General features: G+C 38.1%; 1 protein-coding gene across 2 annotated transcripts; it reads left to right on the top strand.

Moving 5' to 3' along the window:
* The first annotated feature begins 35,501 nt into the window (after window positions 1-35,501).
* On the top strand, window positions 35,502-119,533 carry LRP12 (LDL receptor related protein 12). Of its 2 annotated transcripts, XM_067711505.1 has the most exons (7): window positions 35,502-35,759; window positions 74,684-74,740; window positions 100,118-100,253; window positions 108,790-108,992; window positions 110,488-111,592; window positions 112,857-112,989; window positions 117,231-119,533. In XM_067711505.1, the coding sequence occupies exons 1-7, from the start codon at window positions 35,681-35,683 to the stop codon at window positions 118,095-118,097; spliced, it is 2,580 nt and encodes an 859-aa protein (XP_067567606.1). In that variant the 5' UTR covers window positions 35,502-35,680; the 3' UTR covers window positions 118,098-119,533. The 2 variants fall into 2 exon arrangements, with proteins under 2 accessions (XP_067567606.1, XP_067567607.1); XM_067711506.1 differs by lacking the exon at window positions 74,684-74,740.
* Window positions 119,534-127,995: the final 8,462 nt, after the last annotated feature.

Raw genomic sequence — 127,995 nt, forward strand, 5'->3', positions numbered from 1 at the left:
GCTGATCCCCACCCTCAGAGATGCTGATTTGGTAGGTCTGGAGGGGGACCTTGAACATGCATTTCTAACGAGCTCCTAGGTAATTCTAACGTTGCTGTTCCAGGGACCACACTTCCCCAGAACAGCAGCCTCAGACAAGCCCCTTCCCAAGACTGTCTGAAGCAATTCTCCATTTGTTTCTGGTGTTGCTTCTCCAAGGGCATAAATCCTGGCTGGTTCACCCCAAAGCAAGCAGCTGAGCGAGCTACCCCTGTGGCAGAGACTCCTGACAGGACTGCACTAGTGCTTCTTAGAGTGAGAGAGGAAGAGCCTTCTCTGGCCTGGGTTCCTTGCCTTGCAGTTTTAGAATCTGCTACTCAGACACTTCCCCAGCACTCAAGTCTGCCAACTGGATGCAGGTATACATAGGTTCTGGTGTCTACTGCCTCACTGGCCCCAGAAAAATCATTGTGCTTTAACCATCTATCTCGTTACCCAAGCCAGTCCTCTGGTTTTAAGTCTTTTTACCATCTCCAGTAATTTTATCTCATAATTTTATCAGTGAAGTTTCTATACCTACTCTAGCACTAGACCTTACTCAGGACCAACAACTCTGCCTCAGTAGGTTTTTATAACACTTTTTTGTGACATCTCAATCCTTTCTGTCCTACAGGGAACCTGGGTTCCTGATGCAATTTAGTTCACCCCTGTCTTAGCAAACTTTGAGCTCCAAGTTTGAGATGCTGGAAAGAGACCAAGGGTGGCTAAGGGCTTCTAATAAATTTTATCTCTTTAGGTGATAATCTCTAATTAATACAGTACCTTTTTTGTGGAGACACATGTGCATGTACATACACACAAACACACGCACAGGAAAAAAGAAATTACAGAACAAAGAAAAAACATGCAGGGTTTTCCTTTGTAACGAGATTGCTGTACACCCTGGCAGTCCCATGCATCATAGTGGATTGGGCATTAAGTTATAGAGGAATCAATAGTTGTCGGTTGTATAACATATCCCAAGCCCTGACACTTAGTAATAAGCATCGTGATGACATCACAAATATGAACATCCTTACCAAGTAGATAAGTAGACAGGTAAACCTTTCTTTATGATTGTTGACCTTTGTTATTTCAGCATGGTGTTTTATTATATATACACCCCTAGTAGGCTTGGAAATAAATATTAATAATAACAGAAACCTTGCATTCTGGCCAACATTTCCTTATTTGATACGTATAGAGTTTTAAATGCGTTACAAAGGCAAAATTTGTTCAAGGTTATTCACTACCAATGTTTACTCTGTAAAGTGCCTTGAGGCATTCTCAGCGTAAAGGGTATTATTTAAAATGTTACTTTCTGTTCTTGTCGCTCATCTAGTAGAATACCTTCTGGTATGGCTTAAGGTAAGAATAAATCACTCATCATCATCTTTCACAGGTAAACAGCAATGAGGTAGAAAACTAAAAATTAATAAAGTATAAGAGTTTTCTATTGTAGATAAAATCATATTTGTATTTAATAATTGAAACATCTTAAATGCAAGATTAAAATCTCATCGATAATTTTTAAAAAATGTTTTGAGTAGTAAGCCTTGATTTTGTTTTCATGCTTCTGTACAATTAGTACTCAGTTATGCATAGGTTGTGCTTTTATAAATTTTTTTCTTCTGTGAAATACAATACCTATAATGCACAAAATAATAATGTGGAGTTCAACGAGGCATCACAAAGGGAAGATCTATATAACTATAACCCAGGTCAATGGAGACTGTCAAGATAGGGGGATTATTCTGCAAGTCAACAGACATTGCCAGCACCCCCAAAGCTTCCTACCCATCCACCTCTGAGCACTAACCCCAGTCTTCTAGGGATAACTGCTATCCTGACCTATACAGCCATCACCACTCTCTGCCTGTTTTCTGATGACCCTCTGAGCTTGCATCCCCTAAACCCTAGGGTATAGCTTTGCCTCCTTTTCGAACTTTATATAAATGGAATTACACACCATGTGTTCTTCTGTGTCTGGCTTCCTTCACTTATCACTGTGCGATGCATCTATGATGAGTATGTAGATATAATTCATTCATTCTCGTTGCTGTAAAGTATTCCATCATATGAAGTAACACAATTTATATATGCATTCTAGTGTGGATGGACATTTGAGCTGTTCACAGTTTGAGACTGTGAAACACTCTGGGTGTTTGGAGCAATATATTTTTCAGTAAGTCAATAGCAGTCAGAAATGTTGTACAACACTTCCCAACGGCAGACCCTCAGTGTTGAGCTCTAATGAGGCTAGCACAAATGTGAACATCATTACTAAGTATATAAGTAGACAGGCAGTCCCTGTACATAATTCTTGTCACAAACTTGCTAACATTTCTGTTGAGTTATACCTGAACAAGGAATTTCTAAGTCATAGGGCGTGTGTGTCTTCAACTTCCCATCTTTATGCCAAAGCGTCGTATTAATATGTATTTTCACCAGCATTAAATAAATGTTCCAGTTGCTCTCCATCCAGGTCTCAGCTCAGATTTTATCTCCTTTAAGCATCCATTCTTGGCCTTTTTAGTTAAAGTAGTTGTCTAGTTAAAGTACTCCACACACCCCCATGCCCCTTACTCTTTTGTCCATTACTCTAACTTATTTTCTTCCTGCCACTTCCCACTATCTGAAATCATCTTATTTTTTCCGGCTCTCCTCCACTGGGAGGTAAGCTCCATGAAAGAGGGACTGTACCTTGCTAGTGTCTGGCCCATAATGTCTGGAACATAATAGACTCTTGATAAATATTTGTTGAGTGAACAGTCGGGAACTTCCTGTGTTTAGTAAGTACGCACAGTAATGCCGGTAGAAAAGATTTTACAGAATATAAACTTCTCAGTCCTTTTTGAATAAAGGTTTCACTCTCCGTGTAATGTGTTTAATAGCCAGTGTTCAGGAAAATAATTGTCCATTTAGATCTTCCTGTAATATGGCCATCATGACATGTGTTGAACAATTTTTCTTTTCTCATGAACACAGTGGACCCGAGCATTTCACATCCACTGTGAGAAAACAGATGCCTGTAAATCAAGGCTTCCTATGTTTTTGAAGTACAGTCCATAATAATCAATTGACGAGCCTGCTATAAATAATAATGCATGGTTTCTCAAGGAACCTAGCATGGAAGTGATTAAGAAGCTATAGGCCTGTGATTTTTTGATATCTATGGAATCATTCCACCAACTTTATTGTCTTGTTTTTAGCTTGAATGAAGGTTCATGAATCTTTAATGTGCATCCAGCCTCTATGGAATAGAGAAGTAGTAGTGTGTGACTTTTGGAATATGCTCAGCCCTATCTTTGCATTTCTACTGTAAAGCCGTGGTGACAAATACCCAGGAGGTAGCCAACCGTGAGCTTCTTCTGTGTCCAGAGCCATCCTCAAGTGAATCCAAATACTTGAGGCAGGCAATGATGTATTAGACTATATTTTCACAAATACAACACATACACACACACACACACACACACACACACACACACACACACACACACACTAAATGGGCTATCCCCAAATCACCAAATACTCAACTAATGCGGCTATGAATCAGAGAGGGATGTTTATGTTCTAAGTTCTTGACTGGTCCATGGTTTCTTTTTTTAAGGAAAGCTGACCTTGTGACCTAACTACTCTGGCTACAGTGAATTGCAACAAGGATGGGTACCAGATGCAAGGCTGGCAAGGGACATGTGAAAGGCATGAGGCCTCTGATAACAGAGCTGCTATACCTGGGAAAGTCACCCACTAAATAAATCAGGTTATCTGTATTGTAGAGTTTAAATGGAGGGCGTGTGTAGCGTTCAAGGGAGATGGGGAAAACACGACAGACTCTGTGATTTTAGTTACATAACTTGGGAACTATAAATCACAGTTGTATTTCCTCTATAATCCTGCAAATACTAAAATTATTCATGAGGATGGAAAATAAAAATGGATAAAAACTATGAGCATTATCTCATGCAGAGATCTCCTAATCTCTGATTTAAGGCTTTGTACAACTTTCTCCCGGACAATGACAAAAATATCAGTGGAGAGGAAAGGCAGAGCAGACAGAAATCGAGAGAAAAGGCAGGAAGCACAGGTACGAGACGGTACAAGCTATTAGGTAGTAGAAACCATAAGTAAGCAAAAATCAGTAGGTAACAAGTAGGAGAAAGGAGAATACTAGTTGTAAGGGCTACAGAGGTTGTGACTGAGAATAAAAAAGCAGAGTCATAGTGGTGAAATATTAAGTAACAATACTGCTAAAGAGACAAAAACTATCACTGGAATCACAATGACTCACAAAAGTTCTTACCATTTCTGTAACGCCTGATCATGAGGCTGCAGTGTTTATTGGTCTTCCCTTCATTAAAAATTTCTTGTACTCAATAACCACCTGAGGTGGGAATTCAAAATCTACTACCACCAACCCCCAAAAGTTTCTGATCTAGGAGCCCGGGGGCATGACCTAGGAATCTTCATTTTATGTATCTGAGCCTGATATTTCAATGAATCGCCCCTTAAGAAACATTAACCTATCCTGAAGTTGTATATGTTCCTCGAAACTGGAAAGAAAAATCTGCCTAAAATAGATCTCACGTGTGACTTTAATGTTGCAAAGATAACCCAGAGTTGGAGCATTTAAAACACATTGCTGTGTTAGTTTTGTGATTATTTTCACATTAAATCTTATTGCTAGAAATGTAACATTTCAAGTATTTCAAGTTAGGTCCCTCCCCATCTCAATCTCCATGGACAATATCGGACTTGTCTCCCTCTGTTCCCTCGAAGAGCTCTGCTCCAGGCAAATTCACTGATTCCCAAACACAGATCAATATTTTTTATGTCTGAACCCACTCATATTCCCATCTACCCTATCTCCACTTAGGAGAATAGTGAGGAAGGAGCTGTAGGGTTGGCCTGTGTGGAATACGGGGTAAGGAGAGTGTTGGGTCCCACATGACTGAGTTTGGGGGTTGGAATGGAAACTAGAACTTCCTGCTAGAGACAGGCCAACAGGCCAACCATCAAGACAATAGTCAAGTCAATATCTACTGGTAAATACTGAGTTTGAAGACTGAAGAGAGTAAATCCAAAACCAGCGCAGAAGCTGGAGTCAGGAATCAAGGCAGAGTCTCAGAGCTAGAAGGATAGAACCGGCAGAAACAGAGTCTAAGTACCGAGAAGTCTAGTCAGATGGCACAGGCACCACTGGGTGGTTGTGACTTAAATTCATGGGCTGATGAATACATGGTGAATGGATGATTCAGGCCAGAGTAATGACCCTTGTGTATTAAATCATCTCCTAACAACCTACTTAAAGGTCTCAGATCCTTGTAGGGCTAGATGTTTGCCAAGATAATCTTTGCCCAGGTACTGGTACTGTTTCTGGGCAGAGTTTCTTTATGCCATTTGACTGGTAAGTAACATCTGCGTGTAGATTGGTGTCTCAAAGTCTTCTTCTGTAAAATGGGAATTATATTAGTAGCTACTCTATAAATTAGTGAGGATTAGAAGAACGAATACAGGAAATTAGATCACGTATATGTGCCTGGCACTTAGCAAACACCTCAAAATTATTGATTCCTGCTGCTGCCATTGTTGTTTAATTGTCATTGTTGCTATAATTAACTATTATTTATGTACAGTCAGTTATCTTGACAACTTTTTTTTTTTTTTTTTTTTTTTTTGCGGTACGCGGGCCTCTCACTGCTGTGGCCTCTCCCGTTGCGGAGCACAGGCTCCGGACGCGCAGGCTCAGCGGCCATGGCTCACGGGCCCAGCCGCTCTGCGGCATGTGGGATCTTCCCGGACCGGGCCACGAACCCGTGTCCCCTGCATCGGCAGGCGGACTCTCAACCACTGCGCCACCAGGGAAGCCCCGACATCTTCTTTATGCTAGATCTTTTGATACTGACTTCTTGCCAAGACTATGTCACATGTTGCTGGCTGTTTCCCTCTAGATGCTATATTACAGACTGAACTCTCTCCCAGCAATTTCCATGTCTGATCCTGGCATTTGATCTATACTATGGTCTGAATGTTTGTGTCCCTCAAAATTCATATGTCGAAATCCTAAAGCCTAATGTGATGGTATTGGAGGTGGGGTCTTTGGGAGTTGATTAGGTCATGAAGGTGTAGCCCTCATGAGTGAGATGAATACCCTTATACAAGAGGCCCAAGAGAGAGCTCCCTCACCCTTTCCAACATGTGAGGATACAATGAGAAGTCTGCAACCAGAAGAGGACCCTCACCCGACCATGCTGGCACCCCGATCTCAGAATTTTCAGCCTCTCAAACTGTAAGAAATGAATTTCTGTTGTTTATAAGCTACCTAGTATGTGGCATTTTGTGTTAACAGCACAACCTAAGACAACCCACTACCTACTACTTCCTGAGAGTGTTACCTGTCCTACCAGGTAATAGGCCATTCCTACTCACGTCCCCAGATAATACAAATTCCTTCTCCCTTATGAGGCATTTTTGAAGCCCTAACGGAAATACTTCCTTCTTCCGAAAGCCTTACATACCCTAAAGGGTTCCCACTCTCCGGAATGCCTGCTATATGTAGACTGAATAATTAATCTGCCAATTAAGTACTTACTGCCTTGTGAAATCTTTTCAACGAGTCTCTCAAGTTGTTATTTAAATCATGTATTATTATTTAATTTATCACACATCTGTCTTGTGTACCAAATAAGATAATACCCTCCTTAATGATAGCAACTATATCTTGTTCATCTTTGTACGCCCTACAGCTAAGCACCATGATTTGCACAGAGCTCAATAAATACATTTGATTTGAAATGCTTAAGTTAGAATACCATAAAAGACTACGCCGTTCCACACACTGAGGAAGACATTAAGATTTAAAGAAGCCATTAAGGACTAATCCCATAACTGAGAAGAGGGTAAATTGCTTACTTTTAGGCAGATGTGCTAACTTTCTGGGTCACTAAGTTTCTATTTAAGCAATTTACTAAAAGTAAGTCACTAAATGGATCCAGGTAGCTCAAAAAGGTTAATACCTGTTACTTCCTTCTAAGAAGTGAGCTATGCATCCCTTCCCTGCTCTGAGCAGCCTTAGCCAACTCCATCTACTGATGATAAGATATTAAGAATTATATTTACACAAACTAACCACTTGGACTGAACTTACATAGCTGACCAGAGCAGTTGTATAAGCTGCCTGATCGCAGTGCACCGCTGCTACCCAGTTGCTACTGACTTGCCATGGTATAATCACTCTTCCCTTCTTACCCTGTATTCTAAAAAGCTCATATGTAACACGGGAGAAAAGGAAAAAGAATTAAGTCAATTGATGCTGGAATTGCACTCAGGAGTAGGGATACAAAGAGATTTAAAACATGAAAATGTCATGCCTGCTTTTGGGAGCTGTCATCCTATTTGAGGGTGAAGAGTTGGGGAAGGATGCCGATAGGAAACACATAAGCAATTATGTACAATGTGGTACATCCTATAAGAGTGATGCTTGCAGTGCATTCTGGGAAGAAGAGTGAGGAGTCCTACCAGCTTTAGGGGAGAAGTGGGAGCAGCAGATATCTGAGCTCTGCCTTAAGGGGTTATTAGGAGGTCTCCAAGGGAGACAAGAGGAGAAAAGGCCTTCCAAACAGAGAGAGAGGTGCACGAACAAAGAAATGGTCTGGTTAGGAAATGGCAAGAATCATGGAAATGCAGGATAGAAAAAGACCTTAGAAATGTTTTAATCCAAGCTGGGAATTTTATAGACCAAAAAACAAAAACAAGGCCACAGGATGTTAGGTGATATGTAGTTATACAATTAAGAATGGCGGAAAAACTAATCTTGAACCTGCATCTGTCTGACCTATGTTAAAACTAATGTTCAGTCTACCTCGATAAGCTGCATATTTCATAAAAGTTCAATGCAAAACCAAGGATTGGTAAGTGAATGCTAATCAATGGGACGAACGGTCCCCACCAGCTGTGTCCATTCATTCACTTACTCATTCACTCAACAAATATTTATTGGCATCGACTAGGTGCCAGATCTCTACTAGGAGATAGGAAGCCAGCACTGCCATAGCAACCAAGACAGACAAAAACCAGGATTTCTCAGAAGTAACAAATTCATGGAGGATTTATACAAGGAAATGGACAGCTGGAATTGGGTTAAGGGTCGTGGCAGGGGAAGTAGGGAGTGCTATGAAAGCACAATGCACTCAGGCTAAGACCAGCAGAGTTTGAGAATGAAGTGGCAAGGTGTTCCACAAAGAGGTAACAGCGTGCGTAAAGGCCCAAAGATGAACGAAGGTTCAAACATAAGACAGTGCCGTGCACAGAAGGAGAACTAAACTATGTTGGACTTTAAAGGACATATGAAGTATGGAAGTCTGATTGGCTTCCTTTCTCCCTGTGCCACCCCTCAGCCAAAGTCCATTTATCTTTCAAGGTGCAAATGACACGCTACTGCCTCCCTTCCCTGACACCCTCAAACTCAGGTCCCTTTAGTGCCATGGGCTTCTCTTCATTGTAGACTTCAATTGCTGGTTTATTATCTGGCTTTCTCACCCAACCGTAAGTTCCTTGAGGGCAGGTACCATGTCCCGGTTTACTGCAGCCACTCCCATACCTTGTTCAGTGTCTTGCACAAATATTTGTGGAGTTACTGCATGCACGTTGTGATAGACGGGAAAATGCCCGCAAAGATATCATAGTCCTGGGACTTCCCTGGTGGTCCAGTGGTTGAGAATCCACCTTCCGAAGCGGGGAGCATGGGTTTGATCCCTGGTCGGGGAACTAGGATCCCACGTGCCGCAGGACAGCTGAGCCCAGGTGCTGCAACTGGAGAGCCCATGCGCTCTGGAGCCCGCGTGCCGCAACTAAGACTCGACGCAGCCATAAATAAATAAATAAATACTTAAAAAAAAAAAAGATATCATAGTCCTAATCACTGGAGCCTGTAAATGTTACCTTATGGGGAAAAGGGGTTTTAGCAGATGTGACTAAGTAACAATCTGGAGGTAAAGAGATTTCTCTGGATTATCCAGGTGAGCCCTAACTGCAATCAGAAGTGTCCTTAGAGATGCAGAGGGAGATCTGACTACAGACAGAAGAGAAGAAAGCCACGTGACCACAGAGGTAGAGATTGGAGTGATGCAGCCACAAGCCAAGGAACACCAGATGCCCCCAGAAGCTGGAAGAGGCAAGGAATGGATTTTCCCCTAGAGACTTTGGAGGGAGCACAGCCTTGCTGACGCCTTGATTTCGGCCAAGTGATAATGATTTTGGACTTCCAGTCTCCAAAATTGTGAGAGAATAAACTTCTGTTGTTTAAGCCACCAAGTTTGTGGTAAGTTGTTAAAGCGGTCACATACACTAATACAAACACTGTGATACACCTTTTCCCATAGGGATTGTTTTGATTTTGCTTCTGGCAATTAATTCCTTTGGACAGATTCCTAGAGATGGAATTATGGGTCAAAATATATGACCGTTTTTCGCTCAATGAAGATTACTAAATTGATTTTTTATTTTTTTTTTTTGCGGTACGCGGACCTCTCACTGTTGCGGCCCCTCCCGTTGCGGAGCACAGGCTCCAGACGCGCAGGCTCAGTGGCCATGGCTCACGGGCCCAGCCGCTCCACGGCATGTGGGATCTTCCCGGACCGGGTCACGAACCCGTGTCCCCTGCATCGGCAGGTGGACTCTCAACCACTGCGCCACCAGGGAGGCCCCTACTAAATTGATTTTAAAAAACAATTTATATAAACACCAATATAGTAGGGGAATGTCTATTCACCATACCCTCTCCATCATTATTTTCGTAAATTCTGATGTATGCTATGTTGATATGCAGAAATAGCATTTCAATCTTGTTTTAATTTATATTTCTTTGGTTGCTAATGAAGTCAAATATTTTGCCATATTTGTTTATCATTTTTTTGCATATGTAAAGTTAGATTTTAGAGAGATTTGTATATATTCTTTCCTTAGTAAAGATATTAAACTTTTGTTTCTTAAAGGTGCTAAAAACATCTTACTCTATGGCTTGTCAGTTTATTTAGGAATCTGGTTTTTAAGGGGCTGTGCACGTTTAGCTACACGAATAAGACAAAACTGTTGACCTTTTCCATGGTGCTTTCTTCTTTAGCTTCTAAGCTTACAAAGTCCTCCCCTTTCTAGAAGCCCGATAAAAAGTAAATCCTGGGGCTTCCCTGGTGGCGCAGTGGTTGAGAGTCTGCCTGCCAATGCAGGGGACACGGGTTCGAGCCCTAGTCCGGGAAGATCCCACATGCCGTGGAGCAACTAGACCCGTGAGCCACAACTACTGAGCCTGCGCGTCTGGAGCCTGTGCTCCGCAACCAGAGAGGCCGCGATAGTGAGAGGCCCGCGCACTGCGATGAAGAGTGGCCCCCGCTTGCCACAACTAGAGAAAGCCCTCGCACAGAAACGAAGACCCAACACAGCCCTAAATAAATTAATTAATTAAGGAAAAAAAAGAGTAAATCCTATTTTCTTTTAGATTATCCATGAATTGACTTTATATTTAACCCTTCTGCCTGAAATTCACTTTTCTGTGTAGTGCAGAGTGAGTAACTAAATTGACTGTTTTTTCACAGTATAACAATGCCAATTGTTGCATCATTTATTGACTAATCAGCTTGTTCTCCACTGCTTTGTTATGCCTCTTTTGTTATGTACTAAATTCTTATATATAATGGCATCTGTTTCTGGTCTGCATATTGTGCTTCTCTGATCAGACTGTCTATCATTTCATCAGTATCATATAGTCTTAAACACTGCATTTTGAAATTTGTTTTCAAATATGATAGGTCTCATCCCTATCCATATTACTTCTGTTTTTGAAGTATTTCTCTGCACTTTTAATCTTTCAGTAACTTTTCAAAAAACATTCTAAAATAATTTTATATTCTTTTGAAACAAATTTACTTTCTAGTTTTCACCACAACAAAAAATAGAGTCACGGGCTTCCCTGGTGGCGCAGTGGTTGAGAGTCCGCCTGCCGATGCACGGGACACGGGTTCGTGCCCCAGTCCGGGAAGATCCCACATGCCGCGGAGCGGCTGGGCCTGTGAGCCATGGCCACTGAGCCTGCGCGTCCGGAGCCTGTGCTCCGCAACGGGAGAGGCCACAACAGTGAGAGGCCCGCGTACCGCAAAAAAAAAAAAAAAAAAAAAAAAAATAGAGTCACAAGTCCATAATAAGTGCTTAAACATACTAGCTGTTATTAATACCGCTAAACAGCAACTTTCATAAAAACGCACTTTCTGTCTATCTGGTTTCTGTGCTATGTAGAGTCGTTTTTCCTTTTGGCACTTAAAAAACAACCAAGTCTACGAATTATAGCCAGTCTTCTTTTAGTGAACAAAATTTTTGCTAGCATCCCTCACACACACACACACACGCACACACACACACATACTTGCTAAGTGGTATCTGTTTTAAAAGACTTTAAAATATATGATTCAAAGAGTGGTTCACCTCACAGTAGGCTGAACTGACCTGGAGTCTTTTACAGGACTCTTCTCAAGTTTCCAAAACTGCTGAGCTGTATTTGCCCCATAAGCCCTGAAACCACATGTGCAGTTTAATAAAAATTAGGTTAATGGTGAAGTTTGTCTAGTGTGAGAAACCACTCACTTCTACATACTACTAAACATCTTGCAATAACTTTCAAACTCTAACTGTGCGATATTGCTTATTAGAGATAGCTGATCTCCTAGACTTCTCCTTATCATCTCTTGCCATCCAGGAGCAAAGCTAATCCTTAGGGATCACCTATTTGTGTGGTTAAATGTTATTTCTTCTACATTTATTTTTGTCTCCTATGAGCTAAGTGCTGGAATACAAAAATTAAATAGCAAGAGAAGTAGACAAGTAAACAACTACAATGGAACTCTGAGATAAAAGCTCACTTCCTTTCAGTGGAGTCAGCAGAAGTTTTTTATCTTGAGAATAAGGCAGGGTGGAAACCACAGGGACCCCTCTCCTAATCTATTTAGTTTTCTTTGAAATAACTACTGCCACCTCCTATAAGGACAATACAGTAGGACGCAAAGTATGACAATAGATTACAGATGAGATGATATTTAAGTTGGGCCTCAAAGAATAAGTAGGAGGGTTTTTGTTTTGTTGTTTTGTTTGTTTTTTTAATGTGGAAAAGAATGGGAGGCATTTTGGGAAAATGGAACATGAGGATGAGAGAGAACATGGAATGTTCTGGAAAAAAAAACTACTCCAGGACAGCAGACGTGTAAAATGTCAGTTATAAACACATATGGAGAAGATAAGATATATCATAGAGGATCAAGTCTTAAAAAATAAATTGGAAATTGATTATGAAAATCCTTAAATGCATTTGGTCTCTATATTCTTGTCAATGAGAGTCATATTTGGCTCTAAAGTAAGAGAGTAAGACAAGTCATTAGCCCAGCCCTTCTAGCTTTCACTGCCCTCACTTCACTAAACTATCACCGTCAAGGCCACAAGCAGTTTCCATGTGGCAGATAAGTGTTTTTAAAAGTGTTAAAAAATATAATGCTGATGGACATATAGAAGGTTGATTAGAGAGGAGTAAGACTTGTGGCAGCAGTACCATTTGGGAGACTGTTCCCACAATTAAAGCATGAAACACGAAAGGTCTGAAAGAAGGAATTGGCAATGGTCTACTGATTCTAAAATTATTTACGAAAAGAGATAAATCTGTGATTTGGAAAGGAAGGAAGGAAGGAAGGGAGGGAAGGACGGAGGGAGGAAGGAAAGCAGGAGGGAAGGAGAGAGAGAAAAGGAGCCAGAGGGAGGAAAGAAAGGAGAGACAGACTATAGGTAACCAGAGATGAAGGGTTTGATTGGGTTTGATTTTCAGGAAAACTTCACATAAAATTACATAAGGAGAGTAGCTTCTGCTTTTATAATTCTTAAAGACTATAACAGAAGAATTTCTGTAAGCAGACATTTGGGATTTGCCTTATGACACTAACGCTCACACAACTGAGAGAATTAAGGCTGATCATTAAGGCTGGCAATCAGTGTTTTTCAGCTCTTGTGGATTTAATAACACTTAATTTGAAAATGCTTGTGCCAGAAAGACTGCATCTTCACAAAAATCAAAAATCAAAAACATGAAATCATAGCGAATAAACAAGCACAAATATTTGATTAAATAGCTGAAGAAAAACAAAAACCTGAAGAAAACACTCCAGTGATTCAGTATATCCAAATAAAACAATCAGGAAAATGCTGCCTAGAATGCTTTGCAGGATGCTTTAAAGGATTCTTGGAAGAACTGTGGTTGTGCCTAATCTCACCTTCTCCCCCAAAGTCTCAAAGAAAGAAGCATCCTTCTTGGTTTGGGTTAACCTCTCTGCCTGGGTTCCTGAGTCCATTTCCTCTCATCTCCAGGAACTTGCTGTGAAGGTATTTCCTCTTTCTCCTGTATTTCAACATCTTGTTCTCTCCATAGGTTCCTTTCAGAAGGCTACACCAGCTCAAGTTTCCATTTGAAAATATTCACTCCTTGGCTTATTCACTCCACCAGTAATCTTTGTCCCTTCTCAGCAAGCTTCCCCAAAGAATAGTTTTTCTTCCCTTATTGATTCTTCAGTGAACTCTAGTCAAGATTCTGCCCTTCCTACCCTGCTAACTCTGCTCTGGTAGAGGTCATCTTTGACATCCTAACACACTGATCTCTTTTTATTGGAAATCTTGGCCTCTGTGCATCACTTGACATCTTCCTGCATGGAACAACTCTTCCTTTGGTCAACTGGAAATAGCTCTCTTGAGTCCCATGCTACTAATCTTGCCACTCCCCTTGATTTATTTGCCATATCTCTTTCCTCTCTAGTCCTCTAATGGTGGTAATTGCCAGGGATGACTTCTCTATGGCTTTCCAATATTAACATCCTCCTATGTGATCTTATCAATTCCTGGAGCTACAAGAGCTTGACACCTACCTGCCGGTAACACCCAAATCCAATGCCTCTATATCAGACCTCCCTCCTGTGGTCCAGAAATACCAATTTTACTGCCTAGATTACTCACAGACATCTCAAAATCATCTCAAAGCTATATTCTATATTTGTTTTTCTTCGGAACTTTCCCCATTATTAGTGAATAGCTGACCCTTTATCAGGTCGTTCAAGCCAGGAATCTAGGAATCAGTTTCGATTCCTCCCTGTCCTTTATTCCAATCCACAGCCAAGTCCTGTTGATTCTACCTTTTCAAAATCATTTTTCCAATCTGACTCCTTCTTTCCATCCTTGTGGCTACTGCCTTATTCAGTCCCTTAGAAACAGTTCTCTAAGGTTCTCCCTGCCTCCAGTCTAACGTCCCTTTTATCCCTCTACCGTGTTATGGTCGGAATGCTTTTTTCTCAAACTGCAGTTCCTGTAAGCCCTGCTTCTTTATACTTCTGTGTCTGCTCACCCGCATGCCTTGGCCTGGAGTCTCTTAGCCCTTGTTTACTCACAGAGCATTTACTCACTTTTCAGGCACATTTCAAGGATGACTTTTTCCGTGGAGATTTCTTAACCCTCCCAACCCCATAAAATCGATCACTCATCCCTATGCCTCCATCGCATCCTTTGCCAACATCTGCCATTCCACTCCGAATACTTCATTGCGCTGTAAAATAATTCTACAGGATTTTAAGTTCCTTGATGCCAGAACCTACCTTAGGTCCCTTGATGTCAGAACCAGAATGTATTCGTCCTTCTACTCCCAGCACAAACACACTGACAACAACATAAGCTTGCCGAATGAGCGAACAGCCCTTACAGTGTCAGGAGAATAAACCTCTCACCAAAGACAGCCCTTCTGGTCTAAAACTGGCAATAATGTAACACATTTAAAATACACTATATCAACACACATCCTTACCTCAAAATTTGATTCTGCCTCTAAACTGTAATACAATCTTAACTGTAACAATAATGAAATATTAAATTCTCATTGAATAATGTTTTCCAAGGCAGATAGCAAGAGTGGATTTTTATGATTGTCTGGAGATATGCTGTACAATCCAGTAAGGCCCTTCCAGTAACTGCAGTCCCTCTGCTGCTGCCCCATGTAGGAACACTGTGCCCTTGCCGACCTTCGAGTGCTTCCTCCGGCTACAGTTACACAACTGCGGGCCCTGAGCCACCCAAGTGCTGCTGGTGGATAAAGTGCAGACAGCAAAGAGCAGGGGCAACATTATTTTACATGGGCACTCTATGCTTTTCAAGGCATCCCTGGTCTGGAGTCAAGCTCACACCAGGATTCTACTGAAAATGTTATCCAGCACTCATGACCTTGCCTTACTTAACTTTCTCTTCCTTCCTTAATCTAGTTTGACTACCTGAATCCAACCCATTGCTTGCTCTGACTTTTAGTGCATTCTCAGGGTTAATTCCAGGAGGACATGTACCACGTTCTATAAGCAAAGGGAGAGAGCAGCTAAGTAAGAGAGAATTCATTGAAATTTGGAAAGAATATTAAAAAAAAGAGCCAGAAATGGGGGTGCCCAGTTGCAGAGATCAGAGACCAAGATTTACAAGGAGCTACTTGCGGTGGTGACCATTTTGAAATGTATAGAAATATCAAATCACAAGGTTGTGCACCAGGAACTAACATAGTGTTATAGGTCAATTATACTTCAACAAACGAACAAACTCATAGAAAAGAGATCAGGATCATGGTTACCAGAGGCAGGGGATGGGAAGAGGGGGAATTAGATGAAGGTGGTCAAAAGGTACAAACTTCCAGTCATAGGAGGAATCAGCACTAGGGATGTAATGTACAAATGATTAATATAATTAACACTGCTGTACGTTATACATAAAAGTTACAAGAGTAAATCCTGAGTTCTCATCATAAGGAAAAAGTTTTTTTTTTCTTTTATTTTGTATCTGTTTGAGATGATGAATGTTCACTAATCATATCGAGGTAATCATTTCATGATGCATGTAAGTCAAATCATTATGCTGTACATCTTAAACTTACACAGTGCTGTATGTCAGTCACATCTCAATAAAACTGGAAGGAAAAAAAACCCAAGGAGCTACTTGCAGACACAGTCCAATCTCAGCTACAGTTCCTTGAGAAATCAAAGATAACATGATCCAAGGGGGAAATTCTCTGGGAAGCGTTTCAGAAGTAGAAAAATGTAGAGTAGATCTATCAGAACCAGGCAGAATATTACAGGAACTGGCCTAACCCCCAAGAACAGGCAGGTGTGGAGTCATTACAGGAGCCCCACTGTTGGACTCCCAAGCCTTTGCTTATGGGGCGAACACCCTGAAGCTGCAAGGGTGTTGGTGAAAATCAAAGCCAAGGTACATCAAACACCTTGCTTAGCATCCGGCACATACCACGTGGTTACTGTTCATACTGCTATTATTATCTCACACTTGACCGCACAAGGTCATCAGCCACTTTTTTCCCGGAGATTTACTTCAATTTGTTCAGCATTTTGCCACCTGAAGAAGCGTTTCATACTCTTTAAACCCTAAAATTTCATCATGTTCACTTTTCTTACAATTTTTTAAAGATGTTAATAGATTAGTCACTTTTTCCTAGGAAATTCCACTGTGAATCTTTCTCTGTGTAGAGAATTTTCTGGTATACTCAGCCTTTCTCCAATATATTTAAAAAATGTCACTGTGATTTTAAAATATGGTCCTCATTCTTTGGTGACTCCATTTTGCTTTGTTTTGATGATAAGTTCCCAGACTGTCTCTGGATACATATTCTCAACCTCAATGGGCCTCTCTTCCTCCACTTTGAACTTTAACTCTTGGAATTCCAACACTGATCCTCCTCACACTCTGAAGAGTTGAGTTATATCTTGTTAGAGGCTTAGTAAAGTTTTTAAATATTATTTCTTAAATGGCTAAATATCCGGAATGGATCAATTCCAACACTTTTTCTACTAACATGCCAATGAACTGTAGCACGTTTGTTTCCTATAAACATACACCCAATATCACACATAAAATATATTTTATTAGCATATTTGATAAAACAAAGAGATGCATTTACAAGATGGATAATCTTACTGAAAATAATTGTCCTGTCATAAGAACGACAAGAGGAACCAAATCAGCCTTTAAAATTTTGTTATACTGACACAAAGACACGTACACACATTTCAAAGAAGCTTAGAAGAGATCAACAAGGGAAACTGTGTTCAGTTTTCTTATGTTTGTGTTTTGAACTTCACAAAATTGATTCTATTGACACATAGAAACGAAAAGATCAGCAATGTTAACACACTCTGTGTCCTATATATTGTCACTCAATAATTCTCAATTATATATTTAGTAACACAGAATCCTTCAGATGAGTAACTGCATTAATATTTTACCATAGTCCTTTTTAAAAAATTGGTTATAATATTTGGACATTCTGAAGATTGAAATCTGAACTCCTTAAGAGTACACATTTCTTTGTTATTATTATTATTATTTTTTTGTCGGTCTCAAATTTTGCTCTTGTTCTGTGTGACATGTGCATGAATGAGGGTAGAGTTTCTACCAGCCTGGACCCCGGCTACTGGAAATAGCACATTACCCAAATAACCAGGACTCAAATCAAGTAACTAAACAATAATTCTTTTATTGCTAAAACATACTGTTGATAGTAAATAGTTACACTCACTCCTAAAAAGAAAAGAGCTAGGAAGAACTTGGAGTTCAGAAATGGACTCTTTTATGTTCTTACAAACTTGCAACTCTGGATTACAAACTTCATAGCATTATATTAATGAAGTCATGATTGCTTGCATTTCAAATGTTGAAAAAGCGGACCAACATGTTTAGTCTATTGAACATGGAGAAAAGAGAACAAGAAAGATGTAGACTTAAAAGGTTATACTTATTTCACAGATTAAAAAATATCTTTGCAATTGCTAGTGACATTTGTTTTCAAAGAGCAACCCAATTTCTGATTTCTACACGCTTGGTTGGACTGTCTTTTATTAGTTTCTCAACGGTCCACAGTTATCTTTCATGGTATGAAATGGTTCTTCAGTGCTCTTAATGGGTTTCCTCTGCATCCCTCACTTGCATTCACTTCCTTTAAGTTTTATATACAGTAAATACTTAGAGTTCTCACTACACAGCTCTCATATCTTTCAAGAGCCTTTAAAAAATAATTTTTACTACTCTTGTTAAACCCATGAAACTTGAACCTACAAGACCCAATTTTGTCACTTACCAGCTTTGTAAACATGAACAAATCACAGCTCTCTCTGAATCTCAGTTTCTTCCTCTGTAAAATGTGAATCATAATAACATCTCCCTTCCTTATGCAACCTCCACCAGAAACTGGTTGTTTGATTTGGGTGCATTACTTAACCTCGCTGAGCTTCCATTTCCTCTTTTACAAAAAATTAAGGGTAATAATATTACCTATCTCATAAAGCTGTTTAAGGATTAAATGAGATATTACATGCCAGATATATGAAATTGGTACACGGCAATTGTTTTAAAAAATGTCAGTTCTGGTTATTGTTGAAAAGATAAAATGAATTAGTGTATGCATCATGACAGAGTTGAAAGAGGAAGGACTTCAGAGTTCAACAAACTTGGGTTCAAATCATGCTCTCCCATTTATTGGCTGTGACATCTTACATAAGTTACTCCACCACTCTAAGCCTTAATTGCAAGATTCAAAATTATAAATATTAACAGTAGTAGGCATAAAGGGCAGCATGAGTATTTAAGAAACAGTGGTTATTATGAGTATTATGAAAAACTAACTTGCAAAAAAAAATCGTTACTCAAATAGTACTTATAAGAGAATAGTATTCAGAGATACATGAAGACCTTATCTCAAACCTTAGCAGCAAGAGTAAGAAGAAAGCCTATTCTAAAGAAACAGGAAAAACAACAACAATGAAATGGAACAAATCTGTGACCATAACAAAATAAAGACTATGGCAGCAAAATTTACAAAATGAAAAGTTCATTGGTCCCACAAGCACAATCTTCTTCTTGGTAGGTTTGCCAAATAGCAACTGGTAAGTTATATGTATAGTTCTTTCTAAGAAAATCAGACTTAGTCAATGAGTGACCCTCACCATAATCATAACAAACACATTTACTATCCAAAGCTAAAAAGGGAAGTATATATGTAGCATAATGTAATTCCAAAAAGTCAGGGTGGTAACTTCTTTTGGACTGGTCTGACATGCTAGGCTAGGGTAGGGGTTATATAGTGAGATATCCAGTCCTATTTGCTGTAGTAAAGTTGGTAGAAGTAGGATCTCACTTTAACAATGACACATCTGTCTGTCCATGATGGAATTTATGGTGACATAGGAAAATTGTTCATAATCATTTCCATTGTTGCTATAATTAAACTCAAACACCCAGTATTCATTACCACATGACATTTTCCTAAAATTGTTTTTATATTTTAAAAACAGGAAGTAGGGAAAATACAAAAATATACATATTCAATGAAAAGAAGCATAGAGGATTCATTTGTTCTATTACATGTGATATACACCTTGTTTAATGTATATATGTAGTATAAGGAAAAATGAGGCAAACTGCTATAACTATTAGACAAATATATTCAACATATATGGCTAGAAGGTCAATGACCACGTGCTCTAACAATTAAAGACCATGTTATACCTATCTGCTAGGCTACTTTTGTTCCTGATTCTAAACCCAGTCTTCATTCCTATATATCAGGACAATAAAACTCTCTAGTTAAGTAGCTAATTGACCAGCATTAAGTCAAACTGAATATGGGGTGGATGTCTTCCTCGCTCCCCACTGCGGCTTCCACAACATTCTTCCTCTCTCTTCCATTTCATTTTCCTCTAACTCTGAGTCTCATTTCTTCAGACTATACCACTGTGATGGTTCATTTGGTAAATACGGTTACTCAATGATGGTCAGTTTGGTTAATTCAGACTATACCACTGTGATGTGTCAACTTGGCTAGGCTATGGTACCCAGAGATTTGCTCAACCAGTCTAGATGTTGCTGTGAAGGTACTTTTCAGATAAGATTGGCATTTAAATCCACAGATGTTAAGTAAAGCAGATTACCCTCCATAATGTGGGTGGGCCTCAACCAATAAGTTGAAGGCCTTAAGAGAAATGATGAGGTTTCTCTAGGAAGAGGGAATTCTGCCTCTGGACTCCCTTTGGACTCAAGCTGCATTCCCACTCTTCCTGGGTGTCCAGCCTGCCCTGTGGATCTCAGACTTTCAGCCAGCCCCACAGTCACATAAGCATGAGCCAATTCCTTAAAATATAATCTCTCCCCACCACCTTCTCTCTCTCTTCCTATTGGTAAAATTTCATAAATATTATCTGCTTTTCTGGAGAACTTGTGTCCAGCTTGGTGCACATGATTAAGTCACATTTAGTTTTGTTTGAAACCAACTAACCAATTCAGATACCTATTTGCATTTATCTCAATAATGCATTTCCTTCCTCAGTAGATGGTCTCTCTCTCACTCCCCAGTCACAAGATAAGTTAGAAACTCCAACAACTTGTGTTCTCCCCTATCCTCCCTCAGCTTCCCATTTGGCTGAGAAAGTAGAAGCAAATAGAAAAGAACTTTCTCAAGCTCCTACCACCAGAAACTACCCACCCAATAGTGTATGCTACTGTCCATATATTCTGCCCTCCTCCCAGTGAACTCCTGCCTGGGATCAGCCCCTCCACTTATCCACTGAACCCATGCTCCTCACCCGCTCCAAAAATTCTCCCCCTCTCTCTTGCCTCATCAAGTTCCCCCATCTCCTTTGGCTCCATAGCGACACCATAAAGTACGCTGTCATTTCTCCCACTTTCAGAAATAAAAAGTTTTTTTAAAAAAACTCTTTAACACTACATCCCCTTTCAGCTAAACATTTCAGTTCTTTATTCTCCTTTATAACACAGCTCCTCCAAAGAGTTGTCTGTACTTGGTGTCTCCAACTCCTTTCTTTCTATTCTTCTGTGATCACTCCCTTCTGGTTTTCACCCCACCGCTCCACTGAATCTAATCCTTTCAAGGTCACTGAAGGCCTCCATGTTGTAAATCTAAAGGTCAAGACTCAGTCTTCATTTTAATTGACTTACTAGGATCGTTTGTCACAGTTAATTGTTCTCTCCAACTTGAAACACTTCCTCTTCGTTTCCAGGATATGGACATTCTCCTGGGCTTCTTCCACTGGCTCCTCCTTTTCAGTTTTCTTTTGCTGATTCCTCTTCTTCTCCAAAACAAGAAGGTGCCAAGGACAAGGACCCCTCTTTTCCTTACCGATCCTCACTTCCTTGGTGATGTCATTCAGTCCCCTGACCCACAAATTTACAACTCCAGCCCTCTACACTCTGGCCTCGTATATACACATGGCTCATTCTCTCACTTCTTTTCATTTTAGCTGCCTATTCGGCAGGGCTTTTACTATATAAAATTGAACCTTCCCCTCTCCACCCTTCCCGGACTCTGACAATCCTTATCCCACCCTTCTTTCCTACTTTATTATTCTTCGTAACATTTATCATGATCTCATATACCACATTTACTTGTTGTATTGTGTATCCTCTTCCACTAAAATCTACATTCTATGAGAACAGGGATTGAGTCCCCTGTGTCTATTGTTTTATGTCCAGACCCTAAAGTATTTGACCCATTATAAGTGCTCAGTATGTTTGCTGAATGAATGGTCTCGCCTAGTTTTGTTTCCCACTTTCCCCAAAATGGAGGTACTGAAATTCCTTGCTTAGTCTTCCTACAAATTAGGGTTTTCAAAATCTGTTGATAAGGTTTCCTGGTGGCGCAGTGGTTGAGAGTCCGCCTGCCGATGCAGGGGCCACGGGTTCGTGCCCCGGTCCGCGAAGATCCCACATGCCGCGGAGCGGCTGGGCCCGTGAGCCACGGCCGCTAAGCCTGCGCGTCCGGAGCCTGTGCTCCGCAACGGGAGAGCCCACGACAGTGAGAGGCCCGCGTACCGCAAAAAAAAAAAAAAAAAAAAAAAAAATCTATTGATAGACTTCTCTGATCCTGAGCTTGCTCCTGCCACTTCCAGTACTTAGTGGCCTGCCATCTGGATTTTATCAGTTACAATCTTTTCTGCATGAATGGGCTCTTCTGAACATTTTGTTAATGGTACTCATTTCTGTCCTGAGGTCGGAGAGTTACTGGTTTGTTCAGGGAAAAACCAGGTGGCCAGTGCGGCTGGCTGGAGCAGACTGAGCCAGGAAGACAATGGACAGAGATGAGGTCAAAGTGGTAACCAAGGGGCAGAGAGGGAAGATGCAGATCAAGAAGCAGGTTGTATAGCTTAAAGAACTTTAGCTTTTTCTTAGAGTGAGTTGGGAAGTCCTTGGACATTTTGGATGTAGGTGTAACATGATCTGACATGTTTTAAAAAATTCACTCTGGCTGCTGGTTGAAAATAAATCACCATTCAAAGTCATTTAATTTTTCTGTACCTCATGCGCAAAACCAGTAAGTTAGATCAGAGATCATTTTAGGTTGCATCAACTTTTTAAAATAATTAATAATTAATTAACTTTTGGCTGCATTGGGTTTTCATTGCTGCACGCGGGCTTTCTCTATTTGCGGCGAGCAGGAGCTACTCTTCTTTGCAGTGCGCGGGCTTCTCATTGCAGATGCTTCTCGTGTTGTGGAGCACGGGCTCTAGGCGCAGGGGCTTCAGTAGTTGTGGCTCGGGGGCTCTAGAGAGCAAGCTCAGTAGTTGTGGCACACGGGCTTAGTTGCTCAGTGGCACGTGGGATCTTCCCAGACCAGGCCTCGAACCCGTGTCCCCTGCACTGGCGGGCGGATTCTTAACCACTGAGCTACCAGGGAAGTCCCTCAACTTTTAAGAAATCATAAAAATATGAGTGGAAAAGGATTTTTTTAAATCCTGACTTGAATTAAATGTTTTGTGATCGACAACAAACAATAAATCCATTGCTTAACTTGACACTATTTTTAAATAAGTACTTGGCAACAGTTAATTCATGATGATCTAGGCTGCTCATCAAAGTGCCCTTCACATTCTCAGATTCCCCTATTTGCCAGGGCCTCACAGATATTTTCACATGTGCCCACTGAAACTTGGCTTGAAGAGCTCCTGAAAGGAAAAAATGGCAGAGATTCAGCAGATGCAAAATTTACTGTGACTCACATTTGGACGAAACTAATCAAGTCTTGGCATGAAAACCTGAAGTACAATGTTTTCAGATGTATTGTTTTCCTGATAACACTTTAAAAAATTCCAAATGCTACCTATCTAACCAGATCAAGCTACCTGAGATACTGAAGATTTTTCTGAATTTGATTCTCAGTGTGAGAATAAGCTACGTATATTAGTCAGGGTTCTCCAGAGAAACAAAACCAATAGGATGGATAGATAGGTAGATAGATAAATATTTTAAAGAATTGTCTCATATGACTGTCGGGGGGTGGGGGGCTGATAAATCCAAAATCTGTAAAGTAGGTGGCCTGCAGGCTAGAAATTCAGTCAAGAGTTGATGTCACAGTCCAAATTGCACAGGGTAGCAGGATGAAAACTCAGGCAGAATTTCTATGTTGCAGTCTTGAGGAGACTTCCTTCTTCAGGAAACCTCGGTCTTTGCTCTTAAGGCCTTTAACTGATTGGACAATGCCCACTCATATTAGGGAAGATAATCTGCTTTATGCAAAGTCTACTGATATAATTGTTAATTACATACCGAAAATACCTTCACAGCAAAATCTGGGCTGGTGTTTGACCAAACAAACCCCAAATTTGGCACCATCACCCAGCCAAGTTGACATGTAACGTGAACCGTCATACCATGTTAACCTTCAGTTCAAAGACCCTTCACATGGTAGGGTCTCAGTAAATGCTGACCTGAATAATATTCATTTTCAACAGCACAGATTATCCCACTCATCTGAAAATTTGCAAGATATTCCAATTACATTGTTCTTTACTTTTCTCTTTTTGCTGGAAACAAAAGCAAGAGCTACAATTCAAAGTTCTATTATTAGACTCATGCCTGAGAGTAATCAGTAGTATTAATGAGGAAGGAAAGGGCACATTTTCTTCTAATTCTCCATCCCTATAATGACAATATAAGTTATATTTGAGAACTGCTCAAGTGAAATCTCTAGATTAGGTTCATTTACTAAATGTGAAAAGTTACCTGATAATGCAGAAAAGTGTTCTACATGACATCGGGTCTGCAATGTTAGAAGTGACTAAGTGTATTTTCATGGGACTTGAAGCCCTCGTCCCCTCACAGCTGGAACCACTGGATTTCTACAAACTAGAGTTTCTTAGAAAAATCCTTTCTTAAGAGGAATTTAGGGAGTTGTATCCTAGCATCTTGGAGCATACCATTTGTCTACTTTGCTTCTGTTAGGTCTCACCCTGTGCCCTGGTACTGAGAATCTCTCTTGCTCTAAAGCTGCAAATACACATCTTAAACATCCTGTTAATTCAATGCCGATTATATATTTTAGCCTAATTGGCATTCCAGTTAGATATCTTCCTGGGATCGAAGCACTGTCTTGCTCTAGTGAAGCTTCTTTTCTTTCCAGGGATGGGACACCCGCCTCTGGATTGAAGATAAATAGCTAAGGTGCGAGTTACCTGCTCAGGATTCACTACCTCCTCAAATTTTTCAGTCCCAACGGCTGGCCTCCAGTACCAGCTATGTGCTATCCATCTATAGAAATATTCTTTCTGCCTCAGCCCTTCCAGCTGAAGCTACTTTTCCAAGATACATTGCCTCTGTGGCTGTACCCTTCATATACCACGTCCTTCCCATGAGATTGGGCTTCCTTTCCAGAAGCCAATCCCTCTTTCCTCCCCCAGCTCCACCCAAGTTTGTCGGTCTACATCTAGATCCTCATTATTCTCAGGTTGCCTGTCCTCTAGAAGAATTCACAGAGTATTATCACCCTTGTATAAATGAGCCTGGGTTTTCTCACCTGTAAAACTAGGAGATTATACTAGAGATGACCTTTTCAGCTCTGACAGTCTTATGATTCTATAAATGCCTCTTTGATTTTTTATAAGTTTATTTATTTGTTTTTAATTTTGGCTGTGTTGGGTCTTCGTTGCTGCACGCGGGCTTTCTCTAGCTGCAGCGAGCGGGGGCTACTCTTCGTTGCGGTGCACAGGCTTCTCATTGCGGTGACTTCCCTTGTTGCAGAGCACAGGCTCTAGGTGCATGGGCTTCAGTAGTTGTGGCACGCGGGCTCAGTAGTTGTGGCACACGGGCTTAGTTGCTCCGTGGCATGTGGGATCTTCCCGGACCAGGGCTTGAACCCGTGTCCCCTGCATTGGCAGAGGGATTCTTAACCACTCAGCCACGAGGGAAGCCCCGCTGCTTTGATTTAATGGTCCTTGACAGCACCTCAGAGAAAATAAAATCACACCAGGCTCTAAGTAGATTATTTCTATTCTTACATATCTATGTCTAGTTCTTTCTTTTTCTCATGATCAATTTCTCACCATTTCTTTGGAGTAATGTTTCTATTTCTTAGAGAGTATTTTTCCTTAAATACTCTAGTTATTATCTTACCATTAAGGGATGTGTTAAAAATCTTCCATCTGCGTTTCTTACAAAACATAAATTGAACTTAAATGGAAAGCACTGCTAATCTACTGCTTCCTGTCCCTCAGGAACTTGTTGGTAAGCTTTCTGGCTGGGACCCATACGTGCCTCTGGTACTGGGCCTTTGCTGGTGAGGAAATGTTTGGACTTGTCCACTTCCTCCTTTCTCTTTGTAAGAGAATATTTTTACACAGTGCATTTATTAGGAACCTTGTTACCTGAGGCTTAAATATAAGTAGAGGATTAGGAGCTTTTAATTAATTGACATAAGATACAAACATATCCATGAAAGCATAACACATTTTAATGATATACTGAGCAAAAGTTAATATAGTTTTCCATTACCTATCAGAACAGGCAAATCCTCTTGTCACTTATCTTTACTTTTAGAAACGAAGTTCATAACAATTAAAGTTTTCACTCACTGAGCTACTCTTTTTTTTTCTAATCAAAAAATTCAGCAAAGACACTTTCAGGAAACATGGTATCTATATCATACGCATAAACTGAATCTTAAAAAATGATTAATGGGGTTGTTTCCCTTTCCTAAACAACTGAATTAAATTAAAAGCATGATCAAGCTACTGGGCTGTACAGAAGTCAGTCATTAATATTGTTGTAAAAAACTTCAATAGGAAACAGCTGATTCAGTGGACATGGAAATATGTCCTCTGCAGACTTGAACTTGTCTGTCCCCAACCACATTTGCAGTTATACCAATAGCTCCAAGCAGAATAGTGACAGAGTAATTGGCATTAAACAAGATGAAGGATATGTGTGCCTTGGCTATTATGTTAGCAACTAAGTACCTTGAAATACTATCAGCCAAAAATATAATTTCCAAAAAGAACATCACTGACATAATAAATGTTTGTGACCTTTCAATCTTCTAAAGGTTTAGTATGGTTCTAGGAGGAAAAATCAGGCATGCTTGCACTGCCGTATCTTCTACTTTAAGCAGGGGTTGCTTCACAGTAAGAGGTCACCTTAGAGGGGAATCAGGAAAACCTCCCTGGCCCCAGATCTCTCCCTCATCCACTGACATTCCAGCCCCAAACATCCACCAAAGCTGTTTAACATTTTCTCCCTGTCCTCCTGGGAGAGATACCATATCTGGCTTCAAGACTTATTTGCTTAAAAAGTTCTTTCCTGAGAATCACTTTTTTTTTTTTTTTTTTTTTTTTTGCGGTACGCGGGCCTCTCACTGTTGTGGTCTCTCCCGTTGCGGAGCACAGGCTCCGGATGCGCAGGCTCAGCTGCCATGGCTCACGGGCCCAGCCGCTCCGCGGCATGCGGGATCTTCCCAGACCGGGGCACGAACCCGTGTCCCCTGCATCGGCAGGCGGACTCTCAACCACTGTGCCACCAGGCAAGCCCTGAGAATCACTTTTGATGGAGGAAAGCTGAGAGTCAGAAAACACGAACATGTCAGGAGTCTGAAGTTGGGAAAAGAGAATATAAGCAAGGGCTCAGGAGGGGAGAAGGGAAATTAAGAAAAGGAGTATTGGGTGGTGAAGACTAACTTTATAAACTTCAGTGTTTTGTGTCTAGGGTCCATGTGAACTTAGAAATTCTTAAGTTTGAATTCTAAATGGATAATGATTGGATAGAACAGACTGAGGAAATAACGATAGAATTCTTGAAGATACAGGAACAGAATATATAGATCACCAACAGTTCAGCTTTGATCTAAATGAAAGGCTAAACAGATACCTGTAGAAATCTTTAGATAAGTACACTAGACTTTCTTGTAGCCAGTTATATCAGTTCCTCTTCACATCTTGGCCCTTTGTTACTTGAGCTTTCCTCGGCACTGACACTTTTTACCTCTCCTTTCGGCCTTTTACCTCTCCTTTCTTTGTAAAGTTCTCTGTGCTTGGTTTCTGTGACACCAGGCTTTTCTGCATTTCTTCCTACCCATTGGCCATTTCTTTTCATTCTCCTATTGCTGGTTCCTCTACCACCGCTACTCTATGAACTACTGATGTCTTTCATATTCTCTAACGGAAAATTCATCCTCTCCAAAAGTAGTCTTATCAATACCAGTAGTTTTCTATCTTGAGCCCATTTTTCTCCTCTGGGATATATGGTATTGGACTTCTCTATCTGAATGTGCTCCTCGAAGTTATACACACCTTTCCTCCCCACTTCACTCCCTTTCCCATATTCCATATCATAAGGAAAGGTATTACCATCCAATTGCTCAACTGAAATCTGGGGGTCATGGATTCTTACCTTCTGATCAACTATTGATGGTGTTACCTACTTTCCATTCCTATTGCCACTAGGCACCCCTAAGTGCATGCCATTCCTTGCTACTGCAATATCTTCCTGACAGGACTTCAAATCCCTTCCCCTCCCATTCCAGGCTCCATCATAGATGGAACAGGACTCCTTGCCTCACAATTCTTTCAAGGTTCTCCTGCATCTTACAGAATAAATTCTACACACATTTACGCATGTCATTTATTATGTAATTTATGATTATATGTTTGTTTCCTCCCCACCTCAACACACGCACGCGCGACACACGCTACTTTTAAACCAGCAATACAAACTACTTTACATTCCCAGAACACAACCTATTCTCCTTTCCTATTTCCACTTGATTTCTTTTGCCTGGAATGCTTTTCCATCACCCCTTGCCTGCCTCCTTTTTTATTGTCAATCTCCTACTTATGCTTTGTTTCTCAAATCAGATATTTTTCCTCTGTGAGGCCCTCTCTGATTCTCCCCTGTGGTTCTAGTGTGTCTTATGTGCATGTACCTGTGCCATGGCAGTTGCCATGTTTGTTCACTGAGCAGCCCCAGCATCTGGAAAAATGACTGGCACATAGTAGGCACTCAATAAATATTTGTTGAATGAATGAATATTGCTTATACTTATTGGTATATCTGTTTCCCTACTAGATTATTAGCTCCCTTGTATCTGTAATAACTGATCTGACAGAGTAAGACCTCCACCTTTAAGTGATTGAGTCAGGTTATGTGAATTTCTACACTTTACAATCTTTAGCATACTTCAAGTATTCAAAAACATAAAGTGAATTATTACTAAAATCCCAACAACATTCTAGTTAATTTTGAGAGTATTTATTTTATTTTGCTGAACAACCAACTTTAGCAAGTACATATAAATGGACAGAAGACAATATTGATAATAGCAAGTGATAAAAAAATAAAGATAATTCACTTTGGAATTTGGAAAGTACTCTTTGTACTTACATTATATTATGGGACTGACTGATGACCCAGAAATTCAAAATACATTAAACAAATCTTGAATTCACACTTGAATTCATACTGGCCACCTGGGTTTCCTTCTCTGCCCTCTGATCCTGACTTCATACTGGACACTGATTTCATCACCTCTTAGACTGATATTAAGGAACAGTTTAACTTCATAGACAATGGAATTGGAATTTCTCTGCACACCTGAAGTAAGGCATTAGTTCACAGCTCTCTGAAGAAGAACGTTTTTAAAAGTCTTCTTTTCTAAGGGTTTCTACTAGGTTAGAGAACAAAGGGCCTGTTTATTTTAATAGTCAATAAAATTAGTGCCCAACTTACAGATCATATAAGGCCAGCTGAGGCCATAAAGGTCCAGTTAACCTATAGTATACTGGAAATATTAAACATTGGCAATAAAATTATAGAAAACTGGCTTCAACACCAGAATATATTTTTTAACCTCCTCATTAAGGTTTTTAAACCTCATTAAGCAATATCTTTGAGTCTCAGCACACAAGGTTATATGGATCTCATCCTGCAAGTGAGGTTTATTGGCTCTTCCTAAAAGACCAAGAATTGATGGTTCACTCCATTTTTGCCTGAGCTCCAAAGCAAGCTGCCTTCTCTGCAGGCCACCTGGGCACTAATGACAGGACAAGCATGGGTCCTTTCTCCTCAATATGACACTGAACAAGAGCTTTGCTTCTCCTTTTCGCCCAGAGATCTATTTCATTTCTGAACTCCCTATTCATTCACTCAACAAATGTGTCCTGAGCATCTACTGGGAGACAGGCCCCCTTCGAGGTGCTGAAGATACAGTGAACACAACAGATAAATGACCCTGTCTCACTGGAGCTTTCTCTCGTTTCCTTTATCCACCTCCCTCAGTGAAGATGAGAGAATCTGAATATGCTGGTTCTACTCTTCAGATGAGCAAATGTGCCAGTCCAGGGGCCATAGATGGGATTAGTAAATTCTCCCATCTTCAGAGGCTGTCCCAGGTCTCAATTCTGAGTTAACGAGCGGTACCCATTAAGTGGTTTGCCAGAACAGGTCTGAAACCTGTACTAGGAATCTCCTGAGGGAATAGGTCAATGGTTCTGATGAGGATGGATAACACTAAGAACAGACTTCTTGGAATACAGCATCCTCCCACATATCCTGGTCCCTGGAATACTGAAGGTTATTACCGCTGGGAATCTGATGCAGAGAGAGCACAGTCAGCACAGCTGCTCTGGGACTGTGTCCTTTTTCTCATTCACGGGCCAGCTAAAGCAGCTGTCATATAACTTGGTCTCTACCTGCCAATTGCCATTAATTGCCCTTAAGTCATACATTTAAAGAGCTAAAGTAGTTTATACAATTTTATATATGTGAGTATTTCTAAATTGGGGTTTCCATCTCAGGAGTGTCTATACTTAAGCAGAGCTAGTCATAATGTGGAAAAAAGTTGTGGTGACTAGAGTTAACTGCCCTGGTGACCAGAACCAACTGACATAATGTTCTGAAGTGTTTAACTTTTTTCTTCAGTCACTTAATTCATTTTATGGAGTATGAGAATAAAATTTTTGTATTGAAATGCTTTTTGATACCGTTTCTTTCACATCCCCTGCTGTGCAAGTGAAGCAGTAGACTACAGACATCGAAAGGATTAGACTGTTCTTTTCCATCACAGCTGCCACATATTCAAAATGCAAACCTGCCTGGGTATTTCCAAGGAGAATATTCTTTTCATGATGACGCTGGAGTAATCTATTCTTTAGTAGAAATGACCTGTTTTCATGGCCTGATAACTGAGCAGTTTCATATGATTTGATGTATTCTTCGGGATCAGAAAAATCTGTCATAGATCTTCTCTGAAGATTAGGGCAATAAGCAACCTAAGATTCTCCGATCTTCAAAGGAAACTACAAATAATGACTACAAGGTCACTGAAAAAAAATTTTAGTACAAGCAGCAAAAAACCAGACTTATATTTCCTCTGATGCTTGCTTCATGTTTTCCAAAACTCAAGGAAATAAAACTTTAAAGATTGACTTTTCTTTTTAAAAAGAAATCTAAAAGAGGCTTATGTCTAACTTAAACCAAAATCAGGGGAGTATCGGCTACTTCTAGGAAAAAGGAAGACAGAAAAGTACTACTTACACTGCATTTTAAATTGTATGAGATTAGAGAATAAGGACTCTTTTGCTTATGTTATTTATATGTTTAATAACAGTAGCTGCCATTTATCGAGCACCTACTAAGTGCCTAGCATTGTATTAAGTACTTTACATGAAACGTGGTAGAATGATTAAAAGTGCGTGTTTGGCATCACACTGCCTGAGTTTAAATGCTGACCATTTACTATTTGTGTGTTCTTGAGAAACCTACTGAACCTTTCTCTGTCTGTTCAGTTGAAACATGGAGGTAATAATTGTATCGACATCATAGGATTGTTTGAGAACTAAAGGCGTAGCATACACTAAGTACTCAATATATGTCAGCAATTATTATTATCTCATTTAAGGCATGCAGATAATTTAACGAGGCGCCCATATTTTCCCATTTTTTGGTGGCAATACGAAGCACGTAAGGTTAGGTTACTTGACCAGGGTTAACCACCTGGGTCAGGCTCCGCTCTGTTGAATTCTCAAGGCCTATACGTTTAATAACTACAATATACTATATTGCCAAATAACACTGGGCACCTCAAATCCTTTTTGCACTTGGGCAGAGTACAAACAGTTAAGTTGTATATGCCTGAAATTAGCAATGTAAGAGTCCTTGGGTTGTCATCACGGTTGCTAAATTCACTTCTGATGGACCCGTAGAGAATAAGATTCCATCCCATAAGCATTTCCAGTTCATAATCTCAATCAATCATGGGAAGAACTTAAAAAACACAGTTATGTACATTTTGAAACCTAGCAGTTAAACAACAAAACACTCAGTGTATCTCTTTATAAAAGCCAATGTCTGTAGTTAATTCCCCTTTCCCTCCTTTTTTCTTGGTAGGTGCAACTGATTCATATGGCTACAAGAGACAAATGTTGTTGGCCCTGTAAATTCACGCATGCTGTACGATCAGGTTTTGCAGTTAAGAAGTTGAGTTCATGAAGGTCAATCTGTATGGACTGGGGATATTTAGCTTATAGGCAGGATTATGTTTTTGACTACTTGGTACAATGCTGGGGTATGCTGTCAGAGCACAGAACATAATAAATAATAACCACAATAAATGTGCTAGGAAACTGGTATAGAAGTTGCCTAGATTGATGGATCTCATTTGCTACCCTCTATTATTCACCTCCAATGGAAATTACAATTTGCTTGTAAAGATCTCTCATTTATTTAACTTCAATCTTTAAAAAAAATTTTCTTTCCCTCTTAGTTATTTATATGTGTTTATCAAGTTTGTTTTTCTTTTTTAAAATAATATTCCTTTGAGGGGGAGTTAAAAGAGTCAGCTTTGCCTAGCAGCATGCCAAGTAGAAAAACCACTACCATCAATTTTCTTTCCAATAAAAGATGATGCTCAGTGGTAGACTTAAATTCCCATTCTAACCTCACTGGGAGTGGACGAGGTTCTCAAAGGCTACTAAATGGAGCAGGGTCTACACCAGGAAGGAAGGAATTTTTATTAGTAACAAGAGTGAAAATTAAACCATCATATATGGTGATAGCCAAATAGGGAGGAAAGAGAAGTGTAAAATCAAAACAAAACGATTATTTAAGGGCACATCTCCATAAAGTGGAGGGGGGGTGGGTGGCTCTTTTCCGAATATGTCAAGGGGAAAAGAAATAGTCCATGAACTTCTCCTCTCCCAAATGCATGTACCTGAGGAGTTTGAGAACCATTTGGAAAAGGATTAAGAAGCAACTCAAGTAGTTACCTCATTCAATTTTTCTTAAACATTCTTTTTAAATGATTGACACAGCCCTTCAAGAATCTGCTGAAAATAACAAATCTTCTGCCTATAAAAATATGTGAGCACAAAATTTCATACAATTTCAGGATCCTTGAAACACATGCGTAGATCCAGGGACCCCGAGATTAAGAACCACATGAGCCTCAGGAGAATGCTTTATGCTTTATAGGGTATAGATCAGAACGCTGGCCAAGTTAAATCAGCACTCCTACTGCAATAGAACTGTTAAAGACACTGACCACTTTATATAGCTTTATAAACTTCTAAATGCTTTCTCATATATGAGTTATTTGATATATTAGCCTAAGAGTAGACATCTAGGTACTCAGCTCAATAGATTAGGTAATAAAAAGGGTAATACTGAATACCTAATCTGTGCCCTGCTGCTTACCAATGTCTGATATTCTATTAGGATTAGATTTTGTATAAATAAAATGTTCCCTTATGAAACATAAATACCCTTGGTTGGTGAACACTGAAGTGCTGAGCTTCTAATACCTTAGAATGAATATTTATCAGGTTTTTTTCCAACAAGAAACAAAATACTTAGATTTTTGAAGGTGTTAAGATAGACACCTAGATGAACAGCTCTCAAAATTTTATCTGAGGACCCTGGGGAGGTACATGACATCCTCTCTTTGCCAATTATCAATACATATCTTTGTGAATCTGGATTTTCTTCATATACTTCAACCAACACCACATATTGTAACCGACTGGATGCAGAAGCAGATATGAGAATCCAACTGTCTTCTATTAAGCCAGACATTAAGATTTACAAAGATGAAAACAATGCCACACATTTCACTGTTTTTTTTTTGTTTTGGAAAATAGAGATAACCTGTAATGCATTTTTTTATTTTAAATAAATTTACACATATTTTAAAATTGTTTTAATTTCTAAATGATAAATATCAGTAGCTATGACTCACATAAACAAAAGCTCTTTGGAGTCCTCACCAAATTTTAAGTGTTTTTAAAGGGCCCCTGAGACCAAAAGGTTTGAGAACTCGGTAAGTCTCAGAAGACAGGTCTGGGTGGATGAGCAAGTGCAAGGGTGAGAGGGTTGTGAATACAACAGTCAAGGGACAGAGGACAGCAATGTGCCTCTTGTCTTGGGACTGGGGTTCCTTGACTGGTACTAAAAGTGGAGAGAGGAAGATGCCGTGCAGTCTCTCTTCATTTTGTTTGTGACCTGTTCTAAACACAGTGGTCATGGCAGCGCAATTTCTGGAAACAGATCTCAAGAATCAAGCAAGTAGAATCTCAAATCCTAAAATTAGTACAGACAACTGTTGATTGTTAAATGAAGTACACTGAAGCTCCTCCTTTTTCTCCAGCGAGGGTACAAAACATTTTTGGAGCTCTCGATTTTGTTTGTTTTGCCAAATGATACAAGATTTGTTATTATTGGGTTTTGCATTGTTTGTTAATAATTTTTTCACCGTTTGTAATACCATTTCCTGGGGGAAAAATCTAAAAGGGGACAAATTGGTAGCGGATAGACGGAAAGACTAAATGTACCTTCAAAGAAATTCATCTTAAATTTTAATATTTACCTACTACGCACTAAGCATTGTGCTAGAGTACACTAGAGAGGAAACAGCCTTGAATTTGGAATAAGAAAAATTGTTTCAAACTATTCATTTGTTACACTATCTTGGGTAATTTAACTTGTCTCGTTTTCTTATCTATAAAATATGGATAATAATATTTATCTCACAAGGTTGTTAGAGATGAAAAAGAGATAACCTGTGTCAATTGGACAGCATAGTGCATTGTAGGTCTTCCTTGAATAGCCCGGAGAGTGCATGTAAAGGTCAATGATAATCTAGTAGGGGAGATGAGACGTGTCGACAAACACTTTACAAATACAAGGCGGAAGATCTGACGTGCCAGTGTCACTACAATTGTATTTAGGAAGTGCTACGGAGAGGTAAGGGAAGGAGGAATCACACTTCTTGGGATGGAGAAAGATGTTTATAGAGAAATCACGGGTCGCTGAGTGAACCCCTCTCTCACTTCCCGACCCCCGAGGTGTCTCCAGCCCCCCCGGGGGATGTCAGAGCCACCTCCACGCCAGACTGGAAGTGCTCCGCACTCCAACCTTGTCCGGCTCATCGCGGGCACCTTGAGGGTGGGCGTCCAGCCCCAGCTCCCCAGCAGGCATTCCCAGCGACCAGCGGCCGGGGTCTCGGCACTAACCTGCGCCCACCCACTCCGAGCTCCGCGCGGGTTAAGTGGAGGAAGGGAGGAAGGGGTAGGGGAGAGTAACTCCCAAGTTCCCAGCCTCCGAACACCCACTCTCCTCGCTCGCGCAGCCACTCTCCGCCACCCAACACGTCCTCATACAACCCGCAGGGGCAGCCCCGAGACCGCTGACTGCAGCGAAGCGCCGAAGCCGGCCCCCACTCCCCAGCCCGGGGGAACCCATCGACCCGCGTTCTCTCGCTCGCTCATCTATTGGCACTGCCTTGCTCCTCCGGCCTCTGTCATGGGGAAAGCGGCCCTGAGACTTAGAAAGTCCAGCGGAGCGCGGGCTGGGAACCAAGGCAGGCGGGCCAGGGGATTGCCGATCGCACGGATGGGCGCGGGTGCCGGCTAGCGCTGTCTGGCGGGTGGCGGCGCCGACTAGCCTATGCGGCGTGTGGCTGGAGCCGCGCGTCCGCCGCCCCCTCACCGCGTACCGGCGCTGGCTACCCCGGCTCCCGGGAGAGCCGTCCCGTGGAGGACTCTCGCGCCGCCCCGGGTGGGAGCCGGCGAGCTGCTGAGGGGGGTCCGGAGGGAGGCAGAAAGAGGGAGGGAGCGCGCGCGGGCGGCGGCGGCGACGGCGGCCCCTCCCCCTCCCGCCGCCGCGGAGAGCGCAGGGAGCAGCCGGGGGCTCGGTGGCGGCGGCGTCTGGCCCCAGCTCCTCCTCCGCCTCCGCCTCCACCTCCGCCTCCTCCATCTCCTTCTCGCTCGCTCCATCTGCCGTGGTTATGGCCCGTCGCTGGAGCACAAAAGAGTCTCCGCGGTGGAGGTCTGCGCTGGTCTTGCTTTTCTTCGCCGGGGTGTACGGTAAGTGTCCTGGACCTCGCGCCCCGCTGACTGAACAAAGCTGGGGCGACCCCGGGCCCCGAGGCCTCCAGGACAGGGGGCTCCCCGAGGAACCGGCAGAGACCCCGGCCGCCGGCGGGACAAAGACCCGGCGAGGGTTGGATGTAGCGGAGGGGGTGTCCACACACGAAGATGCTTTGGTCCATTCGTCTGTCTCCAGACCCTCGGGGTTTTGGTGGGTGTTTGGGCGTCCCGGACCCGGGGAGCCCCCTGGGAGCTAGAGGGTGGCGGATGGACTTCCCGACCTGGGCTGGAGGGCCACGGTGGCCGGCTGGTTCCTCGGGGACTCGTAGCCCCTTGAATAACACACAAACACAAAGATGTAGGACTGTGGGAGAAAGAAAGGGAGGTCGCCCCCCGCCGCTGGCCGGGACCGTCCTGCCACCCCCAACCCCCCCACCCTGGGCCAGGAAGTTCACTCCTCAGTGGAATTCACACCGCACCGATCCCTCACCTTCCCCACTCCCTGGCAAAGCAGCCCGCTATTTTCTTCCCATCCCTGCACTTCGGGGGCTCTGCTGATCCCGGGCATGCAGGATCCTGCCCCTTGCTCTGGAGCAGCACGCGGGAGAAGGCCAGAAAATAGTTTCCAGCCCCACCTCAGTCTCTCCCTCTTAGGGCGTACATGTCTGCCCTGACTCCCAGTTCGTTTTGGCGTTTCATCCATCATTGTCCGCTAATGTTGTCACTGTTGCTTTATTCCAGTCTGTGGGTTGTATTACATATATTCCTTTGAGGTTAAGAGATGGCTGAGGCTATGAGTAAGGACCAAGCTTTACGTAGTACACAGGGGTCAGAACAAGAGCTAAACGGAATTAATTGGAAGGAACATTCATTGCTTGAGAGACTTTGAGTTCCACTTCTGGCTTGACTGTTTTTAGTCATCAGTTTAAAACATTGTATAGTTGTTTCAGAGAACACAGTTAACCTTTACTTTTGGGAGTGGTGCTTTGATTTCTTCAGAAGAAAATAATTAGAAGTTATCATTCTTTGGTAAATTTTACTTCTGAAAAGTCTAAGTCATTTGCCACAAACACTTAATTCCACTAATGGTGGTGGGGATGAAGTTCAGTCAACATGTAATTTACGAGCAAGTATTATCTCTTTTGAAAGCATTTATCTATGGAATTGAATGTCACGGTAACTTTTAAAACCTGAGAAATTACACGAAATGAAGAATTTAATGAACTGAGATCGACATTTACTGCCAACCAAGAAATAGTAATTTTTCTGTGTGGTTCAGAATGTATTGCTCCCTGACCTGATTAATATATTTTTATTTTTGTTTGGGAGGAGTTGGTCCACATTTGATGTGGTAATTGCCAGTGGTGTGCTTATTTGAACAGAAAACCCAGTGCATGACTTCTGATTGTTAGTTGCATCAAGTGGCTGTGATCCCTACTTGCTTGGTGACTTGTGGGTTTGGGTCTGCACCAGAGATCAATAAGCTATTATGTGTTTCTTCTAGCCTGAAGGTGGGTGTAGCTCTGCTCTAGGTTTGGTGTAATGGCCCAGGAGAGAGCAGAAAGCTAGAGGCATCTTTAATCTAGGGTGATTAAGAGTGTCCAGCTTTGTCCTCTACTATAATCAGAGTTGAGTCTTAGTGATGTGTGATCAGATTGGATAAATAAACAGGTTCTTTTAGCTCTGCTTTCATTAAGAGCTATGTCATTAGTGTTTGAACTAAAATTCTTTTTGCCTCTAGGGATAAGAGGCTGTGAACCCCCGAATTTGTCCTGGTGCATCCTTTTGTACTTGTACACAAAATGACTTTCTGGTAGATGTTTATCAGATATTTATGTTTTGGGAATTTGTGTTTAGTGAGGAATTGTTAGTAGGCAAAGACTGAAGCTCCTTTTTCCAACAGTGTGGGGTCATATTATAAAACTAGCAAGTGATTATGCTAAGGGTTGACATCTCAAGCCACACAGCAAGTTTTAAAGTATAAAGAAAACGGAGGTAGTGAGCCAGGCGGGACACTAAACTGTGAGCAGAGATTAAAGGAACCCTTCGCTCTGCATTTGGGGAAATTCTCTTTATTGCTGCACTTTTTGTCCTCTTCTGTCCTGTGTGGATTTATATTAGAGAAGAAGCAGCTATAATAATAGTGTGTGTGTGGCGGGGGTGTGTGTGCTTTCATAACAATAGTGGGGTTGTTTTACTTGAATATGCAGTAGTTGTGATGAGTGGATGCGTCCTGAGAAGTACCATCACCTGTTCTGAGCCTTTAGAAAAAATATACACTGTAATTTATGAAACTGTCCCTTATACAGCAAAATGTGTGTTTTTTTCAAAGTGGCTTCAAAACTAATGAGAAACCTTTGTTAATGCAACTGAATATTCAGAGTAACCCTTAACTTAGACCCAGTGAAAAAAATGCAGGTTGATTGGCTGATATTTGGGCAGTTCCAATACCAACCCTTCACAGAGTGACTCTTTCTTATCTATTAAACTGTAATATTAAATGGCTCCAGGTTGTGCCTTGAATCTTTGAAACATTTCAAATACCTTAAAAGTAATCTTTTTATTTTGGTGCTTAGTTTCTTCACATGACCATTTTAGTGGACTGTGTGACTAATAAATGTGACTGTTTTAGTGGAATAGTATGACTGTTTTACTTCCAAGTTACTTTTCTGAATGCCAAAGCCTTATTTGAAACTCTAGATTATGATATGGAATACAGTTAATGTTTTCTAGGAGTAGTTGTTCAAAGACCAACAATTATCTTTCAGGAGCTGCTGTAGCTTAACTGCACCGAATGTTCCTGAGAGTTAGGAAAAGGTAAAGGTTGACCTCTGCCATTGGAAGTTTGAAGGGATAAGAACAGTTAGTGGGGGCAGCTGTGACCTTGCTGGCATGTGTTAGGCCTGCTGTAAGAGGAGAAGGTGCTTCTTCATATCTCACACGGGGGTATCTGGCTGTTAAAATGTGTGGAGGTTTTCCAAACCATCTCCTCGTCAGTAGAAGCTGTTAGTCTTGCTCACCTCCCAAGCCATAATTTGATAATTATGGCAGTTCCATTGCTTTATCCTTTTCCACTCTGTTTGTCTCCCAAATCAGTGTTTTCTAATCTTTTTTATTTTTATTTATTGATTTATTTATTTTGCGGTACGCCGGCCTCTCACTGCTGTGGCCTCTCCCGTTGCGGAGCACAGGCTCCCGACGGAAGCGCAGGCTCAGCGGCCATGGCTCATGGGCCCAGCCGCTCCGTGGCATGTGGGATCTTCCCGGACCGGGGCACGAACCCGTGTCCCCTGCATCGGCAGCCGGCCTCTCAACCACTGCGTCACCAGGGAAGCCCTCAAATCTTTTTTAGAAGATTAAAATACCTAAAATACATTTTATATTACTCCCAGTATACAGAACAAAACAAAATTCATGAAATAATCCTTGCTGGTACTACCTGTGATGTACTCTGATGTTTTTTAACCTATTTCACCTCCCTTCTCTCCTGCTTCCTTTCTTCGTGTACTGGTTTGGACTCAATAAAGTAATTTTGGACCCACTTATAGAATACAGTTGTTAGTTTGTAAAAGCACTGCCCTAGATGAAGCCTTAAAATGTAATTTTAAATGTTTGTTGTATTTGTATATCATTTTACAGCAGCCTTGAAGAGTTGTAGGTGGTAAAGTCTTCGGTTACTTGCTGCTAGAGCTTTTGGGAGCAGTAAGAACTCTCCCTGACATGTACTGACTGAACTTATGACAAAAATGTATCTTTAAAGTGGTTTTCAGCTTATTATAGTCAAAAATTCTTTCTGTACACACTGCTGTTCTAGATGTTGTGGAAGCATAGCATGTTCTTTTTGCCCTTGCATCTTATGTCTAATGAGTGAGTCTTTCTCTGTGAATTTTATGGAACTTTCAGCAGGATTTTATAAATTTCCAGTTTAAGGATAGGCTAGAAGTTCCAATTTTAGAAAGGTTGTAGAAATAACTAGAACATGAGAAAAAAAATCTAAACCAGATTCCAATTACTTCTAAAAAAGTCAGCCTTGATTACATAAAATACGTTGAGTAAAACTGAATTAATTGCTTAATATAAACCCTTCCTTGGGTTTAGAATCTAAATTATATCCATATCGTAGGGAGAATATAAAGGCATGCAGCACATTCCACAAAATTCTAGGCGGTTACCAGGCAGAAAGTATTAAATGACCACTCTCAGAGGGGTACCTGTGTTCCAGGGAGAATGTGGAGGAGATCTGAATGATGTATGGTAAATGATTTAGAACGTTCCTAGAAAGTATAATCTCTGAAGAAAACATAAAAATGATGTCAGGCTGAAAAGTGAGCAGCAGTTTAAAAAAATGTTTGGGAAAAAAGGACTTAATTTTTGTGGTTAGAAAATTTAAAGCTTATCAAGAAATTAAGGCAACAATGAGAACTTTTTGTTTTTCTGATGTGAGGCGTTTTTGTATTTGGAGGGTTTTTGTTGTGTTTTTTTTACATCTTATCAATGAAATTACAGTTTAAAGAATGAAAGGTAAAAAGGAGGTATATACCTTTAATATAGGTGAGATGTATGTAGATTTAAGCAAATAGAAAATGTTTTATTTCAGAATTTCGGAATGAGTACTAATCCTGTTCCTGCTACAGGTCTTTATAGGTAAATGAAGGTTGTTCTAAACTTAGGAATTGAGGTTGAATTAATGATTTCTAATTTCTCAGGTTATCTTTCCCTCCCATTTCTTGGTTTCTCTTCATTTTCTCCTCACTCCACCCTGTCCTTTGTGGGAGGGGTGAGTAAGATGTATACTACTTATTCTCCATTTTCTAAGGTGTAGGATTGGATTAGATCCTACAAATACAAGTTACCAATTTGTCTGTTCAGATGCATGTCATTAGTCCTTTTAAGTAGATGCAACAGTAGATGTGTATATAGATAGATAGGTCTGTCTGTCTGTCTATCTATCTCTAGTTTCAATATGAAATTAGCTTAGGGAATTCTGTCTAAACTATAGAAGGAAGGGAAGGAAACTAACATTTACTCAATTAAGTTCAGATACTGTGGTTGGTCTTCATTCATAGTCTGTTAATATTCATTAGGTCTTATTTAGAAATCCTACAAGGTATTTATTCCTTTTTTTATGGAAGAGAAAAATTGAAGCTCAGAGAAGTTGTCACTTATCTAAGATCAAAGCACTAGGAAGTAGTACAGCCAGGACCACAACCTAATCCTGTCTCTCTCTTCACTCTTTCATTCATTTAGCAAATATTTGTCGAGCGCTTGCTTACGTCTGGCACTATGTAAGGCACGACAGCCTGGTGGAGGTGGTTTCTGCCCTCGTGAAACTTCCAGTCTAGTGAATAACTTGTAGTAAGTGCTTTAACAAAAAACAAACAGGAGACAGCAAAGTGAATACCAGGCACAGAGTAGTTAGAGGAAGCCTTCCTTGTAGAGGAGAATGAAAGACCTGAAGGACAGCTAACCATGTTATGACTGGGATAAGAGAGCCTTGCACATGGGAGCAACATGTGAAAGACCCAGAATTAGGAAAAAGCTGATGTGGAAGAGCTGGTGTGTTGCAGGTAAACAAATAAAATCAGTAGCCGGAGCACAGTGGTCATAAGAGTGACAAGGTGAGGCTAGAATCTTAGGCAGGGACTCAGGGCTTTGGAAACTATGGTAAAGAGTTTGGGTTTAAGTGTAATTGTTGACACAGTTTAAATGCTGTAGTGTGATCTTTGTTTTGAAACAGTCGCTTTTGCCCCTGTGTGGATTGTTGAGAAGTAGGCAAGAGCAGAGGTGGGATGATAGGTTTCGGCTGTAAGGCAGGTGAGAGACACTGAGGTGGCAGCAGTGGAGGTGGAAAGAAGAGTATGGATTGCCCCTTTGATAGGGAAGGAAGGGGTGCTTCCTCTCTCGTCACAAGAGGTTAAGGAGGAAAATATTAGTTCAAGTGGACTTAGGTCTGTAGGTTTTGTAGTAGGATGATGGAGAATTCTCAAAGTGATATGAGATCATCAGGTGAGAGTGAAGAAAAGGGCTGAGAGGTTGCGGGTGATTTCTGTTTTCATAATTGAGTAAATCAGTTTAGACCCTTAGGAAGTTAAGTTTCTGTTTATTTTAATCTAGAAAAGAGAAGGTTAAGAATACTCAGTTCAAGAAGGGATATTGTGTGTGAATAGTTGTATAGCATATGACACTAAGGAGTGGGGATTTAAGTTACAAGGGGGGAGGCTTAAGAAGGGTTCTGTGGAGAACTCAGTTCTAAGGACTGTTCATTTTTGTGGATGAAATAAGTACAGAACAAAACTTTCTACAGTGTTTTAAGAGTATTTAAGGCAAAAAGGAAAGGGTGGAATAAAAGTTAGATTTCAAGGACTTTTTGCCCAAGTTAAATGCTTTCTACTAAGTGATCAATTAAAGATTGCTGTATGTCTTAGAAGAGTCAAGAATACATTGGCGGGGTTTCCCTGGTGGCGCAGTGGTTGAGGGTCCGCCTGCCGATGCAGGGGATACGGGTTCATGCCCCGGTCTGGGAGGATCCCACATGCCGCGGAGCGGCTAGGCCCGTGAGCCATGGCTGCTGGGCCTGCGCGTCCGGAGCCTGTGCTCTGCAACGGGAGAGGCCACAGCAGTGAGAGGCCCGTGTACCGCAAAAAAAAAAAAAAAAAAAAAAAAAAAGAATGCGTTGGCAGATTAGAGAACTTCAAACATTTTTGGAAAAATAAAGTGACCTTTTACCTTTCTTCCCTGGATTGAATAGTTTATTTACAGAATATATAACTTTAGAAGGTCCCAAAACTTCAAAGTAAATGAAGCCAACTGAACAGTTTTCTAGTTCTCTCAAATACTTTATAACTCACTGCCCTGCCCTGCTAGTATCAGTTTGGTGAAGAAGTGAAATCGTTTTACATTCATGTTTTTACCATTGAATGAGAGTAACTTCATACTTACCTTTAATTCACTTGAATTTCAGTTTTTAGAGATGGGATTTGGTGTTAATCTTTTCATATCGAGGTTAAATGGAGCACAGTGGGATGTGTCGTAGTTGGAATTTACCGTTCAGATGTAATTATGACTTAATTTCATTGATTGTTAAAGTATCTTATAGGTTTGAATAAGTTGGAGAAGACATGAATCTTTTATCTGGCATATTCTGAAATAGAATTCAGTTTCTTGGAATTATTATTGCCTGTTCTAGTGATACTAAAATCTTTTACCAAGAGTTAGAATACAGAACTCCTTTACAAAAAGATGCTTTTCTTAAATCCTCAAAATAACTCTGAGGTAGGTATTATTAGAAGAAACTGAAGCTTTGAGAGTAGTGATTTTGCCTAAGGTTTGCGTCTCTCTGCTGCTGTTCTCTTCATGTAAAGGCTCGTTAGTTTTTAATTTGTGTTATTGTAACAGCCCCAACTTGACTCTAGTCCTTATTCACTCACATCACACAGAGGAGCAGCAGAGTGACTCTTCTAAAGTGAGGATATGATTATGTAACTTTCTTGCTTAAAACCAATAGTTCCCTATTCTTAAAATAGAAGCATCACTAGGCCCTTCACGATGTAGCTAGTTTTTCCCTTTCTTGTCTCTTGTCACTCCCTCCACCATGCCCTTCCCCTCCACCGTGTTTGTGCCATACTGAACACGTTTCTCTTGTCTCCTGGCCTTTGCACACACTGTTCTCCCTGCCTGGTTTTACCGTCCTCCACCACTTTCTTCACTAGGCTAACTCCTGCCATCCTTCAGCTTTCCTTTACATATTACCTCCTTTGGGAAGTCTTTTCTGGTTCTTCAAAACTAGGTGCCTGTCTCCTAAGCATCTCAGACTGTTCTTAGTATGCACACTTGGTATTTTCCTGTTTTACCTCTCTATATTCCCCCCGGAGCATCGCTGCCTACCAGATACATATTGTGAGCCTCAAATGTAAGTCATATACATAGTTTTAAATTTTGTAGTAGCCGAATTAAAAATTTTAAAAAAGCAGGTGAGATTAATGTTAGTAATGTATTTAACCTGATATATCTAAGATATTATCATTTTGACATGTAACCAATACAAAATTATTAATGAAATATTCTGCATTATGTTTTTCATACTAAGTCTTCAAAATCCAGTGTAAATTTTTTTTTTTTTTTTGGCTGCCTTGGGTCTTTGTTGCTGTGCACGGGCTTTCTCTAGTTGCGGTGAGTGGGGGCTACTCCTCGTTGCGGTGCGCGGGCTTCTCACTGCGGTGGCTTCTCTTGTTGCAGAGCACGGGCTCTAGGCGCCCAGGCTTCAGGAGTTGTGGCTCGCAGGCTCTGGAGCACAGGCTCAGTAGTTGTGGCTCACGGGCTTAGTTGCTCTGCGGCATGTGGGATCTTCCCGGACCAGGGCTCAAACCCGTGTCCCCTGCATTGGCAGGTGGATTCCTAAACACTGCACCACCAGGGAAGCCCTCTAGTGTAGGTTTTATTCTTACAGCTCATCTCAGTTAGACTAACCACATTTCAAATGGTTAATAGCCACTTTGAAAACAGTCAGTATCTATTAAGGCTGAGTGTAAACATGCCCTGTGATCCAGCAGTTCTGCTCCTGGTATAAACTCAACAGAAGTGGGGACGTCACGTGCGTCAGAAGACACGTACAAGGATATTCATAGTATCCTTGCTTGTTTTAATTCCAGATTAGAAAGAGCCCATATGTCCATCAGCGATAGAATAGATGAATAAATTATGGTATATGGTATATTCACATAAGGGAAAACCGTACAGCAGCAGTTCTCAAACTTTTGGGACGCAGGGCTCCACAGTTCTTGGGGGATCCAAAGAATGTTTTTTGTGTGACAGATATATATGTTTTTAAATATGGTAAATTAAAGTTGAGAGATTGTTAAAATATTTATTAACCCATTTAAAATGACAAGAAACCAACCCCATTACGTGTGACCTTAAGTAGCATATGTTTTAAAAATATGTAAAATGACCACTAAAATTTCCAAAAAAAAAAGTTTCGTAAGAAGGATGGCGTTGCTATACATTTTTGCAAATCACTGTAATGTCTGGCTTAATAGAAGACAGCTGATTTCTCATGTCTGCTTCTGCAGTCAGTCTGCTGTGACATGTTTTGCTTGAAGAAGTATAAGAAAGAAATCTGGCTTCACATAGATAATTGTAAAGGGAGAAGAATTTTAGTAGCCTTTTCAGATAAATGTGAATATTCTTTGATGCTACACCAGAACTTGACAAGTAGTTTTTTAAAGTTTAGTTGCAATGTGGAATCTGAAATCAGTGAGCTTTCTGTATTCTATTAAACTCTGAAAGGGTGTTGGGAATTCCCAAGAGTCCACTGACCACATTTTGAGAACAAGGTGCTCTCATTACAAGGTAATGGAAAAGAACAAATTTTAAAAAAATAAGGAAAAAAACCCCAAAGTACCGCTGCAGGTAGGGTGGGTAAATTTCACATGTTGATCAAAAAATGTTAGGCACACAATTATAGCTACCGTATGAGTACAGTGTTAGAAGTTAGACTAATGTAGGAGAGCAGTTGCCTCTTGGGGTTGGGCGGGGGTGGGGGTAGTGATTGAGATGGGTACCATGGAAGCTTCTGGACTGCTGATCAAATCTATATCTTGACCTAAGCGGTGGTTTACACAGATATGGGTTTTGGGGGTGATAACTCATGGAACTATAAACTTGCAGTTAGTGCATTTTTGTATGTATATTTCAAATAAAAGTTTTTAAGTAATAACTTTTGAAAAAAAAGAATAGAATAATGTTGAATAATAGTATCCATAGAAGGTTTTCTGATAACGTAGATTCTCTCTAGTGTTTGCATTTAGTTTTTGTTCTTTTTTGCTTGATTTTTTGCCATTGTGTTTGATAATTAAAAACAATTTTAAAACTTTGTACTTTGGAAATTTCAAGCATATTCAAAAGTAGAGACACTAGTATAATTAACCTGATATACCCAACATCCAGCTTCAACAAGTGATCATTATATGGCCAGCCTTGTTTTATCCACTCCTCCACCCACTCCCTAAACGCAAATGATTTTGAAACAAATCCCAAGTACCTAATCTAATAATATTTCAGTATGTATCTCTAAGATGTGAAGGCTTCAAAAAACAAACCTTAAGTCCAATACCACTATCACACTTAAAAAGTTAACAGTTCCTAATTATCATTACATATCTAGCCATATACACATTGCCCTGGCTGTCATATAAACATGAAGTTTTAGAAACTCTTTGGATCAGGATCCAGATAAGGTCCATACTCTGCAGTCGATATCTGTTAAGCCTTTAGTTTTAATGGTTCCCATCCCCTTTTTTTCAAAATTTTAAGTGTGATGTTTGCTATAGGTTTCTGATATTCTTAATCAAATTGGAGCTATTACATGAGTTCCTGTATAAAATAAGTTTTTGAGATTAGATATTTAATTTTGACACATAAGTGTTTTCATTTCTAAGATGATCGTAAGTTATCTATGAGGGCCAGAATTATGTGAGGGAATCATACCTAGCATCATGCCAGACAGTATTTGTTGAATAAATGAATTCGTTTATCCACGAATGGAGTAAATTACATTCATATGATTCCTTATGTTGAACTACTTTTGCATTTATGGGATAGACCACAACAAGCTGGTAACGATATATTATCTTTTTTTCTTTTTCTTTTTTTTTTTTTTTTGTGGTACGCGGGCCTCTCACTGTTGTAGCCTCTCCCATTGCAGAGCACAGGCTCTGGACGCACAGACTCAGCGGCCATGGCTCACGGGCCCAGCCGCTCCGCGGCATGTGGGATCCTCCCAGACCGGGGCATGAACCAGTGTCCCCTGCATCGGCAGGCGGACTCTCAACCACTGCACCACCAGGGAAGCCCACGATATATTATCTTTTAATCTGCTGGAATACATTGACTAATTTTCTTAAGACTTTGTGTTTGTATCTATGAAATCAGTCTGTAGTTACTGCCAGCTTTCTAACTCCCTGCACCCCTTTTCGTTCTCTCTCCTGTGACCTGATTTCCTCCCTCCTCTTCCCAATTTTCATATCTGTTGATCTGTTCTTTTAGACACACTTATAATCCATACACCTTTTAAAATTGATTTCAGTGGTCAAGACCAGTGCAAAAAAATTTACTGTTCCAGTTGTGATTATTTTGCCTTTTCAGGTTAGGGAAGGAGACCTGTATAGCTACAGTTACAATAAGAAAGCAAAAATAAACAGCCTTGTCCCGCTGACAGGAGAAATGTTTTCATTCCTAGTGAGGATAAATTTTGTTTCACTAAGCAAGGTAATACAGATGAGCCTGTCAGAAGTAAATCCCTTCTTATGAATGGGCCTTATAACCAAAGAAGCATATAAGATACCTTAGTGGAAATGGACTGGTTGTATGAGAAGTAGAATTCTTGTCTGAAGGAGGCATCTGTGGAGTAAAATGGAGATGCTAAATGAAGACTGAGCTCAAGTCCAGGGGAAGGACCACTGTGTTCTGCCAGATGGGCACTTCTAGTCTGTTGGGGGTGATTATACTTTAAGACCACACTTATTTGCTCAAAAGGTAGCAGCCATAGCATTAACCAAAATATGGCCCCAGTACTATGGAAGGTATGACCTTGTGTTTCCACTGACATGATTACTTGTACGTAAGACTATTCACGCTGTTAAAGAGGGTAGGAGATAGAGGGGGAGCCTCCTATTTGTGCAGCTGGAGTGGAATCACTACACACAGTTTAGGTTCTGATGTCAGTGAGTAAGGCTAAAGTATAGTTCTTTTAAAACTCTCTGAAATCATCTTCAAGTACAGTATACACGTTTTACAATATTCAGTGCTGAACAGCATACTTTCATTAAGTACAAAACATCCAGTTTTCTCTCTAGCGTTGGTACAGAAGTTTTTTGAGCACCAGATAAAATGGTTGTATTTAGGGGCCATACGAAAACTATGAGTGAGCACAGATAAAATTGCATAAATTCAGTATGAATAGGATTCAACTCCACATTACTTCTTCCACTGCATTACAGTAAGGAACTGAGTGCTGGATTTGATTGAAGTATGTGGGTGTTACAGAGAATTCGAATTAGGGTACATGATTTATCCCCGCTTTTTATTTTGTGTATTTTTTAAAAATTTATTCTTTTGTTCCCTGACCTAAGTAGGCGGCTTGCCACAACAAAATTTAAAATAATAGAAGTTACGGTTTTTTATAGGTTTTTTAGAACTCTACCCTGCAACTATAAGGGCATGGTACTTTTGGGGAATAACTTTATCTTTTCAATTTCTACCTCTTTGAGCCAATTTTGTTAAAAATACTAAGTCATATTTTCCTAGAATATTGTAATTTCATTTCTATTTCCACATTTGCTTTAAAGTTGTAAGTAATGTGCTCTCAAAAATATTTTCTACATGTGATTATATCACGTTTGTCATTCCTAATACCTGTCTGTCATTCTTTTCTTGAACACACTTATCACAGTTTTCTCTATTTTAGGTTTTCTTAAAGAATCAGCTCTTGGTTTTATGGTCTACTAATTTTCTTGTTTTCTATTTGATTAATTTCTTTGCACTTTTTTTTGGTTTATTTTGTTTTTCTAGCTTTTAAGATGATTGTTTAGTTTGTTAATCTTTTAATTTTTATTTTTAAAGATATACAGTAGAATTAATTCTTTTTCCCTTTGGTGTTCAGGTCTGTGAATGTTAACACATTACAGATTTGTGTAGCTACCGTGCAAATCAGGATACATCACCCGAAAAAACTCACTCCTGCTATCTTTTATAGTCACATCCTCTCCCCACCCATAATCTCAGATAACCACCCATCTATTTTTCATTACTATAGTTTTGTCTTTTTCAAATAAATAGAAGTGTACAGTGTGTAACCTTTTGAGACTGGCTTCCCTTGCTCAGCTTAGTCTTTGCGATCATCCACACTGTTGCACAGGACAACAGTTTATTATTGCTGATCAATATGCCATTTTGTATGGATGCACCACAGTCGGTCACTTCACCTGGTGAAGGACATTTGAGTTGTTAACACCTTTTGGCTATTTAATTAATTATCTGTGAACATTCCTATATGGGTTTTTGTGGAGATATGCTTTATTTCTCTAGGATAAATAATTAGGAGTAGGGTTGCTGGGTCATAAGTTATACACATATGCTTAACTTTATAAGAAACTGCCAAACCATTTTCCACAGTGGCTGTACCAGTTTGCATTCTCACTGGCAACGTGTGCAAGTTCCAGTGGCTCTGCATCCTTGCTAGCACTTAGTGTTGTCAGTATTTTCTGTTTTTGTCATTCTGTTAGGTAAATAGCAGTATCTCATCTGATGTGAATTTGCATTTTTTAAAATGACTAATGATGACATCTTTTCATATACTTTTTTTTTGCCATCTTTGTATCCCCTTGGATGAAGTATTTAAGTCCATTGCACATTTTTGGCTTGGTTGTTTATTTTTTAACTGTTAAATTTTGAGAGTTTTTATATCTATATAGATATCAATACACACACAAACACACCCACACACACCCAGCTGTATAGCTTGTCTTTTTATTCTCTTGACAGTGGCCTTGGCAAAACAGAAGTTTTTTTAATTGATAAAATTCAATTTATCAATTTTTTATTTTATAAATTATATTTTTGGTATCAAGAAAACCCCACAACCCAATCAAAATATGGGCAGAGCACCTAAATAAACATTTCTCCAAAGAAAACATACAGATGGCCAACAGGCACATTAAAGATGCTCAGTGTTGCTAATTATTAGAGAAATGCAAATCAAAACTACAATGAGGTATCTGCCACCTTACTCCACTCAGAATGGCCATCATCAAAAAGTCTACAAACAATAAATGCTGGACAGGGTGTGAAGAAACGGGAACCCTCCTACACTGTTGGTGGGAATGTAAATTGGTGCAGCCACTGGAGGACAGCCTGGAGGTCCTTAAAAAACTAAAAACAGAGTTAGCATATGATCCAGCAATCCTACTCCTGGGCATATTTCCAGAAAAGACAAAAACTCTAATTTGAAAAGATACATGCACCCCAGTATTCATAGCAGCACTATTTACAATATACACGACATGGAAACAGCCTAAATGTCCATCAACAGATGAATGGATAAAGAAGATGTGGTGTGTGTGTGTGTGTGTGTGTGTGTGTGTGCGTGCGTGCGTGTATTTATAATGGAATATTACTCGGCCATAAAAAAGAATGAAATAATGCCATTTACAGCAACATGGATGGACCTAGAGATTATCATACTAAGTGAAGCAAATCAGGCAGAGAAAGACAAATATCATATGATATCACTTATATGTGGAATCTAAAAAAATGATACAAGTGAACTTATTTACAGACCATATATACACACAGACATAGAAAACAAAAAAGATGTTAAAATACTTCCCCCAATTAATTACAGTAAAATTTGCATCCTCATTCTCAGCAATTATTTTGATTCCTTAAGTTTTATTCTCCCTCTCCCTTATCATTTTCTTTGTCCCATGACAGTTTTCTTGAAGTCTTTAATTGGATTGATATTTCTATTTTGCTGAAGTACATTCTTGTATATTATCCCCCCCTTAAGAAATATGTAGTGGTTGTATGTATTCTTAGGTGTGCACAGTTGAAATTGTTTCTTTATTTTGCCATCACACTTGAACAATGGTTTGGCTGGGTATAGAATTCCAGGTTCCAATATTTTCTGTTCAGAATTCTGTGTATGTTACTTTATCATCTTGTAAGTTCCCATTTTGATTGTAATTCCTTTGTTCCTTTGGAAGCTTATCATGAATTTCTTTTTATCTTTGGAGTTTACCATTTTCACCCCTGTGTATCTTCAGTCATTGTTAGTATCTTCAGTCATTGTTACTGTTTGGTATTTGGTGGGCATTTTATCTGAACATATCTAGTTGTATGTTCTAAAGATACTTTTCTAAAATACATGTGCATGTACATATATGTGTGTGAATATATGCACATAGGTATATATATATATATATATCGTGTGTATGTGTGTATATGTATGTATACCTACGTATATGTGTTTTAAATGCCTTTTATCCTATGTTCTCTACTTTTAAAACTCCCGTTAAGTGAATAGTAGATATCCTGGCCGTATCTTTTTTCTCTCTTAGTTTTATATCCTTGTCTTTTTATTCTAGAATTTAAAGATTCTTCAATTTGGTCTTCTAAGTTGTAATTTTCTACAATATAATTGTCTATAATATAGAATTGTCTCATTCTTCAGCTTAGTCTTATAAGTTATAATTGTTGTACATATGTAAAATAGTTGCCTTTACAAATACTTTTTCCTTTTTATAATGACAGTTTTTTTTCATTTAGCAGTGGAACTGATTTGTGTCTTTGTTACCTCTCCCACAAATTCTCTTACTCTCTACCTGCCCTTTCCCTACTTGCTCCCCCGCTCGTGAGAATATGGTAAGAACTGTACGTAGGTCCTTTCCTTAGAAACTAATCTACATGTGCACAGTCACAGAAAATGTTGTATGTGATAATGTGTGATTCCAGAACTCCTTAAAACTCATTCATGATCCCTCATAGTGCTGTTCTTGAACCAGCTGCATTGGTACTACCTAAGAAGCTTGTTAGAAATGCAGACTCTCAGACCCTGCCCCAGATACTGAATTAGACTCTCCATTTTAACAAGATCCCCAGGTGATTTCTTTCATATTCAAGTTTGAGAAGGACTGCTGTGGGAGGTTAGAAACCTTTGTAGTTGTGGTGTATATGATCTATATTGATTGCTTTATTTTCTGTATCTGTGAGCTTGGAAATATATATACACACACGCATATATATATATATTTAGATTCCACATATGAGAGATATCATATGGTATTTGTCTTTCTCTGTCTGACCTCTCTCACTTAGCATAATGCCCCCAGGTCCATCCATGTCACAAAAGGCAAGATTTCATTTTTTATGGCTGAATATTATTCTGTCATATATATGTAATATATATACTACAATTTCTTTATCCATTTATTCATTGATAGACATTTAGTTGTTTCCATATCTTGAATATTGTAAATGCTGCAGTGAACATGGGAGTGAGTGTATCTTTTAGTGTTAGTGTTTTCATTTTCTTCAGATAAATGCCCGGAAGTGGAATTGAATAGATCATATGGTAGTTCTAATTTTAATCTTTTGAGGAACCTCCATACTGTTTTCCATAGTGGCTGCACCAATTTACATTCCCACCAACAGCACACAAGGGTTCCCTTTCTCCACATCCTCACCAACACTTATTTCTAGTCTTTTTGATGAGAGCCATTCTGACAGGTTTGAGGTGATATCTCATTGTGGTTTTTAATTTGCATTTCCCTGATGATTAATGAGGTTGAGCATCTTGTCATGTACCTGTTGGCCATCTGTATGTCTTCTTTGAAAAAATGTCTATTCAGATGCTCTGCCCATTTTGTAATCTGAGTGTTTGGTTTGTTTTGCTATTGAGTTGTTTGAGTTTTTTATATATTTTGGATATTGGCCCCTTATCAAATATATGATTTGCAAATATTTTCTCCCATTTAATAGACTGCCTTTTCATTCTATTGATGATTTCCTTTGCTGTATGGAAACTTTTTAGTTTGATATAGTCCTGCTTCTTTATTTTTGCTTTTGTTGCTTTTGCTTTTGTTGCCAAATTCAAAAATTGTCACCAAGACCTGTGTCAGGGAGCTTACTGCCTGTGTTGTCTTTTAGGAGTTTTATGGTTTCAGGTCTTATGTTCAAGTCTTTAATTCATTTTGAGTTAATTTTTGTGTATGGTGTAAAGATAGAGGTCCATTTTCATTTTTTTGCTTGTGGCTATTCAGTTTTCCAAACACCATTTATTGAGGAGACTGTCCTTTACTCATTGTATATTCTTGGCTCCTTTGTTGTAAATTAATTGACCGTACATGTGTGGGTTTATTTCTGGCTATTTTGTTCCATTGATGTATGTGTCTGTTTTTATGCCAATACCACACTGTTTTAATTACTATAGCTTTGTAATATAGTTTGAAATCAAGGTGCATGATGCCTCCAGCTTTGTTGTTCTTTCTTGAGATTGCTTTATCGTTTGTTTGTTTGTTTTTAGGATATTATGTCTGGCATCAGAGGCACTTTAAAAAGAATCGTGTCATCAGAGGCACTTGAAAAAGAAGTGTCATCAGAGGCACTTTAAAAAGAATCGTACCTTGATCACCCAAATTGTGCATAGCTAATTAAAGTAGGAATATTTTGAAATAGTCACAAAACAATACAGTATTTGAATAGTAAACTGTGCTTTACAAAGTAGTAGGAGACAAGGAGGGATCAATTTATAAACTCATTTTTGTAACAATAGCAAACATACAGCAGTTACTATGTATTAGGCAGTGTTCTAATCACTGTGTGTTTGTGTATGTATATATACACACACACACTCATTTACTTCTCATAGCAACCCTGTCAACTTAGATACTATTATTATTTCCACTTTACATATAAGGAATCAGAGACACAGAGAAGTTAAGTATTTTAGCAAAGGTCACATAATTAGTAAGTGGAAGAGCTTGTATTTGAACCCACAAAGAATTGGTGCTCTTAACCATTACACTATGCTGCTTTGTAGTTTTACCCTGAGACTTCCCTAAACTCAATGCAGCTTATATGCAAACTGATTAATTCCTGATATATTTGCTTTTTTAAATTCATTACTAGAACTCATCTGCTTGTGATGCTGATAGATGAGCCACAGATGCCAGATCATTAGTGTTTTCTGAATTAATTTTGGTTTGCTATTAATTGAGATTTCTAAATGGCAAGATGCTGGATTATTTGATTTTATGCTGTGTACCCTCAAGGTTTGTTGTGAGCATTTTGAATAACTTATGCAAATACTTTCTATATAAAATGTTAATTTTCTTTCTTTCTCAGTAGATAGACAAAAGATAATTTATAGAAATAGTAATTGGATAGCTAATAAAATTAGAAACAAAAATTAACTTCACAAAGAAATGCAAATAGATACCACATACTAATTTAGTAAATATGTAAAAGTCAAACTGTTCTGTTAAGTGTTCAAAATGTTCAATAAAGGCATACAAATCAAAATGCGGTTAGGGCGCAATGAAATAAGCGTTCATACTTGACTAGTAGAAATGGTATCTTTGGCTGATGGGTTTATTAGTATTAGTATTAGTATTAGTATTGACATATATCTTGGGCATTTTTCCATATCACTTTTTCTTCATAAACTGTTTCCCTAATGGTGACCGTTAGATGTTTACAGTTTTGTTCACATTTATAAATACTGTAATTGACATGCTTTCGTTAATTTTTATCTTAACTTTTAAATTATTTTCCTTATGGTTAAGTCATAAAAGTGGAGTTACTGGGTCAGAGATTGGAGTATTTTCAAAGCTCTCAATAAAAATAGTACCTGATTGTTATCGAGTGCTTACCGTATGCTAATCATTGCTTTTAATGCCATATATATGTAAATTCATTTAATCTTTATATTAAAACTGTGAGATGGACGCTGTTTTAATTCCAGTTTACAGAAAACTCAGCCATAGAGGAATTTAAATAATTTCTTAAGGTCACACAGTTAGAGTTAGGGTTTGTTTTCCAGAAAGAGTATACTACTTTACTTCTGCCCATGAATTCAAGACTATATATATATATATTTTTTAATTAATTAATTAATTTTTGGCTGCTTTGGGTCTTCGTCACTGCACGCGGGCGTTCTCTAGTTGCGGCGAGCGAGGGCTACTCTTTGTTGCCGTGTGCTGGCTTCTCATTGCAGTGGCTTCTTTTGTTGCGGAGCATGGGCTCGAGGTGCATGGGCTTCAGTAGTTGTGGCTCGCGGGCTCTAGAGCTCAGGCTCAGTAGTTGTGGAGCACGGGCTTAGTTGCTCTGCAGCATGTGGGATCTTCGTGGACCAGGGCTCGATCCTGTGTCCCGTGCATAGGCAGGCGGATTCTTAACCACTCCGCCACCAGGGAAGTCCCAAGATTATATATTTTTTATACCCTCATCAGTGACATGTTGTAATAACAGCACAATAGCGTTGAGCACAGCTGGAACTCTGTCATCGTAAATACCATTTCTCATTGAAAGGATCCAAGGGTCATGGGTGAATGACTGATTTCAGTCTGGGGCAGAAAATACCAAAAGATGAGCCTGGGACATTCTGTTGTATCAAAAAGCAAGGAACTCTCAAAGATTAGTTAGTGGTGCATGCCAAAAGGACACAGGGACCAATATAAAGAGGCTCCCATTGGCCAAAGATGAGAGAACTTAAGTATCAGAAAGAGTAATAAAGATAGCTGGTTGAATATAGAAAACTCCTTGGTTCGTAACAACAGACTTGTAATAAGAAACACACACACACACACACATCACTTCAACAAGTTACCAGATAGCAGTGGTAACAAATAGGGCATTAACTCCTACTCTGAAAATAAACAATTATAAGGAAAGAATTAAGCATTTATCCTCCCTTTTTTCTGTATGAACTGTGTTTCAGGGTAAGTAAATAACATTTATTGAGGGAGAGTTCTTTGCAGAAGTTTAGCTAATGAATGTATAAAGAATGGCAGGATTAGAAAATTATTTTTCCACCCCTAATGAGATAATTTATTCAGGCTATGATCATCAATAAGTGAAACTATTAGACAAATGGTTGTGTGGGAAGTTACAGTAAAGGGATCAGACTGCCCTATCTGGACCTATTGATTAATCTCAGACTTATAAAAAGTAGGGCAAGCAGATAGTGAGCCTGCAGGGATACATATAAAGCAGACAGCACCAGCTCTGAAGAAGAATTCCAGCCAAAAATGTTGAACCTGCATGAAATCAAGCTTCTGCAGCAGGAGCTGGCAAACTATGGCCTTTGAGCCAAATCCAGCCCACTGCATGTTTTTTGTTTTGTCTTGTTCATAATGTTTTATTGAAACACAGCCACTCCGATGCATTTAAGTCTTTTTTTAAAATTTATTTATTTAATTAATTTATTTTTGGCTGCGTTGGGTCTTCGTTGCTGTGCATGGGCTTTCTCTAGTTGCGGTGAGCGGGGGCTACTCTTCTTTGCGGTGCCCGGGCTTCTCATTGCGGTGGCTTCTCTTGTTGCAGGCTTCAGTAGTTGTGGCACGCGGGCTCTAGAGCGCAGCTCAGTAGTTGTGGCGCACGGGCTTAGTTGCTCCGCGGCATGTGGGATCTTCCTGGACCAGGGCTCTGCATTGTGTCCCCTGCATTGGCAGGCGGATTCTTAACCATTGCGCCACCAGGGAAGCCCCTGCATTTAAGTCTTGTCTATGGCTCCTTTCACGTTACAGTGACAGAGCTGAGTAGTTGTGACAGAGACCATATGGCCCACAAAGCCTAAAATATTTATTATCTGGCCTTTTACAGAAAAAGTTTGCTGACCCTTGAGCTAGATGAACAAAGTTAAGTGACACCAAAAGGAAGTGACACCACAGAATATGGGCTTCTTACAGGACAACTGATCTGGTTTCTGTAACAAGTCAGTGGCATGGAAAATAAGGGAGTATCACTGTGGGTTAAGAGAGACTTAAATACTCTCCCCAAAGGAAATGTGGAGACATTGTATCCTGCTTCAAACAAGCCAATTGTAAAAAGTCATTTATGGGATGACCAGGGAAACCTGATTATGACCTGGCTATATTAAATGATATCAAGAATTACTATTAATTTTGTTAAAATAGGAGCATTGTAGTTGGTAAGAGAATGTTTATATTTTTAGAGATGCATATTGAAGTTTATAGAGGTGAAATGATATGTGGCATGTACTTTAGCATGCTTCACAAAAAGAAAAAAAGAAAGTAAGTAAATACCAAAAGCAGGAGTCAAACTCAAGACTCTGATGTCAAGGCTCATATACTTTCCACCATGTCATCATGCTGTCGTATACTATCTATAATAGATTTTATTATGGTCTTCTGGGTTGCTTTTAACAACTACTGACCTATCTTTTTAAACTTCACTCATCTCTTGGAATCCTTGTCAATCTAAGTACAAATCTTGGTTTTCTTCTGTTCCACTGTATCTAGACATCATTAACAGAGGAGCAGCTATTAAGGTTAGCTCTGCACCTTTTGACCTTGGTAGCAGAAGATCTGGTGTTCCATTCTTGACTGAACTCTCAATAACTGAGATTTAGTCCTATCGATTTAACTGCTGAGTCTCAACTTCCTGGGTCTTAATATGGGAATATCAATTACTCTTGGAATTGTTTTAGAATTAAAAGATACGTATTAGGAAGGTGTTTTGCAAATGATAAAATCATTATTCAAAATATGACCCATTTATATTTCGGAAAGTACAGTGAAGGAATTAAATGCATGATCTGTGTAATGATACAGACCTAAGTTTGGATACTGTTTCTTAGACGTTTCACCTTGGGCAAGTAGTTTACTATTTCTAAAGTTTAGTTCTTTCATCTGTAAACTGGAGACAATACCTACCTCAAATATTTGTTCTGATGATGAAGTAAATTAAAGTTTTTGAAAGTTCATAGTATAGCAAGCAACAAATACACGCCAGGTAAATAAATATTTTTCTCTTTTTTCACTTGAGGAAACATACCTATATAGCAAGGATAGGTACACTTACATTGAATAATTGTTTAAAGATATGTGAAAAGGATAATCCTCAACTTCATATATGATACTTCTATAGGAAAATGCTTAGTTGACAGGATAAACTGCAAGATACAGTTTTAAGATTCTGTGAAAGAACAGGTAAGTTATGAGATGAGCTTCAGTAGAGGTAGGTGAAAAGCTAGCTACCTGCTCAGAGAAAAAAAAGGGAATTCTTTACATATATTTATTAGATTGATGGGCTATAAGCTATTAAGAACCCAGGAGTCATTGAAGATCAAAAATGGTAAAAGCATCTTGCCTTTGGCTTGGTGTCCTCTCTTGTCCACCAGCAAGTTGCTAAAGCTAATGCAGAGTAGCGTCCCTTACAGTATAAAGACGGAAGCTACTCAAGAGCTCTGAATAGTCATTTACCAATATTTTACACTTTGAAGGACAGCGATCAGAAATAGCTCTATAAAGCCTGTTGTCCAAGTGGACAGTTGGATCTAAAGTCTCTCTTTCCCCTCGTGGCTTTTTAACTTCATTCACTAATGAAAGAATGCCTATCTTCCTCTTTATATTTCTTCATCCTTTTCCTTCTTTCCTCTTACCCTCTGAGCAAACTATAACATGAGAACCAAATGGCTAATTGTATGGAGGATGTTCCATGCTTAATCTTAAAATCTGGTAATTTTGATTCTTTAACTCAACAGTTACTGAAGTTTCACTCTGTGTCAGAAACTGGGATGTGGTTGCTGGGCACTAGGAAGGCAGAGAGAAAGAGAGTGAAAAAGAAAGAAAAAGAGAAAAAAGGAAAGGAGGGGCAAGACTTTCTTTGCTCTTAGGACACTCAAAATTTGCTGTGGAAGATGGTCAGTTAAATTAATAACCCAAAACAGGATGATAAGGACTGTGGTAATGATGATATGCTTATAGCTCAGTACCAGTGTGATGTCCTGTGGGACCGTCAAGGAGGACTCCTAACTCATCCTGAGATGGATGGAGGTCTGTTTCCTGAGCTGAGTTGAAGGAGTTCAGCGGGTAACTGGTGGCAGTGTGCTAGACTGTTCCAGGCAGAGACAACATCATGTTCAAAAACATCACAGTTTCAGAAACTGTATATACTTTAGCTGTGTTGAAACCAGAATATATGTGTTTGAGGTAAACGCAGACAAGGAGTATTAAATTTAGGGGCGAGGAGATACAGAAGAGCCAGATTATAGTGGGTCTCAGAGGCTCTTAATACGTATAAGGAGTTGAACTAGTTACAGATTTATAAGCTGAAGCTTCCTATCAGATATGCCTTTTACAAAGATCTCTAGTAGCGCTATGAAGAATGGATCAGAGAGCTGCAAGACCAAAGGTACAAAGCTTGCAAGCTAATTCATTTATTCATTCATACATTCAGCAAATATTTATCAAATGTCTGCTGTGAACCAAACGTTATTCTACACTTCTGTCCTCGTGGAACTTAACGTTTAATGCAATAAAACTGAAATATCAGTGACATGAAGGAAGGAAATAGCAGGTTTGGAAGGAATCAAGAGAACTGACTATATAGTGCGAAGGGGAAGATGGGGATGGTAAAGAATGACTTCCAGGTTTCTCTATGGACAAGTGGGAGATGTTGGTGTCATTCACCCAGGTAAGGAATACCAGAGGAGGAGCAGATTGAGGGTAGATAAAAGGAGTTCCATCTCACATGTAGTGAGTTTGAGATAGCTAGGTAATGTTAAGGTAATACCGAATTCCTGTTCAGTAGGAACTTAAAAGACAACTTTTAGGATGGAAATAATAATAGCAGCTCCTTCGTAGGGTGATTATGAAGATTAAATGTGCTGAAGCGTGGAAATTGCTTAGACCATCATCTGGCACATATTCCAAACTCATTAGTTGCTGCTCTTGTTATTTTAAGAGTAAGAACTTTGAGCTAGACAGATTTGCCTAAATCCTGGCAGTGCCACTTACCAGTTGTGTGGCTTTGAGCAGGTCTTTTAACTTTAACCTCTTTTGAGTCTAAATTTCTCTGCATGTAAAGGGGCGGTAGTATCTATTTTACAGTGATGCTGTAAAGGTCAGTAAATAGTATATGAAAAGCACCAACCACAGTGACTGGCACAAGATAAGTGCCCAGTGAATGTTGGGGGAGGTGGGTGTCAAGTAAGAATTTGCACCTCAGGAGAAAGATTCTCATTATGGGTAAAAATTTGAGAGATATCAACGTGGAGGACTCAAACCTTTAAACTCGCGTATGTGCTGAAGAGTTTCTAGAAAGGGAGGGGATAATATGCCAGAAGACCTCTGAGTGGTTGGCAAGGGAGATAATTTACTAAGTATTGGTCAAGGAAGTGGTTTGGAGGCTCAAAGGACTAATGTAGTTTTTGAGGGAGTTGGAGTTAGAGCTGAATAAGGCTGTATTAAAAGGTTATACTCCAGTAATAAATATCCAGATAAGATGAAACCATGAATTTATCATGACACAGTTCCACATAGTTACATGATTTTCTCCTACATCAGGAAACTGGATTCAGAGTTGATGTTTTGGGGGACTGTGTTTGATAGGTAGGTCTTTGGTAATCTTTGCCCCATGAGTTTCAGAAATGCACTGGGGGCAAAAGTTCAGGAGCAAATGATAGGTAAGGAAGCTCCATTAGTGAGTGTAGATTCTTTCAAAGAGTTTTTGGCTGAGAAAGTAAAGACCAGGATAGGCAAGCAGAAACAGGGAGGTATACTGGCAAAAACGATTTTACTTTATGGGTGAGAAAGACCTTAATATGTCAAGAGAAAACAAAGGAACCAGAGAGAGGAAAGATCTTAAAGGGAAGGAAAGAGAGGGGCTAATGAGACTGCAGGATCCAAAGTGCTTTTAGACTTACAGTTTTTGGGTCCCATGATAGAGCCTCTGATAAACTTGAGAACAGTCTTCCCTACCAACAAAATACCTAACCATTCACAATGTCATGTTCTCTGGACATTACTAGAAGTAGAAACAAATCACCTATCTCATCCTTCATAAATAATAAAGGTAGGAAAAACACAACAGTGTGGACATTTAATGCAAAAAAAGACAACAGGGTGAATGTCAAGAAAAACATAAGTCTACAAATGGTATTGACTATGATTTTAAGTTTAGTGATTTCTTTTAAATGTTGTTAAAAGTATACTTTAAAAATTTCGATGTTTACTAGTTTTAAAATTATGCTTTCTTTATAATTTTACCTTTAAAAAGCTCTTTTCCTGCAGTCTAATACAAATACATTAAGAATCATTTATCTTTGTTATTATTGCAGAAGCAACACTGTTTCTATTTGTGTGCTTTAGTCTGTGCCTAAATGCCATGGTGTTGTTAGTGACATCAGCAAGAATACGAAAGTTGCAGCCACAAATTGGTCTTCTCATCATTGGATCTCATGATCTCATGTATACGAATATTTTTTAAAGTGACCTGCTGCTATACAAGATGGCAATGAATGTTTTAGTATTTATATTAAGTGATAGTTCTTGTACCATTTTGTCAATAATATTAAGAAAAAAGATATCATCTGTAATCACTTTTAATTATTATAAAGAAAAACTTGAAACTGTAGCTATAGAATTTTATGTTGTGTTAATTTTTTTTCAGAAGGTAACATTTTAGTTCATAATATCAATCCACGTGAGTTAATTTACAGAAGTAATACATACTTTAATAAAGTCAAACACTGTAGAAATGTATCAAGAATGAAAGCTAAGCATTTCTGTCTCCCCTTCTTCCTACCTTGAGGATGGGGTTAAGGGAGTAGGGTAAACATTTTTAGCAGGGTTTTTTGTATCCTTTCATATATTTTCCTACACATATAACTTGGACTCAGAAAGTACACCGCAGATCACAATTTCAAGTATTGACAAAGACCAGGAAAGTGGCAGAAATGAGCTAAGAGGGCGTTGGCTCAGTGCCAGAATGACCATAGAAGGTAATGGGGCTGTTGGGCACCTAAAAATATGCATACTTCTCCTAAAGGAAGCAAACTCAGTAGATGTGTGTAGACAAATACTTGTAGACAGTTACAAAAATTTTTTCAAGGGAAGTCAAGAAATTCCGTGTCTTTTAATTAAAACTCAATTTTTAACATTGGAATTAGGTAGATCTGGATTTGAGCCTGTCCCTAACCGTTTACTAGCTTGCATGATTTACTTGGTCTGAGTCAGTTTCCTCATCCATATTGTGGGGATAACTATCTATTCTTAAGACTTTAGGAGGAGGATTAAATAGTATATCATGGGTTCAATGTAATGCCTAATGCTGATAAATGATGACTGCCTATGACCATTAGTTGTCTGGTTTTAGGAGTATGGGAAGGGGATTGACTGCAAAGGGACCCAGAGAGCTTGTTTGGGTGCTGGAAATGTATGTCTTGATTGTAGTAGTGATTGCAGTACCACACGTGCTTGTTAGAACCCATCAAACTGTACATTTTGGAATTAGTGAACTTTTTGCATGTAAATTATACATCAACAAAGGTAACTGCCTTTTTTTAAAGGCAGTTTTTAAAAAGGTAACTGCCTTTCCCTTCTCTCTGTACTTCAGCTTCATCAACTATTAAAATAGAGTTGAGGGCTTCCCTGGTGGCGCAGTGGTTGAGAGTCCTCCTGCTGATGCAGGGGACACGGGTTCGTGCCCCGGTCCGGGAAGATCCCACGTGCCGCCGCAGAGCGGCTGCGCCCGTGAGCCATGGCCGCTGGGCCTGCGCATCTGGAGCCTGTGCTCCACAACGGGAGAGGCCACAACAGTGAGAGGCCCGCGTACTGCAAAAATAATAATAATAATAAATAAAATAGAGTTGATATAAAAAAATCCAACATTTTTTATCATCTGGCTTCTCCTACTGTCTCTCCCAACCCCAGTCACAGACCACCCATACACTGCAAAAGATTTTGCCTGTTGGGAAACCAAGGAAGAAAGAAATGAAAACCACCTTTATTTGTTACACTTTGTTCCTGTACTAAGCTGACCATGTAGGTACTGTGCCTGATACATCATTTGAGTAAAACAGGTCACTAGTCACTTTCCAGAAATTACATTACATTATAATGTAATCAGCAAACTAATAACCTACAGTTCAGTAATAAACTATGAAATTTAATCAACCAAGAAGAAAATTAGAAGCAAAAGCAACATACTTGGTATTTCCGTAAATGAGAGTAAAATACATAAGTAGCAGCACAGTGTGTGTGTGTGTGTGTGTGTGTGTGTATGGATGGATATATATACTTCACAGACTCACCCCAAGTCATCCTTTGAGGCCAGTACTACCCTGATACCAGAAAAAGAAAACTACAGACCACCTTCCCTTACTTATGTAGATGCAAAAATCCTCTTAACAAAATACTGGTGAACCAAATCCAGCAGTATATAAATAGGATTGTAAACTATGACCAAATGGAATTCTTCCCAGGAATGTAAGGTTCAACATAGGACAGTCAGTGTGATACGCCATATTGATAGAATAAAGGACAAAAATCACAGGGTAGACACAAACATTTGACAATAGCCAATACCATTTCATAATAAAAACACTCAATAAAAGAGAACTTCGTCAGCCTCATAAAGAGCACCTGTGAAAAACCCACAGCTAACATACTTAATGGTAAAAGACTGCAAGCTTTCTCTCTAAGACCAGTAGCAAGACAAGGATGTCCGTCTGCTCTCGCTACTTCTATTCACCATTGTATTGGAGGGTCTAGGCAGGGCAAATAGACAAGGAAAAAAGGCATCTTAATTGGAAGGGAAGAAGTAAAACTATCTCTGTTTATAAACATGACATGTATATAAAAAACCCTAAGAAATTCATAAATACCTATGAGAGCTAATAAATTCAGCAAGGTTGCAGAATACAAGAAAAAATGTATTCTTATATACTAGCAATGAACAACTGAAAATCAAGTTAAGAAAACAATTCCATTAACAATAGCATCAAAAAGAATAAAATGAATAAATATAATAAAATGTGAAACTACTACTCAGAAACTATAAAATATTGTGAGAAAAAGTTAAAGAATACCTAATAAATGGAAAGACATTGCATCATATTTATGTATCTGAAGAATTAATATTGTTAAGAATTAGTATTGTTTATACCCCCCAAGTTGATCTACAGATTCATCACAATCCAAATCAGAATTTCAGCTGTCGTTGCAGAAATGGACAAGCTGATTTTAAAATTCGTTTAGAGGGAATTCCCTGGTGGTCCAGTGGTTAGGACTCGCGCTTTCACTGCCGAGGGCCTGGGTTCAGTCCCTGGTCGGGGAACTAAGATCCTGCAAGCCGTGTGGCATGGCCAAAAAATAGATAAATAAAATAAAATAAAATTCGTTTAGAAATTGAAGTGATTCAGAATAGCCAAAATAATATCAAAAAAGAAGAGCAAACTTGGAGTACTCATACTTCCCAATTTCTGAAGCTACAATATCAATATCAGTATGATATTAAGCTCTAGTAATCAAGAGTGTGTGGTACTAGCATAAGGATACACATTATAGATCAATGGTGTAGAATTGAAAGTCCAGAAATAATACATTTATGATCAGTTGATTTTCAGAAAAGTGTGAGGATAATTCAGTGGGGAAAAATAATCTTTTCATCAAATTATGGTGAGACAACTGGTTATCCACATGTGAAGGAGTGAATTTGACCCTTATCTCACTCTGTACACAGCAATTAACTCAAAATGGCCAGAGACTAAATGTAAGTGCTAAAACTATAACACTCTTAGAAGAAAACATAGAGGTAACTTTGTGACCTTGGATTAGGAAATGGATTCTTAGATATGACACCAAAGTATAAGCAACAACAACAAAAATAGGTTAATTGGATTGTCTCAAAATCAAACAACACCTGTATCTCAAACACTTATTTCAACATCAGAAAACACCTTTACATCAAGAAGTGAACAATTAAACTACAGAATGGGAGAAAATATTTGTGAATCATATATCTGATAAGTTTTTACAATATGTAAAAACTCACAACTCAACAACAACAAAAAGGCAATTCAACCAATTAAGAAATGGGCAAAGTATTTGAATAGATATTTCTCCAAAGAATATACATAAGTTCCCAATAAACACACGAAAGGAACCTCAACATCGTTACTCGTTAGGGGAATGTAAATAAAACCACAGTGAGATACTACTTCACACCCACTAGCTGTAATAAAAAGGTGAACAGTAACATGTTGGTGAGGATATGGGGAAATTGGAACACTTACACATGGCTGTTGGAAATGTAGAATTGTACAGCCATTTGGAAGACAGTTTGGCATTTGCTCAGAAAGATAAGCATAGCGTTATCAAAAGGCCCAGCAATTCCACTCTATGAGTATCCTCAAGAGAATTGAAAATATGTCCACACAAAAACTTGTATACACAGATATTCATAGCAGTATTCGCAAAAAAGTGGAAACAACCCAGATGTCTGTCAGCTGATGAATGGATAAACAAAAGGTGGTTTATCCATACAATGGAATACTATTTGTCCATGAAAAGGAGTGAAGTACTGATTCGTGGTACAACATGGATGAACCATGTAAACATTATGCAAGGCGAAAGAAGCCAGACACATAAGATCGGATATTGTATGATTCCATTTATATGAAATGTCCAGAATAGGAAAACCCCATAGAGACAGAAACTAGATTAGTTGTTGCTAGGGGCTGGAGGAGAACAAAAAGAGGAATAACTGCTAATAGGTACACTTTTTGGGGGCGGGTGGTGAAAGCATTCAGGCACGAGATAGTGACAATGGTTGCACAACTTTCTGAACATACTAAAAAACTGGATTGCACACTTTAAAAGGTGAGTTTTATGTGTGAAGTATATGTCAGTAAATCTCACTGGAAATATAGGAATGTAATTCTGTTTTTTTCTGGATTTCTGAATCCCTTCAAACCTTCATACTTACTCTTGTGAACCACCGAAGTCACAGGTAGGAACCTTTGAACCCAAATAGTCTTTAGCTGAGCCCCTTTCTAGTTTGTTTTGTGGGTTCTTACATCAGTGATTCACACTGTTTTAGAATAAAGAAAATTATTTCCATCTGCATGAACATTGTCACTGAGATACTCACCAGTGGGATTCATAACTGTCTTGCATGTCCTTTCAGGGATATGATGCATTCTCTGAATACTGGGAACTTGTGTTTGTTTAGTATTTGTACTTTGACTAATAGTTCATTGTCATCATGCCCTTATTTGAAGACATTTCCAATGTAAAATCTTACTAACATAATATAGGAAGTCTAAACATAAGAACATTGAACTCCCAAATGTCTTTTAAGAATGTGGTTTGGGCTTCCCTGGTGGCGCAGTGGTTGAGAGTCCACCTGCCGATGCAGGGGACACGGGTTCGTGCCCCGGTCCGGGAGGATCCCACATGCCACGGAGTGGCTGGGCCCGTGACCATGGCCACTGAGCCTGCGCGTCCAGAGCCTGTGCTCCGCAATGGGAGAGGCTACAGCGCTGAGAGGCCCGCGTACCGCAGGGAAAAAAAAAAAAAAAGTAGAATGTGGTTTGAAAATTAGAATGTTTATTTCCATAAAAAGTAAGGTTGTAAATGATCATTATTATTTTAAGTGGCAGGTGGGTTCAGGCCAGTTCATAAAAGTCTATTAAATCCAAAATGAATACCTGCAGTTAAAAAGCTGTGGAAGTAATACTTTTAGAATACCAGTAATTAAATAAAATAAAGTAGAAAATAAACTCTGTCTCCAAGGGACTTCTTAACCTTTCTTTGCATGAAACGTCTCATTATAGTATTTGTTAGACACTATGAAGCCTGTTTTCAGAAGTATGTACTGAATTTTTCATACACTCTCAAGGCATTTGCAGACATCTTATTAGTTCAGCTATGACCTGGGGAAAGTGTGTACATTAGTCTGCTTGGGCTGCCATAACAAAATACCACAGACTGGGTGGCTTAAACAACATAAATTTATTTTTTGCAGTTCTTGAGGCTAGAAGTCCAAGGTCAGGGTGCTGTCAGGGTTGGTTTCTGATGAGGTTCCTCTTCCTGGCTTGCAGTGTCCTTCTCACTGTGTCCTCACATGGCCTATTCTCTATGTGCAGATGGAGAGAGAGATATCTGATATCTCTTCTTAAGGAAACCAGTCTTATCGGATTAGGTCCTCACCCTTATGACTTCCTTTAATGTTAATTATCCCCTTGAAGGCCCTATCTTCAAGTATAGTCACATTGGGCATTTGGGCTTCAACATATTAATTTTGGGTGACACAATTCAGTCCCTAACAGTGTACTACTCTATACCTTATTTGACCAGGTAGAAATAACTATATTATAATCACTTTTAAAAAAATGAGATTGGGCACAATCAGAGCTTAAGACCTATAGATTCTATGTAAGCTGATATAGCCACTATGGAGAACAGTATGGAGGTTCCTTAAAAAACTCAAAATAGAACTACCATATGACGCAGCAATCCCACTACTGGGCATATACCCTGAGAAAACCATGATCAAAAAAAAAACATGTACCACAGTGTTCATTGCTGCTCTATTTGCAATAGCCAGGACATGGAAGCAACCTAAGTGTCCATCAACAAATGAATGGATAAAGAAGATGTGGCACGTGTATACAATGGAATATTACTCAGCCATAAAAAGAAATGAAAGTTATTTGTAGTGAGGTGGATGGACCTAGAGTCTGTCATACAGAGTGAAGTAAGTCAGAAAGAAAAACAAATACTGTATGCTAACACATATATATGGAATCTAATGGTTCTGATGAGCCTAGGGGCAGGACAGGAATAAAGGTGCAGACAGATGTAGAGAATGGACTTGAGGACGTGGGGAGGGGGAAGGGTAAGCTGGGACAAAGTGAGAGAGTGGCATGGACATATATACACTCTACCAAATGTAAAATAGATGGCTAGTGGGAAGCAGCTGCATAGCACAGGGAGATCAGCTTGGTGCTTTGTGACCACCTAGAAGGGTGGGATAGGGAGGATGAGAGGGAGGCGCAAGAGGGAGGGGATATGGGGATAGATGTATACATATAGCTGATTCACTTTGTTATACAGCAGAAACTAACACACCATTGTAAAGCAATTATACTCCAATAAAGATATTTAAAAAACCCTATAGATTCTAAAGTAATTTAGAAAAAAAATTAATATGCCTCCACAACATGAAAATTTGGAAAGTCCAGGGATGGTATTAAGTTCTCAAAAATGACTTCTGGTTATTAAAATCACAAACAATCCCAAAAAGGAATGAATGGCAAAAAAATCTAAGGAAATTAGTGGTTCCTCAATGACTTCAGACTAATTAAGAACATATCCCCAAGATAAAAAGGATATTTAACCAAGAATAAATTATAAGTATTACTAATATAGAGAAAACGCAAGATTGAGTTCAGCAAAAATACCAAGGGCAACAAAATGGTCTTATAAACATGTCTTTGTAAAATAAAGAATAACAAATGTTTATAGGGCTGTTGCTTGGGCAGATGGTGTAACACTGGTGATGTTTATGTCCCCTCTGTCAAATATGCTCTTCAAACCGAAAGGGTAAGAGTAACTATATCTGAAAACCTTCTTGAAGGCCATATGTGCAAAGATTATAGGAGTTCATTCAGGTATTCTAAATAACTTAAAGAGTTCTGACTTAGGTGCTAAGACTTCCAAGGAATGAGAGAAGGAAAGAAAGATCAGATGACTGGAAACAGGAAATGCAATTTTGATTTTCCAAACTGGGGCAGGAGGGATGAGAATCCCACAAACCAGCAATTAGTGATAATCGCTCTAGGGAAGATTATACAAAAGAGAAGAAATGGTTTATGAATACCTAGGAAAGGAAATAAATGTACAAGCCATATGAATTTGGTTAGAACAATGTTAGCAAACCTTATTTCCTTTACAGATTGATAGTAGAAATGTCAGAGGCAAATGCTTAGTAGCTTCTACAGGGGTCTAACAAATTCTCTTATACCCTTTGCACAATTTAGAAAAATTTGGTCTGCATACTAGAACAACATCTAATACAATAACCATCCTAACCAGAAATGACCACTTTTTAAAATTCCTGTGGTCAGCATTTTGCATCCTTTAATGAATAACACACACAAAAAAGGAATTTGAATGAAAAGGAATGAAGATAGTTTAAGGGACTTATGGGACAACATCAAGCGGACAGCTGTATGCATTATAATTAAATTATAAAAAGTTAAAGAGAGAATCTTAAAAGTGGCCAGAGAAAACTTGTTACATGCAAGGGAATCCCCGTAAGCCTATTAGCAGATTTTTTAGCAGAAACTTTGTATGCCAAAAGGGAGTTGCATGATACATTCAAAGTGCTGAAAGAAAAAAACTGCCAACCAAGAATAGTTTACCCAGCAAAATTGTCCTTCGGAATTGAAGGAGGGATAAAGAGTTTTCCCGACAAGCAAAAGATGAAGGAGTTCACCACCATACCGCCTCACAAGAAATGTTAAAAGGACTTCAAGTTGAAATGAAAGGGTGCTAATTAGTAACAAGAAAACATAAAGTATAAATCTCACTGGAAAAGGTAAATGTATAGTTAAATTCAGAATACTCTAATGTGTTGGGGGTGAGTAAATCACTTGTAAGTCTAGTATGAAGGTTAAAAGATAAAAGTATTAAAAGTAACTGTGACTACATTTGTTACAAATACTCAGGGTGAAAAGATATAAATTGTGACATCAAAAACATAAAATGGGGGGGCTTAAAAAGGTAGAGCTTTAGTATGCATTCAATGTTAACAGCTTAAAATAGACTGTTATAAACATAAGATATTTAAGCCTCATGAGAACCACAAAGCAAAAATCTATAGTAGATACACAAAAGAGAGAAAGAAATCTCATCAGACCACCACAGAAGATCATCAAATCACAAACGAAGAGAGCAAGAGAAGAAAAAAGGAACAAAGGAATTATAAAAAAGCCAGAAAACAATGAACAAAATGGCAACAGTAAGTCCACTGTGGATTTCTTTCTATTCTTCTTGGTTAGGACTGCCTGTTGTCCTGTGTCTGAATTTTTTTTTTAACATGTTTTTTCCCACTTTTTCAGACACGGGACAACAGGCAGTGTAAGACTGTGATCTCTGAGAAAAGGGAAACAAATCAGAATGAGTTCTTTTATTGCACTAGCTTTCTACCTGGAGAAAGCTGGTCCATTACCCATTGTTCCCTCATGACCATCAGCAGGAGTTCTGTGTTTGAGTTTTTAAAAATCTTTTTGTTGCTACTAAGAATTGTGTCTTCTGTATCTTCTGACTGGCCATTGTTTGTATTTACAAAGGCTTTTGATTTTTTGTATGCTTATTTTATATCCTGCTACTTTACTAATTTTCATATTGTTTATAACTTTTTCTTTTGACTGTCTTGGGTTTTTTAAATAGATACACAATCATATCATCTACAGATAGATGTAGTTTTACCTCTTCTTTTTCAATCCTTATGCCTATAATTGTCTTTTCTTATCTAATTGCCTTGGCTAATACCATGGTGGGCACTCCCATCTTCCATTCCCATTTTTAGTAGAAAAGCCTCCTACTTGAGTAAGAAGCTTGCTAATTTTAGTTTGGTTTTATATTGTTTGCTTCTGCTCCAGATGTTTTAAATTATTTTCTCAATAGATTACCAGCTCTTTGGTGGCAGGGACTATGCCTCTTACTTATGTATCAACCTACCATTCATTCATGTGTTTGAGCAGGTATGGAGTATCTTCTCTCCTAGTCACTGGGTTACAAAACAAAACAAACCCAGCTATGTCCCAGCCCCACATCACACTTCTCCACCCCACCTTGCCCCACCAAGATTAAGATCTGGTGGGGAATATAGACTTTACACAGATAACAGAAGTGTGATAAATTTTCAAAAAGTGATAGTATTAGATACTCTAGGAACCTACAACAGAATGACGTAACCTAGTATGGGGGAATCAGGAGATGCCTTCCTAAATAAAGAATATATTAAAGAAAGGTCCAAAGGCAAGAGAGACAGCTGACCCTTTTCTGAAAGAAATCTAATATTTCTGGAGAGGAAAATAGAGTGGGAAAGTGAATCACAAAAGATGAAGCTTTTGGAGTAGTTGGGAAGACTCGAAGGTTGGAGAGTTTGGTAAGCCTTATTAGGATTTTGGACTTTTTCTTTAAGTAAAGTAAAATAGGAACGATGTTGGGGGTGTATATATGTGTGTACATATTTTGATGTTTGATACCTGTTCTTATTGCACAGTGAAAATGAGATTGTAGGATGCTGAGCATATAAGTTACTTGTAACTGCTGCTCATTAACTTTTAAACCAGGTCTTCCCCCATAACAAATTGGAATAGCTGGTGGCAGGTGGGTTTTAACTCTGAAAGTTAAGTACTGTTTCTTTTACAAGCAAGAAGTATATTCACGTCTAAATTCTTTTTTTAAAAAAAGTAAGGAACACAAATTTCTTAGTGAATTTGAATTTTTAATCCATCCAATTACTAGCTCTTTGAAAAACTTACTACGTTGCTATAAGCTGGTTTTCTCACCTGTAAAGTGAACTGTTGTTTTAAGGATGAGCTGAGGAAAGCCTTGTGAGGCACTTAGGATTTGGCTGGCACGTATCTATCACATCTTAGCTGTATTTATCAGCTCTTCTTTAAGAACTTTAGTTCTTAAATAAAAAGAACAACAATAAACAAAGAAAGATACAAAGCAACAGGGATGCAGAGACCATAGATTTAGACATCCTGTTAATGATGATATTCTGATTATGCAGGTGAGCAAACTAAATCTTAGGAGAAATCATTCAGTTAAGACTCATGACTAACTAAACAGTAGAGCTGAGGTTTGATTCCACAGAGTCTGGTTCCAGAGCTCAAACTCACTACCCTATGGCCTCTTTTCCTAAAACAGCACATATCTCTTTTAGAAGATTCTCTCTTGTATTGCAGTAAAAAAACTACAAAACCATGTTTCAGCTTGGCAAGAAGAATAATAAATGGGGACAATTGATTACCTTTGGTATTTGGTTAGTAGGATTAAAAAAAGAGTTAAGTCGTAAAAAATTATTTCCTGATTTAGGTGATACTGAAACTTTTTCTTGTTTTCTAGGAATGCTAGTTAATTAGCTGGTGTACTAACTAGTCAGCTGCTAATGCATAGTTATAGAAGTAATGTTTTATCAGACTATATTTTTCCAGTATATGGCATCTTTAAAGGGGGACTTCTATGAGAATGTCTAGCATGGCTGCAATGTAGTTAAAGTCAGGAGGTGATGTGTGTACGTCCTCGTATGTGTGGGGTTTTCTTCTCTCAGGAGTTCGGGGTGGGACATTAGGGAAAATATAGTGAGCTTTATATCAACAAAGCAGTTTGGGGCGGTGCTCTCTGATTATAACATAGAAATAATTGTATTTTGTAAGTGGCATTTTTGTAAAAATGGCAGAACACCTAAATTAAGTAGCCCACTTACTTCATGTGATACTTAGAATAAGAAATATCTAATAATGTAATCTCAAAGAAAGGAATAGTTATTTGATGTTATTAGAAATTATCATTGATTTTTTAACTTCTAAATCGGATTGTTTTTAAATTAGAGTAAATGTGTGGGAAATTAGCAATAGTATCGTGTTTTATGTCTTAAAGTACTGTTATTTCAGTTTTTTAAATCATGAATAATACTTATGAAATTATAATATTTTATTTCACACAGTATTTATCAGACCTCTTTATTTAGAATGACAGGGAATGAACTATAGTCTCTTTGCCTGTTTTTTTTGATAATATGAATAAATCTTTTAAAGAACTCTGTGCCTGTTGTAGCAAATTCGGTCGGTGCTGGAATATACAAAGGAGGACTTCCTCTCTAATTTCAGTTTGTATACACCGTTAGACTCTTCTGTGTGTGTGTGTGTGTGTGTGTGCAAATGCATGTACATACATGTATCATATGCCTATGTAACATGTGCACAGTAACTATACAGACATCACTTAAAAGTTAAAGTTAGAGCATATGCTAATGTTACTCTGAAACATACTTAACTCAATGTGCATATCTTTCCAAGTGAGTACATATAGAATTACTTAATTCAGTTTTTTGAATATTTTATTGTAAGGCTGTTTTTAGTTTATTCATTTACATGCTGACGGAGATGTAGATTAAGTTCTATTTTTTTCTATTATAAAGAATTCTACTAAGCCTTATAAGATAGGTATTATCTGCTCTGTTTTTGAGATGAAAGTAAGACACAAAGAGGTTATGTAACTTGCCCTAAATTGCACAGCAAGTAAGAAGTGAAGCTGGTGTTAGAATCCTAGCAATCTAGTCCAGAATCCACAGTCTTAGATACTGCATTATGTTATTGTTTTCCTTCTGCCTATCTTTACTCTGTTTACTGAATTAGAATAAAAATTTAATGTATAAAATATATCTAATATTAAAACTCTCCTGAGGATAATTTAATATGCTGCCTTAAGGATATTGGAAACCTTAGGGTCACAAATTACACAGCTTTAATTTGGAGTTGTATCTACTATAGAAGTAAGAAGGTTTAAGCCATTGGCTCGCAAATGTTAATGTGCATACAAATCACTGGGAGTGGGGGATGATCTTGTTAAAATGTAAATTCTGATTCAGTAATCTGGGGTAAGGCCTGAGACTCTGCATTTCTAATAAGCTCCCAGTAATGCCAGTACTACTGATATACTTGTAAGTAGCAAAGGTTTAGGCAACTTATACTGACCTTTGGCAAATCTTGTTAGTTGTTTTATTGAATCAGTTTCTTATACCATTTTGTTTAGGATACCAATTTTCATAGGTTGTACACATTAAAGAAATAATGTGGGAGCTTTCTAGTAGTTTCATTTCTATGTCTGTAGCATTTAACATTGTTAGGAAAAATAAGTTGTGGCTTCTGTGGTACTAATGCACAGTACTTAAATAAATAACTGTAATCAGATTTATTTGTGTAATAAATATAGCTTACACACCTTTGTTACCATTTCCACTGTATCATTTTTAATGGAGGGAAACATAACATTTCTTTTCATTTTGAAGGCTGTAGCTGTAGTTGAACTACGAAGGTTGTTTTATCACTTATTTTATTCTTTAGTAATAGTAAAAATATATTTTACACAGTTACAAAAATGAATTCCTCTTCAGTGCTGTCTGTCAGGCACTACATCAAGTGCTTAATTGGCATGATTTCATTTAATCATCATGAACTCCCTCATTTATTCATCATTTGTTAGCTCTTTGAGCACCTGCTCTGTTCTAGGAACCGTGCATACAGTGATGCGGCAAGTTTACACAGATTCTGCTGTCCTAGAACTTGGCGCATTGGGGGATGCTATACAGTAATCAAGCAACCATACAAGTGTGATGGTTGTAAAAGATAAGTTATTAATTATAATATTTGCTATTGTCTCTACTCTTTGAACCATCAAGAGAATTCTGCTTTTGCCATCTAAGTTTCTCCCACCTGGCTTCCTCCCCTGCCCCACTCCAGGGAGAATTCTTTCTCTGTCAGCTGGATTCCTGAACTGTTTTGTTGCCAAATTGACCTAATGCATAGAGAGAGAGAAAACTTTAGAAGTAAAGATGAGCAGCTTTGTAGAAAGAAAAAGAACAGAGGTAGATGGAAATAATTTATAATAAAACTAAATTAAATTTTTAAAAACAGCTGAGGGACACTTTACTAATTTAAAGGAGTAAATAATCTCTACTTTAAATGGGAGTCTTTTTAAAACCACTTTTATTTTACTAGGTGACACTTAGTAACTCATTTCAGTAAGTTACTTGAATGCTTCCATTTGCCCAACTTTGTGGTAGGAGGTGTAGAAAATCAGGGGCTACCAAAATAGGGTATAATCATGTCCCTACTCTAAAGACTGTTAGAGTTGTTGATGAGAAGATGTTGAAGGATTTAGAAGGTAATGCAGAACATAGGACATGGGACACCATGTGTGACCCCAGCAGTAAGCACATTCTGGGCTAATTAAGCATGCTTTTAGAGGAATGCTGTTTTTAAAAAGTATGTGATTGTCTCTTTTCTGGTAATAGTACTAAGTTATCTTTTCACTATTAACTTGATAGAAAATTCTTTCTGGTATTAATTAGATCTATATATTTGGCCTTTATATTACACTACATTGTTGTGATTTACAAAACATTTTGATTTCCCTACTACTATTATAATTTTGAGCTGCATAGTACTGTTTTGAAGATTATTGTAAGAGACTTTAATTTCATTTCTGGATATTACAAGTAGCTCTATGCACCTGTTTTTCTATTAGAGGGAGAATCTGAAATTTTTTTTAAAATTTTATCTTGGAAATTAGTTTATTCATTATGTTTAATTTTAGGAAATGGTGCTCTTGCAGAACATTCTGAAAATGTGCATATTTCAGGAGTGTCAACTGGTAAGTCATTTTTTGTAATGTTTAAATTTCATGCATGACTTCTGTGGTAAATATTGACAGCCACCTGGTATCTTATGAAGTGATATTTGGCTATAAAAATTATTACTGCTTTTTGCAGCATGTAATAAGGAATGAAGTAACTGGAACATGGAGAAATTCTCATAAGATAAAATTGATACTTGCATGCCCATGGATTGATTATATTTTTCCAAACGGACTGCATAATTATTTTTCCATACAAACACTGAGCCAAGAGAAAAGTTAGCTCAAGTTGAATTAGTGTTTTCTTTACATACAAAGTTATATGAAATGAAATTTATTAAAATGTAATTTTGAATGCTATTCCTTGCATTAGAGCCTTAGAAATTAAGCATTTTGCTTGATTTTTTAGATTAAAAATACTACTATGCATAAAACTGTAGTACTTGAGTGCACAATTTATATGTTATTAAAAAGCAACCCAACAACATATTTGTGTGCATGAAATTCAGAAACTTGTTGAGGTAAATGCATTTTTTCCACTCATCTAAGCTTTTATAACTTAATAATGATTTAAGGGCCCATAACTATTAAAATGTTCATTCTTAAATATGTAAAATAAAAAACAAGGAACTACTATATAGCATGGGGAAATATATTCAATATCTTGTAATAAACTGTAATGGAAAAGAATCTGAAAAAGAATATATATACATGTATACACACACACACACACACACACATAATTGAATCACTTTGCTGTGTACCTGAAACTAACAAAACATTTTAAATCAACTACACTTCAATAAAAAAAAATTTTTTTTTCATTCTTGGGCGACTTCCACAACTTTGATACCAATTTTGCATTATCAACTACAATTACTAGGAGAGCAGAATCTTGAATTTTTTGCCTATATGGAAATTGAGTTTCTTACTATTATTTTATTATTTCCCTATATTCTTGATAAGTTTTGTGTGATTAAAATAATTGCACTTGGTATATTTGTCAATTTATTGATTGATTTCTTCATGTCTTCTTGGAATTTTTTGGTTATTTTTTTCTCATGAAGGAAAACTGAATGTTTTTCTCTTTTGTTTTATGTCTCATTTTATATTCAGAAAGTGAATAGACTTAACAAGTACTCTAAGAGTTAGTCTGTGCTAGGCCAAACAGATTGACGATCCTGGTTTCCTGAAAATGAAAAGCAGGCGCTTTTGCAGCCTGCGTTAATTCTTTTACAGTGTGTTTCCCCATTTTCATATGCTTTCAAATGGCATACAGTTGTGTACGTCAAGTTAAAAAAGGTTCGTTTAGAGTTGATCTTAATTTTCTCCCTTTTTCTACTTTGGATAGCTAATGAAAATTATGATTACTTTTCCAAGTTGTAATTATGAAGTAAGAAGTTGTGTAGAAACATTTAATTTACACAGCTGAATAGTTACTGTCTAATTCAGTGATTTTCAGATTTTTTGTTCTCAGGACCCCTTTTAAGCTTTTAACAATATCAGGGACTGCTCAGGCTGCCATAACAAAATACCAAAGTCTGAGTGGCTTAAATAATAGATATTTATTTTCTCACAGTTCTAGAGGCTAGACCTCCAAGGTCAAGGCGCTGGTGGGATTGGTTTCTGGTCTGAAGACCTTTCTTCCTGACTCGCAGATGGTGCCTTCTCGCTGTGTCCTCACATGACCTTTCCTCTATGTGCACTCAGGGAGAGAGGCCTGTGGTGTCTCTTCCTCTTCTTGTAAGGACCCCAGTCCTACAGGAGTAGGGCCCCATCCTTATGAGTTACCTCCTTAAAGTCCCTAGCTTCCAAATACAGTCACATTGAGGGTTAGGCCTTCAACAAATGAGTGTGGGGAGGACACAATTCAGCTCCTAACAAGGACTTCAAAGAGTTTTTGTTTATGTAGGTTATAGCTACTGATAATTACTGTATTAGAAATTAAAACTGAGAAGTTGTTTAAAAACTTCTTAATTCATTTGCTAATGAAAGTAGTGTCTATTGCATGCTTACATCAATAACATAATTTTATTAAAAATGTATTTTCCAAAACAAAAACATCAATAAGAAGAATGGTATTGTTTTATAATTTTGCAAACCTTTTAAAGATTGGCTTAAAAGGAGATACCTGGATTCTCACATCTGTTTCTACACTCAGCCTTTTGTAACATATTGCTTTGTTTGACAATATGAAGACAATTCAGCCTCACACGGTTGTGTAATTTGAAAAGAGAGGAGTATTTCCATAGCCATTTTCAGATAATTGTGAATATTCTTCTTTGATACTGTACCAAAGCTCAGCAAGTGGTGGTTTCTTAAAGGTTAGTTGCAAGTAGGATCTGAAACCATATCAGTGAACATTTTGTTCTCTGTTTTACAAAAATCCAGTGGCCTTTCTTGCCCTTTAAATGGGTATTTTTTTCACCATGCATCATTTCGTAATATGAATTAGTTATTTGAAAATATTGGTTTGCTGAATTACGTGGATTTACAGGTTTATTTTCTCATAGTTCTGGAGGCTAGGAGTCTAAGATCAGGGTGTTAGCAGGGTTGGTTTCTTCTGAGGCACCTTTCTTTGGCTTGTAGATGGCAGTCTTCTACCTGTTATCTTCACATGGTCTTCCCTCTGTGTGTATCTGCGTCCTGATCTCTCCTCATTAGGACACCAGGCGTATTGGATTAGGGCTCACCCATATGACCTCACTGTAATTTAGTTAGCTCTTTAAAGATCCTGTCTCCAAATCCAGTCACATTCTGAGGTACTGGCAGTTAGGACTTTAACATAGGAGTATTGGGGTTGACACAGTTCAGCCCGTAACAAAATGAGTGTTTTAATTAAATGTATTTATGTGTCAATAAATTACTTAATTTCAGAGCTCAGTTAAACCTTATTTATGCCTTACTGTTTTTCTGAAGGTTGGTCTTATAAAATCTTTCTTCTGTGGAGAGAGAAGAATAACATGAAGTCTATTCCAGTCGTACCATTAAAAATATAAATGAATGCTCTCTCAAAAGGTGCTTTTGGATATACAGATTCATTGCAATTTTTCTTTATTTAGTCAATGTGGAACTGTAGAAGGTGCAATGCTTGATACAGTATAAGCCTTCTGAATTCCTTGCATCCCCAGTTGAAATGAGAGAGTCCTTTCAGTGCTAGTATAAATGGAAAATTAGCTTTTGGAAGAATCTCTAAACGTAGGACTTGCTTTCTCTTGAGACCAGCGAGCAACACGAGTGCCTCTGCAACTTTATTTGACAGTGCTCAGTGCCTTAGCTCATTCATTCTTTGCATTCTGGAAATTTTAATGACATTTTAGAAAGAATTTTAACTTACATGCAGTAGTATTTTCAGATAATTTGTGGTCCAAATCAGGACATTTTGAAAGCAAAAGGGTATACTCTTTTTAGTAATGCTGATACCACAGGCAAAACCAGAGCTATCCTGGACAGTTTGGGAGGCAGAGCCACCCTATCTGTAGCAAATTAAATTCATTCAGCATGTATTAAACACCTGATGTGAACCTTGTGCCAAGAAGGGTGGGAGTTAGCAGTAAGTAAAATAGTACTGCCACAGGAACTTACCATTTAATGGAGAAAGTAGACATGTGAAAAGTGCCCCTGTAATGTGGCCTTAATGTAGTAAATCGTATGGTAAATAATGGCCACGTTAAGTTGGATCATGAATTTATTTAAAAGGCCTCATTACAATGTCTGGTGTGTAGTAAATGACTTCGTATTTTTCTTACTTTATTTAATTGTGAGTAGTACTAAGTACTTAGTTTTGTTTATTCATGTAATTTTTATGGGAATTAACAATTTTTGCTCGATAGTATAGTTTGGGTTCTTACGCTTAGGGTAATATGTTTCTATTTCTAACGTTCTAGTCATTTTCATCCTCCTCCTCAAATCTTTGCTTAGAGATATGTTTTTGTCCTTTTGCTGGTTCTTATGCTATAGGAATTGTCATAAGACAATGTAAATTATCAAAAAGTATACATCTAGTGGTTGTATAATGGAAAAGAATGATTGGATAAAGTATTCTTTTTTATATATTTTTTCTTTAGAACTTTTCATGGTTTGGAAATTAAAATCGGCTTTCATTTATAAAATAGAGAAAGGAGAAAAGACAAATGGTATTTTTGTAAATCTAATAATATGTGAAAATCATGAAATTATATCATAGAAACTGCAAGTAATATAATTGTATATATGAGACAATAGGAAGGCTATTTTAATGTTCTTTTTAAAAATGTCTAGATTAAATGCCTCATGTTCTTTGTTAAATGTCTAAATATGTAAAATAGCTAATGTATTGCTCATCTGCTATATAGAATGAAACTTTTTTAGATCAGACATTGAACAAATATTTTTGATTTTTAATATGTATCCACTTTAATTGAATTTTCTCTATAATCTATATTTGGGTCAGAGTAATTCTAGATGTAATAACCTATAATGGAAAAGAATCTGAAAAAGAATAGATATATTCATATATACACATGTATAACTGAATCACTCTGCTGGATACCTGAAACTAACACAACATTGTAAATCAGCTATACTTCAATTTTTTAAAAAAAGTGTAATTCTAGGGCTTCCCTGGTGGCGCAGTGGTTGAGAGTCCGCCTGCCGATGCAGGGGACACGGGTTCGTGCCTCGGTCCGGGAAGATCCCACATGCCGCGGAGCGGCTGGGTCCGTGAGCCATGGCCGCTGAGCCTGCGCATCCGGAGCCTGTGCTCCGCAACGGGAGAGGCCACAACAGTGAGAGGCCTGTGTACCGCAAAAAAAAAAAAAAAAGTGTAATTCTAGATATAATTTGATTATTTCCTCATTACTCTTGATTACTTCCAAATCAGTTTTTTACTTGTTTTTACAGATTCTGTTTATGCATTATACAAGTTTCATTAAATGTTTAGAAAAATTGGAAAAAGAGCAAAAAGATTACGAAAATCACCCATTAACCCTGCATTCTTAGTATAATTAATAATATTATAATTACTTCATTTGTACTTTTTCTGTGCATACCTTAAAGGTAATTGTATATGCATTTGGATTGTAACTAATTTTATCTCCTGCCTTTTCTACTTAACATTTTATAGAATATATTTTTTACATAGTTATTTTAATGCCTGTATAAAATTTCCATCCTGTGGCTATATTGTAATGTTCTTAAACGTATCAATGGATTCTTTTCCAATGGGTTCTCCCTAGTCTGGATCATGTTGCAAGGAACATATTAATATATATTTAGCCCTTTTTTAATTTCTGAGATTATAGCCCTTTTTTAATCTCTGAGATTATTTCTTTAGCATAGATTTCTAGAATTGGAATTACTGTATCAAACGTCATAAATAATGTAGTGACTCTAGAAACCTTTTGTCAAATTGCCTTCAAAAAGGATTGTATTGATCTACACAGCTATCTGCAAGGTATGAGAGCACTTACACTGCATATAATCATGTTTTTCCGGTTTAACTGTTTCCTTACTATGTTTCTATTAAAGTCCCAACCATGTATTTTCCCCAGACTGTTCAGAAATGTAACTGTTTATTTCTCTTTTTGATTCATGGCCTGGAGTTGTGACATTGCAAAGAATAAAAGAATAGGATTGGCTTTCATGGTTAGGCAAAAACTACCCTGAAATTTAAAAAAGATTTTCTGTTTGCTAGTAGGAACAGGTGTTGGGGCATGTGCTTTCTCGACTAGAAAGTGTTTATGTGTGAAGTTTAACACATTATTCCCAATTCACCAGTGATACAGCTGCTAAATGTTCGTACCTCATAACATCCGCAGCTAAAAGCTCTACCTGAGGTTAGCCTGATCTTGAGTCTACTTTACATTTGACTTCAAATCTTTTGTCAGGCAAGGCTGAAATTTCTGAGTGTGGAGAAAGAGAGTTATCTGCTTGGGAAGTTTCTTTCTTAATCCTTGTTCGTATTAACTGAATTAACAGAGTATAGAAAATAGTAGTTGTTAGGCGTTGTTCTTCCTATGTTCTGTCAGAATTTTTATTTCATCAAAATCACCCTTTCTTGCTTTTGTGTTTTTTCATTTTATAGTTCCTATTCTAGTACTCAAAGGCCTAGCACACTGCTGGTCCTATAAGCCTTTTTAAACTAATAATTTAGTTGTGGCCTTTTAAAGTAGGAGATATTATTTTCTAAATTGCAGTAGTTTGCTTACAGATTGTTTAGCAACATTTTATGGAAGTGTGGAGCACTATAGTAAAATGGCTTTTGTTTTAACCACAGTTAAATAATCGTACGGTCATTTGAACTTTCTGTGGAAGAACATCTAGTCTGGTAATACTTTTATTATCCTAGAATTTTCAGATCTTCCAAACAAAAAGTCTGAAAGGAAATGAAGCTTAAACTATAATTATTTGATAGCAGTTTACAGCTTTTTTTTAATATAGAAAAGTTGCATGAATAAAGCAGCAGGTGCAAGTGGCCCTTTGTACCTTTCCTGTTATTTTAATGTTATTTTCAATTATTCAGTTAAATACCTGGACCTCTTGCTACGCTTATGAAAAAGAATTTCACCAGTTCTTTTGTCCAATACAGTGTCTTTTATCCATGTTTCAAATGGAGAGAAAAAAAAGAAAGCTTATATGTTTTAGGGTTTTTAGGATTTTAGAATATAAAAATAGAACTTATTGTGAACCCAAGAAACTGTCCTTCAAATGAAGAAAGTGAGTGGAGAATACAAGACAGTACATTTTTTTAAGAAACCAGCAACACATTAGTTTAGGGAACTATTAACTTTTAAAGGCATTGCCTGCCTTCAGAGTTTATTTTTGAGACACTTCAGCTTTTGGAGTAAAGCATTCCCTGTAATTTTTAGAAAAGAAAGTAATGGTAGTATTATATAGTACTATAGTATATAGTATTATAATGTTTATATATTATAAATGTTTGTTATGTATTATACTTTTATATGTAACATTATATGCTATATAATTAAATATTGTTTATAACATTTTATTATACAATAATATATTTTATGTGAAGCATTTACATAGCCATAACATTTCATATGTTGTCACATATTTACTGAACAATTACATATTTATAGCAAGATTGTTATATCTTATAATTGTTTATTACTATAATAAACAATAAATAAACCCAACAGCAGAACATTAAATGTACCAGGACCATAGACAGAACAGGTTGTAATGTGACAGAAGTGTGCGATGCTTAGATGGTAGAAGTGAAGTTTATCTGCTCAAGTGAGTGGGCCAGATCCATTGAAGGTAAAAAACAAGTTGCATTCAAACATTTGACATTTTCTTTTCCATTCTTTAACTTCGAGAATAAACCTTTTTTCACTTTGAGAATAATTCTTCAGTGTGAGATCATGTTAATTTTTTGTACTTTTGCTAAGGCATAGATTTAAAGATACTACGCATCTATTGTGCAAAAGCCAGTCACTTAGCAGGTAGGCAAACTGAAGTTTGGTTTTCAAGTTGACTAACAGACCAATACAGGTTAGGGGGTGATTTGATCTTAAGCTGCAGTGATAGAGATACAGTATCCAGAACAAAGTCCATCATAGTTCTTTACTCCTCCCTAACACAGTCTGATATTAGGTTTGTTTCTGGGTATCACTCTTGACAGAAGACACCAAGACTGGAACACTCTCAGAAGAAGATGTGAGTATACCAAAAACTATATCAAGGCTGATAGAAATGACTGAGAAAACTGTGAACTCCAAGGCCAATTTATCTTTGCTCATGTGCTGATTCTGCCTTACTATGTTTCCAGCAAGAATCACAGTAAACTTCAGAAATTAATAGTTTTTCCCATTCAGGAGATAGAAGTCGTAGTTTGCTTAGCATTTCGTTCACCTGGAGTGCTTAAATTTAGAAAATGTAAGTAACATATCAATCGTTTTTATGCTCTTCCAGGAAAAAAATTGCCCTTTTATGTCCTTTTAAAAAAAGATAGAAAAGGTTGAATCTTCTGTATTCATTTTATCTTATGCTTTGCTAGCAAAATTCAAAATTATTCTTGCCCTTAGAAATTTTAGGATAAAGCTAGTTAGCTAGTTCCACTAAGAGTACTCTTCTGATCTTACTCATAATTGTGCTGTGACCCTGTTAGAACTAAAACTGTTTTTTCTATTTTTCCTTCTATCTTTTTCCATATTTTGTACCTATCTTGACTTTTTAAAATATATATTATTTTACTGCCAGGTAGCCTCTGATTATTATTTGTTTGTTCTGGACATTAGTGAGCTTTAAGAAAGCAAGGAATTACCTGCCTTGAATAGAGTTGAGGACCAAGTGAATATTTTGGTCCTTAAAAAAATCACTAAAAATAATAGGAATAAAGATATTGCTGTGTTCATTCTTAAGTATCTGTACTAATACAGAGGAATGAATATCCATTTAATATTCATTCTGGATATAGGATTTCCTGGATATAGGATATCCTGCTTGCCATAGAAATGTATGATTTCTGGAAATAAGTCTGCAAATAATGAAAGAATCTGCAGAGTGTGAGTGATAAATTAATATAAAGTTTTCTGCTTGCACTGATTTTTAACTTTTATTTAGTTTTTAATTTAAAAAAATTTTTTAACATCTTTATTGGAGTATAATTGCTTTACAATGGTGTGTTAGTTTCTGCTGTATAACAAAGTGAATCAGCTATACATATACATACATCCCCATATCTCCTCCCTCTTGCGTCTCCCTCCCACCCTCCCTATCCCACCCCTCTAGGTGGACACAAAGCACCAGGCTGATCTCCCTGTGCTATGCGGCTGCTTCCTACTAGCTATCTATTTTACGTTTGGTAGTGTATATATGTCCATGTCACTCACTTCGTCCCAGCTGACCCTTCCCCTCCCCGTGTCCTCAAGTCCATTCTCTACGTCTGTGTCTTTATTCCTGTCCTGCCCCTAGGTTCTTCAGAACCATTTTTTTTTTATATTCCATATATATGTGTTAGCATATGGTATTTGTTTTTCTCTTTCTGACTAACTTCACTATGTATGACAAATTCCATCCACCTCACTACAAATAACTCAATTTCGTTTCTTTTTATGGCTGAGTAATATTCCATTGTATATATGTGCCACATCTTCTTTATCCATTCATCTGTCGATGGACACTTACCTTGCTTCCATGTCCTGGCTATTGTAAATAGAGCTGCAATGAACATTGTGGTACATGACTCTTTTTGAATTATGGTTTTCTCAAGATATATACCCAGTAGTGGGATTGCTGGGTCGTATGGTAGTTCTATTTTTAGTTTTCTGAAGAACCTCCATACTGTTCATAGTGGCTGTATCAATTTACCTTCAACACCAACAGTGCAAGAGGGTTCCCTCTTTTCCACACGCTCTCCAACATTTATTGTTTGTAGATTTTTTTTTTTTTTTTTTTTTTTTTTTTTGCGGTATGCGGGCCTCTCACTGTTGCGGCCTCTCCCATTGCAGAGCACAGGCTCCGGACGCGCAGACTTAGTGGCCATGGCTCACGGGCCCAGCTGCTCCGTGGCATATGGGATCTTCCTGGACCGGGGCACGAACCCGTGTCCCCTGCATCGGCAGGTGGACTCTCAACCACTGCGCCACCAGGGAAGCTCTGTAGTTTCCTTGATGATGGCCATTCTGACTGATGTGAGGTGATACCTCATTGTGGTTTTGATTTGCATTTCTTTAATGATTACTGATGTTGAGCATCCTTTCATGTGTTTGCTGGCAATCTGTATATCTTTGGAGAAATGTCTGTTTAGGTCTTCTGCCCTTTTTTGGATTGGGCTGTTTGTTTTTTTGATATTGAGCTGCATGAGCTGCTTGTATATTTTGGAGATTAATCCTTTGTCACTTGCTTTGTTTGCAAATATTTTCTCCCATTCTGAGGGTTGTCTTTTTGCTTCCCTGGTGGTGCAGTGGTTAAGAATCCGCCTGCCAATGCAGGGGACACGGGTTTGAGCCCTGGTCTGGGAAGATCCCACATGCTGTGGAGCAACTAAGCCTGGGCGCCACAGCTACTGAGGCTGCGCTCTAGAGACTGCGAGCCACAATTACTGAGCCTGTGTGCCACAACTACTGAAGCCCGCGCACCTAGAACCTGTACTCTGCAACAAAGAGAAGCCACTGCCATGAGAAGCCCGCACACCTCAACGAAGAGTAAACCCTGCTCGTCACAAGTAGAGAGAGCCCACGTGCAGCCAAAAATAAAAATAAATAAAATAAATAATTTAAAAAAATACTGTATATGCTTTCCTTTGCTGTGCAAAAGCTTTGAAGTTTCATTAGGTCCCGTTTGTTTATTTTTGTTTTTATTTCCATTTCTCTAGGAGGTGGGTCAAAAAGGATCTTGCTGTGATTTATGTCATATAGTGTTCTGCGTATGTTTTCCTCTAAGAGTTCTATACTGTCTGGACTGACATTTAGGTCTTTAATCCATTTTGAGTTTATTTTTGTGTATGGTGTTAGGGAGTGTTCTAATTTCATTCTTTTACATGTAGCTGTCCAGTTTTCCCAGCACCACTTATTGAAGAGGCTGTCCTTTCTCCACTGTACATTCCTGCCTCCTTTATCAAAGATAAGGTGACCATATTTGCGTGGGTTTATCTTTGGGCTTTCTGTCCTGTTCCATTGATCTATATTTCTGTTTTTGTGCCAGTACCATATTGTCTTGTTTACTGTAGCTTTGTAGTATAGTCTGAAGTCAGAGAGCCTGATTCCTCCAGCTCCATTTTTCTTTCTCAAGATTGCTTTGGCTATTTGGGGGCTTTTGTGTTTCCATACAAAATGTGAAATTTTTTGTTCTAGATCTGTGAAAAATGCCATTGGTGGTTTGATAGGGATTGCATTGAATCTGTAGATCGTTTTGGGTAGTATAATGATTTTCACAGTGTTGATTCTTCCAATCCAAGAACGTGGATCTCTCCATCTGTTTGTATCATCTTTAATTTCTTTCATCAGTGTCTTATAGCTTTCTGCATACTGGTCTTTTGGCTCCTCAGGTAGGTTTATACCTAGGTATTTTATTCTTTTTGTTACAGTGGTAAATGGGAGTGTGTCCATAATTTCTCTTTCAGATTTTTCATCATTAGTGTATAGGAATGCAAGAGATTTCTGTGCATTAATTTTGTGTCCTGAAACTTTACCAAATTCATTGATTAGCTCTAGTTTTCTGGTAGCATCTTTAGGATTCTCTATGTGTAGTATCATGTCATCTGCAAACAGTGACAATTTTACTTCTTCTTTTCCGATTTGGATTCCTTTTATTTCTTTTTCTTCTCTGCTATGGCTAAAACTTCCAAAACTATGTTGAGTAATAGTGGTGAGAGTGGGCAACCTTGTCTTTTTCCTGGTCTTAGTGGAATTGCTTTCAGTTTTTCACCATTGAGAATGATGCTGGCTGTGGGTTTCTCATATATGGCCTTTATTATGTTGAGGTAAGTTCCCTCTGTGCCTACTTTCTGGAGGGTTTTTATCATAAATGGGTGTTGAATATTGTCGAAAGCTTTTTCTGCATCTTTTGAGATGATCATATGGTTTTTCTCCTTCAATTTGTTAATATGGTTTATCACATTAATTTATCACATTGATCACATTGCATATATTGAAGAATCCTTGCATTCCTGGGATAAACCCCACTTAATCATGGTATATGATCCTTTTAATATGCTGTTGAATTCTGTTTGCTAGTATTTTGTTGAGGATTTTTGCATCTATGTTCATCAGTGATATTGGCCTGTAGTTTTCTTTTTTTGTGGCATCTTTGTCTGGTTTTGGTATCAGGGTGATGGTGGCCTCATAGAATGAGTTTGGGAGTGTTCCCCCCTCTGCTATATTTTGGAAGAGTTTGAGAAGGATAGGCGTTAGCTCTTCTCTAAATGTTTGATAGAATTGGCCTGTGAGGCCATCTGTTCCTGGGCTTTTGTTTGTTGGAAGAGTTTTAATCACAGTTTCAATTTCAGTGCTTGTGATTGGTCTGTTTATATTTTCTGTTTCTTCCTGGTTCAGTCTCGGAAGGTTGTGCTTTTCTAAGAATTTGTCCATTTCTTCCAGGTTGTCCACCATTTTATTGGCATAGAGTTGCCTGTAGTAATCTCTTATGACCCTTTGTATTTCTGCATTGTAAGTTGTTACTTCTCCTTTTTCATTTCTAATTCTATTGATTGGAGTCTTCCTTTTTTTCTTGATGAGTCTGGCTAATGGTTTATCAATTTTGTTTATCTTCTCAAAGAACCAGCTTTTAGTTTTATTGATCTTTGCTCTCATTTCCTTCATTTCTTTTTATTTCTGATCAGATCTTTATGATTTCTTTCCTTCTGCTAACTTTGGGGTTTTTTAAATTCTTTCTCTAATTGCTTTTAGTGTAAGATTAGGTTGTTTATTTGAGATATGTCTTGTTTCTTGAGGTACGATTGTATTGCTATAAACTTCCCTCTTTGAACTGCTTTTGCTGCAATCCCATAGTTTTTTGGGTCGTCATGTTTTCATTGTCATTTGTTTCTAGTATTTTTTTATTTCCTCTTTGATATCTTCAGTGATCTCTTGGTTATTTAGTAGTGTATTGTTTAGCCTCCATGTGTTTGTATTTTTTACAGATCTTTTCCTGTAATTGATATCTAGTCTCATAGCGTTGTGGTCAGAAAAGATACTTGATACAATTTCAGTTTTCTTAAATTTACCAAGGCTTGATTTGTGACCCAAGATATGATCTATCCTGGAGAATGTTCCATGAGCGCTTGAGAAGAAAGTGTTATCTGCTGTTTTTGGATGGAATGTCCTATAAATATCAATTAAGTCCATCTTGTTTAGTGTATCATTTAAAGCTTGTGTTTCCTTATTTATTTTCATTTTGGATGATCTGTCCATCATCCATCCATGAAAGTGGGTGTTAAGGTCCCCTACTGTGATTGTGTTGCTGTCGATTTCCCCTTTTATGTCTGTTAGCATTTGCCTTATGTATTGAGGTGCTCCTATGTTGGGTGCATAAATATTTACAATTGTTATATCTTCTTCTTGGATTGATCCCTTGATCATTACGTAGTGTCCTTCTTTGTCTCTTGTAATAGTCTTTATTTTAAAGTCTGCTTTGTCTGATATGAGAATTGAGAATTGCTATTCCTGCTTTCTTTTGATTTCCATTTGCATGGAATATCTTTTTCCATTCCCTCACTTTCAGTCCATATGTGTCCCTAGGTCTGAAGTGGGTCTCTTGTAGACAGCATATGTACAGGTCTTGTTTTTTATCCATTCAGCCAGTCTGTGTCTTTTGGTGGGAGCATTTAGTCCATTTACATTAAAGGTAGTTATCGATATGTATGTACCTATTACCATTTTCTTAATTGTTCTGGGTTTGTTATTGTAAGTCTTTCCCTTCTCTAGTGTTTCCTGCCTTGAGAAGTTCCTTTAGCATTTGTTGTAGAGCTGGTTTGTTGGTGCTGAATTATCTTAGCTTTTGCATATCTGTAAAGGTTTTAATTTCTCCATCAAATCTGAATGAGATTCTTGCTGGGTAGAGTAATCTTGGTTGTAGGTTTTTCCCTTTCATCACTTTAAAATATGTCCTGCCACTCCCTTCTGGCTTGCAGAGTTTCTGCTGAAAGATCAGCTGTTAACCTTATCTGGATTCACTTGTATGTTAATTGTTGCTTTCCCTTGCTGCTTTTAATATTTTTTCTGTGTATTTAATTTTTGACAGTTTGATTAATATGTGTCTTGGCGTTTCTCCTTGGATTTATCCTGTATGGGACTCTCTGTGCTTCCTGGAGTTGATTATTTCCTTTCCCATATTAGGGAAGTTTTCAACTGTAATCTCTTCAAATATTTTCTCAGTCCCTTTTTTTTTCTTTTCTCCTGGGACCCCTATAATTCGAACGTTGGTGTGTTTAATGTTGTCCCAGAGGTCTCTGAGATTGTCCTCAATTCTTTTCATTCTTTTTTCTTTATTCTGCTCTGTGGTAGTTATTTCCACTATTTTATCTTCCAGGTCACTTATCTGTTCTTCTGCCTCATTTTTTCTGCTATTGATTCCTTCTAGAGAATTTTAAATTTCATTAATTGTGTTGTTCATCATTGTTTGTTTCATCTTTAGTTCTTCTAGGTCCTTGTGAAACGTTTCTTGTATTTTCTCCATTCTATTTCAAAGATTTTGGATCATCTTTACTATCATTACTGTGAATTCTTTTTCAGGTAGACTGCCTATTTCATCTTCATTTGTTTGGTCTGGTTGGTTTTTACCTTGCTCCTTCATCTTCTGTGTATTTCTCTGACTTCTCATTTTGCTTAACTTACTGTGTTTGGGGTCTCCTTTTTGCAGGCTGCAGGTTCGTAGTTCCCATTGTTTTTGTTGTCTGTCCCCAGTGGCTAAGGTTGGTTCAGTGGGTTGTGTAGGCTTCCTGGTGGAGGGGACTGATGCCTGTGTTCTGGTGGATGAGGCTGGGTCTTGTCTTTCTGGTGGGCACGTCCACGTCTGGTGGTGTGTTTTGGGGTGTCTGTGACCTTATTATGATTTTAGGCAGCCTCTCTGCTAAGGGTGGGGTTGCGTTCCTGTCTTGCTAGTTGTTTGGCATAGGGTGTCCAGCACTGTAGCTTGCTGGTCGTTGAGTGGAGCTGGGTCTTAGCATTGAGATGCAGATCTCTGGGAGAGCTTTTGCCATTTGATGTGGAGCCGGGAGGTCTCTGGTGGACCAATGTCCAGCACTCGGCTCTCCCACCTCAGAGGCTCAGGTCTGACACCCAGCCAGAGCATCAAGACCCTGTCAGCCACACAACTCAGAAGAAAAGGGAGAAAAAGAAAGAAAGAAAGAATAAAATACAGTTATTAAAATAGAAAAAAATTAGTAAAAGGAAAAAAGTAATTAAACAAAGAGAAAGAAGAGAGCAGCGAAACCAAAAAGCAGATCCACCAATGATAACAAATGCTAAAAACTACACTAAAAAAAAAACAACGGACAGTCAGTACCCTAGGACAAATGGCAAAAGCATAGCTGTACAGACAAAATCACACAAAGAAGTGTGCACATACACACTCACAAAAAGAGAAAAAGGAAGAAAAAGTATATAAATATAAAATTAAAAGAAGAGAGCAACCAAATCAATAAACAAATCTACCAATGCTAATAAGCTCTAAATACTAAACTAAGATAGACGTAAAACCAGAAACAAATTAGATACAGAAAGCAAACCCCAAGTCTACAGTTGCTCCCAAAGTCCACTGCCTCAATTTTGGGATGATTCGTTGTCTATTCATGTATTCCACAGATGCAGGGTACATCAGGTTGATTGTGGAGATTTTATCCACTGCTCCTGAGGCTGAGAGATTTCCCCTTCTCTTCTTTGAGATTTCCCTTTCTCTTCTTTGCTTGCACAGCTCCTGGGGTTCAGCTGTGGATTTGGACCCGCCTCTGTGTGTAGGTCGCCTGAGGGCATCTGTTCCCGCCCAGACAGGACGGGGTTACAGGAGCAGCTGATTAAGGGCCTCTGGCTCACTCAGGCCGCAGGGGAGGAAGGGGTATGGAATGCGGGGCAGAGGCTGGTGTGACGTTGCAACAGCCTGAGTGCAGTCAGTTCTCCCAGGGAAGCTGTCCCTGGATCCCGGGACCCTGGCAGTGGCGGGCTGCACAGGCTCTCGGGAGGGGAGGTGTGGATAGTGACCTGTGCTTGCACACAGGCTTCTTGGTGGCTGCAGCAGCAGCCTTAGCGTCTCATGCCTGTCTCTGGGGTCCACGCTGAAAGCTGTGGCTTGCACCCATCTCTGGAGCTCGTTTAGGCGGTGCTCTGAATCCCCTCTCCTCGAGCACCCCAAAACAATGGTCTCTTGCCTCTTAGCCTGGTCCAGACTTTTTCCTGGACTCCCTCCCGGCTAGCCGTGGCGCAGTAACCCCCTTCAGGCTGTGTTCACGCTACCAACTCCAGTCCTCTCCCTGGGATCCAACCGAAGCCCGAGCCTCAGCTCCCAGCCCCTGCCCACCCCGGTGGGTGAGCAGACAAGCCTCTCGGGCTGGTGAGTGCCGGTCGGCACCGATCCTCTGTGCAGGAATCTCTCCACTTTGCCCTCCGCACCCCTGTTGCTGTGCTCTCCTCCGTGGCTCCAAAGTTTACGCCCCCCCGCCACCGCCCATGAAGGGGCTTCCTAGTGTGTGGAAACTTTTCCTACTTCACAGTTCCCTCTCAGAGGTGCAGGTCTCATCCCTATTCTTTTGTCTCTCTTTTTCCTTTTCTCTTTTGCCCTACCCAGGTACGTGGGGAGTTTCTTGCCTTTTGGGAGGTCTGAGGTCTTCTGTCAGTGTTCAGTAGGTTTCAGTAGGAGTTGTTCCACATGTAGGTGTAGTTTTGATGTGTTTGTGGGGAGGAAGGTGATCTCCACGTCTTACTCCTCCGCCATCTTGAAGGTGCCCCCTGATTCTTACCTTTTAAATGATAATTAAAAGCTTTCTCATCTTAGACTAGTAAATATTGCTGTTAGAGTGCTACTACTTATTTCCCTAAAAAGAAAAGTTCAGTTTGCTGACTTCTTGAAAAAATTAGAATGAAATTTGGAGTAATTCTCAGGGATAGTATCACGTCCAACCTCTCTCTCCTTCCGGCTCAGTCCATCCTTAGTGTGTTGACTGTTCTGACATTTCCATTATGACAGCTCAGCTATTAAAGGAGTCAAAGAAATCAAGATGCTAAGTGCGAGCAACAAACCCAGTCAAGGGCTTCCCTGGTGGCGCAGTGGTTGAGAGTCCGCCTGCCGATGCAGGGGACGTGGGTTCGTGCCCGGGTCCGGGAAGATCCCACATGCCGCGGAGCGGCTGGGCCCATGAGCCATGGCCGCTGAGCCTGCGCGTCCGGAGCCTGTGCTCTGCAACGGGAGAGGCCACAACAGTGAGAGGCCCGCATACCGCCAAAAAAAAAAAAAAAGCCCAGTCAAGTTGCAAGAAGGGGATTTTCAAACTGAAGAAGTTTCTTCCTGGCCAGGACTTCTTTGGTTCCCTGTTGAGTTGAGGGCTGAGCTGTGTCATACGGGGCACAGCCTGCCAAAGGACCACTCTTGTACTTCCACGTCATTCATCTTGCAGATTCTGATACTCACTTGGTACTTGCCCTGTGTTGTCAGTGACCCACGGCCTTCATACTAAGTATGCTTGCTTTGTAAACTCTGACCAATCTGTCCAGTATTAAGTATCTTTAAGAACACAACCACTTTTCATTAATCACCCAGCCTTCTCTACTTTCCTCTTCTCTGTTTCTCTTTCCTTTGAAATAGCTCCCTCAGCATTCACTGCATACCCTTATTGCTTCTATTCTGCCCCATTCCCTAATCAGCTAACCTATAGTTAATGTATATATGTACGTTTTATTATTAAAAAGTTCTAGAATCCTGTTTACAAAGTCATTTTTTTAATTCCAAAGAGACTAAGAAGCAGTTTCTTCCTGCCTGCAGTCCCCATATAGATTTGTAGCAAATAGGAATCAGTCTTTAGAAGCTTTAAATCTAAGGATACCCTCTTTCTCTGTGTTATCATAGATCCTATACCTTTTCTCTGCACATTAATATAGGACCAAGACATTTTTTACCAAAACAGACCGTTTTTATCTTTGTTGAAATTCTGTTGAGGCAGCTTTCCGCCCACCCCCTGATAATTATTCCAGGTGTCATAGGGAGCTCCCTAGTGGGCAGTAGTGTGTCTTAGTGGTTAAGAGTGCAGCTCTGAAGCCTACTGCCTGTGGTCCAATCCCAGCTGTGACACTTTTCTGACCTTAGGAACATAACTTCTCTGTGCCTCCATTTTTTCCTCATTGGTTAAATAGGACTAATAATAATAAGAATTAAATGCGAAAAGACACAAGAAAAGGAAGTGCCTGATAGGCAATAACATTATCATCAGCCATGGGACCCACAGACCTGACCACACACGCCTCATTTTGAGTATACTCATGGGCCTTGAACTTGTGAACCATAAGCTTCTGACTTGCAACAAAAATCTCATCTTCAGCACTGTGCACCATACTTAGCCATAAGTTTTCAAACTGGTGCCCTTCTAAATTGGTGTCTGCTTTCCATACTAATCATCTAACTATACATTTTAATTTTCCCGTGTCTCGGTGCCTTTTATTGCTTACATAGGCACAGCATTTGCCATTTATTGCTCGATTCACTTATTACCCTCAGACTCATTCGTACTCTCATCCCACATGGCTGTCCAACAGTCACCATTTGCTCACTAATTTATTATTTTGAAGATGGTATTTTATTAATTTCATTTATTTCCGTTGGAATCAAACCCTTCTTATTCGTATTTTCATCATGTGGAATTGCTTTTGTATTTAACAGCCAAAATGGAGTTAGTATTTATAAAACACTCTATACTCTGAAAAACGAGATGGCCAAATGATAGTGACCACGGTTGACTATAAATGCTGTCCTTCGCTTGTGAGCAGGGTGAGCGTGCTTTTGTTTCATACTGAAACTGTCATAAAGTAAAATTTTACAAGTAGTGGAGCTTCTGTATTTGCTTCTTAGGTGATCTCTTTGCCTCACCAGTTTCCCTTCCCACAGGTTACAGTTCAGCAAAGTAATCTTCACAGAATATTTGTATCATATCACTTCTTTTAGCAGTAGCCTATCTTGCCTTAACTGGTATCTATATAATTGAGTCATTAAATTCTTTTAATTTGGAATGTGCTCTTTTTACTTCTTTTCAATGAAGGAAATACTATGTTAAAAGTCGAGTAAACTTGACTTACATAATGCAGGCCCAAATGTAGGACTTATTTTTTCTGTTTAATAATACCCCATGCCCTATGATGCATTGCTTTAAATTACTTTATGCATTATATCATTTAGGATCATATTGTCTTGTATGTTTATGTTTCTTGGATTCAGTTAGTAAGCATAAATCATTTTTACGAAACTTCAATGTCAATGAGAGCATTCATTTTCTTCATTCTCTTCTTTTGTGCCCTTTTTTTTTTTTTTTTTTTTTTTTTTTTTGCGATACGCAGGCCTCTCACTGCTGTGGCCTCTCCCGTTGCGGAGCACAGGCTCCGGACACACAGGCTCAGCGGCCATGGTTCACGGGCCCAGCCGCTCCGCAGCATGTGGGATCTTCCTGGACCGGGGCACAAACCCGTGTTCCCTGCATCGGCAGGCGGACTCTCAACCACTGCACCACCAGGGAAGCCCCTCTTAGCCCCTCTTTTGTGCTTTTCGTATTGTATCTTATGTACTTAAGGTGGTCAGTAAACATAGCTGATTTTTACTTACATTTCAGTTTTGTGGTTTGTTAAAACCAAAGGCACAAAGATTTCAGGTCCCTTTTAGCCATAAAGTGCCAACAACCCTTGTCGGTTTTGAAAAGAAACCCAATTCTTCATGTGTGGAACAGGAAATTGTACTTTTTCTTTTAAAAGTAGCTCATTTCTAACCATAAATTTCCTTGCGTGCCTCTTTTTTTCAAGCTTTAAAAACCATGAAATCTCAAATTGAAGGGCAGTTTATTCGACGTTACTTTGAAGTTACCCTCTTCTCTCCCATGTAGCCTCTAAAGGAGAGGTCGTTGGACCAGTTTATATTTTTTAAATGGTTGCTTTAAAGATAATAGGTATGATGGACTAATCTAGTTTTAAAACCATAGTTATTTGCTTTTCTGTGGGACTATTGCACAAGTATCAGAATAAACATGAAGAAGTCTTGAGTGTTCCTCAATCAGTTTTATCCTATTTTCTAAACTATACAGTGGGATCTTTGTGTTTTAAACCCGGAAATTGTCAAAATCTTATTAAGAACTCCATCAGAGAATCTCTACCTATTTATTCTTCAGTTAATTCTCCTTTTCTTCATTGAGAACATACATGGTAAATTTAAAACTGTATATATTTAGTTTAGCTTTTTAGTGCATTTTAACCAGTAGCATTGTAATAATGGCATTTTCTTTTATTTTTCATTCCAAATGTCCTGTACACTAGATTCACTACAAATGAAATAGGCTTTTGGGGACTAATCAGATAACCTAATCACTGCATTCTCCTGTGAAGAAGTCTCTATCCAAGTTGAAAGTTGCTACCTTTTTTGAATGAATGTTTAGAACTCTTTTAATTTGGGAGCTTCTGTTTCTGGAGTTATGGGAAATTTATCAAAAGTAGAGTTACATATCATCATCATCATCCAAAATACATGAGCATTTGTTTATATCGAAAGATACTGACTAAAGTAAATTAAATAGATTTTTTTTTGGTAGATATTTGTGTTCTGAGAACAAAAAGTTGATACTGGTTATTAAGTGATATATTAAGGAAGCAAAATGAACAAAGACTAAAATATAGTCATTCCTGCCATAATGCCATGTGTGTGTTCCTGGAAAATCTCACATTCTGCAAAAGTGAACACTAAACTAACAGGGCTTATGAGAAAGGTAGTGTTGGTACAGATTGCTTCCAGCTGTGTAACTTTTTAAGTATAGCCCTACCAAGTAAAATATCGATCCAGATGGCAGCACAGATATCTTCTGACGTTTACACCTAGACCCAGTCCATACTTTGCAGCCATGTACTCTGGAGTTCATACTTCCTCCTTGAAGATATTTGCTTCTAGTGGAGACCAGTTTAATCAAAACTAAAAACATAATTCGGAGATACCCTTCATCAATTAAGGTGTTTTATTTTATTTTGATAGTGGGGAAAGGTGTTCACATCTCCGTCTATACTTGCAGCCTCCCAAGATAGCTTAATATAAAGGAAAGTCAAGTAATTCTTTAAACCAGTAAAAGTAACCACTTCTTGCAGTAAAGGAAGGTGCTTCTGTAGGGGTTTTCTCCTGCCCCTGGTTACTTCAAATCATTAATATGCTGGGAATAAGATCTTTCACAACTTTGCATTATACTGAGAAGATTCCTCTATTTGCCAATTACATATAAACTAACTCTATAGAAGAAATAACCAGACAGTAGCTATTGATAAAATAACTATGTGTAAACAATAGAGAAGATACGGCTAGAATAAATGGAGGTAAGAGAAGGTCAGGTTTGGTACATCCTAAATTGGAGTATAGTCAAAATCTAGAAAGATGAGGTTCAAACTAGCAGAACCAAATAAAAATTTTCTTTAGAGCAAAAAGAAATTCATTCCATAAAGCAATGTTTTGTGAGTATGTATCCCAACCCATGTCAGATAACCAGTTAATTGTGGCATAATTTCCCATTCTTTCAAGAGTGTAATGGTGCCCAGCACATATTAAATGAACAATCACTGCCCTCTTTCCCATTTAGCCTGAACACTGCCTTAGCAATCATCTCAGTACCTCATTCCAGGCATTACTGCCAACCAATCTGATTTGGCATATCTTGTGACGTTATTTATTAACAACTTGCTGTAATCCAAGCAGTGTGCTAATTCCTTTACCAAAATAATTGTATTTAATTCTTGCAGCACTCTATGTGGTAGGCAGTTTTTTGAGGAAGTGGATGCTTAAGTATTATCAAACTGATTGCGGGGCTTCCCTGGTGGCGCAGTGGTTGAGAGTCCCCCTGCCGATGCAGGGGACACGGGTTCGTGCCCCGGTCCAGGAAGATCCCACATGCCGCGGAGCAGCTAGGCCCGTGAGCCGTGGCCGCTGAGCCTGCGCGTCTGGAGCCTGTGCTCTGCAACGGGAGAGGCCACAACAGTGAGAGACCCATGTACCGCAAAAAAACAAAAAAAACTGATTGCAATAATAAGTCACCTCAAATCCTTTATGGAAAAGGGTATAATATGAAATGAATAATAGTATAAATATAACAAAATAAGAAAACAGTGAAATTACAGTTGATGGTAGATACTTAAGCTGAAGTGTTATTATAAGTTGGGAATGGGAAATCATTATGAGATACTGAAATAATGGAAAAGTAGAGGACTCAGAAAGCCAGTTGGAAGATTGGGGCAGATATATAGGAGAAAAAGCAAGCCTTGATTTAAGAGGTGGTGAAGGCAGCCTCAGGTTCTGACTTCGAGATTTCTAGTTTTAGCTGCTGTGAGCTTTATTTCCTGTGCTTAAAAAATCCTTGAGATTGCTTGTGGTATTCTTAAAGTAAGTTTTCTTTTTACTTGAATTAGGTGAAATGACTATTCCTTTTGCCAAATATGATGGCTAAGATAATAACGGTTCAGAATATAGAATAAAGAGAAGGATTTGAGAAACACGCAGTTCTGATCATGTTGAATTTGAGGTTGGAATGTCCAGTGGGCCCTTGATTGTGCAAAATCTCTGGGTTAAAGATTTTTCAATTCATGAACTATAGATCATAGTGGAAATGTAGGAGTGAATGAGATCTTCCATAGAGAGTGAGAAGAGTAGAAGGCTTGGGCATGAACCATGTACACCAGTACATCAGGAGCTCTCTGAAGAAGAAGGATCTAGTGCTAGAGAACTAACACTGAATAGTCTGAGTTAGAAGAACCAGAAGAGTGATGTCAGCAAAGTCAAGGTAGTACAGTATCAAGAGGAAAAAATTCACTGCCAGGTGCTCTGGAGAGATCAGGTACCATTGGGAGTGAGGGTACATTTGATTTGGTGGTGAGCTCAGTGATGGCCTTTGCTTGCTAACACAGTTCTTAAGGGGTAAAGGTAAGAATTGGAAGTGTGATCTCAGTGGATCAAAGAGAAAATGCAAAGTGATGAAATGCGAAAAAAATGTATCAGTGCTTCCTGATAAGTATCAGAAATCTAGTGGAAATATATTATGATGATGAGGGGGGCCATAATTTAGGGCTGAAATAGACCTTAGAGATATCCAAACAGCAACTCCTTATTTTAACACATGAGGAAACCAAGTCTTAAAAAGGTTTAGTCGTTTATTCTGTGGCAAAGCTAATAGTGGCAGATAGAACAGATGGCATCTAGGTCTCCTGATTCCAAATCTGCCAGTATATGTAGGCAAACTCTAAGCTCAAAAGGGAGGGAAATTTTTTTATGATTTTTAATGTTGATCACAGCATTTGGATTTATTCTTTCTCATATATAAAAGGGAATAAGTTATGGTTCTGCTAGAGTATATTAATCTACATGCCCAATGTATTAATATTGTACGTATAAAAATGTTGATAAAAAGCCACTGGCTGGATCTAAAACAAACTGCCAAACTCAGTCATGTTGCAAAATTTAAGCAAAATATGTATTCATAACCCATTAAGAGAAAATAATTTTGTTTTTGATTGGTGAGAATCATTAATATTTTTAAATAATGTTATAAAAGTACTAAGTGAATTAGAAATGTAAAATATTGAATCTTAAAATAACCACTCTTTTTTACGAGTGGTATGTCTTATCCTTTGGCAATTGTGTGAAAATATTCACAACAGTATTTTTGAGCATCCAAACCAGATCATAATTTCTTTAGTCTTTGGTATAAGAGCACCACCTATGGGTTTCTCAGATGTTTGGGGAAAAAAAATTTAAGCAAAACATAATAAAATTATTTCTAGTTTTTCCCTATAATTAGTCTCTCCATCTCCATTTATTTAAAGGTTAAGAGTTGTTTGCTTTGTCATAGATTATTCCCACCCAGTTTTTGGATGTGTCTCACTGCTGTTAGATCAGCTAATAAGTATTTCAGTACTTATATGCCATTTACAGTGTTATACTTGTAAGTTAAACAGTTTAACTCAAAATTGTATTATTCTCTTTAATGTAAATGAATCTTTTAATGAAAATGAACAGTGTTTTACATCCTGGGGGAGAGACGATAATAGTTTTTGCCAGTTTATTTGTATGTTTGTATCTTCGTGAACTTAAGAATTTGTTCAGTATGCTGCTACAAAATGGCAAGAGGAGGTAAAGAAAGAAAAAAGGTCTTATAAATGATTTAGGCATCTTTTCATTAATTATTGTGATAATAACTCATTAGAACAAGGTTGGAAGCAAAACTCTGGCACTTCAGTGTTAATAAGCCCAAAATAGAATCACATTTGGATAAATTTAGTCTTTTTCTGAAGTATCAAATTACACTTTTTTGTAAGGGAAATTTTACTCTTAATGAAATTTAACAAAAAAAAATTGGAAGCTTTGTGTGTGGGCAATAAGATGTATGCTTAGGCTCTTGATATATTATATCCTTGTGTTTTATGCCATGAATCTCTGTGTCTGAAAAGTGATTAAAATCAAGATCCTTTTGGCGGTATACCCTGATTCCAGACTAGACACATTTTAGACGTGAGCCTGCAGAGGTTTAAAACCTCGACTGCATGTTTTTTTCAGGGAGTGGGTTATTCTATAGAAATAAGTGTTGACTCTTTGAGCAATATAGCTTGCTTTTATTTTGATCATTACGGATACAAACTTTGTAAAATCACTTCCTAGCATAATTACCCTAAGTTGAGCAGACTGTAACCTCTATTACACGCACGCACGCGCGCGCGCGCACACACACACACACACACACACACACACACACACACAGTGGTCGTTTAGGCAGCTGCTCTCCCCACTTCTAATTTGCTCCTTCTAATCTGCTCTTACTTTAAAAATAAGCTAATCCAGTTTGTCAAAATTGTATCAGACAAGAGGTTCCAAGATTTTACATTTTCCTGAAGGTTTAAACATTCATTGCATTTTCTTGTAACCAGTGACTCTTTTACAAATTAAGGGAGAATAAATTGTCAGATTATCAGCAGAATTCTGGATTGGTAAAATGTGAACTGTGAGAGTTCAAGATAATGAAAGGAGAAGAATACAGGGAAAGTGTTGGTAGTAGTTTAAATTTATTCTCTATTCTAGGATATTTAGATATCTAACCACACCATGCTACTTTAATCACTGACTATTTCAAGCCTTTATTTTTAAAATAATTTAGGAATCATTTATGACCCTGTAATAAAGTTTCGAAGTATTCATGGAATGAATTAAAGAACTGCTTTGAAGTAATTTTGAAGTAATGTTTTGCTGCCTTTATCCAATCATCCACTAACTTCTTAACAACCCAGCATCTTACTGTTATGTTTATATGTGCTTTCCTTTAATTATTGTGTTCAGAATACTATTTATCTGATTTTTTTAAATTTAAAGTGTCCAAAAAGTAGTTCAGTAAAGTTGAACTTTAGCTGGTTTATAATAAAATAAATTTAAAAGTGAATTTTGAAAAAAGATAGATGGATCAACTGATCTCCATGGCTAACGCTAGCAACTTAACAATTTTAATGTTATTCAGAGATCCAATTTGAAAACTTCCACACCTCCCTAAAACGTTGTATTTAATTAGAGTAAGATACTTTGACTAAAAGGGAAGAAAATAAAATAATTTCATTAGAATAATAAAAGCTTTTTAAGGTCGGCAATACTATATTTTATTGTATATGATTTGATGTCTGAAGTTTTCTTTTTAAATAAATACTGATTTACTTAATGCTTTGTTTTAAAGTATAATAATTAGCTAAGATTGCTTTGACTATCTTCCAGCTTGTGGAGAAACTCCAGAACAAATTCAAGTACCAAGTGGTATAATCACGAGCCCAGGCTGGCCTTCTGAATATCCTGCCAAAATCAACTGTAGCTGGTTCATAAGGGCAAACCCAGGGGAAATTATTACTATAAGGTAATTCAGATACCTTCCTGTATTATTGTATGATATTTTATTACAAAGTATAAATTCAGTTTCCAAGTATCATTGCTCAACATGCAGTAATATAAAAAGATGATTTTTCAGAAAATATAGTAAATTATATTTATCAGTACCATCTTGAGGGTAGGAATAGCAACCCGTTCTTCCTCTTTTATTAGGGCATGTGTTTTGAATATTTTCTAATGGCGGTAATGAATTTGCACTGAGCCATCCGTATTCTTCTAGGCAATTTTTTAACAAAAGGTACACATTTGCAAAACAGCTTATTAAGATCAACAGTGTAATCTTTGGCCATGAGACAAATAAACAGGACTCAGTAATCCACTTGGAGATCTAACCCATAATCTTGGTCTTGTTAGTAGAGTCCTCTACCATAAGGAGTTAAAACATGATTGTAGGCTACGTCTGTGTATAAAACTTGAAATAAGCTGATGATGGATAAATACTGTGTCTAGAAAAATCTTTCTTTCATAGCACTGAGACAATAGAACATTTGTTAAGAATACAAAATGAAAGATACTCCTAGGGGAAATAACCATAAGTTTAAGATCCTAAGAATAAGTATGATATAAATCAGGAAAATTAAGATTATTTTACAGACATTTAAAATTGCAGAGAAAAACTGTGGGAGTAAGATGTTAAGGAGGAAACATTCAGTGGAACTAGATATTGCTTGCTTAAGGAAATTATATCAAAGCTATTAGGAAAAAAAAAAAATTTGCCTGAAGGGGAGAAAAAAAAATAGTGTACCTAAACAAAGAACCATGACACAGTTAAGAATGCCATTCCTGTCACAGACAGTGCAAAGGCATCTTTGACATTCTTTCATTAATTACATTTTTATAGGTAAGGATCATGGAATTTTAGATTTGGAAGAGACCTTGCAGATCATAGACATATCCCTTAGTTTCACAATTTTTTACAAATGAGATTGTAAATTTAGCCTATTTTTGAATCTTTCCATGCTCCTTTTTTATATTCATTAACTAATGAGAAAACCAGTCTCTTGAGGAACACAACTGTAGTCTATCCCCTTTTTTCTGTGGCAGCCGTAAAACAGGGACATATGGTATGTTTTTCTTTGGTTCCTCTCTGCCCCAGGCCACATCTTTGGGAACACTGGAGCTGAGCTTCTGTGGAAGCTGTAACACTCCTCTGTGGGAAGTATGATCCCTTGCTTGATGGATGGGTAGGATGTACCATTAAGGTTATCCTTCTGCAGCAGTACCAGTGTTGGAATCTGAACAATATGCCTATTTTCTGTTACTTGTAACATGACTAAGCACAAATGTGTTTACAAAGTAATATTTTACCATAAGGATTCCAAATATTTTTTAAACATAAAACTAGACTTTTGGGAGATTTTTTTTTCTTTTAAACTAAAAATCCAACCCCAAATTAAATTTGCAGCCTACCACTCAGTTATGTAAAACTTGGAAATTCTTGCCAGCACAAAGGAGGTGACATGGAATCCTGCCATCTGGTTCTGATCATGTGTTGGATCCTTGAGATTTCACAAAGCTACGCTAAAAACCAAGCAAAATAGTGAAATGCAGAACAATATTGGAGGTGAGCTCCACACCTAAGGGAAGAGTTCCTAAATTCTGGATGGAGTTAACAAATTTGGATTTACACAGCTAGCCTCATAAAATCAGAAAGTAATTTTAGTAATCGTCCTAGTTCTTATTGAAACCATTAACATGGTAATACCAAATTTTAAAAAGATGACACATCCACATAATACACAAAGAAAGTCAGGTTTCACTTGTGAACATGGGTGTAATATCTTAAATATATTGTTCAAAAGAAATTTATACCATAATCAAATTCAGCTCATTTAGACACACAATTGAGTCAATATTAGGAAATATTAATTTACCATATTAACAAGTCACAGAAAAGGTATATGATTACCTAGACTAGACAGATGTTTTAAAACTTTTTGGTAAAAACAAAATCAAGATTCATTCCTGAGTTTAAAATAATGAAAATCTAGATAAAAGAGAGAAACTAAAATTACCGACTATGAACAAACAATATTTAGACCTCTCCTTATAAAACTGGTTAAAGATGGTGATATATAAACATTTTTATCCCTTCCCTTTAAATCTTCCCAAATCCACAAAGGCCACCTTATCCACAGGAGGTAGAGGATTGGATTCTGGTTCCCTGCTTGAAGCCAAGGAGTAGGGTCAGGATATTTTGCTCAAGAAAGGAGGCTGAAAAAAACTTCTACTAACCACTGCTTGAACTTTCATGGGGCTGAGAGCTTAGAAAGGTAGGAGACATACCATAATAAGTAGGAATTTAACTAAGTCCCCACTGACTCTGTAACCGGGTCTACACTACTACTCTGAACCACCATCTTAGGACTGGTTTTGGGATGGAGACCTAAGTGGAGGTAGCTACAAAACATGCCGTGGGGAACGTAGGAGAAGATAAAATTTTAAAAACAAAACAAAAACAGCACCAAAAATCTTTCACAAAAGTGTGCAACCCAAATTTCTAGAATGTTTGAAAAACTTTAATACTAACCAAAACAGCCAACAAAATCAAGTTGGAACAGATTTACTACAGGTGTTGTACAGTTTAATATATTGGGGTTTTTTTCTTAACCTTTTTTATGCCATGAACACTTTGGTAGTTTGGTGAAACCTATAGATCCTTTCTCGGAATGTTTTCAAATTTATAAAACAAAACACATAGCATTACAAAGGGAACCAATTATTCCTGAAGTATAGCTATCAGGTATTTTTACAAATTTATAATATGATAGTACATATATGCTTATTTATTAACATATTAGTGAGCAAGCCATGCTTTTAACAATTATAATTTCAAAGTGGTTTTGAGTGTAAATAGTTATTCTAGATCTCTATTAAAACTGAAATATAAGATGAAATTATCTGTGATTTCTATTGGTGACAGTGTGAGAGGTACTATAAAAACTATTCATGAGACTTCCCTGGTGGTGCAGTGGTAAGAACCCACCTGCCAATGCAGGGGACACGGGTTCGATCCCTGGTCCAGGAAGATCCCACATGCTGCGGAGCAACTAAGCCCGTGCGCCACAACTACTGAGCCTGCGCTCTAGAGCCTGAGAGCCACAACTGCTGAGCCCATGTGCCACAACTACTGAAGCCCGCATGCCTAGAGCCCATTTTCTGCAACAAGAAGCCACCGCAATAAGAAGCCCGCGCACGACAATGAAGGGTAGCCCCCCCTCACCGCAAGTAGAGAAAGCCCACATGCAGCAACAAAGACCCAACGCAGCCAAAAATAAATAAATAAATTTATTTAAAAAAAAAAAACTATTCATGGTTTGTTGTTCATATTCATAAGTGAAGGAAATGTTAAATTTCAGTTACAGATGGGTGAAAATAAAGTTGTAAATTTTTCTACTGAATTTGAGAATTTGAGAGAATAGAAACACTGAATACTCTTACTTGGACTTTATTAAACCAAAGCAGAGGGAAAGAAACTTTTTTAAAAAACCTTCAAAAACCTATTAATACAGAAGAATACAGGAAAGGAGGAAAATGAGAACCCCACTCCCCACCCCAAAGAGAAAAGCTATTCAATCAAAAAAACTCACTTAACCTTTAAAAGATAGACTATCCAATCAGGTTTATTGGTTGGTTGATTGATATGATTCCTCTCCGATGGGCTTAATAAGAACATACCTAAAACAGCACCAACAGAAAGTCTAAAACATGAAGATAGGAGGGCTTCCCTGGCGGCACAGTGGTTGAGAGTCCGCCTGCCGATGCAGGGGACGCGGGTTCGTGCCCCGGTCCGGGAAGATCCCACATGCCGCGGAGCCTGCGCTTCCGGAGCCTGTGCTCTGCAACGGGAGAGGCCACAACAGTGAGAGGCCCGCATACCGCAAAAAAAAAAAAAAAATGAGGATAGGAAAAGATAAGCTATGGAAGTACATATCAGGAGAGAGCTAGTGCAGGAAGGTTAACATCAGTCGTAATTAACCTTAAGACACAAAGTATTAGTAACAAATGGAATAATCCACTAGGAAGATAAAATCCTGGTTCAACATTGTGTACCTAATAACACAGCATAAAACATAAGCAAAGCAGACTGTGGGGGGAGTTACCAAGTTTGACCAGGTTTGACTAGTGCACAATTCAGTGGAAGTTTCTAAACATATGTTTTAATCTGAAGTTAATACATTAAACAGGAAAACAGTAAAAATGGAGAAGATTTGATAAAACTAACAAACTTGATTCAGTAACGCATGTATTACATAGGTGTGTAATGTTTATACCTATTTCAGTGAATAGAGAATGCACATTCCTTTCAAAGACATATGTGACATTTATTTAAAAATTGATTATGTATTAAATAAAGGAATTCTGAATGTATTTCCAGACTTTACATCATTCAGATTTTCTCTGATCATAATGCAGTTAAATTAGAAACCAACAATTTAAAAAACCCCATATGTTCAGAAACGTATTCCTAAATAACTTCTGCATTAAAGATGGAAATCACAATGAAACTCAAAATATTTTTAAGTAGCCATAATGAAAGTATTAGATATTAAAACTGTTGGAATACATTGAAAGAGTACTTAGAAAATTTTACAGCTTTAATGCATTGATTTAAAAATTAGTAAGATGGAAAATAAATAAGCTCAGCATTTTCTCAAGAGTTTAGAAGAAAAACTACAGGGTAAATCTTTAGTAGAAAAAATAAAGTTAAGATCAGAAAATAATTAAATAGAAAAAATAACCAAAAACTGGTTTTCTGAAAGAGTGAGGAAAATAGACAAAGACAGATCTCAAGGCAAGAGTGAAGAAAAAAGAGGAAAGGTACAAATAAAAATTTTTTTAAAAAGTGTCTATAGTTATAAATACAATAATAGAGACTTTAGAAGTCGTAAAGGAATATCATGAATGGTTTATACTGATACTTTTATACAATTAGAAGAAATGAATCATTTTCTACGTGTGTTACCAAAATTGATTCAAGAAGAATTAGAAAACTAATGAATGCAATCGCTATTAAAGAAATTAAATCAACACTCAAAATAAGATTCTACACCCAGATAGTTTTACAGGCAAGTTTTGCCAAATGAATAGAGAAGCAATTTCCTTAACCTGATAAGTTATCTGTTTAAAAAATTTAAAAATCAAACTTAATATTGAAGTTAATTTTAGCACTAAGGACCAAGACAAGGATACATGCTTTCACTGCTTGTACTTGAACCTCAGTCAATACAACGTTCCAACAAATAGAGGTTAGTGGTATAAAAAAATGAAAAGGAAGAGGTGAAACTTTCCTTATTTGCCAATACTACACTTACCTACATAGAAAATCCAAACAAATTTAAAGACCACAGATATGAAAATTTAACCAGTTGTATGAAAGTACTATGTAAAGCTTTGCAATGATAAATTTTACTTTCAAGATAAAATGATAATTTCTAAGAAAACTTAAATTATCAAAACTGACTTAATGAGTTTAGGAAAGCTGATTAAACCAAAAAGCATGAAGAAATTGAAAATCTCTACCCTAAATCATCTGTACTCTGAAGAGGCACAAGGGCACAGGTTTGTAAACAGTGTCTTTGTTACATAAACTATTCTGAAGCATAAAAAAAGAAAAACTGAAAACTACTTTCACTTGTATTTTAATGTATTTTTATGTATTTTATGTATTTTAATGTATTTTATGTATTTAATGTATTTTAAACATCCTAAATGAATATTAGCAAACCAAACCCCTAGTAGTGTATATGTGAAGAGGTATTTATTGATTATTTCTTTTGTTCTGGATCAGGTCCCTGATTTCATGAATCTTAGTTGATTAAAAGTTGGGAGTTCCCTGGTGGCCTAGTGGTTAGGATTCTGGGCTTTCACTGGCATGGCCCTGTTTCAGTCCCTGGTCAGGAAACTGTGATCCCACAAAGGCAAAAGGTGCAGCGAAAAAAAAAAAAAAAGTATATTAAAGGACACTTTGATTACTTCCATATTTTGGCTATTGTAAATAATGCTGCAGTGAAATTTGGGGTGCATGTATCTTTTCTAATTAGTGTTTTTTTCTTCCAGTAAATAGCTAGGAGTGGAATTGCTGGATCATATGGTAGTCCTATTTTTAATTTTTTGAGGAATCTCCATACTGTTTTCCATAGTGGCTACACCGGTTTACGTCTCCACCAACAGTGCACAAAGGTTCCCTTTTCTCCACATCCTTGCCAACATGGCTTTGACAATAACCATTCTGACAGATGTAAGGTGAGGTCTCATTGTGGTTTTGAGTTGTATTTCCCTGATGATTAGCAATGCTGAGCATCTTTTCATGTGCCTTTTGGCATCTGTGTGTCTTCTTTGGAAGAATGTTAGATCCTCTGTGCATGTTTTAATTGGGATGTTTGTTTTTTTGATATTGAATTGTATGAGTTCTTTATATATTTTGGATTATTAACCCCTTATTGGACCTATCATTTGCAAATATATTCTCCCGTTCAGCACAGCCACTATGGAAAACAGTATGCAAGTTCCTCAAAAAATTAAAAATAGAATTACCAGACGATCCAGCAGTTCCACTCTTCATATCCAAAGAAAATTTAAAAAAATAATTTGAAAAGATATATGCATCCCAGTGTTCATAGCAGCATTACGTATAGTAGCCAAGACATGAAAGCAACCTTAGTATCCATCAACAGATAAGTGGGTAAAGAAGCTGTGATATAATGTAATATTTCTCAGCTATAAAAGAGTGAAATTTTGCCATTTGCAACAACATGGATGGACCTACACGTTATTACGCTTAGTGAAATAAGTCAGACAGAGAAAGGCAAATACTGTATGTTTTCAGTTTATATGGAATCTGAAAAATAAAATACATTAACGAATATAACAAAACAGAAACAGACTCACAGATACAGACATCAAGGAGAGGGACAAGATAGGTGAGGGGTATTAAGAGGTACAGACTACTATGTATAAAATAAATAAGTTACAAGGATGTAATGTGCAGCACAGGGGAATGTAGCCAATATGTAATAATAACTTTATATGGTGTATAAGGTGTAAAAATATCGAATCACTGTGTTGTACACCTGAAACTAATATAATATTGTAAGTCAGCTATACTTCAAAAAAAAAAAACTCCTCAGTAAAAGATACCATTAAGAAAGACTGACAGCACCAGCTGTTGGAGAGAATGAGGGTTTGAGTGGATCTACGTATATCTTGCGTAACATACATGCCCCAAATAGATACATGCTTATACTATATGAAGAGCTCTTAAATAAGAACAAATTGTAAGGTATGAAGGATATAACAAGGTGATTCACAGAAATAGAAATAGCTAATAAACATAGGAAAAAGTGTTTCAATTTCAGTAAATAAGGAAATGCAAACTAGAACAATGATAAATCTATTTTATCCACCTAACTGGCAACAAATCTTTAGAAGTAAAATGTTTCATTTTGCCAGAGTAGTGGGGTATAAGGTGCTTTTTCATACACACTTGGTGGAATTGAGTTGGTATAAACATTTTTCTCAGTGTTGCTATCAAATTTAAGGTGGAATTGTGTCTTTTGACCTAGCAGTTCTACTTGTAGAAAAATTTGTCCTAGAGAAATACTTACTCATGTGTGTGTGGAGAGAACATGTATAAGGATTCCAGCCTTGTTCATAATAGTGAAAAACTGGAAGCAGTCAAATTGTCAGCCTTTGTTGTAGTTACTCAGAATATTTAAAGAGGAAATACCCTGGTATAATAATCCCTGGATAATTAACTTTATCATCACTTGGCGTAAGGCAGGAATCTCACTTTTTGGTGAGACGTTAGTAGAAAATGCTGTTTTGTTTTTTCTTCTTTCATAGCAGTGGCTAATTTTGTGTGTGGTCCTTATTTGACTTTTCTGCCCTTTATTCATGCCCGTATTTTATGAACTACAAGATAACGTTTGGTTATAAACCATTTATGTAGAAAAGTATTCCCAAACTCAGGGCTTTTCACTGAAGAAGTTTTTTGTTTGTTCATTTTTAACTTTTTTACTTGGCTCAGGTTTGTGCTGTTTGCTCTCCTGAAATGGGAGCTATAAACTCATTAAGCAAGCAGATGAACCAGTCTAATCTAGAGAAGGCAGACTTCCTCTGTGTCCTTCAGTTCATCGAATTATGGAGTCGTTCAAACAGAACAACTTAGGGTGCTAAGAATTAGAAGTGGTCCTTCCTAAACACACACAGGGAGAAGAAAAAGAAAAAAGGTGCCAACTGTCTCCTGTTTTTTAGCGTTATTTTGGAATTTCGTGTTACTTATGAAGAAGTATTGTTCTGGAATCTGGGAAAGAGATATAAATGTTAGGAACACAGAAGCAGTATTATTATTTGCTGATGATATAGTCGTGGGCCTAGAAGATCCAGGAGAATCATTGAATATATGGAGGCTTGTAATAAATTCCCCAGTTACTTTGTGTTATTAATGAAATTTTTTTCCAAAATTTCCTTTTCAGTAGCCTTTTCTGACTTTTTATTTGTAGTTTTCAGGATTTTGATATTCAAGGATCCAGAAGATGCAGTTTGGACTGGTTGACGATAGAAACATACAAGAATATTGAAAGCTACAGAGCCTGTGGTTCTACAATCCCACCACCATATATTTCTTCACAAGACCACGTCTGGATCAGGTTCCATTCCGATGACAGTATCTCTAGGAAGGGTTTCAGACTGGCATACTTTTCAGGTGTGTTTTTAAATAAGAAGAAGGATATGGAACAGAATTCTATAGTATTTACTGCTCAGTCACTTTGGGACTCGCCTTCTAAACAATGTCCATTTAATTGTGACTCAATCCTCAAGGCAGCTGAGATTGAGGAATTAGAGGCTAAAGGTTCAGGTACCATAGATCCGGGTCTCCAAAAGGCATTTTGTATAATCCTAATAAAATGATTAATTTTACAAACTAAAGTCAGTTTTCGTTTTAAATATTTTGAATACGTTTATTTTAAAAGGAACTTTTTCCCCTCAAGTGTTTACCAGTATCCTGCAAGTTACTTCAGAATGTATTTTTGTGTGTGTGCATTACCCTTGTCTTTACACCTTCAAAGAAAAGACATAATCAATTTCACTTTCGTAGTTTGTAGTATCAGAAGTCTTCTTTTGCTAGTTCTTAAACTTTATCCAAAAAGAGTGAGCAGATCATACAAATATGAAGAACTCAGAGCATTAGAGTTATGTAAATTTTTGCTGAAAATCATTCTACATTTTCTGAAATGACGTGGTCTCCTTTAGCAACATATGCTGCTTTTTCTCTTTTTTATTAAAAGCACAGTCTTCGTAATATTCACTTAGGTTCTGAAGCACATTTTCTGTCACCTATTTGCCAGTAAATAAAAGTTGTTAATGGAGAGGTAAGCATTGGCCGACATCATCAGCGTGGACTGTAGGAATCTAATGTTTGGTTTTCTTTCCCTACGTCATTGTTATATATTTAAGATAGTCCACTAAGATAATCAGAATTCTATAAACATTTCCATTCTTTTCTCTCTTCTTCCCCTTACTGTTTTGTTGAGTAAATGTATACCTTTAGCTCAGATTCATAAAATATTTTGCAGTTGTATTAAAACAGTTATAAAATGGAAGTACCATGTTGTGGTTACATGAAATGTTAGAAATAGAATAAAGTTAACATGATAATCTTAGCAAAAATTTGAGTCTAAATAATGGGCTTGCAAAATATGCTATGATACACATAGCAAAATATTGTGTGTATGTGTTTGTATATATATATATAATATATATATAAACAACTCAAAAAGAATACTAAAACTGGATTTGAAAAAGTGATTATTATAGAGGAGTTTTTCTTCATTGCAAAATGTTTATACAATAGAGTATTTGAAATTCTTAGGCAATACATCCTACTGACTTACGTATCTTACATCACTTTACTAAATGTTCTGCAGTAAAAAGCTTCTGCAAAAACAGGATTGGTCTTTTCTCTTGTAGCTGTAGAGATCTTCATGGAACAAATCATAAATGTTTAATAAATAGTTGAGTAATCAGTAAGCCAATATTAATTTGCCATTAGAGTTTAACCTATTTTTTGATCAAGCCCAACTATCATTTGGGCTAATCAACATTTACGATAAAAATGCCACTTGCTGTTATATACCCTTTAAAGAGTATGTTGTTTTCCTCCTTATCTCTCCATCTCCGTCCTCCCAATGTCCTCCCAGGGAAATCTGAGGAACCAAACTGTGCTTGTGACCAGTTTCGTTGTGGTAATGGAAAGTGTATACCAGCAGCCTGGAAATGCAATAACATGGACGAATGTGGAGATAGTTCTGATGAAGAGATCTGTGCCAAAGAAGTGAATCCTCCAACATCTGCCTCTTTCCAACCCTGTGCTTACAACCAGTTCCAGTGTCTATCTCGGTTTACCAAAGTTTACACTTGCCTCCCCGAATCTTTAAAATGTGATGGGAACATTGACTGCCTTGACCTTGGAGATGAGATAGACTGTGATGTGCCAACCTGTGGGCAGTGGTTAAAATATTTTTATGGTACTTTTAATTCTCCCAATTATCCAGACTTTTATCCTCCCGGAAGCAATTGCACCTGGTTAATAGACACTGGTGATCATCGTAAAGTCATCTTACGCTTCACTGACTTTAAACTTGATGGTACTGGTTATGGTGATTATGTCAAAATATACGATGGATTAGAGGAGAATCCACACAAGCTTTTGCGTGTGTTAACTGCTTTTGATTCTCATGCGCCTCTCACTGTCGTGTCTTCTTCTGGACAGATAAGGGTACATTTCTGTGCCGATAAAGTCAACGCTGCCAGGGGATTTAATGCTACTTACCAAGTAGACGGCTTCTGTTTGCCATGGGAAATACCCTGCGGAGGGAACTGGGGGTGTTATACGGAGCAGCAGCGCTGTGATGGGTATTGGCATTGCCCAAACGGAAGGGATGAAATCAATTGTACCATGTGCCAAAAGGAAGAGTTCCCATGTTCCCGGAACGGCGTCTGTTACCCTCGTTCTGATCGCTGCAACTACCAGAATCATTGCCCAAATGGCTCCGATGAAAAAAACTGCTTTTTTTGCCAGCCAGGAAATTTTCATTGCAAAAACAATCGTTGTGTGTTTGAAAGCTGGGTGTGTGACTCTCAGGACGACTGTGGTGATGGCAGCGATGAGGAGAATTGCCCGGTAATCGTGCCTACCCGAGTCATAACTGCAGCCGTCATAGGGAGCCTCATCTGTGGCCTGTTACTGGTCATCGCCTTGGGATGTACTTGTAAGCTCTATTCTCTGAGAATGTTTGAACGAAGGTCAGTATCAAGACAAAACTATATTGCTTATGCTCTCTACAGTAAAAGCATGGCCCAAATATTTACAACACATTTCTTAATGAGATTAGCAATATATTTTTGTTATATTGTTGAGAAATAAATACTTCTTATGATTTATAAAATGACTGTGAAAAGCCTATGACTCAAAAGCCTAATAAGAATATTAAAAAACAAATAAATACTAAGAGTTATGAGGTGAAAAAAGCCAATCTGTGTTTATCAGTTCCTGTTTTCAGGTTAATCTGTCTTACAGGAATTTTGCAAGCTGTAATTCTCGGTTGTTGCTCTTTAACCTCGGTTTTTATAAATATTAATTCAACAATTCCAGATAATTTGAGAACCTTCTATGTTGAAAGCATTATACAGGTGAATAGAGAAATGAGTAGGAGTAATCTCATGGGCAGTTTACAGTTAGAAGGGAGGAATTGGTGGGTAGAATTAGATGGCAAAAAATATAAATGTTGTAAGAGCTATAAAATAAAGTGGTATAAAAGTCGAAGGATCTCAGTTAAGTAAGAAGTGGTTCAGCGTTAAAGAGTGGCCTTCAGGGAGAGCTGTCTTTCGTGTGGTAGAGGAGAGACTGGACCTGGGAGAAGTTGATGGCAGAGAGGCCTTCTAGAAAGCGCCTGTGGAGACCATGACCGTCAGTCCCAGGAGAATTTACAAATGATAGATACAACAAAGAAGTCACATACCAGACAGCTAAGAATAGATGCACAGTATCACAATAACCAAGTGCATCTTATCTTTGGTTCAGTATAAATGGCCAGAAAATGTTTTACTACATTGCAACATAAGAGTACAATGAAGACCAGAGGCCTTGAGTTTAAGAACAAGTTATTCCAGAAAGGGTTTTGGTGACTCATTTCACTCTTTTCCTTACCTGAAAAGTAAATGTGTTGGACTTGCTGAATAAAGTGTCTTCTAAGAATTTTCAAATACTTTCACCTAAAGTCTCAAGCCCCTATGTTCTTAGGGGTTTAAAGATCTAGTACTTTTATCTTTTACGGGGATATCTAACTTATTAAAACTTAGTGATCCAGGCCCCTAGTGTAAAACCGCATGAGGCTAAACTGTCTGCTTCATCTTTGTGTTCTCAGTGTAGGAATGCTGGCTAAGTAAGCTTTATACAAATGAGCAAGTATATTAAAATTCAAATTGTTTTAATTGTTGATAATTTTAAAATTACTGTTTTGGCTTGCCTTTTTTTTTAACCCTTTTCATCCCCCTGTTTCTCTCAAAGATCATTTGAAACACAGTTGTCCAGAGTGGAAGCAGAATTGTTAAGAAGAGAAGCTCCTCCCTCTTATGGACAGTTGATTGCTCAGGGTTTAATTCCACCAGTTGAAGATTTTCCTGTTTGTCCACCTAACCAAGTATGTTACAATTTATTATTTCTCTTTCCGTACCTCTTAAAATGAAATCTATACTTGTATATAATGGTAAAGTATCCTTGACTGGGTCAGAATTTTTGCAGTCACGTTAAGAATTAAATATATGGAGGATTTGAAATTATACAGTTGACCCCTGAACAACGAGGGGGCTAGGGACACCCACCCTCTGTGCAGGTGAAAATTCACATGTAACTTTATAGTCGGGCCTCTGTGTCTGGGGCTCAACATCCATAAATTCAACCAACCATGTATCATGTAGTACTATAGAATTTGCTGTTGAAAAAAATCCACGTATAAGTGGTCCCGTGCATTTCAAGCCCATGTTGTTCAAGGGTCAACTCTGATTGTTTCATTGTATTTTAACAAATTCAGAAGTATACTTTTCACTCTTTACTTCTGATTTGGTTAGGTGATTCTTAAGCATTTTACTGTTTAGGATAATTTAGTGTGTTAAAATTCAAAAGTAAAGTTTGACAACTTATTTTCTACTTGAACTATTTCAAGGATTTAAAAAGAAATACTAAAGTTGATATGCTTAGTAATAGATTAGTAACATGCTAGATTAAAATAAAAGTTGTTGAAATTAAGTTAACATTTCTACCTGACTTGAGAGAGAACTTCTTCACAGCTGGATTTTACAGCGCTTAAAAATTCATATCATTTTCTTTAAATAGTAACTCATTCTTTATTAATGTTTCTGAATTCTTTAAATTTTTGTGAGCAATTTTCTACTTCAAGTGTACAGTAAAGTGATCCAGTTATACATATATATATATATATTCTTTTTCAGATTCTTTTCCATAATAGATTATCATAAGATACCGAATATAGTTCCCTGCAATTTCTTTTTAAATTTCTTTTTCAATGCTTACAGTTGTGCCAGGGTTCTTAAGGGCATTAAGGTTTCTACATTTAGAATGTAAATTTATCCAGAAACATTTCTAAAAATTGTTCCCAGTATCAGAATTAAGAAAAATTGATGAACATTGTTTTCCCAGTAATTTAATTCTGTTCAAGATGAAAGACCATTTCCTTTTTGGTAAATAGGTTTCCAATTACAGTCGGTCATCTTATTCGAGTCTTTTAGGAAATCTTTGTGAGAATTTGATGTAATTTGCTAAGTAAGTAATTCAGAACTTCCACTGGTTGGAATTTTGTCTGCAACATAGGAAAACCCTACATTGTGGTTTTTATGTATTGTAGTCCCTGCCATGGGGAAGGGTTCTTTTTAGGTAGGAATTCAGAGGATGGTTAATTCCATCCACCCACTCCACCATCTATCACCCCACCTCTGTACCCTGAGGCTACCTTCAAGAGGTTAGTCAACTGTGAAGTTCGAGGGAGCACAGTCCACACAAGACAGCCCTTACTTCTAAAACCAATTTTAAGTTCAGGGGCTCCCAAACCATCCTCAGGTTTGATAATTCACTGGAAGGACTGAGAACTCATTGAAAGCTGTTTTACTTAATAGTATAATCTGGTGTAACTATTATTGCTGGGAAAGGATCCAGATTAAATCAGCCAAAGGAAGAGACGCGTAGGACAGGGTTCAGCAGGGTACCAAACACGACCCTTCCAATTGTCTTCTCTCCATAAAGTCAGGACAGTGTTATTCTCTCGACACGGGTGTGTGACAATATGCACAAAACATTGCCAACTAGGGACGCTCACCCAAACTCGGTGTCCAGGGTTTTTATTGGAGCTCCATCACATAGGCATGATTAATGGCACACGTGGCTGATCCCAGTCTCCAGCCTCTCCAGAGGTTGACTGATTCTGCTGACTCAGCACTCCCACGCTACATCACATTGGTGTGGCTCAGAGCCTCCACCTAAAACGCAGTGCTACTCTCTGGCTGGCCCAAGTCTCCACGCAATGACACTCCTGTTAAAGATGACATTCCAAGGTCTGAGGTCTCATCCCAGAAGTAAAGGGCAAAGGTCAGACCTCACTTTGGGTAAGGTTTCAATTCTTTACTACCTAGTACAGCATTTTTGTAGGGTTATAATTTACCCTTGTGAGGGAATTCTGCTTCAACAAAGTTTTAAAATAAAGTATGTTTGTAAATGGGAAACTAGATTTTATTCAGTTAATGAGATTACACTCTTATGTTTGAAACTTTTGGTAATAAATTATCAAATTTCCTTATTTGTTTTTAAAAAGAAAAATAGGGCTTCCCTGGTGGCGCAGTGGTTGAGAGTCCGCCTTCCGATGCAGGGGACACGGGTTCGTGCCCCAGTCCGGAAAGATACCACATGCCACGGAGCTGCTGGGTCCGTGAGCCATGGCCGCTGAGCCTGCGCGTCCGGAGCTTGTGCTCCGCAATGGGAGAGGCCACAGCAGTGAGAGGCCCGCGTACCGCAAAAAAAAAAAAAAGAAAAAAGAAAAATAACCTTCTGATTATCAACTCATTCAAAATAGCAATCCTTTCTGAAGAATGCTTTTCTTCTGCTTCATAAACTGAAGAAGTACATAAAATTATTCCTAAAACAATCATGAGATCCCCTTGTAGAATCTAATGTTAAATTGGCAATCATTTAATTAAACAGACTTTGAAGCCAGTAGAGAGCTTCATCTCACTGACAGACTGTACTGTTAAAGATGGCTTTGAAGTGTGCTGAAGGCATGGTGGGTGGCAGCTGCATAAGAGGGGAGGATATCTGAAGAGCCTTGTATTCATTTCTGGATTTAATGACAGTGCTCACACAAAGCCTTAGAACGTGAATGCCAAATGAGGAGGACCAAATCTATGGAGTTCAAAGAGATGTGAGCCACTTTTTTTTTTTTTTTCAGTTAGTTTATAGTTACATTCCCAATTGGTGAAAAACCTTACTCATTCATATAGTAAATTTTATGTGCTGATATTCAGATTTCTTATTGACAATCTGTTATTTACTAAGGCTAGACTATGAAAGATTCCTGTGATAGTAGCTTCTTAGCTTTCTGTGAGTTATATTCCAGGGATTGTGTTCAAAGGGTGTATATGGAAATCACAAATCTATATGGAAAACCTGAGGCTAGCTGTACGGTATCAGCTTGGATTTACTTCAATACCAGTCATAAACAGAGATGGAAAACATATGTTATCACATCTTCTTATTCTCTTCCCTTCTTTTTTTCTGTGGGGGGAAAGGCAAGAGCCATTCATTTGGCAGAGGGAAACTGTATCACCGTTTGAAAGGGAGTATATCAATTCACCATTGTTTCTTGGAAATACTGTATTTTAAATACTAAATGCCAGGTTGATGAAAGATGTGTTTGGTCCAAGTTTGATTACTCCTTTTTATAACCACTAGGTGGAGCTTAAAGACTGTTTTTGTAAATACTGTAGTGTTTTGTTTTGTTTTTTTAAATCCAGTAGTCATTCCTAGAAAAAAGAAAATCTAGATGATTTTTCTTTCAGTTGGGCAATATGGTCACTTCCCATATGCACTAATTAAAAATCACCAATTTTCAAAGAATAAGGTTATAATTTATGTTTAACATGAAGCTGTAGAAAATAAGACTTAAATCTTTAAGATTGAGAAGGAACCCAAATGTCTCAGATGCCATTGAATAGTGCTATAAACAAATTAATTTCTTTGACTTTTTGTTTCCTGTGCTGCATTACAAATACAGTAATTCCTTTGTTTATGACAATGTAAATAAATCCTCAATATCCACTCATTCAACAAATCCTTGAGAACCAACTGTGAGATATAATTTTTACATGTTTTGGAAGGTTTCAACCTTGTAGATCAAGTCTAACTTGTTCTGTGTTAAAACAAAAAAACAAACAAACAGCCTGGTTTTCACACTCCTTTAGGTCATTTGGAGAATTATTGTAGAGATTCTTCTATCCTCCGAGCTAAAGAAGTATCATATAATTTTATTTTCCGTCTTTGGTGCATTTCTAGGATTGGATTACCATGTGAAGTTTTGAAACAAAATTGCAGTTGTAATTGGCATTAAACATCATTTTAAAGTTCATATATAAAATGAGGTATCAAGAAAATCTTAAACACAGTGAACAGTGGTTCAAGTTATAGGTTAGATTCTGGAGTGAGGTGAACCTGTATCGAGAGAATTTAATTCATCCTCCATAGACCATAAAATGAGTAATAGAACTTTCATCCACAACACATGCTGAATAGAAGGGTGTTTTCCATCTTAATACCTTGTTGTTAGCTGTCTTAAGATCTTTTCTTTCTTTCTTTTTTTTTTTTTTTTTTTTTTTTTTGCAGGCTTCTGTTTTGGAAAACCTGAGGCTAGCTGTACGGTCTCAGCTCGGATTTACTTCAATCAGACTTCCTATGGCAGGCAGATCCAGCAACATCTGGAATCGTATTTTTAATTTTGCAAGATCACGCCATTCAGGGTCATTGGCTCTGGTCTCAGCAGATGGGGATGAGGTTGCCCCTAGTCAGAGTACCAGCAGAGAACCTGAAAGAAATCATACTCACAGAAGTTTGTTTTCTGTGGAATCTGACGATACAGACACAGAAAATGAGAGAAGAGATACGGTAGGAGCATCTGGCGGGGTTGCAGCTCCTTTGCCTCAAAAAGTCCCTCCCACGATAGCTGTAGAAGCAACAGTGGGAGCAAGTGGAAGTTCCTCCACTCAGAATACCCGAGGTGGTCACACAGAGACCGGACGGGATGTGACAAGCGCGGAACCCCCAAGTGTGAGTCCGGCGCGTCACCAGCTCACGAGTGCGCTAAGTCGTATGACTCAGGGGCTACGTTGGGTACGTTTTACATTAGGGCGATCAAGCTCCGTAAGTCAGAACCAGAGCCCTTTGAGACAACTTGATAATGGGGTAAGTGGAAGAGAAGAAGATGATGATGTCGAAATGCTAATTCCAGTTTCTGAAGGAGCTTCAGACTTTGATGTGAATGATTGCTCCAGACCTCTTCTTGATCTTGCCTCCGATCAAGGGCAAAGGTTCAGACAACCATATAGTGCAGCAGACCCTGGAGTAAGACCAAGTAATCGCGATGGCCCCTGTGAGCGCTGCGGTATTGTCCACACTGCCCAGATACCAGACTCTTGCTTAGAAGCAACGCTGAAAAATGAAACAAGTGATGATGAAGCTTTGTTACTTTGTTAGGTACAAGAATCCCATCAGGGAGATTGGATACAAGTTGGAGCAATATCCATTCATTGTTTTGTAACTTTACAATTAAACTAGTTTTAATTTAAAAAGAGAAAAGATGCAGGGTGATTTCTTACTATCATATGTTAGCCTGCATGGTTAAATTAAACACCTGTAACTCTATAAACGTTAGAGTTTACTATTTTAGCAGCTAAAAATGCATTATGTATTCAGATTGTTCAGTAATGTTCTTCCATTTGTTTCTAATTGTTTTCATCCCGGTACTGTAGTTCGCAGTAGAGATATGGCTGCTGAAACTCATTTGACTGTCAGTTTCTATCTATCCTATGTTAAAACGTTTCTTTGTTCAAAATAATACCTTCTTTTAATTGAACCCTTTATGCTTTTGCCAATACATCTTGTAACTTAATATACTAGATGTTAAGGTTGTTAATATAAAAAGAGAAAAAGTCCTTATTCTCACCTGTTTTTATTTGTATAACATCTGTCTAAACATTATTAGATTTCATAATATGAGCTTGTCAAAGGGAAAAAACCTTTGTCTAAAATTTTTTCTCTTATGTTTAACATGCAATGATGTGAAATTTAGATAGCGTTAGATAAATTAATGGCAAAAACAAAACTCTTTTATAAATTTTCTAATGTTGACTTTAATACTCTAATATGGTACAAACCAAATGGTAAAAAGCCCAAGTCATTTCTTTTTTTATCTCTATTTAAGGACAGAATTAAGCGGATGAAGATATTCTACTATGCATTAAATCTTGAACTTTATAAAATATGTACAAAAATTGTACAAGATAAGTTCCAACTGGTAATGTCTTTCCCTGATACAGGGTTATGCTTGTATTGGACCCTAGGGATTTGCACTAAAATCATATCAAGGTCTCAGATGAGTTTAGTGCAGAAGCACTATCACTTTAAATACTATTATTTGCTATCATAATGACTATATATTTCCATAGCTTACAGGGGGAGCGTGAGGGGGCATTTTTATTACAACTTGAGGTTGCTTTGCTGGTTTTATATTTATTTGTTGTATTTAAAAACTGCATTATAGTAAGAAAGTGATTTTTTCAATATATTTTATTCATAAGGGGAGGATCATGCTACATGTTGAAAAGCAAATTAAGAAATCATTCAGATCACCTCCCTTTTTTAAGTAAAGTGAATTGCAAAACCCCGCGTATTTTTTTATTGTCAGTTCCTGTTTATTTATTCTTTAGCTGTCTGTTTAGTAGCTTAATGTTTGAGTATGAAAAATGTATTTGTGTGCGATTATTGCTATTTATTACATTTTAAATACTTTGCTGAATGTCATTTTAAAGCATGTTTGAGGTCTTGTGTATTTGTCGTGTTATGCTGTCAGGAAGAACTGACTGAAATGTTTTAATATGTATCAAAAATTAAAATGACTTCTTTTTTTTGTATTGCCTTGAGGTACTTTTGTATTTTTTGTATTGCCTTGAGGTACTTTTGTATTGCCTTGAGGTACTTGAAATCAAAGTTTCTCTTTATTTTTGTTCATTTGGTGCATATACAGATTCAGGCCATGAAATATGCAGTGTGTCTGGAAGAAAAATTAAAGAGGGGATGTCTTTCTTAACTCCCTTATAGTAAAGTAGTAGCTTACACCAGTTCTCAAGCGTAAAGAAATCCCTAAGGACCTGGACATTATTTTGCCTTTGAAAAACCTGCCTTTTAATTGATGTGTCTTATAAGAGTCAGTAACTCTATCAGTTCTCTTTTTATATTATTTTCAGATACATTTTAGACCCCTATACAATATTTTACTGGCAGAATTTGGGTTACCAAATTAACCTTGTTTAGATCCTACTAATTATATACTATTATGTATAGGTTTTTTGTTTTGTTTTCTGGCATATATTTTAATTTCTTTGTTTAATTAACTAATACATCTTCTTGATTCAAATGGTAAAAAAATTAAGTCTCTCTCCTATCCCTGACAGCCATCTTCTAGTTCCCTTTCAAAGAAATAGGTACCAAGACCAAATTCTTGTATACCCTCCAGAAATACCATATAGATACATAAATGTATCTATATGTATAAATGCTATATGATGTAATACAAATTGTAACATACTATGCATTCCTTTTCTGCACTTTTTTTCAAGGGAAAAAGTGTATCTGCTACTGGTTGAATGTTAAAAGTACAGTTGGGTATTTCTGTTATTTGACTTTTCACATTTAAAAATTTGATCTATCCTGAATTTAAGGCTCCAGTTTTTCTTCCTAGGTAACTACCTAGTTCCTGCAAGGCTGTTTATTAAATCTGTCCTTTCCTTGCTATTGGAAATGGCCCTTTTATCATATTGCAGATTTTCATATTATGTGGATATATTTCTAGACTCTAATTCCATTCTGTTCAATTGACTTGCCTTTCTTATTTTGTACCAGTCCTACACTGTTTTAATAACAGTAATTTTTAAATGTTCAAATATTCTTGCTTATTTTTCCATTTGAACTTTAGTATCAACCCTTTGTGTTCCACAAAACAAATCCATTGTACATTTTTTTTTTTTTTTGGACAGTTTTACTTTTATAGGTCAACTTGGGGAAATTTGACATCATTATCATGTTAAAGCTTCTATCTAAACCATGGTGCCCTATCCAAAAATGATTCCCAATTTGTTCAAGTCTTTTTTGTTGTTTCCTTCACAGATGCTTTGCATTTTACTTTACAGAGATCTTGTACATGTTTTTCAAGAGTTCTTAGAAATTTTATTATTTTTGTTACCATTATTAAGGAAGTCCTTTCTGTTTATAATTTAGTATGATTTTAGTATATATGAAAGCTAATGACTTATTTATGTTAGTTTTCTACCCAGCTACCAGACTCTCATTTTCTTATGGTATGTAGTAGTACTTCAGTTAATTCTTTTGTGTTTTCCAGTTATACAGTCATGTCTTCCAATTTGCATACCTCTTTATGTCTTGATTGCATTGTCTAGTACTTCTAGAATAATGTTAAAATATATTGGTTATAATGAACTGGGTTGAGATCTATACATTTAATCACGTTAAGGAGTATCCATTGATCCCTATTTTAAAATAAATTAGTCAAGAATGCATGTTGAATTTTATCACATGCCTTTTCATTTTCTATGGAGATGATCATACAATTTTTCTCCTTTGACCTTTTAATATATTTTGTCATTTTGAACCATCCTTGCGTTCCTGAAATAAACTCTACTTGACCATATGTATTATTCTTTTAATATATTTCCAGATTATGTTTCCTATTTTATTTAATATATTTGTATCTGTATTCATCAGTGCAGTTAGTCGTGTGTGTGTGTGTGTGTTCACGTGCACGCTATCTTTAAGAAGTTTTGTTATTAATTTTATGCTGGTAAATTGGAAATGTTTTTCCTTTTCCTGAGTTCTGGAACAGTTTGCACAGCATTGGAATTTTCTCTTCCTTAAAATTTCAGTGAAATTATCTGGTGTTGGTGGATGTTCAGCAATAGCTCTTTGACAGCTCTTTTAGTATCTGTTACGGTAATTGGTCTGTGTAGTTTTTATGTCTTAGCTAGGATCATCAACCATCCATTTTGTCCATGTTTTCAAGTTCATTTGCCTAGAGGTGAGCAAAGTTACCCTCCTCTTTTCTGCCTATGGCTCTTTCCCCCTTATTATGTATTATGCTTGCTCCCTTGTTTTCTTAATTAAGATAGCTAATGGTTGACCTATTTTGTTGTTGTTTGCTTGTTTCCCCCAAGTGGTATGCTTTGAACATCTCTTCTGTTATTTTTCTGTTTTCCAATTAATTGATTTCCTTAAATTTCCTACTTTTTGCTTTTTTTAGTCTATTCTGTTGTTTTTTTCTAACTCCGTGAGTTAGCATTCAGTTTAATCATTTTTATTTTTCTTAATTATTAATATGAGATTTAAGGTGTGGACTTGAGTACTGCTTAAGCTGAATCACTTAGGTGAACTAGTGTTGTCATTACTATTATATTCTAGGTGTTCTGAAGTTTCAGTTTTTATTTCCTCCTTAACCAACAAGTTGTATGAAAGAAGGCTTTTTCCCTTTTTCTTTGCTGTTTTTTTTCCCCCAGATAATGGCAGTTTGGTGTGGGTAGTGGTTTTGTTTTCCGATTCTTTTATTAGTTGTTATGTTTTAGCATCAGGATCAGAGAATGTTATGTGTATTATATTTACTGTGGGGAGTTTATTGTCTTTTCTTAATTTTAAAATCTTCCAGGATCACTTTAAAAAAGTATATTCTCTGTTTACAGGATATAGATTTTAATAGATATTACTCAGATTTATCATGTGTCATTTAGATCTTCCCTCCTGTACTTTGTCTTGTCTTATCCGTCTGTCTGTCAGACCTCCAGTGTTGGTATAAAGGAAGTGGGGGGAACCAAGGGGCTGTGTCAGACGAGCTCTGGGGGCAACAACCCTGCCTCAGCTCGTGTCACTCGCTAGGACTGAGAACATAAGCACGTGATGAGGGGAGTCTTCCAACAAGCTGTTGGGGTTTTGGCTGCCACTACTGCTTACCACTGGCATCCACCGTTAAGCTGGAAATAAATGCATACGACAGGTTAAAAGAATAAAGGAAGAACGAGCAGATTGAATTCACAAGGTGTTTATCGAGTCCCTACCACAGACCCAGTAATGCTGACAGCGGTGACCTGCCTGCTGCTCTCCATTCAAGCTGCTTGGCCATTCCCTCTCACCCTGCTGAATTCCAGGCAGAAGATGACAGCAACTTGATGGGACTCATTTTACTCAAGTGGGCCCTTGTTTAAAAATTGATAGACATTTCTGCAGAAGCTTCTTACGAGCTAGTCTCCGAAGGCCCAAAATGTCACTTATGCCACGTTCTGTTGGTCAAACGAATCACTAAGGCCAACCCAGATTCCACAGAAAGAGAAACAGACTCCACTCTCCATGGTAGATGGAGCAAAGAATTTGTGACATCTGTAATCGACCCCAGGACAGTACCTGATATATAAGAAACACCAAGTTGCCAGAATTAATATTTTAAGCAGAAAAACAGTGCTACAGTCCCAGTAAGAAGCTCATTTGCTAAAAGGTTATCAAATTAGCTCCTCTGTCACGTCACGTACATTAATTGTTCATATCTTAGTTGATTAGAAATACAATAGTGTAACAATTTGCCGTAGCATATTTGAATGAGAAATCATAGCATTGATGCAAATTTAGATAAGCATGTTTAGGCATTTGATGAATGTTAACAATTAGCAGTTATTTTTCAACTAAGTTTATTTCAACATGTTATCATAACCTGTAAATTTTTTTTTTTTTTTCGGTACGCGGGCCTCTCACTGTTGTGGCCTCTCCCGCTGTGGAGCACAGGCTCCGGACACGCAGGCTCAGCGGCCATGGCTCACGGGTCCGGCCGCTCCGTGGCATGTGGGATCCTCCCGGACCGGGGCACGAACCTGTGTCCCCTGCATCGACAGGCGGACTCTCAACCACTGTGCCACCAGAGAAGCCCACCTGTAAAATATTTTTTAATTTATTGGAGGCAACATCGTGGATAAAAACAATGGAGCCACATTGCCTGTCCTGCTTCTTCCTATCATGCAATCTTCAACAAGTCCCTTAATCACTTTGTACTTAAGTTCTTCATCTATAAATGGGGATAATAGGGCTGTTGGAAGATTAAATTAATGCATGTAAAGCTCTTGGAGCAGTGCCTGGCTCATTGTAAGGACTACATCTTTGCTATTATTGTCATTGTCTGAATGTTAAACAGAGAACATCTCTGAAGCTTGAATTAAATCAGATCTTGTATGTGAAAAGTCCAAAATGATTCATGGTTTCCAAAGATCATGAAGATGTGCTTCCCAGGTGCTTCTGAATGCGGCCACTTCCCCTTGGATCATCATGGAAGTGAACCGGCAGCTCAAAGCCAAAAGGGGAGCAAGAAAAGGGGGAGAAAAAACAGTAGCAGCCCACTTGTGATGAGCTGAAGGGAGCTCCAAGACCCAGGAAACAAGATCGTGCTGCGCTTGGGGCCTGAGGAAATTACCACAGTGACTGAATCTGGAGAAAGTCTTCACGGGTCTCCTAGAACCTAGTAATTTTTAGATCACTTAGTTCTTCCATTGTAGCAAATGTGCATCCTCAACATCCAGAGGGAGAGAAGCCTCATTTTAAGGGTTTGAGGAAAGGATAAAAGAAGCCTGATGTCTCTGAGCAACTGCACCAGACTTGGCCTGGCACCCTCAACTTCCCAGTTCCATGAAGCAAGGGTGGTAGGCTTCTCCGTCACCCACGGAGTAAGACATGCCTAACTCATGGGCGGGTTCTTAGGTTGAGAATAACAACAGTGGTTGGGAGGATTAAATGAGTTAGTGAGGATTAGTGAGTTAAAATAGTGACAGTTAAGTGCAGCGTGAGCGCTCGGTAAACCATAAATGTGGCTACAGTTGATGATGGTCAGGTTATCAGTGCACTGCTCACCCTTCTCTCTTCCAGCAGCAACTCTGTTTATGTCTTGGGCTTTCCTATAAGATTTCATTTGAACAAAGGGTTTTGAGAGTTAATAAAATTTAGAAACCAGTGCTAGAACATGACAAGACTAAGTTGCCCTGTGCTAATCTAGGGCACATATGGTTTACTGATCATGAAGTACCTTGAAAAGAATTCACAGAGTGATTTCAAGTAACGATACCGAGATGTCAATTGGAGTGGATTTTCCCACGTGCTGGAGGGAGGCTAAAGCCCGAAGAAGCTTAATATCCTCCAGAAAAGGGACATGTAAGCTTTACTACGGAGAAATAACAGAGTGTGGTGGGAAAGCATGGACTTTGAAGTCAGACACATCACAGTTTGACTCCTGGCTCTGCTACTTTAGGAGTTTTATAACAATAAATCACTTGATCTCACTAAGCCTTGTTGTGTCATCTGAAAAATGGGCTAACATCCAGGCTTAAGGGTTACTGTAAGGATTAAACTAAAGAAAGAAAGAAGAGGTTGAAATAAATTTTAATTGTGATTATTACAGACTCATTTTCAAATAAAAATGACCTTTTTTCCGAGCTCCCCTCCGCTGAGTGTTATGCATTTTGTATATTAGTAGAGCTTTAAGAGCATATTTCTTACAGTAATCATTGTCCTGTTTTCTTGATTACAGGGCAACTTATGGCTGTATCTCAATGAAAAGTAGATTCACTAAACCAAGGTAGAGTGGCATCTTGGCACAGACGTCTTTATTTTATTATAAAAAGGCCAAAATTGTGAACTTCCATAGCGCCCCAGACCAAGAAAGATGTGGCTACACGCTGTGGACTTCGTAACATATGTTGAGCGAGTATAAATAAAAGAAATACAGAGAAGTTATTTCTATTAAAAAATTAGAGTAACATAAACAATATTCAAAAACTTTTCTCAATTTCACTACAGTATCAAATTTCACTTGAATATCTATATTTCTCTCATCTGCTGAGCTCTGATTTCAAGAACATAGAAATTCCTTAACTAATTTGGCTTTTAGATTTAGTCTTTACTTACCTTAAATATAGACTTTGTTATTGTGCATTGTGTGAATTTCAACGTCACTGGGTTCTTATGACTTTCCTTGGGTTGGAACTTACATCATTGCTGTTTTCAATGGAGATTTCACCATACAACATAACTTCCATTTCTCTAGCTCATGAGTTGCCATGAGAGATGTTAGCCAAGTGCACAAAGCAATTCTTCGTAACCTTTTCCTAGATTTGGAGTGAAAAGAAACATCCATGTTTTGAGTACTTCCTGAGAACCGACCACAGTACTAGATATATCACACTTTGTTTACCCATTTATCAAATGATGTATGTTTGAGTTATTTCTACTTTCTGACTATTAAGAATAATGCTACTACAAACATTCATGTACAAGTTTCTGGGTATATACCTAGGAGTAGAATTTCTGGGTCATAGGGTAACTCTATTTAACTTTTGAGGCACTGCCAAACCAATTTCCACTGTAACTGCACCATTTCATTCCTACCAGCAATGTATGAGGGTTTCAATCTCTCCACATCCTTGCAATGTGAAAATATAATACAGCAAAGAGTCATACTGCTTCCAATTCCAATGAGAAAGGCACTTCCTGAAGCTTCTGCTGATGTTTGAGAGGATAAGACCTACCCCACAGATTTGTCCTGAGGATTAGAAATGAAGTACATCAGATACACAGTGAGCTCTTCTTAGACGTCACCATGGCCTGTGATAGGTCTTTGAATACAAAAATAAATACCATGCAGTTTTCATTTTCCAGAAGCTCACAGATTAGTGCCCTTAAGTACAATTACACAACAGACGGGTAGTTGGAATTATCCTTGACCTTAAATCACATTTTCACTGTACTTGCCTTGTCTAATACTAAATACCTCTCACAGCAAGCAGAACAGTAAGTTTCTCCCAAGACGTATTTGTTTAAGATGAACAAAAGTTTTAATAAAGAAGGAAGATACACAAATCTAGTCCCCTCCAGTTATATTAGAGAAATAAAGTGTAAAATGAGATGGCACAGACAGTGCAGAGACAGAAAGGTTCTAATTCAGAGGGTGTGGGCCCGGGTGGGACAAGTGCAGGTAAAAGGGGCAGCACCTTGACTACTGTCTCTCTGTATCTTACGGTCTTCCTTTTACACTGATGCCTCCAACATCTGGGGCATCAGTCTCGACACTGTCCTGTCTACATAACTGTAAACAGTGTCATGAGGGCTCCAGAACAGGCACCTGCTGTCTCTGCTTCAGCCCCAACTGTGGTCACGCCCAGGACCTCCCAGGATTCCTGGAAAAGTTGAGGTAAATCCTAATAAGGTCCGCCTCTGAATCTTTTTAGCTTTAGACCTTGACAGCATCAACAGCAGGGCGTAGGAAGAGTTTTACTAAGTTGTAGAACCGAAGTTGAACTCTCCAGAAGATACCCTGCAACTTACTTTGTTTCCATGTCTCAGGTCAACAAAATACAAAAGTAGATCAGTGATTGCCAGGGGCCAGGGCTGGGGGAAGAGGACTGACTGCAAAGGGGCACCCGGAAACTTTTCAGAGTGATGGAAATATTTCCTATCTTGATTGTGGTGGTGGTCACATGACTGCATGTTTCTGTCAGAATTCATGGTACTGTGTACACTTGAAAAGATGGATTTTGCTCTATGTGCTTTACTTTTTTTGTTGTTTGTTTTTTAAAGAAGATGTTGGGGGTAGGAGTTTATTAATTTATTTATTTTTGCTGTGTTGGGTCTTCGTTTCTGTGCGAGGGCTTTCCCGAGTTGTGGCAAGCGGGGGCCACTCTTCATCGCAGTGCGCGGGCCTCTCACTATCGCGGCCTCTCTTGTTGCGGAGCACAGGCTCCAGACGCACAGGCTCAGTAGTTGTGGCTCACGGGCCCAGTTGCTCCGTGGCATGTGGGATCCTCCCAGACCAGGGCTCGAACCCGTGTTCCCTGCATTGGCAGGCAGATTCTCAACCACTGCGCCACCAGGGAAGCCCTATGTGCTTTACTTTTTGTTAAGAATTTAAATATATAAAATGCATATTCAAACCCTCTTTGGTCTACGTAGCAAAGTCCAAGTAATTTTTTTTAATGATTTACTCTTGACTCTTAAAAAAATAAAACTTTCTCAAAATGAAATCTCAGAGATGGTGGTTTCTGCACTCTCATGTTCATTGCAGCATTGTTTCCAATAGCCAAGACATAAAAGTGTCCATTAACACATGAATGGATAAAAATGTGGCATATATATATATATAGTGTGTGTGTGTGTGTGTGTGTATTAATAAACAGAAACCTCAATCAAATAGAGCTGGGAAACGAGAGGAGGAGCTCTCACCTCCTGCACCCATAGCAGAGCCCCGCAGGAATAATGACTCCCCCTCATTCCTGGCAAGGACTCAGCC

This window comes from Pseudorca crassidens, chromosome 17 (genome assembly GCF_039906515.1).
Source record: "Pseudorca crassidens isolate mPseCra1 chromosome 17, mPseCra1.hap1, whole genome shotgun sequence".
In the NCBI taxonomy this organism is placed as follows: Eukaryota; Metazoa; Chordata; class Mammalia; order Artiodactyla; family Delphinidae; genus Pseudorca; species Pseudorca crassidens.

Coding starts and splice junctions, on each gene's coding strand:
- LRP12 (XM_067711505.1), top strand. CDS start 35,681: ATGGCCCGTCGCTGGAGCACAAAAGAGTCTCCGCGGTGGAGGTCTGCG. Junction 74,741..100,117: donor TATTTCAGGAGTGTCAACTG/GTAAGTCATTTT, acceptor ACTATCTTCCAG/CTTGTGGAGAAACTCCAGAA. Junction 112,990..117,230: donor CTGTTTGTCCACCTAACCAA/GTATGTTACAAT, acceptor TTTTTTTTGCAG/GCTTCTGTTTTGGAAAACCT.